Here is a 120093-nt window from a genome sequence, read left to right as displayed (position 1 = left end):
GTGCTGTCCCCCTCGCTCTTGAAGTATTTGAGTTTTAGCATGTAGAAGAAATATCGATTTCTTTATAATTCGGACCCAAGGTAGGGACTAGGGGTAAGATAGGGCGCTCAAGAAAGAGCTAAATAGGACTTCCCTGGTGGTACAGTGGGTAGGAATCCGCCTAACAATGCAGGAGACACTGGTTACATCCCTGGTCCTCAAGGAAGAACAGCGGCCCCCCATCCCCGCCCTCCCCCCCCAGAAAACCCTAGCGCAGCAACCAAGACCCAGTGCAACCATAAATTAATTTTAAAAAAGAAGAGATGAATAATCAAGGTCCTAATGTACAGCATAGGGAACTATATTCAATAACCTGTGATAAACCATAATGGAAAAGATACGTGTAAATGAATCATTTTGCTGTAAGGCAGGAATTAACACAACATTGTAAAACAACTATATTCCAATTTAAAAAAAAAGAGAGCTGAGTAATGGCGGAGAATTCGTCTATCCTGGGGGAACAGAAGGATTTGCGGTAGAAGATAGTTTGACCAGAGAGATAAAAGATGACTAGACATAGGTCCATATAGTAAGGTGGGAGCTAGAAGGGACATTTGAGGTAGAAGAGACAGCAAAAGGGTCCGTTGAGGACCTGTCTTGTGCCTTGTGAATATCAATGACACGCTTGAGTTTTATTTTAACTTCTTGGGAAAAAAAATTGGAGGGATTTGAGCACAGGGTATGAAGATAATATTTTAATCTCAAGAAACATCCTTGTGCACATGAAATATATCTCAAAAGGGCAGGTTTTTTTTTTTTACAAAGTTTAATATGAAAAGTTAAAATGAAGGAAGTTTAATATGAACCAGCAATTCCAATTTTATGTATCTACCCAAAAGAAATGAAAACAAACACCCATGCCAAAATTTACACAGCTATAGTCATAACAGCATTATTCACGAAAACAAAAAAGGGGAAATAATGCACATGTCTGTCAACAGGTAAACAGATAAATCAAATGAGCCCTATTCTGATGAATTTTATTGCTAACCCTCCAGCAAGAAAATGAAACCCAGGACTGATATACACTACAACAGGGATTAACCTCAAAAATATACTCAGTGGAAAAAAAAATAGACATCAGGTCACATACGCTATGATTCCTATGTCATATGATAATGTCCAAAAAAGGCAAAATTTTCCAGACAGAAAGTAGATCAGTATTTGCCTCAAGCTGAGGGTGGGTATACAGATACAGAGTGACTGTAAAGGAGTATGAAGTTTCTTTCTAGGGTGATGGAAATGTTTCAAGACTAGTTTCTGGTAGTCATCCTTCTTGTTTAGTTACTGTTGTGTCTGACTATTTTTCGAACCCGTGGACTGTAGGGTGCCAGTCTCATCTGTCCACGGGATTTTCCAGGCAAGAATACTGGAATGGGTTGCCACTTCCTTCTCCAATGGTCCAAGAGCTCTGTAAATATAAAATATACAATAAAATTCACTGGACTATACACTTTAAAGAGGGTGAACTCTAGGGAATTCCCTGGTGGTCCAGTGGTTAGCACTCAGCACTTCCACTGCAAAGGGATGGGTTCAATACCTGGTTGGGGAACTGAGATCCCGCATGCAGCACAGTACAGCCAGGAAAATGAAGAAAGAAAAAGATGAATTTTAGGGTGTGTAAATGATATATTAATAAAGACATTTTAAAAGAAAAAGTTCTGTAGGATGCTATATGAAGAAAGGCTGTGGGTAAAATTGACAGATAAAATTCAGGAAGCCTGGGGCTCCCTTCCCTAGTGGTCCAGTGGGTAAGAATCCACCTGCCAATGCAGAGGACATGGGTTCCATCACTAGTCCAAGAAGATCCCAAATGCCAAGGAGCAACAAAGCTCATGCACTGCAACTACTGAGCCACCACTGTAAGAGCCCATGCTTGGCAACAAGAGAAGTCATCACAGTGAGAAACCCACAGACCTCAATGAAGACTCAGCACAGCCAAAAATAAGTAAATAAATCTCTTCAAAAAAATTCAGGATGCCTAGTTAAATATGAATTGTAGACATACAACAAGTACTTTTTTAGTATAAGTATGTTCCGTGCAATATTCATGACATTAGCTATACTAAAAAGGTATTTACTGGGTTGGCCAAAAAGTTCATTTGAGTTTTCTGTAAAATGTTACGAAAAACCCCAACAAACATTTTGGCCAACCCACTGTTGGGAAAGATTGAGGGCAGAAAGAGAAAGGGGCAGCAGAGGATTAGATGGCTGGATGGCACCACTGACTCAGCGGACATGAGTTTGAGCAAATTCTGGGAGATAGTGAAGGACAGGGAAGCCTGGCGTGCTGCAGTCCATAGGGTCTCAAAGAGAGAGACTGCAACTGAACCACTGAATAATAACAATGTTGCACATTCTACACCATGGATGAACCCTGAGAACACTGTGCTCAGTGAATAAATCTAGTCTAAAAGGACAAACACTGTCTGATTCCACGGGAGGTCCCTAGAGGAGTCAGATCCACAGAGACAGGAAGTAGATGGTGGGGCCAGGGCCTGGGGATGGAGGAAGGGGAGTCAGTGTTTCATGAGGACAAGAGTTTCAGTTTGGGAAGATGAGAAAGTTCTGGAGATGACGGTGGGGGTAGTTACACAGCAATGTGAATGTGCTTACTGTCACTGAGCTGTGTACTTAAAAATGGTTAAGATGGTGACTGTGTCATAAATATTTTATACCAATAAGATAATTAATAATGAATATATATCATCAAATAACAATATCTAACACATAGTTTATATCATCCAATAAAAATATCTGACACATATTTCTTTTTGAAATGGTTAAGACTATACCTTTTGTTTGTTTGTTTTGGCCATGCCAGTGGGCAAGTGGGATCTTAGTTACTGGATCAGGGATCAAATGTGGGCCCCCAGCAGTGAAAGTGACGAGTCCTAACCGTTGCAACACCAGGTATTCCCAGGAATTCCCTATAAATTTAAAGTATGTATGCATGTGTGTGCTCAGTCGTGTCCAACCCTTTAACCCCATGGACCACAGCCCATCAGGCTCCCCTGTCCATAGGATTTCCCAGGCAAGAATACTGGAGTGGGTTGCCATTTTATCCTCCAGGAAATTATGCATATAAAACAGTAAAGTATTTGTATCTGAAATTCAGATCCTATTGGGCATTTCATATTTTTATTTGCTCAATCTGGGCATCCTCATATAGGGAAGAAGTTGCACAATAAATGAAGGACTTGGTACAGAGAGGTCTGGCCTAGGCCAGAGTACAGATGGGGATACTGAGGCCCAGAGAAGGGCATACCTTGCCTGAGGGCCAACATCCAGTCTGTCTAAGGACAAGAATGCCACTTCTCTGGGTCCCCACCACCAAGGCCCTCCTGATTCAGTGCAAACTTCTCCCCCAGACCTTGAGCCAGTGCAGAAAACCCAGAGCTTCCCGCACAGACCTGACAGAGCTATGTTGCTGTTTAGTCGCTCAGTCGTGTCCAACTCTTTTGCAAGCCCGTGGACTGTAGCCCACCAGGCTCCTCTGTTCATGGGATTCTCCAGGCAAGAATACTGGAGTGGGTTACCATTCCCTTCTCCAGGGGATCTTCCCGACCCATGGACTGAACCTGGGTCTCCTGCATTAGCTGGTGGATTCTTTACTGATGAGCCACCTGAGAACAACTGAAAAAAAGTATCAGGCTCTGCTGGGGGCAGAGTACCCAAGAGGGTTGGGAGAGCCCCAGAGTGGCTGGCTGAGAAGGGAGAGGATCTACACCTTCCCGCAGAATCAGTAGTCACTAAAGCCAGCAGCTGAACCGCTAGTCATCACTAGTGGGGAGATGAAGTTTCTTCCTGGTGCCTGAGAGAATGGTTCCTGGTACTTGGCCCCAGGAGGAAAGGTGGGGAAGGGGCTGTCCTGCCCGCTAGAACTGCCTGAAACATCTCCTTCTAATTAGCAAGTGACCTGAGCAGGTACTGTGTGCTGCAGGCTTGATCAGTTTACAGGCAGGGGCATCAGCTTTCAATCCTATCATTAACAAACATTTTCTGCACACTTATCCAAGTAGAATAATAATTAAGATTTATTGGAGCTTCCCAGGTAGCCCTAGTGGTAAAGAACCCACCTGTTAATGCAGGAGACTTAAGAGACGCAGATTCCATCCGTGGGCTGGGAAGGTCCCCTGGCGAAGGAAATGGCAACCCACTCCAGTATTCTTGCCTGGAGAATCCTATGGACAGAGGGTAGAGGTCTCTTCCAGCAGAGAGGAGTACCTGGACAAAGGTCTGGAGGTACTAAGGCAAGAATAGTTCCAAGTAGCTAAGGGAGAGTGGGCAAAATGGGTGGAGAAAAGAGATGAGGCTTCTAAGAATCCCAGGAGCCTCCTGATCTTCAATGTACAGACAAAGCAGTCTGATAGCACTTTACTCTCAGGGAAGGGAAGTGGGGGTGGATCTCTAGCATTTTCTGACTGTGTGATTTGGGGCCAGTCTCTATCTTCACTTGAGACTATAAGGAATATGACCCTTTATTTCACAGTGATAAACTGGAATTTTCAGTATCAAATATTTAGAAAAGATGATAACGGTAGCCCAATGAACACAGTGTGTTATTATATTAGTTAGCTATTGCTGCCTAACAAATTACCTCAGAATTTAGTTGCTTAAAACAACAAACAAGGCTCCCCTTGTGGTCCAGTGGTTAAGAATCCACCTGCTAATGCAGGGGACACGGGTTCAATCCCTGGCATAGGAAGATTCAACATGCCACAGAGCAACTAAGCCCATGTACCACAACTACTGAGCCTATGGTCTAGAGTCTTGGAGCCACAACTACTGAAGCCTGAGCACCAAGATCCTGGGCTCCCCAACAAGAGAAGCCACCCAATGAGAAGTCCGAGCACCACAACTAGAGAGCTGCCCCTGCTCACTGCAACTAGAGAAAGCCTACATGCAGCCACAAAGACCTGAAACAGCCAAAAATAAATTAGTTAATTTTAAAAATTAAAAAACTACAACAACAACAAACACCAGGGTTTCCCTGGTGGTCCAGTGACTAAGACTCCACATTCCCAATGCAGGGGCCATGGGTTTGATCCCTGGTCAGGGACCTAGATCCCACATTAACATAACCAAAAAAATAAATAAAAGATTCCACATGTTGCAACTAAGATCCAGGGTAGCCAAATAAATACATATTTTTTAAAAAACAGAAAACATTTATTACTGTTGTTCAGTCGCTGAGTTGTGTCCTGCTCTTTGAGACCTCATGGACTGTAGCATGCCAGGCTTCCCTGTCCTTCACCATCTCCCAGAGCTTGCTCAAACTCATGTCCATTGAGTCAATGATGCCATCCAACCATCTCATCCTCTGTTGTCCCCTTCTCCTGCCTTCAATCTTCCCCAGCATTAGGGTCTTTTCCAATTAGTCAACTCTTCACATCAGGTGGCCAATTGGAACTTGAGCTTCAGCATCAGTTCTTCCAATGAATATTCAGGGTTGATTTCCTTTAGGATTGACTGGTTTGATCTCCTTGCAGTCCAAGGGACTCTCAAGAGTTTTCTTCAGCACCACAATTTGAAAGCATCTGTTATTTGGCACTCAGCCTTCTTTATGGTCCAACTCTCACATATGTACATGACTACTGGAAAAACCATAGCTTTGACTATATGGACCTTTGTCAGCAAACATTTATTATCTTATGCAGATTCATACAGTCAGGGGTCTGGGATGTTCTGGCTCAAGATCTCTTATGAGACTGATGCAGCCAGGACTGCATCATCTGAAAGCTCAGATAAGGCTGGAGGAGCCTCTTCCATGGCAGCTCCCTCCCATAGCTGTTGACTGGAGGCCTCAGCTCCTCATCACAGGGCCCTCTCCATATCGCTGCTTGGGCACCCTCACAACATGGCGACTGGCTTACCCCAGATGGAGTTATTCAAAAGCGAGTGCATAGGGCCTTCCCTGATTGATGGTCCAGTGGTTAAGAATCTGCTTTCCAATGCAAGGGACATAGGTTCAAGCCCTAGTCAAAGAACTAAGATCCCACATGCTGCAGAGCAACTAAGACATTGAGCCGCAATCAGCCACAGCTAAGACCTGACACAGACAAAGATACACATGTAAGACAAAATTGAGAGCATGAAGGAAAATGCAATGTCTTTTATGATCTAGTCTCAAAGTTGCACACTACCACTTCTGCCCTACTCCATTTGTTAAAAGTGAGTCACCAAAAAAAAAAAAAAAAGTGAGTCACCTAGTCCAGCCCATATTCAATGGTAGGGGACTTAGGCTCCACCTTTGAAAAGCAGGAGTGCTAAAGACTTTATACATATATTTATTTTGTTTGTATCTGGCTATGCTGTGCCACAAGTGGGATTTTAGTTCCACAACCAGGGATGGAAACTGTGTCCCCTGCAGTAAAAGTGCAGAGTCCTAACCACTGGACCGCCAGAGAAGTCCTGGACATATTTTTAAACCACCGCAACCCTACACCTACAGTCAACAATTTTTTAATACTTATTTTTATTTGGCAGTGGTGACTCCTAGTTGCGGCATGCAGGATCTTAAATCTTACTTGCAGCATGTGGGATCTAGTTTCCTGAAAGTGAAAGTGAGAGTCACTCAGTCGGGTCTGACTCTTTGCGGCCCGTGGACTATACAGTCCATGGAATTCTCCAGGCCAGAATACTGGAGTGGGTAACCTTTCCTTTCTCCAGGGGATCTTCCCAACCCAGGGATTGAACCCAGGTCTCCCACATTGCAGGTGGATTCTTTACCAGCTGAGATACAAGGGAAGCCCAAGAATACTGGAGTGTGTAGCCTATCCCTTCTCCAGGAGATCTTCCCAACCCAGGAATCGAACCGGGGTCTCCTGAATTGCCGGCAGATTCTTTACCAACTGAGCTATCAAGGAAGCCCAGGGAAATTTCCTAACCAGGCCTCTAACCCAGGACCCTGGTGTGGGGAGCCCAGAGTCTTAGCCACCAGACTACCAGGAAAGTCGCTAACAACAGTTAATATTTTTGCATGTGTGTTTTATATTCATGTGTGAATATATATGCATTTGCTTTTAAACATTTGAAAGTAACTTTTATACATCCATCATCACACGTCACCCTAAATACTAAATATTTCATCACACTAAATACTTTGTCACACTAAGTACTTCGGCATTTCCCAAGAACAGGGACATTGAATTATATGCTACCTTTACCACACAAAGAAAATTCATATTTATGCTATGATGTTATTTAATATTCAGTCCATTTCCAGTTTTCTTCATTGTTCTATGAAGTTTTTGCAGCTTTTTCTTTTGAACCGGTATCAAATCAAGGTTCATGCTCTGCAAATAAAGATTACATTCTTCTAGTCCATTTTGATGAAAATCTTGTTTATTTTTCGCAACTTTGAGTTTCTTGAACAACCAGGTAAGCTAGTTTGAAGCAAGTCTCACATTCCGGATTTGTCTATTTCCTTGTCAGGCTGTGTTTTTTTTTTTTTTTTTTTAAGTTTGAATCTGCCACAAAGCATGTGGGATCTTAGTTCCCTGATAAGGGATTGAACTTGCAGCCCCTGCAGTGGAAGCAAGGAGTCTTAACCACTGGATCACCATGGAATTCCCATGAGGCTGTTTTATTGTTTCTCTATCCTTTGTAATTCTCATGAATTTAGACCTAGAGGCTTAATTCAATTGTCTTTTACTTTCAAATGTTATTTTCTATTGTAAAAGCCAAAGAACCCCATTAAAGAGAGTTGAGAAAGAGAAGAAAAATCCCCTATAATCCCCCCAACTCCAAATAACCAGTGTTAGAATTCTTCCCTTCTTCCTTACCTTGTTCTTTCCACAGCATGTTTTCTACCTATTGTAAACCAATGTGCAGATAGCATCATCTATTGCATTTAAAAATTTTATTTACTTATTTATGGATTTATGACTGTGTTGGGTCTTTGTTGCTGTGCTCGGGCTTTCTCTAGTTGTGGTGCGCAGGCTTCTCATCACAGTGGCTTCTCTTGTTGGCGAGCATAAGTCCTAGAGCATGGGGGCTTTAATAGTTGCAGCATGCAGGCTTAGTAGTTGTTGCCCTGTAGTATGTGGTATCTTCTCAGACCAGGGCTCAAACCTGTGTCTTCTGCATTGGAAGGTGGATTCTTAACCACTGGACCACTAGGGAAGTCCCAACCATTGCATTTTTACTCACCACTGTAGTGTGGTGGGTAGCCCTCAGATTGGACCCCAGTGATTTCCACCTCCTGACATTCACATTATTGTGGAGTCCCCAACCACATTGAAGGAAAGTCTCTGTCTGTGAGACCAATAGCAAATGTCAGAAATGATGTTTGATACTGGGTTATAAAAAGACTGTGGCTTCTTTCTTGAGCACTCCTCTCCCCCCACCTTCTAATTTTTGTAAATTGTCTTGGTTGTGTTGCGTTTTACATTCGGCATGCTGTATCTTTCGTGCTCTTCACTATGGTGCATCAGCTTCTCTCTAGTTGTGGCTCTTGGGTTTATTTGCCCTGTGGCATGTGGGAACTTAGTTCCCCAACCAGGGATTGAACCCTTGTGCCCTGCATTGGAAGATGGATTCTTAACCACTGGAACACTAGGGAAATCTCACTCCACTCTTGCTCGCTCCCTCCCTTTCACTCTCTCTTATTACCCACACAGGTCACACACTGGAGGAATCTGGCCGCCATGTTATGACGACCCTCAAGTTGTGTATAGAAAGGTCTATATAGGGAGGGCCTAAGGCCTCTGATCATTAGCAAGCAAGGCACTATGGCCTGCCAACAACCATCTGAGTGAGCTTGGAAGCAGCCCCTCCCTCAGTTGAGCCTTCAGATGTGGCCATAGCTCCAGACAACACTGACTTCAACATAACCTGAGAGCCTTGAGCCAGAGCCACCCAGCTAAGCCTGATTCCTGATGCACAGACATTTTGAGACAATGGTTGGTCTTTTAAGTTGGTAAATTTCGGTACTGCTTGTTATGCAGCAACTACTAACTTATACATCTCCTGAAGGATTTTCCCCTGGCTACGAATTAATTCACCAGACCACAGTTCCTTGTGGCTATAGACTGTTTAATAGAGGGGATGATCAGACCACACATTACCTGCTCTCAGCAGAGGATCCATTCTCCCCTTTGCCCACCCTGCTCTGGGCACAGTGCTCTGTAAAATAAGCTACCACCTCAGGACCTTTATCTTTGCTGTTCCTTCTGCCTGGAATGCTCTTCTCCCAGATACCCCCATGGTTTTGCCCCTTCTCTCCTTCAGACATTTCTATTCAAGTGTCAGACCTTACTAGCCTATCTGAAAAAGAACTTCCATTGCTCTGTTTTTTGTTTTTTTTAAATATATATTTACTTATTTGGCTGCATGGGGTCTTAGTTGTGGAAATCCATCTTCATTGCATCATGCAGGATCTTTCATTGCAGCACATGGACTCTGCAGCTGCTGGCCTCAGGCTTACTATTTGCAGCTCATGGGCTTAGTTGCCCTGTGACATGTGGGATCTTAGTTCCCTGACCAAGGATGGAACCCAAGTCCCCTGCATTGCAAGATGGGTTCTTAACCACTGGACTACTAGAGAAGTCCCTCCCATCACTCTTGATTCCCTTCCCCTACTTTATTTTCTTTCACAGTAGTTATCACTACCTGTCACTATATACTTATTTAATGGTTGTATCCCTAATTGACTGTGAGCCCCTTGAGGACAGGATCCCATCGGTCTTATTCTCTGTTGTGACTGTACTGGCCTGATACACAGCAGATGCTCAGTAAATGTTCTGGGCATAACTGTCTTGCACTCAATCACACAGTGAAAATGCAGCCATGAGAATTCCAACCTAAATGTGGGCACATATGTACGTGTATGTGTTGTTTTTTTTTTTTGCTAGAGTATTTGGGGTGGGGGGCTTCCCTAGTGGCTGGAAGATCCCCTGGATCTTCCCCTGGAGAATGGAATGGCAATCCACTCCAGTATTCTTGCCTGGAAAATCCCATGGAGAGAGAAGCCTGGTGGGTTATAATCCATGGGGTCACAAAGAGTCGGATATGACTGAGCAGTCAACATAAGAGTATTTTTAAAAAATAATTTTATTTATTTTGGCTGTGCTGGTTCTTCGTTTCTGCACAGGTTTTTCTCTAGTCATGACTAGCAGCGGCTACTTTAGTTGTGGTGAGGGGGCTTCTCATTGTGGTGGCTCCTCTTGTTGTGGAGCACAGGCTCTAGGGCGTGTGGGCTCAGTAGTTGTGGTTCCAGCTCTAGAGTTCGGGCTTAGTAGTTGTGGCGCATGGGCTTAGTTGCTCTGAGGCATGTGGGATCTTCCCAGACCAGGGATCAAACCAGTTTCCTGCACTGGCAGGCAGATTCTTTACCACTGAACCAAAAGGGAAACCCCACCAGAGTATTTTATTATTTACTTTTTAAAAGATTAAAAAAAAAAAAAATAACAGATTTTTCCCACGTGGACTATTTTAAAGTCTTTACTGAATTTGTTACAATATTGTTTCTGTTTTTATGTTTTGGTTTTCCGGCTCCAAAGCATGTGGGATCTGGGGATTCCCAGGTGGTGCTAGTGGTAAAGAACCTGCCTGCCAATGAGGGGGATGCAAGAGATACAGATTCTATTTCTAGGTCAGGAAGATCTCTTGGAGTAGGAAATGACAACCTGCTCCAGTATTCTTGCCTGGAAAATTCCATGGGCAGAGCAGCCTGGTGGGCTACAATCCACTGGGCTGCAAAAAATAAGACACAATCGAGCGATTGAGCACAGCACATGTCCTATCTTAGCACCCCGACCAGAGATGGAACCTGCAGCCCCTGAATTGGAAGGCAAAGTCTTAACCACTGGACTGCCAGGAAAGTCTGTTTCTGGAGTATTTAAAAAAATTTCTGATAACAATGGATCATATAAAAAATTTTAATAAAAATAAGTGCTCGCTTCGGCAGCACATATACTAAAATATTTTAATAAAAATAAGAACCTATCTGAGATGTTATTTCACCCACAAATACCTCAGAAAACATCTTTAGCTGAAAAAAATTTATTTTTAAACATCACTACAATGTCATTACCACTCTTAACAAAATCAACAATAGCTCCTTTATATCATCTAACACCTGGATCCAATCAAATTTCCCTGGTGGTCTCAAGCAAGCCCTTTTCCTGTTTTCGGATTCTTGTTTGATGTTACAAACTGCGTCCACCCTCCCATCCCCTGAATCCTGTTTCCCGCTTAATTTTTTTCCATACCACTAACACCATCCACTCCACCATAGATTTTATATTTTCTGGCTCTCTCCTCCAATCAAAAAGATCACGAGTTCTTTGAGGTAAGGCAATTTTGTCCGTTTTCTTCACTGCTGGTACAGAACGGACTCTCAAGAACTGTTCTTAAAGGAGTAAATCTGCAGTCCATGGAGTCGCAAAGAGTCGGACACGACTTGGCGACTGAACAACAAAATCACGATAACGTCCGCGATTTTATTCAGAGATTTCGAATTGCAGCCTCATCCTCACAGACCTTCTATGAAGCCGGTGCTATTCGTATCCTCATTTCATAGCTAGGAAAATAAAGTTCAGGGAGGTTAAAGTTTGGGCTGCACTAGATTCTTCGTTGAACTCCGTCAGCGCTCTGAGGATAATCTCCGATCTCTTTAAGTTAAGCCCCTCGGTGATCCGCCATCGAGGGTCCCCAAGCCCTAGCTCCATGCAACCCATCCTCTTCCTTTTCTCCCACATTGTGTTTGTTGATTACTGGCACTAACCACGTGGCTGCGTGGGGACTTTGCCCCCACACAGAGTTGGGACTTTTTCACGTGACCGTTGGGGAGCCAGGGAAGGTTCTTGAGTAAGTAAAAGGACAGGACCAGCGCTTTCTCCGCGGGGTCCTCGGCCTGTCCCTCTCCCTCTTGTCACTCCGTGGGGAACGCGGTGGAAGGCGCTCAAGCACAACCTCCCTCTGGAAGCCCCGTCGTTGCCCCTGGCAACAGAATCCAGACGAACCACCGAGAAGCGCCCCGAGAGTGCAGAGTGGTCACTTTGGGCCAACAAGACGCAGAGATCTAGAGAGGCTCGCTGCGCCAATTGTCACGTGGACTGCCCTCGTGATGGCTGGACTTCCGGCGGGGCCGTATTTTCTTTCCGGTTGTTGGCTCCTGCCGGCCCCTCCCGTACTGGGCCCTGCGCCCCCCCCCCCCCCCCCCCGCGGCCCCCCGCCGCCGGGCCCGCCGCCACTATGAAGAAATTCTTCCAAGAGATCAAGGCCGACATCAAGTTCAAGAGCGCGGGGCCGGGTCAGAAGCTCACGGAGTCGGTGGGGTGCGTGACAGACGTTGAGGCTTGAGACCCGGGGACGGGGATGGGCGGGGGCGGGGGGCGCGGCGCGGGAAGTCTAGGGAAGGCGAGGGGCGTGGAGGGGCAGCTGAGAACGTGGGGGACACCTCCGGGGGCGGGGCGCGAGGGAGGGGGTGGGAGTTGGGGGAGGGGAGGCCTCTGGGGGCGGGGCATAAGGGGCGAGGCTCGAGGGGGCGGGGCTGCAGGAACTGAGGGGTTAGTTAAGAGACCCTAGCGGGTTAGGGCGGGCGGTAAGGGGAGAGGCCAGGGATGCGGAGAATGGCCCCTGAAAAGTCATCGCCTAAGATCTGAGGGCTTCTCGGTGATCAGAGGTTGGGGACTGATCCTGGAGAAACAAGAAGAGCTGGGGTCGCAAAAAGTCGTAAAACTTAAGCTCCGTGGCGATAGAGAACTGGGCCTTGGTTGTGGAGCAGGAGGGTGGACGGGAGGTGAGGATCCGGAGGGCTTAGGCTTTGTTGGCGGTGTGGTCAGGGACTTGGGACGTGCGGGTGAACTGCGGGGGGAGGGGCGTGAGTGGCGCTGTGAGGGGCTGAGGAAGGTCTGGGAGGAGAAGGGAGGCAGGTGGGTGGAGGTGAGGACCTGGGGGATTCGGACTAGAAGGAGATGGGGGTCCTCCTCGTGGGTGATCGCTGAGTGGCCTGAAGGCCCGGGAGGGAGACCTGGGAGGGGAGGGAAGGTGGCCTGCACTTCCAGGCCTCTGTAACTTGTCTGGGGAGAACTTGAAGAGAGGGGCTTGGGGCCACACTGGAGACTCCATGGGGAAGTATGAGGGGCCAGTGCTGAGCAGAGGATAGTGATGAGCTGGAGAGGCAACGTGGATGGGCTGAGAAGGCTCCACTGCGGGGAGGGATGAGCAGAAGGAGTCTGGAAGAGGCTGGGATTCCTACAGGGAGCTACAGAGAGGGCTGGGGCCTGAGGGGGGTTAGGATGGGGAGTGACTAATGAAAGTTATCAGCCTGGGAAGGGGTCTGTGAGGCGTAATGGAAGGGATTGTGAAGAGGGGGAGGCTGGGAGGAGAGATTGGGTGGCCTGCAGTAAGGGTTGGTGAGGGAATCCCGAGGGAGTGGGGGTGGGTGAGGGAGAGAGTGGGTGCGTGGTGAGGACATCCGGGCATCTGTCATGAGGCTTGGGGGTTCCCTGGGGTTCTTGGGAAGGGATCACTCAGTCGGGTGAAGGAGGCCCATGAGAGCCAGATCTCTGAGTCAGGGAGGAAAGTGCAGGTCCCGGGAGCCTGGGGGTAGCGGGGAGAGGAGGACCCCTTTAAAGGGGCCCAGGGAGAGTCGTGGGCCAAACAAGGGAGTCCATTCATTTGTCCATCAAGTAGTGAGTGGAGGTGGGAGCTGGAGCAACTGGGACTGTGTGTGACTGGAAGGAGGTGAGGACTGATGGTTGTGTCAGACTGGAAGCCTGGAAGGAGAGGGGAGGGAAGTCACGTAGAAATTTGGGCTTCTGTGATGCGCCTGGAGCCAGACTGGAGATGCAGGATGTGTGTCCAGCTAACTGCCACAGCATGAGAATCCCTGCCCTCTCAGGGCTCCCCTTCCTGTGAGGGGAGGTGGATGAGTAAGCCAATACATAAATGACAAAAGGTTGGCCGTGAAGGAAAAAAAACAGGGTTGAGATTGCCAGCGATGCTGGGGACTGTTAGGTGGTCTGGGAATGTCTCTCTAAGAAGGGGAAGTTTGAGCTTAGATTTAGCTGTGTGGAAATCAACCCATACCTCACACATGCATGCACTGTTGAAGTGGCCCCTGTCCATCCCAGGAAGAATACTCCCCCAGAAAGCACAGAGTGCAAAGGTCCTGTGGTGGAAGAACAGGTGTGAAGAACAGCACAGAGCAAAGATGGGAGCAAATGAGGGAAAGGGGCAGCTCATGCAGGGCCTGTGTTTGGTACAGGGTTTTGTTGTTCTTGGGGTGAGGGGGCTGTGTATGCAGAGGAGTGACTGGGTTTTAGAAGGACCCCTCTGGCTGCACAGGATGAGTCATGAAGGGAGGAGGGGGGAGTGAAAAGTTTGGAAAATGGTGCTTTTATGGAATGGTGGGGCTCAGGCGGAGGTATCCATACTTGACTTGTCCATTCTTCAGCCTGAAACTTTCAGCTGTGGACAGGGTGGGCAAGAGGAGCAGGGATTAGAAAAGAGGGCTGCCCTGGGTGTCTAAGCAGAGAGGGGGAGCAGCAGGGTGGGGTGAGGTGGGGGCGGAGGCAGCAAGGCCATGAACGCAGAGCCTTGGCTCCCTCTTGAGATATAGCGCAGATGATTCCAGCTCCCAAAGAGAGAATCCTGAGGGAAGGAGAGCAAGGCAGAGTCAGACCTGGGTGGGAGGCAGGACTCTGCTGGAATGAGGAGGAGGCCAGATCATCTCCTGGCTGGGTCAGGGCTGGAGGGTGCCCATCCTACGGGGCGATCACCCTGCCTCCCAGGGTGGAGGCAATATCAAACCAGATCTCTGTAGCCTGCCTCACACAGGGCCTGTGTGCAGCCTGGCACACTGCCCCAGCATCCGTGAGCCTCTGGGGCTTGTGAGAGGGCGGCTGGAGCCCTCGCAGGGAGGAACGTGGCCCTGAGGAATAGACACGCTGAGCCTTAGCTCCTGGCATGCCGGCTACCTGGCACACAGTTGGTGCTTAGTAAACGAAGTCTGGATGGGTCTCACCCTTGTAGACAGTACAGGTGGAGACTCTCCCATGGGGAAGGGGGCGGACGGTGGGTGTGCTCTCCCCCCGCCTGACAGGTGACGACTCTGAGGCCCAGACCAGGGCAGGATTTGCCCAGAGGGGCCAAGCAGGGAACAGAACCACCATCTGCCTCCAGGGGCTCCTCTGTCAGCATAGAACCACCGTCTGGTGGCCACCAGGGAAGAGGCATGGCTGTGTCTTCTGGGGCAGGAGGGGGAGGGGACCGAAGCTCTCCTGCCAACCCCGTGTCACCTCGCCATCCCCCCCCTGCGTCTCCTCAGGGAGAAGGCCCCCAAAGAGAAGCCCAGCCAGCCGCCAGCCCGGCAGCCCCGCCAGGGACCCACCAATGAGGCGCAGATGGCAGCAGCGGCGGCCCTGGCCCGGCTGGAGCAGAAGCAGCCCCGGGCACGGGGCCCCACATCTCAGGACTCCATCCGGAACCAGGGTGAGCCTTGACTGTCCTCTATCCATGGCGGGGGGACCTGGGGCAGGTGGAGCATGCCTCTCCCCACTGTCCTCTAGGTGGATCCTCTGCTTCTCATGGGTGCCGGAGCCTTCGGGCTCCCACACTTTGAGGTAGGAGGAGGTTTAAATCACAATTGTGAGGAAGATCCCCTGGAGAAGGAAATGGCACCCCACTCCAGTATTCTTGCCTGGAGAATTCCATGGACAGAGGAGCCTGGTGGGCTACTGTCCATGGGGTTGCACAGAGTCGTACATGACTGAGCAACTAACACTTTTACCACAAAGGGGAAGTGCTGGTGAAAAGGCTGAGGAGGGGTCTGTTTGTGATCTGGGGCAGGGATGTCTGGGATGGTGGAGGGAGACAGAACCAGGACTTGGAGCAGGAGGAGGCATGGTCTGGTGCAGCCTGAGCCTGGGGGTGTGGAGAGGTGGGGGGGCCAGGAGGACCTCGAGCTGGAAGGACTAGAGTGTGACCCATGTGAGGATTCAGGCCTGGACGGGGCAGGCAGGCTTACTCCACACACCGACTGTTCTCCGTCTCCCTGCTTCTCCCCACAGTGAGAAAGGAACTTCGAGCTGAAGCAACTGTCAGTGGGAACCCAGAGGCTCCGGGGAACAACACGGTAAAGACATTGTGGCAGCAGCAGTGGGACCCCCAAAGTGGGGCCTGGGGAGGGGGACCTGGAGGGCCCACTTGGGCTCTTTCCTGCTCTGATCTGATTGGTGCCCAGTCCTGGGCTATAAGGGTCTGCTGCGGGGGAGGGGAGGGAGATGCAGCTGTCAGGGCAGATCGCGGTCACCTCTGGCCTCAGGGCATTGAGGCAGGTTAGGGAACCCCATGGTGGAGGGTGGTGTCATCTGGGACCTGCATGCCTGGCGTGTCATGAAACCAAACCCAGGTGCCGGGGAAGGGGTTGCACGTCTATTCAGTCATTCCCCCACCCCATCCCCTGTAACCTCACACGGGGAGGAGCTGTTACAGTTCCCACCTTTCAGAAGAGAAAACTGAGGTTCAGAGAGCCCAGTGTCCTCAGTTTGCACCTCAAAACCAGCAGGGGCAAGACTGGAATTCCCAGGCTGTCTGACTCCAAAGCCCTTTCCCTTAGCGCTGCCCTCTGCTGCCTTCCTTGGTGGTGGGGCACACAGAGACTGTGTAGTCTAGGAGGCCTTCCTGGAGGAGGCAGGCCTTTACGGAGAGCTTGGAGGAAAGGGTGTTCTGAGCAGCACCACCCGTGAGGCCTGACTGAGTTTTAGAATGGAAGGAACCTTGAAGATGACTTAGGAATTGAGTTCCAGACTGAGGCCGGGACTCACCCAGGGCACCGTTGACCCCCTGACTCCCTTTCCAAAGCCCCTTCCTCACCCCTCAGTCAGGGCGAGCAGGAAGAGCAGGGGCCTTCAGTTGAGCACTTGCTCTGTGTCCAGAGCCGCTACCTGCTCTCTGTTCCTTTCCCTGTTGAATTCTGACATCTTATGGCCCTGAAGATGGGCTCCGAGGGGCTTGGCTACTGGGACATGGTGTTCCACAACTAATAGGCAGAGGTGACAGTGTTAGGCCTGGGGATGTCTGGCTCCCAGGGCCCCGCTCTCAGGACTGTGGCACTCAGGGTGGCCTTTGTCCGCAGTCCAGGCTCAGACACCTTCCCCCATCTTCCCAGGTGCAGGAGCCCAAAGAGGAAGGCTCAGCCCACCTGGCGGTGCCCGGAGTGTACTTCACCTGCCCCCTCACAGGGGCCATCCTAAGAAAGGACCAGCGGGACGCCCGCATCAGAGAGGCCATTCTCATGGTGAGTGCCCGCCCCGCTGCTGGAGCCACCCCCAGAAGTCTGGAAGGCCTGGCAGCCCCTGCAGCGTCACCACCTGGGTGTGCTCTGGTTCTGTGCTAATCTCCCTCACCTGTGGGACAGAATTCACAGTCCGGGAGGATAGGTGGGGAAAGTCGCCACCACCCTCCTCAGGGCACCAGCTTTGAGCATGTTGTATCCCTTTTCAGAGATGCTCCAAATACAAACTTCCGAGGCATCTGTCTTTCCTACATGGGCTGCGTTTTTGTTTTACATAAAAATCAATCTGCCATTCACATCTGACATGGAACTGCAACATTTATCAGTACAGGAAGAACTTCCATATTATTATTATTTTTTCCTTAAAATTCTATATTTGGAAATAATTCCAAACCTAAAGAAAAACTATAAGACCAGAAAGAACACCTGAATCTCCTTCACCTAGGGTGGGAGTGACCTATTACTGTTCCAACAGATTATTACAAATGCAGTGCCTCCAGACGGCACGCCTCTGCTCTCACAGTTCTGGAAGTTATGAGTGGGCTACAGTCAAGATGGCCACAGGGCTGTGTGCCTTCTGGGAGCCCTGGGGATTCAGGCTGTGTGTCTGCTGTGGTTCCTTCTCCACCTTCACTGCCAGCTGAGCCAGGCCAGGCCTTTCCCAGCTATCCTCTGCTTCTTTCTCTCTCTTCCCCCTCTTCAGGGCCCTTACGATTCCATCGGGCTCACCTGGTAATCCCAGCTAATCTCCTTATCTTAAGGTTTGCTAATCAGCAGCCTAAACTCCATCTGCGAAACTCCTACCCCATAACCTACATGCTCCCAGGTCCCAGGGGTCAAGTTACAAATACCTGTGTCATTCTCCCCACCTTACCCAAATCTGCCAGTTGTTAACATTTTTACCTCATTTGCTCTATCACCCCTCTCTGGGATTTTTTTTGCCACACCCCACGTGGGATCTTAGTTCCCCCACTACGGATCAAACCCACATACTTTGCATTGGAAGCACAGAGTCTTAACCACTTGACCATCATGGAAGTCCCTCTCTTTTTTTCTGAGCAGTTTGAAACTGCTTTCTCCATAGTGACTGCATGGTGACTCCTGTAAATTGTTCCTTGACTAACCAGCCCTGTGTTGATGAGCATGTAGGAAGTTTCCAATCTTTCACTAGAGAGGACAATATTTATGATGAAAACCTGGTCTCTACAGCAATTCGAGCTGTAGGTTCCATTCCAGAAGCTGAGTTGCTGGAACAAAGAACATCTGTGTCAGGCTTTGGATAGTTGTCACCAGGTGATCCTCCACAGAGTTTGTCCCGATTCACTCTCTCACCAGCATTGTGGGAGAAAGTTCCCATTTGCCCTGTCCCCTGACTGTCACTGTGGGTGACCACACGTTCATGTCTCTACCCAAATCGATAGGTAAAAATAACATTCAGCAGTTTTTAGTTTGCGTCTCCCTTTCTAGGGTTAGGTTGTCTATGTTTTCATATGAGAGTGCATCTTTTGATCATTTTTGTATTGGGTATTTTTTATTATTATTGATTTGTAGGCACTCTTTACATATTAGGGAAATGAGGTTTTTGTCTATGATAGGGGGATATTTTACTCCAGTTTATTTTTTTTCTCCAGCTTATTTTTATATTTTGCTTATGGTCACATAGCCATGCAGAAATTTTTTCTCTGTAATTCAATGCGTCGATTTTAATTTATGGCTTCCAGGTTTTGTGGCATGCTTAGAAAAGCCTTCCCCACTAAAGAATTAAAACAGTTCTTCCATGGTTTTTCTAGTGCTACTCTGTTTTGCTTTTTAATGTTTAAAGGTTTGCTCCAACTAGAATTTATCCCTGTGTAGAATATGATGTATGCAGCTAGGGTTATTTTCATTTTAAAAAAATTTTTATTCGAGTATAGTTAATTTACAGTGTTGTGTGTGTTTATTTTTTTTCCAGATAGTTGCCCAGTTTTCCCCAGTCCTTATTTGTTGAAATACCTGTCTTCTGGCCACTGTGAAGTCCACCCCCATCACAACATGAATACCTACATGGACGTTGTGTTCCTTTGTCCCATGCCCTGGTCCTAATTTAAATGAGGCTGCGGGCTGCCTGGATATTTCTGAGAACAGCACTGGGAGCTGCAGCTCTTTGCAGGGGGGTGGGTGTGCTTGTCCTGAGGCGGCTGGAGTGGGGGCCGTCAGCCTGGCTCAGCCATGCCCTGAGGACCACCCCCCGACCCCTGACAGCTGCTTCTTTGCAGACCCGCTTTGTTGGCCTGTCTGAACCTTTTTGTCTTATGCTGGTAACTTAACTGGCAGAGTGAACGGGGTCCAGATTTGAAGTCCCCAGGAGAGTTGACCCAGTTTACATCAGACGTCAAGTGACACATACGTGGCTGCTGAAGGCTCACCCCCACTGTAGTTCAGAGAGGCGGGCCGGGGCAGGCGGAGGCTCCACACCTGCCTTCCAGGAGCTCTGGCTGGGCTTCTGCGGGGGGTGCACAGGTAGATCTGAGTGGCCAGGTGGTCTCTGCTCTGATCCATCACCTCTAGTGACCCCACTGTTCACCCCCACCACTGTTCAGGCAGAACAGATGTGTTTGGGGCTGCCACAGGTACCAGCCCCCACTGGCCATGTAACTGCTGACTTTCTGGGGCTGCAGAAAAACAAGACCCGATGGGGAGGCCACGTGCCTAGCTGTCCAGAGTGCGAGCACACCTGCTGCCTGACCTTGCTTCTCGCCTCAGTGACCCATTCTCAGTCTCTCCCTACTGGGATGCTGTTTGCAGGGTCCCTGGGGGCACTCAGAGGCTGGGCCAGCTGAGGGATCAAACATGGCCCCTCCACTCCCCAGGGAAGCAGGTGGCACCCCCAAGGCAGGGGGATGGGTCAGTGGCATCTTCACTGTTTTGCCTCCCTGGCTGTGCACGGGCAGCCGCAGGTCACAGACCTTTTTTGCATCCTGTTTCTGCCACCTCAGTCTGTTTCTAGAACATCCCTTGCAGGCCTGGGAGATTAAGAGAGGCCATGCATCTGCAGTGGCTGGTGGGTTCTGGACATGCTGCCAGTGCATGCTGAGAGCCAGCCACTCAGACGGTGTGGCCCCCAGGCCCCCAGGACGGTGCTTCCTGACCCTCTGGTTTCTTCACTCCCCCAGCACTTCTCCACTGACCCGGTGGCTGCCTCCATCATGAAGATCCACACGTTCAACAAGGACCGGGACCGGGTGAAGCTGGGCGTGGACACCATCGCCAAGTGAGTGGGCAGCCCTCTCCCACCAGGCACCAACTCCTGCTGAGGAGGCCTGCAGGGAGCATGGCCCTCTCCCTGGGCCCTCGAGGAAGGGGTCTGGCCTCTCTGGGGCCATTTATCAGTCTTTAAAATGAAGAGGTTTACTGCATCAGTTCAGTTCAGTTGCTCAGTCATGTCCAACTCTGTGACCCCATGGACTGCAGCATGCCAGGCTTCCCTGTCCATCAGCAACTCCCAGAGCTTACTCAAACTCATGTCCATTGAGTCAGTGATGCCATCCAACCATCTCATCCTTTGCCTTTCCCTTCTCCTCCTGCCTTCAATCTTTCCCAGCATCAGGGTCTTTTCTAGTGAGTCAGCTCTGCATCAGGTGGCCAGAGTATTGGAGTTTAGCTTCAGCATCAGTCCTTCCAATGAATATTCAGGACTGATTTCCTTTAGGATGGACTGGTTGGATCTCCTTGCAATCCAAGGGACTCTCAAAAGTCTTCTCCAACACCACAGTTCAAAACCATCAATTCTTCAGTGCTTAGCTTTCTTTATAATCCAACTCTCACATCCATACATGACTAATGGACAAACAGAGCTTTGACTAGACGGACCTTGCATCAGGGGTTCCCAACCCTTTCCTATTGGGATCATCAGAAGAGAGTGAAGAGGCAGGATCGCCCCGTTCCTGTTACTGAGCAGGTCTGGGTGGGGGTGCCTAGCAGTTTGTGCTGCTCAGGAGCCCCCCACGCTGGGGGACCTCCAGGGACCCATCAGCTCCAGAGACTGTTACTCTGGCCCTGCCCCGCTCCACCCACCGTGGCGGGTCATTGGTGCCCTCGGAAGGCAGAACCGAGGGGGAGGCCTGGTGTCTTGGGTGCCAGGGGTCGGGCTCTGTGGGCTGTCCAGGTGTGACAGCACCTTGCTTGGGGTCACCCTTAGTGAGGTGGCGTGGCTCTGAGCTGTTGGCGCCTGTCCACCCCAGGTACCTGGACAACATCCACCTGCACCCAGAGGAGGAGAAGTACCGCAAGATCAAGGTGCAGAACAAGGTGTTCCAGGTGAGCGCTGCTGGCAGAGGGACTTGGCCTGGTGTGACCGGGCCCATGAGGCCCCCAGGACCCAGGCTGTCACAGGGAGCAGCTGGCTTGCAGACAGCCTGGGATGGGGGCTAGAGCTGGCTGCAGAAGGGCCCCTGCTTGGCGGGGGGTGGATGGTTGGGGGGTGGGGAGCAGTCCAGGTGGGCTGAGGTGGTGGGTGGGAGGCGGGCTCTGTGAGCACCATAAACCCTCTGCCTGCCTACCACCCAGTGTAGTGTGAGTTCTCTTTGAGTTAGTTGAGAGAACGTCAGCACTGGGGAGGGTTTCCACACAAAGGCAGGCTTCTGGCGTCTGTGGAGAAATTGCAAGCCCACCACCCTGGCCGTGGTGCCTGCCCCTGCGGCCGGCAGGGCCCCACTTTCTTCTGGTGGCGCCCACGGGAGTCCAGCATCACACAGCTGGCCTGCCCCACCTTTGGCACTCCTTCCTTGCATTGTCCTTTGGCGCTTCAGCCTCCTTCACCCTGGTGTTGACCTTTTCGGGTCCCGGGCCCTCTGTGAGCTCAGCCCCTCAGATGGCTTCAGGGGTTCAGCCTGTCCAGGGATAGCAGCTGTAGAGAGCAGGGACTCTGGGCCCGGAGGCCAGGGTGGGCGGGGACTCTTGTGGGGCACAGGGAGGCCCCGAGGGCCCCGCGTGACCTCTGCCTCCGCTCTCAGGAGCGCATTCACTGCCTGGAAGGGACCCACGAGTTCTTTGAGGCCATCGGCTTCCAGAAGGTGCTGCTTCCGATCCCCGACCAGGGTAAGAGCCCAGAGTTAGGGCGGGAGGGTCCGGTGCGGGGTCTCCCTGACTCGGCAGGGACGTTTCCGCGTGTTCCAGAGGGCCCCGAGGAGTTCTACGTGCTGGGGGAGGCCGCCCTGGCCCAGCCTCAGAGTCTGGAGCGGCACAAGGAGCAGCTGCTGAGCGCCGAGCCCGTGCGCGCCACTCTGGCCCGCCAGCGCCGCGTCTTCCGGCCCTCGCCCCTGGCCTCGCAGTTCGACCTGCCCACGGACTTCTTCAACCTGACGGCTGAGGAGATCAAGCGGGAGCAGCGACTGCGGTCGGAGGCCGTGGAGCGGCTGAGCGTGCTGCGGACCAAGGCCATGCGTGAGCGGGAGGAGCAGCGGGAGATGCGCAAGTACACGTACACGCTGCTGCGCGTGCGCCTCCCCGACGGCTGCCTGCTGCAGGGTGCGTTCTGGGCACCTGCGCGGTCCCTCTGAGCTGCGTTTATCCCCGGGGAGGTGTGCGTGCGCGTCCCCAACAGCTGCCTGCTGCAGGGTGCAGGGAGCGTGCTGCGCGCCCGCGCGGCCTCTCTGGGCTGCACTAGTCCCCCCGGAGGAGGCTGAGGGCTGGCGGCCGGCTGGCGCAGAGGTGCCCCGGCAAGCTCCAGCGCCACTCGACTGTCTCGCCCCCAGGGACCTTCTACGCCCGGGAGCGGGTGGCTGCGCTGTACGGGTTTGTCCGGGAGGCCTTGCAGAACGACTGGCTGCCCTTTGAGCTGCTGGCCTCGGGCGGGCAGAAGCTGTCAGAAGATGAGAACCTGGCCTTCAACGAGTGTGGGCTGGTGAGTGACAGCTCCCCGCACCTTAGCCCGGCTCTCTGGGCTCTTGTTAAATCGACACAAGGCCCCAAGAGGGGATGGGATGGTACTGGGGAGGGTGTCTCTGGATGTAAGACCCACCTTCCCACTTACTTGTGGAGTGGCCTTGAGTAACTTTCATCTGTAAAATGGAAATGTGCCAAGTCTGTTCAGAGTCCTCTGCAAAGCAGAGACCAGAAGGCTTTCAGAATGCAGGGAATTCCTTGAGAGGACAAAGGAGGGGGCTGGATCACGGTCAGACCCTGATTCAGGGAGACTGGGAAGGAGGCCTGGAGAGGAAGTGCCAACTGCTGCCTCAGGCTGGGTGGGCTTCAGCCAGGCCAGGGGGTGTCCTCATCTGATGAGCCCTTGATGGCACAGCGGTGCTGTCCCCAGTGGGGAGCAACCCTGGGCGAGTGTGGTCTGGGCTCCAGCAGGGAGATTTGAATGTGAAGCTGGAGCTCTGCGCCTCACCCTGCTGCAGGTGCCCTCTGCCCTCCTGACCTTCTCGTGGGATGCGGCGGTGCTTGAGGACATCAGGGCTGCAGGCACCCAGCCAGACACGTCTATCCTGAAACCCGAGCTCCTGTCAGCCATTGAGAAGCTCTAGTGAAATAAAGCAGGGTTGGCTCAGCCCCACCGTGGGTCTGTCTCGTGCTCTCCTCCACGTTCTCCCATTCCGGTCCCCCTACCACCTCCAGAACCGCTCACCCTGCCCATGGGGCACTGCGGGCATGAGGTGGGGGTGCTGGCCGGCCGAGCACACAGCCATGACCACCGCCAGGAGAGGGCATCACTAATAATCTGTTTAGCAGAAGCCCTGGGTGCCTCCCAGGCGGAGCAGCCTGCAGCCCCGGCCAGAACCCTGTGTGCAGTGGCCCCGGGGTGACCAGCCAAGGGAGGCCTGGGCCTGTCAGGACAAGTTCTGTAAAGTTATAAACCTGAATAAACAGGATGTTGACTAGTTTCCTGGTGTTTCAAGCCGTGAGAGGCAGCTGCGGAACCACCAGTGAACAAGGCTGGCTGTGGCTCCTGGTGAAGCAGGGTCAGGTGGACACCTGCTCTAGGGTGGTACCTGGGGTCCCAGGAGCCCCTCATGTTCAACGCAAGCTCTTCACTTCCCATGCTTTCCTATGTTATCTCCACTGCCTACAAGCCAGCCCTGCTGAGGGCTCCTGGGGCCAGAGCCCGTGAATGTGTGACATTATGTGCCAGAGGGGCTTGGGGTGTGGGTAAGGACAAAGTAGGGGACTGTCCTGGGTTATGCAGTGAGCCCAGCATTCCCGTAGGAGCTCTAACATGTGGAAGGAAGTAGAGATGGGAGATGTGACGCTGAAGGTCTTGAAGATGGAGGAGGAGCTTCTAACAGCTGCAAAAAGCACAGAAATGGGTTCCCCCAAGAAATGGTATTCCCCCTTCCAAAAGAATGGGGTTCTTCTGGAAGAATGAAATGGGGTTCTCTCATTCCAGAAGAAACCATCCCTCCCCTCAATTTAACCCAGTGAGGCCCTCATGAAGCTTCTGTCCCTAGAACTGTTAAGAACAACATGGGGCGCTTTGTCACAGCAGCCATGGGGAGCTAACAGACAGGGAAACAGGTCTGGAGGGTGGAGGACCTGCCCTGTCTAGATCCCACCTTCATGGAGGCCAGTGGTGATTGGCTCTTTGGCCGCTGTGAGGTGAGAGCTTCCAGGCCCCCGATGTGATTAGACACAAAAATTTCTTGCAACCCAGAGCCACTGAGTAGCCCCCACACAAGCTGAGCCTAACACCTGGGCAGCCCGCAGCTGTCCTCACATGGGGGCAGGACCTGGGCCCACCCTCCTTGGCTGCCTGATCCCCAGAGCCTGCTAGGGGGTAAACAATAAGTTGTCAGGTGGCAACTAGCAAGGTTAAAGGCACTTAACCATGACTGCGGCTGGTGGCCACACCCACAGGTGGAGCTGCACCCATGCCTCACCCCTGTGCCAGCAACCTGCAGCACTTAGTCCCAGGCGGGGCCAGGGTCCGCACCCCACCCCTGCGGAGCTGGAGGGAGAGACCCCCTCCAGGAGGATCAAGGTGCTGCTAGGAGAGGCGGGCCCGGGAGGGTCTTAGCCAGCAGACGGCATGACCCCCAAGGGCAGGGTCGTGTTGCCCCACCTCAGGAGTGAGGCATCACAGTCTGAACAGGTGCTCACGCTGAAGTGCTGGCTGACTCTCCTCCCAACAAAACAACATACTGTGAAGGGCCAGCAGGACTGCAGCCTGGTTCCAACAGTCGGAATTCTGCCAGAACCTCACTGCCCCAGGCCCTCGGTACATGCTTAGATGCCTCTGCTGGACCCGTCACAGCCCTGTCCTAGGACCGCTCCAGGGTCCAGTAGGTGCAGTGCCTGGCTCCACAATTCCTAGCTTCAGCCTCCCGAGGTTGGGAACACCCTCTGTCCACCGGCCAAGGGGCAGGAAGGGTTAACCAGCACAAGCACCTGCCGAGGAGCCCTGGCCTTGAATGAGGTAAGCAGGGAGGCCAAGGACCTCACAACAAAGAGATGGGACAGAACTTGTATGAAGCGTTGAACTTTAAACAAAGGCCATAGGCCCAAGCATGGGGAACCGGGGGGGGGGTGGGGGGCTGGGGGGCGGACACTGGACAGCAGAGTGCTGGCCTCAGACCCAGGGCAGTGGACACACCACGCACAGACACCACGTATTGGAAGAGACAACAGACACGCCAGGTCAGGCTAGACAATAGTTTATACAGGTCCATGTCAGGTCCGGGTGCCGCGCCACATCCGAGGGGCTTCAATTCATTCACAAGCATCTCGTCACTGCGCCTGCCCAGGGTCCATGGGGCACAACTAGGCCCTCCCCATGCAGGTCATCACATCACAATAATGCTTTATTAAACGGCAGATTAATATGTAGCTTTGGGGGGAAATTTTTTACAAATATCAAAATGAACTAACCAAGTATCCTATATAAAACTTTCCAAACCTCCAGGGAGGTCTGCCAAGCAGGACAAAGTGCTCTTTACACAGGAGTCAGGACTTTCAAGTATCTGAGAGGCGTCGAGAATACCCTAACCATTCTACATACATACACGGGCCACTTGGGCGGCTCAGGACGGGCCAAGCGAGCTGGGGGCCACGAGGCTCTCACTGGTGTCCATCCCCACTGACCCTCCAGCTCCGGAAGTGGTTCCACATGGGGCCTGGATGTCTGTAAGGCAAGAGAGGGAGGGGCTTCAGCCTTGGGTCCACTCCGGGGGAGGGCGGGCAGGCACCGCCTTCTCACCAGGGCTTCAGCTGTGTGCTTCTGCAGCTCTGACCAGCAGGCTTTGCACTTGACCCTCCAGGGCAGGGGCAGCCCGTGGTAAAAATGAGGAAAGTGGGCAGCAAGGCTCAGTGGCCGGCCTCAAGCTCCCTGCCCTGGGGAAACCTGGTTCAGAGGCCCTACACCCCCCCTCCCTGACACAGCTCCTCACCAACCCTCAGGTCTCTGGTTTTCTGAATGTAGCTTTCAGACCAGGGCAGGCGGCCTGACACCCACACCGCCATCACACCAGCCTGCCCAGCACCTTTCAGGACCTCTTCCTCAGTCCCCGTCACTCACAGGATGCGAGCTGGGGGGTGACTAACCGCCCCTTCCCTTCCCTGCCGGCTTGAAGGAAAAGAGGTGGTGTGGTACCCTGCTCACCCCCAACATCAGAGATGTCCATGAGCACACAGTCGCCTTCCTCGTCGTCCTCCTCCTCTGTGTCTGCCTGGAAGCCGTCCAGGTCTCCAGTGCCAACCTGAACAGACAAGGCACACTGTGTCTCGGTGTGACCCCCGCCACCCACTGCTGCACGCCCGACCCCCTCTGCCCATCCAGGAGACGCCATCGAGGAGTCTGATCAAAGTCCAAGTGTCAGTTGCTCAGTCGTGTCCGACTCTTTGAGACCCTATGGACTGGAGCCCACCAGGCTCCTTTGTCCACGGGATTCTCTAGGGAAGAATACTGGAGTGGGCAGTCATGCCCTCCTCCAGGGGGTCTTTCCCACAAAGGGACTGAACCCAGGTCTCCTGCATTGCAGGCAGATTCTTTAAGGTCTGAGTCACCAGGGAAGTCTTAGTGTTTCAAGAGTTACGATCAAAGGAAACCTTGGGAGTACTCTCAGATGAACTAATAGGTAAATTACCTTGTTAGAAAAATGATGCATTATTGTTTTCAAATTAGAAATCGGGGGGGGGGGTCCTCTGCTTTGGTTTAAAAAGGAGATGGACAAAGCACATGCTTTCTCTGAATTATTATCTTCTCTGCTGGAATAAGTAGGTGGCTGGGAACTTGGTCGGTCAGTGTTTTCTTCTCTGCCCAAGCTTGGTCCCTCCGCCCAATGCTTGTGAACTCTTTCCTCTGATGCCCACTCTGCCCAGTTCTGCCCATGTAGATGCCACCAGCACCCCGAGAATGGGGGTCAGGGGGGGTGGGCTGTTACCACCGGCTTCCACCAGAGGGGACAGAGACACAGAAGGAGGAAGGAACAGGACCAATCCTAAATACCGCCCGTGCCCAAGAGTCGACAGAGGCCACGGAGCTGGGCTCCCTTCCAAGGGGCTCAACACCCTCCTAGAGCCCTTCTACTCCATAAGTCTGCCTGGAAAAGGGACGACAGTGCAGCGAGGCCGTCCGCTGTGCCCGCGGTCCCAGCCTGGCTGGCAGACAGCTTACGCTCACAGACCCCTCAGTCCTACTGTAGAAACTCCAGGAGGGCTCCATGGGCTGAGGGCCCCCAAGGCAGGAATGGCCCCAAGCTGGCATGGGCGCTGCTGGGAGGTGCAGGGCAGCTTCCAGGCACCTGCTTCAGAAGCACAGACAGCGCCGTCTCCACCCCCAGCCACGCAGGCTTGGGTCTGGTGAGCAAGGGGACAGGCGGGTATCCTTCTAGTCTCCCAGTCCCGGGCCTCCACACGGGGAGCCAAGTGCAGACGGATGAGGACTGCTCTGGGCCCACAAGCCCTCTGCGGGAGGAACAACAGCCCACAGCCCCACAGGCACATGACGGGTCTCAAGCCTCTAAGGTGAGGCTCCAGGATGGGGTCCCACGTGCTGGGCTGAGGGCTGTCGGCGCATGCAGCCGGGGGACAGCCTGACATGCTGCTGTTGCTATTGCAGGCAGAGGGCACACAGCTGGCCACGCAGCCTTGGGAGTTAGGAAGACATGTCACCACCACCAAGCACTGAGGCTGGAAAGGACAGACGGAGCCCCTGCCTGTGCGAAAACAGAACAAGGCCGAAGAGCTGAGTTGCTGGGGGGGCGGACACACACACACACACTCACTCACTCACTCTTTAGGGCAGAAGTTGCCCCTAACAGCCAGCTCATCTCACTTGATCACAGTACTGTGTAAACCCATAAAGTATAACACTAGTTGGAACTCTAAATGAAAAGCTTCTAAAATTCCCATAAATTAAAAAAGCCCAACCCGCTCTAAAATATTCATACACACCATCCACATTTTCTCAGGCCACCAACTCAGCCTTCAAGAAGTCTCCCCAGCTCCTGTGTTCTGCCTTGCAGGACTGGCTCAGCGCACGCCCAGAGCTCTCTTCCAGCCTGACCGTCCCAAACCACCAGGATTCTGCTGGAGGTGGTCAAGGTCTCATGACCCCAGCCTCTCTTGCAGCTGGGTGGCTGGGTCAGAGCATTCCAGTCAGAAAGACACAGGTAGAGTCTGCTCCTCCTTCCAGGTAAACGGGACTCCTCCCCAGGTAGGCTTGGCCATCCTCATATCTCGCTGGCTGGCAGTGCAGTTCTGTGACCACAAAGACAAGGCCACAAACAGGCAGGAGCAGCAGGAGACATGAGGAGCCTGGCCCCAGACCACAGTGCTCACCAGCTCAGGACTTCCTGTTGCTGTAGACAAACTTCCATGTGTTTACGATCCCTGAGACCTACATGGTCCCAGGGGACCAAGTGCTGTTACAAGCGAGGATGTGGGATCTTGTTCCTGACTAGGGACTGAACCCTCACCTCCTGCATTGGAAGCTTGGAGTCTTAGCTACTGGACAGCCAGGGAAGCTCCAAGACGGGGCTTTTAAAGTGCAGACGTTAGCACCTACTCTCAGACCCACTGAGTCAGGACCGCTGGGGCCAGCACACCCAGAACCACCAGAAGTGTGGCCCTCTGTGAGATCCTGCCAGACCTCGGAGCCCCTTTGAGGCCCGTGAACGGGGAGAGGCTGAATAGCACTGACTGCTATTCATGTGTGTCATCAGATGAAACGTCCCATGTCACTCACTCTCACAGACCAACCCCTCTTACCTGGGGAGAGGGGCCTCCAGTTTACTGGGGTGCACTTTTTCTCAGTAAATAACAAAGCACCAAGGACAGGGATCCATGTCAAGTTCAAGAGGAAACAGGTGATAAGGGCTAACCCATCTTTCTCCATGTAGAGACACAGACTGTGAACACGTGTGTGGATGCCATTGGAGGGGAAGAAGAGCAGAGGGGACTCAGCGAGGTGGCTGTGTCTCCCATGAGAACCCATGGGAGGGCTGATGAGGGCAGCAGCCCGCAAACCCTGCCTGGATTAGGACACCAAAGGGTCCTTCCAGCCCTGGCCACGTTTACACTGGCTCCCCAGCTGGTTTCAACCTGAGCATCCACAGGTGCAGTCTTCTGAGACCGTCTGGCTAACGATGATGTTGACCGTCAGGAGGTTCTGCAGCTCAGCACAGCTTGAACACATGAGGGCCTGTTCTGGGTCCAGGCCCAGGGAGGGAACTGTCTGTGGGGCTGGGTCCCTAACTCCTAACCAGGTGGGTGCTACTGTATCGAGCCGTGTCCACAGCTGACAGGGACAGGGTCGGGGAGTGGCTAGGACAGCCGCCATGACTGCACAGGACTGTCCTGGCTCCCTCTTGCTGTGATGATTCAGGAAGAAGGCTTCCATCGCACCCAAGACCTCATCTGTGTGCGGGCGTCACTCCAGGAGCCAACCGCCTGCCCACCCTCCCCACACATGCGACAGGAGCAGGGGTGGGGGATGGGGAGCACAGGCGGGCTCCCTTCTTTTTCCCTCACCCCCAGCCTCCAGCAGTACCTCCTGGAGCGACAGCACCCTAGAAGGGCCCCGGATGTGACCGAGAGACCAGCTATCACCACACCTGTCTCACCCTCGTAAACTCGAGTCTCCAAGATCTTCAGCCGCATGAGACACTGTCCTCAGTGAGGACTGGTGCCCACAACCAAGACCAGGCTTCTGGTGAGAGTAGCCAGGAGACTAAACCCATCACCTTCACATACCAGGAACAGAAACAAACATCAAACATGGAAAGGCTGAGGCGGGGGCCCAGCCTCCGTGTGTCCAGGCAGTGTGGGAGCCTTCGCTCTGGGGACCAGCGGTTCTCAGGAAGCCCACCTGCCTCCAGGTGAGGTGAGGCCCTCCCAGCACGTGGCCTGTCTACATGGGGCCACATGCTTCCTCCTCCATGTGCTGTCAGGATACAGCTACATGGCTGCTCCCACCATGGAATCCAGTCTGCCTCCCCTTTGATGGCGTTTTGCTCACCACTGTCTACAAGGCCTAGCAGAGTACCTGGTATGGAGTAAGCGCTTAGTAACTGTGTTAAATGAACACAAAAAGTAACTAAACAGAAGCTGCTGCATGGAACATCATTCAGCACTGAAAAGAAATGAGCTGTCAAACCATGAAAAGACAGGAAAAAAGCGTAAAGGCACACAACTAACTGAAAAAGCCAGTGGAAGCAGTAGGCCCAGTGGCAGCCCAGGGTAGAAAGAGGGAAGGACCAACAGGCAGACCACGGTGTGACGGCAGTGACATGGGTCTGTGCGACACTGTGATGCCACACACGTCGTCACACATCTGTCCAAACCCACAGGACGCACAGCTGCCAGAGCACGCCCAGTAAACCTTGGAGTCTGGGTGACAGGGGTGCGTCCCCATAGGTTCATCAGCTATGACAGTCACGCAGGCTTTGCTGGGGGTGCTTGGTGGGTGGGGAAACTTCTACACCCAGGCCTCCATTTTGGTCAGTTCCATCACCTCAGTTTTGTCATAAATCTAAACATGTCCTAAAAGGAAGGTTTGCTACAAACTACAAGCCATGGCGGCGTCTCACCTGCCCGTCGTGCCGGCGCTTTTTCATGAACTGGGTGATGCACATGCTACCCGCCGACTTCCTCTTGAGTGAGACGGGCATACCCTGGCCGGGCCCCGGGGCGGGAACGCTGCCACTGTCCTCCCTGGTGGCCGAGGGCACCGCGGTGACATAACTCCACTGGCAGGGCACAGGCAGGTGCTCCTGGGCGAAGCTCTTCAGCACCTGTGGGTGGACGTACCAGCACATCCTGAAGTCGGGCCTCTTCTCGTACACCGAGTTCTCAGAAATAATCCGCTTGAGCCTCGCCTTGGAGGGCACGGCTGTGTCCTCGACGGCGGTAGGGGTCTGCGGGCGGGCAGCGCCGGGGCTCGGGGGGCTGGCGGCACTGTGCTCCGGGCTGCCGGCGTCCCTGCTGAGCAGTCCTCGGCGGCAGCACTCCTGGAACTCCCGAATGATCACCTTGCTCCCATTCACGTTGCCGTGCAGCAGTGGGAGCAGCTGGGCCAGGACTGGCGGGGAGAGGGAGCAGGGGGAGACGGAATGAACACGGCCCCTGGGAGGCTGAGACATGGTCTGCTTTGGGTGGCCTTGTTTTCCTCCTGGTTTACTGAGACGTAACTGACACACAGCAGTGATTTGACTTACATCGCAAAATCACCACCACCACCACAGGTTTAGTGCGGGTGGCTGCTTAGGGGTGGATTTAAACACAGGAACTGCTCCAGGAGAGACTCTGGGAGGCCCACACTTCACAAGGCGGGACTGGTTGGAGTAAACTGTCAGGCCTCAGCTCCTGTGTTCGTTTCCTTAGTAACTGCCCTCATACACCCATTCTGAGTGGCCCTCCCAGCTCTGAAGAGCTAAGAATGTGTGTGACCATCAGGGAAACAGGCTGACTGAAGCAGCCACCCTGTACAGCTCTCAAGAGCATCATAGAAAGGACACCTCCCCAGCAAGCACTGGCTCTGGCTGTTTCTTTGAAGAACTTGTGAGTTACCTGGCCACCCACCAAGGAAGTCTCCCACCCCGCCCCCGCCCCGAGCTGGTGCTCACTCTGCTGGTCCCTCTTCTCTCTCTTTGAGGCCTTGGGCGTCTGCTCCTCCTCGGGGGGCACAGTCTCCAGCAGGCAGGCCGTGAACTGTTGCAGCACCTTCAGGTCGGCACCGCCGTCCTTGTCGGCCGCCCAGACGCAGCCGATCTTCACAGGCTGGAGAATGCGGAACCTCTTTCCCTTGGCCAGAAACTCATCCCACTCCTTGGCCTTCAGTTTCTGGCGCACCTTGTGATTTTCCGGGTCGGCACACTCCTGGCAGGTTAGAGAGCAGACATTTGCTCAGGATCCCTGCTCCCTGGTGCCCTCCTCTGGGACAGTGAGATAGCCTATGGGAGGCGGGCAGAGCTCTTCACAGACTCAGGGCCAGTGTGGATGGCACCTGACTGGCAATACTACAGGCAGAGAGCGTTTTCAGAGTGAATAACTGGCATTTTCACCCTCGAGTATCTTAGGTGTACCTGCCTTTCTAGCCCTCACTGGAGAGTCACAGGTATTTTTATTACCTCTTCAGTAGACCTCTTAGTACCACTCTGGATTTCCTGCTTAACATGTGATCCTGGAGCTGAAATCACCATGCTGGACCTCTCCCACCTCAGAATGATGCCACTGTCTAAACCAGATACACTGTGGGCCTGACAAGACCCATCTGCCTTGCTGGTTGGAAATGTATGAAGGACACAAGTCCCCAAGTGTGACCTGTGTGCCAGTGTGACTGGCAGGGTCACACCTGCCAGTCTCCCCATGACCCAGCAGGCCTTCAGAGCTCTGAAAATGGCTCCCTCAAAAGTCCCACCAACCAGCAGAACTGAGAAAGCCGAGGGGTGAGGCTGAGCCTGAGAAGTGAGGTTCACAAGGAATCAGCTGCAGGGTGGGCCAGGACCTACGCAACCACCCCCGGGTCAGCAGCCACCAAGCTCTGGCCTGGTCACCTCCTGTCCACCCCTCACCTCGGTTACTCCTTCATCCTCAGACAGGTACCCGTGGGGCACGAAGAAACCATCATCCTCATCCTCATCCTCTCCCACGTCATCGTCATCGTCCTCAAGAAAAAAAAGCACAATGATAACGTGTGGAAACAACATGTGCTTTACTTATAATTCACCTGTGAACACGCAAAAAGGAAACAGCCTTCCAGTGCTTCAAGTGTCATTTCTACGGACACCCTGAGGATCAGCCAGGATTCCATTTACAAGCCCACTATATTCTGGTGGGGGTGGAGAGCCAGGCAGAACACAGATAAGTGGGGCCCAGAGTAAGGCAGCGGGTGTGGCAGGAAGCAGGCGGGCCCACCCAGAAGTATTTGGGCGCTACCCTGTCCACCACCAGGCCGGTGAGTGTCACCAAACAAGGTTTTCCAAGGATAGCTATAAATCCGGGTTGAGATGCTGTCTGAGGGAGCCCTCTGGCCGGAACTTGCAGGCCCCTGCCATGCTCACCCCTTCGCTGTGGGAGAGGGACTCTCCCGGCTCCTCCTCTTCCCACTCCTCGTCGCTGTCCACCTCGTAGTCAAGGAGGTCCTGAGGGCACACACACAGCAGTCACTGTCGTCTCCAGGGTCGGGAGGGAATGGCAGAGCTAGAAAGCTAGAACTCTGTGGAGCCCCAGAGCCCTGGGAGAAGGCCATGCTGAAAAGGATACGCAGGAGTCGGAGCAGTGCCCATACACTCACCCTGTCCTGGGCCCAGGGGTCCCTTGGGTGGATGACTGTCGTCTTCTTGTTCCACGTGCCCCAGTAGGCTGGCCGGTGGTTCTCGGAGAACTGCAGGAGCTTCATCCTGCCAAACTTTCTCCGCTCAGGAACGCCGTCCACTTTGCTGCTCTCCACAATCACCACATCGCTGGAGACAAAGCCTGGCTTAGAAGGCCCCTCCATGGTGCACTCTCCCACCACAACATCCTCCCTCCCGGGGGTAGGCCGTGGGCACTAGAGACAGGCAGCCCTAAAGCAGGCCGACATTTACTCCAGGAACGCGGCGCGAGAAGGAGAGGAACCAGATGGGAGCTGCTGCCCCACAGCACACACAGAAGCGGGCATGTGAAAACAAGTACATCAGCAAGAGCTGGGGAGCAGCCCTCCAGGCAAGTGGTCTAGACGTCAGCTCCAGCCGGGGGGCGGTGGGGGGGAGTCTGGGGACCTAGCACAGGCAGCCTGCACTCCAGAGCCAGGACTTTCTGCAAGGCCACCACACCTGGGAAACTTTGGAGGTGAAGCCAGGAGAGAGCTAATGGAGCAGTGGAATCTGGGGCCTGAGGCCAGGGAGGGAGCTGACTGGTCAAGGCCAAGGGACCCAGTAGTGACCAGGGCTCTGCTTGGCCACTCAGGACTCTCCGACTTCACCGAGGGCAATTGGTAGCTTCCCCCGGAACTAACCTGTTAGAGAGGTCTGTGCTCCGGTTAGGCAGCACAGTGGGCCCAGATCTGAGCGGCCGCCGGCTTTTCAGATCTTGCAGGAAGGAAAACTCGCTGCTCTGCTGCTGGAGGAGCTGGTCAAGCTGGTCACAGAGGTCTTGATCAAAGGCAGTCCGGCATCGAGGGGCAAGGACCATGTGCTCTTTGATTTCGAAAGGGGCAAACTTCCCACAGGAACCGGCCAGGGTCTGAAACGGAGAAGGGATGTGATGGCACCACTATGCCTACCGTGTGACGGACCTGCACAGCAGGCATTGAGGAGCCACCGGACATGGGACCCAGTGTCAAAGGAGACACCTCACCAAGAACGAAAACCAAGATAATAAAGAGCCAGAGATCAGAAGAAAGCCAATCCTGCGTTAACCTGACAAAAAAACAGGAATTGGCAGAAAAATAAATAAATAAATAAATAAATAAAAAGAAATAAAATGATAAACAAACACAAAGAGATGTTCAACTGCACGAGAATCATGGAGAAACATAAAGAGAAATAAATATGTTTTTCTTTACCCATCAGTCAGGTCCAGAGAGGTTTGAGATACCCATGCACTGTTGGCGGGGGGGGGGGGGGGAGGGAAATCAATGGCAAGGGGGTATAAAGTATGATGCACCCACATCATGACACGGTACTGCAGCAATGAAAAAGAATAAAGAAGGGCCAGTGTGGCAAGAATCCAAGATACAACTAAGCAAAGCGGTAAACAATAAATTCATAATTTGTTAGGTACATGAATACACAAACATACTCAGTTAAAAAACTGGAAGGACACCCTTGCACCTCTGGAGCATGGAGGAGGGTGGGGACAGAGGTCTGTGGTTTTCACAGGCAGAGCCTGGTCTAGAAGGTGACAGGAAGCAGAATCCTGTGCTGAATGAACCCCATGGGTTGTTTTATGCTCAATCCTGCCTCTTATCTTGAGCAGACATCCACTGAGGGTGAAGACTGGTCTTTCTCCCTCACGGATCCCAGCATAACCTCTATAAACACTTGGTAGTTTGAGCAAACGTGCCACTTTTTGCCTTTCTGAGCGCAGTGGATGATAAGAATTGAACCTCCAGATTCTACTGGAGATCAAAGCTCCCAGGGCCAGCGGATGTCCCTCTCAATGAAAGCAGAGCCAGCGGGTCAGAAGATGCCTCTTTATTCTTCAAACAGTACAGCCAGACAGAGACCAAAATTAAAGCCAGAGGAAGCGAGTTGCTCACCTTGGGGGCCTGTGGAGTCTTTGGTTTCTGGAAGAACCTCGTGATTTCGGCCTTCTCGGCTTTAATGCGCTGCAATACAAAGATGAGGGTGAGAAATAGAGAACTTAAGCATGCAAAAGCCCCTGTAACTGAATTCCAAGCATTTTTACATTGAAAGCATTATTTTAATGTGAGTTCGCCAAACCCACAAATGGGTATCAGGCAACTCCAAAGGTTAGAGCTGCTCCTGTGGGCAGAGGGACCAGAGGAGGAGACAGCTAGCTAGGCAGGGCTGGGCCAGCACCCCAACCGGCCTAGTTACAGGAGTGTTAGTCCTGCCCCTCCTCCAGCCCCCGCCACCTCAGGGAGGACATGCAATATCCAGCAGCAATCAGGCAGAAGCCCCGTTTCTCAAACATACAGGAAGGTGTACGATCTAGAAACACATTCTACCTTCTCTTCTTCTCTCAACCGTTTCTCCTCTTCTTTTTTCCGCTTCTCCTCCAGCTTTGCCCTATGAGACATCACTCTCAGTGACACGGGCTGGCCCAGGCCTGTGCTGATGCCCGTGGGGGGGGGGGTGGTGACAGCGGGACAGGGCAGAGGGTGTGGGACCCCAGATGGAGGGGGCGGGGCACGCACTCCAAAGCCTCCTGGCGCTCCTTGCGTCTCTCCTCCTTGCGCCGCTGCTTCTCCGCCTTCTCCTTCTCATCCTTCTCTCGCTTCTCCCGCCGCTCCTTCTCCTTCAGCTCCTTCTCCTCTTCCCTCTTCTTCCTGGCCTCCTCCTTGGCCCTCTTGGCCTCCTCCCTCAGCTTCTCCTTCTCCTCCTTCTCGGCCCGGAGCTTCAGCTGCCTCCACAGACGCTCCTTATCCTGCACAGAGATGGCATACAGTTTAGCCCCGCGGGCGGACGCCAGGGAGGGCAGGCTGTGTGCAGGTGGACAGGGAGGTGTGAGGCCTGCCGGCCAGCACATGCACAGAAGGGAAAATCTGGTCCATTACATCTCCTTCTGAGAAAGGCCACGAAGATTGGCCGGCTGCCACAGGGCCTCATGGGCGATTAACAATAAGATGCCTTTAAGACACCATTTTCAAATGTGGAATGAGGGTCAATTTTTACTTAATTAAAAAAAATGAAGTAAGTCCTTCTCGGCTGCCTACATGGGATACCCGCTGTTGGGTCAGAGTAACATTTATTTGCTCAGGAAAGTGTGGTAAAATAAAAACACATTTAAAACACCTGTAGGTTTTGCCTCCCTGCCCTCAAAACAAAAACATTTTCCTGGAGTTTCCCTGGCGGCTCAGTGGTTACTACTCTGCACTTTCACTGCAGGGGGCACAGGTTCCATCCCTGGTCGAGGAACTAAGATCCTGGCATGCCACAGCCAAAAGACATTTTCTTTCCATTCCCTCCAAAACTATTCTAGACAACAGGGTTTATTTCTCTTGAAATGGGAGAGGAGCATGGACGAGGCAAGGCTGGGAAACCTGATGAGTTAAGTTTTAAAACTGTGGGGAACAGACGAGAGCACATGTAAAAAACATAAGCAAAAAAAATTTTTTTTTTAAATCTTTAAAGCCATTTCTCAAAAGAAAACATTTTTTAAATTTCTAAAACCATTTCTCAAAAAACCAAACAAACATTCTTTAGGATCTGAGAAGAAGGTCAGAGGTTAAGAAGAGACATCATGATATCCATGACAATGCCTGGGCCTCCTCATCATCAGCAGGAGGAGACCACTCTGAAGCATGAACATATCATTTTATCGGTTCTTCATTCCCAAGAATTTGTATGTGGCCTGGGGCACTGAGTTGTTATATAACGTGGCATTCACACTGAACAAGTTTCAGCTCTCAGACAGAAGGGGCGGTACCTTCTAACATGGTCAGTCGTGTCAGAGGCTTTGTGACTCTCTGGATGGTAGGCCACCAGGCTCCTCTGACCATGGGATTCTCCAGGCAAGAATATCGGAGTGGGCTGCCACTCTCTTCTCCAGGGGATCTTCCCAACCCAGGGATCAAGCACGCAACTCCTGTGTCTCCTCCTGCACTGCAGGCAGATTCTTTGTACACTGAGCTACTGAGGAAGCCCTACCTTCTCATAGCACTGGGTAATTCTCCAGGAAAAGAACCATCATAGGCTTCCCGCCTTTGGCAGGAGTCCGACAGCTCAGCTCTCCATCTGGGCCTATGACTGTGCCTTTGTCCCTAGAGAACACCCTGCCCTGATCAACGTTTGCTCCCTATCACAAAAGCCATGGAGGCACGCTGATAGAGACCTGGGAATGTCCTTGCCAAATGTCGTCATGGGACACTTGGAGCAGGGGCTTGAGTAACTGATCAAGTAATAGGGTGAAGAAACCAGCAGCAACTGCAGAGTTGGGCGGGGGGGCGCGGGTCTCCTCGCTGCTAACTGCGAGGACAGGAAACTTCTGGAATCAGGCATAAATCAGACCTCTTCAGCTACACCTGCCAAGCAGATGCCTAGTTCTGAAATTCCAACAAAAAGAATGAGATAAACTTTCAAAAAGATATCAGGAGCACTTCCCTGGTGGTCCAGTGGTTAAAACTTTGCTTCCAATGCAAGAGGGTGAAGGTTCAATCCCTGGTTGGGGAGCTAAGATCCCACATGCCTCTGCGGCCAAAAACAAAAAAACAAACCCCAAAACACAAAACCAATACTGTAACAAATTCAATAAAGATTTAAAAAACATTAAAGCCATCAAACCTGAAACACAAAAACTGAACGCGGCCAAAAGGATGAGCACATAGCCGACTGTCATGGGTGGCCCTTCCCTGAGCTGGTGACGGGTGAAAAGTCCACGACCTTCTTTGCAATTCACTCAGTACGAAAGAAGGCCCCGCACTGCTGTGTGTAACAATGTGACCCCCCCCAGATAAAAGAAGACTCAGCAGGGGACCCCTTTACAGTAACCACCCATCTGGTGTAAGGGCCCTCGTTACAGTGCCTCAGGAGGGATGGGAGCATGGGGCGCAGGGAGAGGAACTGGGTTCTTTTTAACGCAATTTTAAACTACAATGGGGGGCGGGGGGAACTGCCCTGGTGGTCCAATGGCTAAGACTCCAAGCTTCCACTGCAGGAGGCATGGATTCAATCCCTGATCATGGAACTAAGATCCCACATGCCAAGTGGCTCAGCCAAAAAATAGAAAAAAAGACAAAGAAAACCCTACAATGGGGATGCCTAACTATTATGACAGTACTGATTCTAGTAAAAGCTTAGAAAAGACTACAGGCAAAACCTCAGGATTCAGCAAATCTCAAAGTGATGCAAGCTACAAACATGAGGCCCAGTTATGTAAAATGAAGCAAGAACCAAAATGCTGCCCAGGACAAGCAGGGGAAAGTGAAAAACTGGGTCAGAGACATGCAAAGGGCTTTGCTGCCCATTTACTGCCAAGAGTGCAGCTGGGGAACTTGCTACTTCAGGGGACAAACCTTACCCTTTGCAGTTTCATCTTGTTCTTCTCTGCAGAGCCTCTGACCAGTTTCTTAGTTATCTGAAAGGAAAGACACTGAAATGAGAACACGGGTTGTTTCAATCACTTCAACACGTTTAACACCGAACAGTCCTCGAGGGGAGGTCAGGGTGGGGTGGGGGCCAACACTCTGCAAAACAACAATGGAAACCTTTCTGGGTGACCGGTTCCAGCAAACAGAACCAGAAAGTCTTGGTTGGGTCATAAGCTCCAATGAAAGCACATATGTGTGCATGTGGAGATATTAAATGAGGCTGGACGGCAGATGACCAAAAATGGAGGCCAAGTTCGATATCAAGAGCCATAGCCAGGGCCCTGGCGTTGGGGAGACACAGAGCAGCAGTCCTGTAAGCAACTGTGGAGGCCGAGTCCTGAGTCCTGCAGACACGCAGCCCTGCACAGCTGCTCCTTCTACTTTTCCCCAGGAAGACTGACAGTGGAGGTTTTCTGCGAGTCCAGGCACACCTTGCTTTCTTTTGCTTCCAAGATAACGCGTTAAAAAAAAAATTTTTTTGAAGGTTTGTGGCAACTCTGCATTGGGCAAGTCTTATCAACGCCATTTTCCCAAAAGCATTTGCTCCCTTTGTGTCTCTGCGTCACATGTTGGTAATCCTCAAGTTTCAAATGTTTTCATTGTTATACGTGGTATGGTGATCAGTGGTCAGTGATCCTTGATGTTACTATTGCAAAGACCACGACTCACTGAGGGCTCAGACGATGGCAGTTTTTGCAGTGAAGTTTTTTTTTTTGGCCACGCTGTGCAGCCTGTGGGATCCTGGTTCCCTGACCAGGGATCGAACCCACTTCCCCTGCAGTGGGAGAGCAGAGTCTTCACCACTGCATCATCAGGGAAGTTGCACAGTTAAGTATTTTTTTAATTAAGGTATGTACTTTTTTAAGATATAATGCTACTGCATACAGCATAGTGTGAACATAACTTTTACATGCACTGGGCAACCAACAGGGCCACGTGACTTACTTTACTGTGACATGCACTTCATTGCAGGGGAATCTGGAACCAAATCTGCACTAGCTCAGAGGTTTACCTGTCATGTCTACAAATCAATACCATGTGACTCAAGGAAGACGTGTGGGCTTGGATTCCTGTGGGCCACAAACTTGTACTCCTTGCCCATTGCGGCTTTGCCTCTTAGAACATGGAGTGAACGTCCAGGATAAAGGGTCACCTGGCCAGAAGTGGTGATCCAGTCCAGAACCCCTATGTTCTAGAACACAGCGTTCTCAATCACCCTGCTGCATACTGACTGGGCTGCAAGCACAGACCAAGACACACGGCTGGGCTCCCTCACCATGCTGGCAAATGGCTCCCGGTAGGAATACGCACAAGAAGTCCAGGCTAGTGGTTTAAGCTCCCTCCAGAACAGGGTATCCTGGCAATCGCACCATTCACTGGACAAGCAATGGGGAGAATTTGGGCTGGAAAGAAATACCCACCTTCCCTGCCCAGGCTCATCTTTCACAGCCAAGAAATGAGACAAGATGAAAAACCAGAAGCCCATCTCTCTCGAAACTGTCTGACATACCGACAGAACTACATGAAAACAGTGTTTTCTCTCTCTCTCAGGGCACCTGCCCTAAGACTTCCTACAGATTAACGTATACAGATAAGATACCTTTCTTACTAGGGACACACTGAGTCCTTTCTGGACCAAGCCTTCCCTCAGCAGAGGGCCGAGCCTGGCCATGTGAAAGCCACGTGACTAGCAGAGTGCTCAACCCCACCTCTCTAAGCCAGGTGCCCACAGAAACACCAAAGCTGTCTAACCAAGTGCTTAAGAAAAAGCATCCACTCTGCCTGCCAAACCTGCAGACTTCTCCCCCACAACAAAGGAGTAGGTAGCAGGGTTTGGAAGGCGCTGTATCTGTGTCACTGTCCTTTGTATTCGAAGAGTACAGCACGTAACGTGACTGCCACACCCCGCTGCACCAGGGCGTTTGTGGAGGAAGACGTTGTTTGTTTGGTCTTGTCCATATTCGTTGAGATTCAGCTGCAGAATCAGGCCCCTTCCAAATCTTACCCTGTGCTGTGAGTCCAGGAATGAAAGAGTTCACATGACTACCAGAAGCTGGCATCATGATACCCAACAATCATAGCAACTGCAATTTCACTTAAAACTGTCTCTTCTGCTTTACCAGACATTTGGATAAACCTTACTGAACAGCTATAACTTTATCTTCTTGATATTTGGCCTAAGTATTTATAGAATTCTTTCAAAATACAGGCCACACATTTTACTTATCTGGAAAGTGTTAGTGTTAGCAACTCAGTCGTGTCCAAATCTTTGCAACCCCATGGACTGTAGCCCGCCAGGCTCCTCCATCCGTGGAATTCTCCAGTGGAGTGGAGTGGGTAGCCATCCCCTCTTCCAGGGGATCTTTCTGACCCAGGTATTGAACCTGTGTCTCCTGCATTGGCAGATAGGTTCTTTTACCTTCTGAGACACCAGGGAAGCCCTATCTGGAGCTCAGCTACCAAAAATAAGACCCAGGATTCTAGAACGAGGTTAAAACAGATACATCAACTACCCAAGAGCCAAGACATACGTAACCACATCTGTGCAGTAAAATTCCTGCACTGTATTCGGGAGAACTCCAGAGCCCCCTCAGTCTGGTATGATACAGAAGGAGGTCTAACTTCTAAGCCCAGAGCAGGAGCAGGTGCGAGGTGAGGAGAGGGAGGTCCCACAGCAGCTAGTACCCTGACAGCAGGGGAGGGAGAGCAAGTGGAGGGGAGACACGACTCTAAGTGCCCCAGGCGTGGGGGACTGTCAGCACGTAGACACTGACATGACCAATCCTGTAAGCCCATACTCTGCTGAACAACCACTCAGGGAAGCTCAGGACAATTATCATCCATCAAGGCTGAGAAGCAAGAGATGACAGAAATATCCGTTCGGACTCCCCTGATGGTCCAGTGGCTAAGACTCAGGGCTCCAAATATAGGAAGCCTAGGATTTGATCCCTGGTCAGATTCCACATGTTGCAACTGAGCATTCTCATGCCACAACTAAAGATCCCACATGCCACAATGAAGATGACTGGAAGATCCGTCGGGCTGCAACTAAGACCCAGTGCAGGCAGATAAATAAATACTTTAAAAAAAAAAAAAAAGAAATATCCATCAACAAGAATGACTGTGCAAACTGCAATTTATCCACACCATCTGCATACAGTATAGCAGTTAAAAAGACATACATCTTCCCATCCCAGTGTAAAATACAGTTAAACATAGCCTGGAATAAAAAGAAACATATTGACAGTATAAGGCTCATGTAAGGAAACAAAATGATACTGTATATTCCCAGGGATCCCTCACATACATACCACACAGAGCAAAGTAAGACAACTATAGTGGCAACCTGGGGGACAGGAAAAAGCCAAAAGGGGCTTTGACGGTTCAGTGATTCTTTTTTTAAAAAACAGAGCATTTAATACTTGTATAATTTAAATTACCATAATTTAATATAAGTTGAAGAGTTCCAGCAACTGTACAGAGGCAAGGCGTAGATTCTGGTAACACCACTGTATCCACACAGTCCTTTAGGGAACAAACATCTGAGTCATCAATAACGCGGGCTAATCAAACCTTTCTCTGCAAACAAACTGGATAAACAGCTCTATCCCAGGAGGTAAAAGCTCTGAGGCCAAACAGCCACACTTTGACTAGTCAAGAGACCTGGGTTTATCTAGAAAAGGTGTTCCTAAGTGGTTTTTCAAAGTGAGACTCTCTAGATGAAGGGACGGCATGATCTGCATTTTAACAAGCTGGATCTCCCCCTCGCCCACACATGCACGCACGCATGGACCAGCTAATGTTTGGGGGTTCCCAATGCAGATTTATGACACCAAGTCCAGGATAAATTGAGCCCAATAAAAACCACACACACGACATGTGAAGAAGAAACAATCTGCAAGCCTTCAGCGAGCTTCTGCCTACAATCTGGAGAGGAGAAGGCAGAAACAAAATGGAAAAAGAAAAGAATTCCCCGCAGTAACAGGTGTCAGGAAGAACCTCGGCCCACGGCAGGGAAAGTTGTTAATGTCAGGTACCAAACACAAAAATCAACCACTCAGGAGATCCAGCACTCCTGAAAGATGAGGAGATAAAACCACAAACTGAGTGTGAGAGGAGAGTTGGGCTGTCCCCAGAGAGGCCCTCAGGCGTCTCCCGGTGGTCACTCCATTTCACTCTCACACATGTGGTGTCGCCCAGCATCAGGGGGCTCTATCCCATGCTGTGGGTGACTGGGGCAATTCTGCAGCATGAACTGTTTGCAAAGCTGAGTGATAACACTGTCTTATAGAACATCTAAAACCCCAAGCCTGTGTATGGAGTCAGATCGTGGTCTCAGAGGCAGGATTTGTAAACTCAGCACACCTGGTCCATGCCCTCAGCTGGGTTACAGCATTTAGGCCGGTGCACAGGAAGTAGCATTGCTTTGTGACAAGCCCCAACAGCGTGGCCTCCCAGTCCTGGGACCTGGCTATGGGGATAAAAACAAACTTAAAAAACAAAGTTATGAAGGAATATGAAAACGTGTACACATTCTGTTCTCCGGGCTCACTGGCTGTCACCAGTCATGTGACAAAGTAGTTCTGCAAAGCAGAAGCAGCAAGGATTCTGTGCGACTGGAGGGTCAAAACAGAACAAGATGGCTGATGGCATGGGACCCAAACTCAGGTTCTGAAAGTCTGGGTGACGGCTCAGATGGGAGTTTAAAAGCGGAGTATCGCAGTCTGAACATCTAGATACTCAGAAGGAAAAAAGATGACCCTGCACTTGATTGATATTTTGTGAACCTAAAGAGGAAGCCACTTTCCCCGTTCTCCAATCTCCTTGGGAGATAAAAGATAAGAAATGGAATCATCTAGAAAAATAGCTAATATGCTAGGGAATTTCAGGAAACAGTCAAGGTAGGCGGTTTATGGTCAAATGAAGCAGGTACAGTAGAAAATGAACAACTCACTCCAGGATCCAATCTTATGTGAAAGCCCAATATGAACACATACAAGTGCTACAAAACCCTCAAACCACAGATACTGTGAAATATGCTTTGTGATTTTTGACTAATTGATTCAGTTCTACCCATAGGATCTCAAGGACAGGTGAGAAGAGAGACATTTGCCATTATGTCCTTTGGAAGCCAGTAACAGAAACAGAAATTTCCAAAGCCACCTGCCCGGGTCCTTAAACATGGAGCCAGGTCTTTTCTGTTCTCATTTCTCCAGGTGAGGTTTTAAGACAGGCAGTCATGAGAGCTGACCCTTCAGGATGCCGTTTTGTTCTTCCTGCCATCTTTGGGTCTCATCAGCAACGTTGAATGCTTACCAGCAATGGCTGTATGACTCCTGTGTTGGAATAGGAGTGCCTGGAGCAGAAGCTAAAGGCTGACTTGAAGGATTTCCCTGGTGGTCCAGGGGCTGAGACTCTGTGCTCCCAATGCATGAGGACCCGGGTTTGATCTCTGGTCAGGGAACTAGATCCCACATCCCGCAACTAAGAGTTCACATGCTGCAACTACAGATCCTGCATGCCACAACAAAGATCAAAGACCCTGCAACTAAAACCCAGTGCAACCAAATAAACATCTAAAAAAATATATGTATGTATATATAAAGGCTAACTTGAGGATCACAGCCATTAGTCACTAGTGTGGCTAAGGTGAACAGCACCATTATTTAAGTGTGAACAGGCTACCAGGAAGGCACGGACACACACATTGGTGCACATCGCAGTTACAACAAACAAACAATTCAGTGGCTCTCGATATCAGAAAGAATTCTGCACTGGACCTGCGCAGGTCACAGGAGCTCATCTGTGGCCGCACTCACTCAGCCACTAGCCAGCTGGGCCACACAGGATCCCTGGGTGAAGAGGGGCCGGATGGAAGCCTCTAGGTTCAGGCAGCACTGACTCGGGGGAGGTACTCACTCTGCAGACGGGTGTGGAGGCAGGGAGGGGGCTGGGGCCTGTATGCAGCTTTGTAGGCACAGACTGCCCCTCGGGGGAGCTGGTGGGAGAGGATGAGCTCAAGGACGAGTGGCTCAGTGCCAAGTCCTCTTCTGGGCTGGACTCCGGCGTCTCACTCTCAGAAGGCACAGCCTGGCCCGGAGGAGTGGCAGGAGGAGACCTGGCTGGCGGTCTGGGGGCCAGGATATCCTGCAAGACGACCACGGGCATCTTCCCCTTGAACAGGATGCCCCCGGCTTCGCTCCAGCCATCCCGGTCCTTCTCAGAGCACGTGCTCAGGCCACCAGTCAGCTCAGGACAGTTTTGGGGTGAGCCCCTCTGTGCGAGTTCTCTCCTGTCTGCACCCCCTGAGTCAGCACCCCCTGCCTCTGTCTTGCATGGAACTTCTGAAAGGGCCTCTTCGGGACTCGCCAGCTCGTCCTTCTGACTGGGCTTTGGCAGCCCCCTGTCATCTCCAGCTTTGTCTGGGACCCCATTTATGTTCTTCTGAGTGGGGGAGGCTACAGAATTCAGTTTATTGTGGCCCACCATGTTGTCCGGGGGGTTGCTCGAGTCCTCTGTCAAATCGATTATGACCACAGTCTGGCCAATACTGGTTTCAACTTGACTTCTTAAAAAGTTATCTAAGGGTCCCTTCCCATTGACAAGTTTTGGCCTAAAATCTATGTTGGAACCCACATGACAGTTCTCCAAGTGGTCCAAAGAGGTTTCTAAGTCGTGGATTTGAGTCTGCACAGGGCCACCCTGAGAGCCCCCTGTGTCGTCCAAGCCATCATCAATTTTCTCCTTGGGGACAAGATTCAGGCGCTTGAATGGCAGTCGGGCTGAAACCAGAAGAGAAGGAGGACCTCTTTTAAGTGACAGTGTGAAGAGTGATAATCAATACTTTAACATTCCATGTTCTCAAAAATGAACAACCTTGATGTACTTGGGGGTGGGGAGGATATCTAAAGTTTAAAAAGGGATTATCTTTTCATTGAATATGAGTTTGAGCAAACTCCAGAAGATAGTGAAGGACAGGGAAGCCAGGCATGCTGCAGTCCATAGGGTTGCAAAGAGTTGGACACGATTTAGTGACGAAACAACAAGTCTTTTCATTATGGACTTTTCCAACAACCTAATTAAAAGCAAAAACAAATGAACAAAAAAACAAAAACAAAAAGAGAAATGGAAAACAAACAAAATCCCCAAACACTGACAAGCTTTTAGAGCAGGGACTTTTGCAAGAATTTCGAAGACACTTTCTGATCTCTTTGAGATCCAGTTCAAGTTCTAAAGTTATTTATTATGGGTGGAAATCCCATGTGAAGATAAGTGCATCTGGTTCCAAAAGCTAAAGAGACAGATCCATTTGCAGTAAGATTTTGTTCTGCCCCTAGCACTCCAGGCTGTTAGCTTTTCTTGCCTATGAAACAAGTATCCTCCCACTGCATGTCAACCTTCTGGATGGTTCCAAGAGATAGGCACATGGAAGACTGAGGAAAAGCAGATGGGTGACTTTCCTACAGAGTCTGTCTGTACTCAAACACCCAAACATCATATTAACTACCTTCTAATGTAGACCAAACACATAAACCTGTTCTGGCTTAGTTTATAAAATGATCATGCCCTCGGATTCTATGGTTTGCCCCTAATCCTTTAACCTCAGAAGGTGGCTGCCCTTCATACAACTCCTACCAACACCAACCTTGCTGTCAGTCACGACAGGAGAAGGCCAGCTGCTACAGAGGAACCAGATAACCAAGCTTGGAAAACCAAAAGCCATCCTTTTTATATAGTCCAGCCACTAATCTGGCCTAAGGGTAAATTCATTCCTCCCTTTTGCATGAAAGGATTTTGAGACACTTCCTGTAAAAAGGTGTTCAACCAGGGACAGCTGTGCCTGCCAGGGGACATCTGGCAACATCAAGAGATGTTATTGCCTTTGACAATTTGGGAGCAGAGGCTAGGATGCCTGTGAAACTCTCTCCAGCCGTGGTCCCCAGCCTTTTTGGCACAAGGGCCAGGTTTCGTGGAAGAGAGTTTTGCCATGGACGAAGGGTGAGGGGACGGTTACCTTTATTGTGCACTTTATTATTATTACATCAGTTCTATTTCAGATCATCAGGCATTAGATCCCAGAGGTTGGGTACCCCTGTTCTACAGTATATAGAATATACAGTATATTTTTCCTCCATGAGAAAAAATATTACAAAGTTATTATGCTGGAATTCAGCTGTAAAAGCAGCAACTTCTGCATTTGGTCCTGGGAACAGCAGGCAGTGAAATGGATTCCCCAGCTTTCAAATGTAAGATGCAACTGTCTTCTCCCCTCCACCCCCTTGATGCTTCTGATGAGGACCCCAGGAGATGGCCTGCCTCTGCTCAAGGGAAATGAAAAATATAATAATTGAGAAAACAATGAAGGACATAAGCTAGGAACAAATATTTAACCCATTCCCAGAGTTACCTTGTATTAACTTCTTGACTGGAAAAGCTGGCCTGTCTTTGCAATCCATGGCTGTGAATGAATGTCAAAGGATATGTTATTAAGTGCTGGAAACAACGGAGCAGAAAATACAGTACCTACTACACAAAGTGGTTGTCCATTGGGCCTGATTTGGGCACTCCCATCCCCATCCTTGGGATTCCCTGGTGGCTCAGTGGTAAAGAATTTGCCTGCCAATGCAGGGGACATAGGTTCGATTCCTGGGTCAGGAAGATCCCCTGGAGAAGGAAATGACAACCCACTCCAGTACTTTTGCCTGGGAAATTCCATGAACAGAGGAGCCTGGCAGGTTACAGTCCATGGGGTCACAAAGAGTCAGACACAACTGAGCAACTGAACAACAAAGGACATTTTTGGTTGTCATGACTAGAGAGAGGGTATTACCAGCATCAAGTGGGTAAGGGACAGGAACACTGCTTAATATCTCACAATGCAGAGGACTGCTCCCCACCACAGAGAATTATCTGATCTCAAACGTCAGTAGGTTGAGAAATTCTACCCTGAATGCTGCCACATCTTCTTGTTTTATTTCCCTTGAGCACTTAGCATACTTGAGACTTTTGCATTTCTGTCTTTCCCCCTATCAGAACACCAGCTTTGTGACAGTACACAGACTTGTTCCACACATGGGCTCAGGGCCTGGCAGGTAGTAGGAAATCAAGTAAGGAAACTAGAGATGAGAGAAAACATTTTATCAGCTGATTTTACCATAATAGGAGCCCAAACATCCTCCTCCAACCCAACCCCTCCCCACCAACAAATCTGTACAATTGGTATAGGGCTTATTTTCTTTTAAAATAGTGTTTATAAAAGGTGATACAAGTTAAAGCATCTCGAGCCTGCCAAGTTGGAGCTGAAGCACAGTCAAGAAATGATAAGGGAGGATATTTTCCTGCACAGGGGGGAAAGAAATACGCAAAAAAAAAAAAAAAAAAAAAGGCATAACAGTATCAAAACTGGTACAGAAATGAACATAAACAGAACTAAGTCCTTGAATAAATATCTTCAAATGGCTAGAATAAGTTGAGAAGCTGACATCTGCTAGATCTGGCTTGGAAAAGTCTAGTTATTTTGGCTAACCTACATTCTTTTTTTTTTTTTAAAGATACATATGAGTGGGTATTTTTAAAAAACAGATCCTGGCTTTCTAAAAAAACTCAACTGCCCATAGATGAACCTACTCTACCTGCTTCCAAGCTAGAAATACAAGAAAGGTACCCAGAAGACATTTCCTTTCTTCCCATTTCAAGATAGTATTATTCCCAAGTTTTCAGTTGTCAAAAACATGAACTCCTCCCCGCCCCTGTTGAAGGATACACAATCTTTAGCCACTTAATTTTCAGACAATCACAAGGATTTATTCGCAGGGCCCTGAGTCACCAGCTTTGATACAAGCAGAACAGAGGTGACCTCTGGTCGACATAAAAAGGGATCCCATCCAGGGACTCAAGTCTATTCAAAGGTATATGTGCAATTAACAAACACTTCTATACAAACTTACCACTGCTCTTTATTCTGAGACTATATCCCTCCTAATTTTACCCGGCATTAAAACATCCTCCCACTTTAGGATAGCCTGGTCATAATAACAGAAGGTGCTTTGTAAATTTCTTAAACATCCATACTGGGTCCAATGACTGTCCATGACAATCAGCCCCAACTTTATATGAATTCTCTGTCTCTTTGAAATCCCAAAGTCTGGAAGCAATTAGCACAGTGCTTCTCAACTAGGGGGCACCTTGACAGTGGATACATTTTTGGTTGTCCCAGATGAGAAGGGCTTGCTACTGAGATCTTATGGGTGGAGGACAGAGATGTAGCATGGCCCCCAGTATCAATAGTGCTGAGGCTGAGAAATTCTGAACTAGATTAGCAGATGTCCCTACATCAACCAGTTAATTACTGGCACCTACTATGTGTCAAGCACTGCGCCAAGTCCTGGGGGCAAAATGGGAGTGGAGCAGGGGAGACAAGCCGTCTGGTCCTCCTCAGTTCGCCACCCCACGTAAGGGGCCTGCCAGGCGCCAGAAAGCCCCCTCCCAAGACACAGGAAGGAGAAAGATAGGTCTTCCTGCATATCCGGCAGCATCAAGAACCCGGGACCCCTACCACCCGGGCCTCTTACCTGGGCTGGCCCTGACCCTTAGACGGAGCTGTTCCGGTCCCCCGACCCCGTGGGACCCCGGACCTCAGTTTCCCCATCCGGCCATAGCGCCGCTGCAGGGTCCAACTTGTCCGGGGGACACAAACGCACTCGGTAACCAACAAATCCGGCCCTTTCGCCTCTTTGAGTCTCAGTTTCCCCTCCGGGTTACACACACACCCGTCACCGCAAAGCGCTCTGGAAGGACGAACTGACGTAAAAGCGCCGGAAAAAAAAATGGTCGTGGCTGCAACAATAACGTCAAAGGGGTGCCCTTCGGGTCGCAAGGCCCTTCCCCGGGGTTGTAACGGCTCCACGGACCCAACGCCAGATGCAGAACAGTGGGCCCAGGCCAGGAGGCCAGTCTGCCCGCAACTGCCGCTTCGGCCCGCACAGGCCGCGCGCCGCGACCCCCCTTTCCCTCAGCGAGGGCTGGAACCGACCTGCGGCCTCTCCCCGGGCGCCCGGCGCCCCGCACTCCGCCTCCTCCAGCATTGCGCGGGCGACGTCTCGAGTTCCCCTCAGGCGGCGGAGGAGCGGGCCCCGCTCAGGCGGCCGCTGCTGCTCGCCCTCCCGCCCGCGCCGCTGCTGCCGCAGCCGCCGCGCTCGTATTTGGCGGGAACCGCGGCGACCCCCGCGGCCCACACGGCGATTGGGTGATGCCGCGTCACGTGACGGCCCTACTCGGGAAGAGGGGAGCGCCGGGAGCATCATCGCGAGAACCGAGACTTCCATTCCTTCCATGGCTCCCCTATTGATATTCTAGTGGAGGGCGGGGCTTCCTCACTGTGGCCTGTCATTGACGGGTAGCAGGTGTCCTGCGATTGGTGATGGGTGATGTCAAGTTGAGTGTTCGACACTGTGATTGGCTGAGCCCGTGTGATTTGTCTGTGGGAGGCAGGACAGTCAGGCTCCTACGTCACGACGAAACGCTTTACGCAGCGCGCCGGTGACAGCCTGAAACTGCGATTAGGCTGAAGACTAATTTTTTAATCCTAGTTGCACAGAGGTTGGATATAGCCACAGTAATTAAAATTATAATTTATATAAACAATAAAAGCAAAATAAACGCTGGGAATCGCTTCAAAAGTATTTGAGATGCGATATATATATTCAGAGGAAATGAATGAAATGGATATTTCTTGTTTAATCCTCAGGGTTTTGCACATGCTGTTTCTTCGCCTGAAACACTTTCCATAGCTCCTTCCCTGGTTGATTTCTACCTAAGTTTCAGATCTTAGATTGAAATCCCAGGGAAGCCTTTCTTCCCCAGACTCCAAGATGAAGTTGCTACAACACTGTTCTTTTTCTTGGAACAATTACAGCTTGTGTTTATTTGTTAGCATGTTATTGGCTAGTGAATTCATTTCTGTTTTTACCGTCAGCTCCATAAGGATAGGAATCATTTATCACAGTATCTGCAGGACCTACTGGTGACTTATTCATTAGTAGGTACTCAATAAATATTTGAGTGAATACATAAATATCATTTGATTGAACTGTGTGATCATGTCAGTTAAAAGCTTCACATGGAACAGAGACCTTCAGAGTCAGTCTTTGAGCCTTAGAACAGGTTTCTTCAGCACCAATTTACTTTCTCAAGCAAAGCAGAAGTGAGAAGCAAATAATTAATTGAGTCCAAATTCAGAATTCTATTTATCTTGTAGATTGGATAATTACATCAGTAGGGTTGGTTGAAAATAATGTGGAAAAATAGGACATCACTTTGGGCAAGTCATGTCTTACTCAAGGTCTCAGTTTCCTTGTCTGAACCTTTAGGATATTTTTCTTTCTTTCTCTGACATTTTGGCACCTGAAATGATTTAGGCTGGTGGATCACCATTCAGGGCACCCATCAAAATCACATGGGAGGTTTTTCACACTATTCGTAATAGCCCCATCAGGATCTTAGGGAAAGAGGTTGGGTCATGTATATTTTAAAGCAATCATCTGATCTAGTCCAGTACCTTCTGTAGAGGCACTTGTAAACTTTCAGCAATCCTCTGCTTCACAAAATCACTCAACTCTGTCATAGATTTCAACACTGAAGTTGCAAGCACTTTAGCTCTAGTCACTTTATTGTTCTTCTTCTTACAATTCATAGTCAGACTTGTTATCCACTGTGCAACTGGCCCCAACCCTATTCTTCTTTTTGGATTCATTTACTCACTTTGATTCATTCTTAACTTTTGATTCATTCAACAAAAAACAACTGATGAAAAAAAATCAATAGCAGTAAGCATGTATGAATCTGAGAAGCCTTCCTGGAGGAGGTGACATTACAAATAGAGTTCTTTAATGCACAAGGGGCGGGAGGAAAAATTAGGGGAAAATGAGCAAGAGAGGCATAATGTTAGCAAAGCCCATAGGCAACAAGGAGCATGGGTTATAGAAGTCAGAAAAGGTGAGGGAGCCAAATTTTACAAGCTTTGTAGGCCATGTCAAGAAGGCCTTAGAAGTATTCTAAAGCCAATACTACTGGCCTTAGAATAGGCCAGGGTAATGATGTGATCTGAATTATGTTATAGAAGCATCTTTCTGGCAGCCTTGTAAGGGATGAACTGGAGGGGAGAACCTGAAGCTGGGCACACCAGAGAGAAGACTGGTGGAATGGTCTGATCAGGGCAGAGAGACAGTTGGGTAGCAGAAAGGAGGTACAAGTCATGTACCTGATGTCTGGTTTGGGCAACTGAATGGATGAACACGGGACTGGAAGGGAAGGTGATGGAAGACCACAGAAGAACTGTATATAGCTGAGATTAGCGAGCAGGTATCTGAAGATTTGTAAACTCAGCCTCTGGAGTTCTACCTGCCCCTTGGCCTCCCCAGCCTCTGCAGAAAGGTCTAAGCGCTTTTCCTGAGACGTCAGGGCCACCTCCGGGACTGCAGGGGTCGCTGCAGCCACTACAGCCCCTCTAGGCTCGCTCCGGTCCACTCATAGGCCGAGGCGGCCTCTCGGTTAGCAGGTGGGATGTGCGTGCACTCCTCCGCCGGCAGGGGGCGCGTGTGCGCTGACGGGGCCCAGAGTGCGCGTGCGCGCGCGGGGGCCGGCACCGGAAGTGTGCGGTTGCCATGTAATATCCTGGCCGCGCGGGCTCGGGAGGGTCTGAGGCGGCGCCGGGGCGGGCGGAGCTGGCTTGAGGGCGGCGGAGGCGGTGCCGAAGGGGCCCGCTGAGGCGCGCTGGGGGTTGGTGGCGCCCGGAAACCTGTCGCTTGCGCGGTCCCTCCGGCTCGCTGGGTCCGGGCGGCAGGCCCGACTGTGGAAGGCAGCATGTCGGTGGCGGGGCTGAAGAAGCAGTTCTACAAGGCGAGCCAGGTGAGCGGAGGCCGAGGCGGGGCGGGGTGGGTGGGGGGGTGTGCGGCGAGCCCCGGGCCCAGACTGCTCGGAGGGGGGCCAGGCGATGCCTGGCCTGGCCCTGACTCGGGAGGGGACCGGAGGTAGTGAGGGGACGATCTTGGCACGCGTCCCTCGCAGGGTGGGTACAGCCTAGGAGGGACAGGGTCTGCGTGCGAGGGCGCCCAAGCTCTGTCCGCCATGTGGGCTCCAGTCTCCTCCAGGAGGGTGGGCAGACGTGGAGAGGAGCAGAGATGCACCCAGAGGTTGTTCCCGGTCGTGGTTCCCTCGCCTCCTGTCCTTCCTTGTAAAAGGTCAGGGAGGGAGCGGAGAGAGAGAAGAGGAAGAAGCCGTCCAGAGGCTGTCGACACAGAGAGCCCAGGGGCAGGAAAATTTTGTGTCTAGAGCAATTCTTTTTTTTTTCCCCAAAGATGACAAACAGCCTTCTCAGTGGGCTGGGTGCAAAATTGAAAGGGTTGAGTGAAAAGTCAATTTCCCACCTCAGTTCCTCAGACATCCAGTCCCTCTTCCCAGAAACAAGACTGTCCCCAGTTACCAAAGAGAAGTGTACGCCTATTCTTTAAAAAACCCACGTAGTGGTAGCACGTAGAACCACGTACTTGCTGGTTTTCATTAACTGTGTCTTGGAGATCGCACTAAAGTCAGAATTCTCCACCTCGGGTCTTTCTCTGTCCTGGCAGCCATCCTGGGCACTGTGGGGCATTGAGCAACACCACGGCCCCCTCCCAGTCGATTTAGGAGCTCCCCCAGTTGTGACAACCACCAATGTCTCCCCATGCTGCCAGATGTCTTTAGGGGAACCCCCTCTTCTTTCCCCCCTCCCCCTAGAGCCACAGCACTAGAGCCTACTGTTCAATTCTGTTGTTTTGTTTTGTTCTTTTGAAGAGATAAGATGTCATGTATTTCATTTTCCTCTTTTGCTTTTCCTCTACCTCCTCCTGGATCTTTTTAATGGGTACGTGATATTCTGTTCCATAAAGTCAACCATGATTTTTTTTTAACTAGTTGTCTCTTGATGGATGTTTAGATTGTTTCAAGTAGTTTTCTGCCACGAACAGTATTGTCATGAATAGTGAGTATCTCTGCTCACAGGTAGGATTGGCTTTACAGGTTAAGTTCCCAGAAGTGGAACGTGGAATCCAAGATCGTTTAAGTGTTCTACTTGTGATGGACAGAATAGGTGTTTTGGAAATTCCAGGCCCCGTTGTTCACAAATCTGGTGAGAGCTGAGTGGATCCACTCTTCAGAAAACTAGGCAAATGTAAAATTCAGTTTACAGGCTCAGATCCAAAAAGTTCCCAGATTCCTCCATCCCATAAGAATCTTAGGTTTGGAGTTTGTATGGATAGACTCCAAGAAGGAACGAGCAATGGTCATAGGAATCCTTTAGGCAGTGCTGGCAAACCAGACTTTAACCCATGACTTGGAGAGGTCCAGTGGGAGGGAAAAGAAGTGTGTCCCCAGTGATACACAGCCAGGACCTTTGGCCCCTTGAGGGGGAAAGTAATGATCCTAGTCAGGGCTAAAGATATTTGGGGTCTGTCTCTCGACTCCAGGCTAAACATTGGAGGAAGAGAAACTTAATCTAGATGGATTCTAGGGTTGTTGCTGAGAGTACAGCCCTGTGTCCCAGCAGGATGGGATGAGTGACCTGGCCCAGCAAGCCACTACCTCCCACTCTGCCCTGCCTCGCTGCACACTTGACCAGGGCACCTCACAGTGCTGCTCACTATCTTGGACACTGATGTAGCCCCTCCTGTAAGAACTATAGGTCTTGGAAGAACTCCTGGGCCACCTTGTTCCTTCCTATGGACAGGTCTCTGGAAGCCCTCCCCTCCCCACTCTCAGGCACAAGGGCCTATGCTGGTAGCCCGTCCTGCCCCCAGCAGACCCACTGCGATGGAGGAACTAGCTGGGCCTCTCAGGGTGTCCACTTGAGCCTTATCCTCTCAGGGAAGGAAGAATGGCCTACATTCAGACCTGAATGTAGCACTTAGGGGGAGCACTTAAAACCTGGAAAGCTCAGCGCAGCATAAGCTGGTGGTTCAGATCAGTTTATTATCTCGACATTTCGGGACCCACTCCCAAAGAATCGCCACTATGGCCACATCCTCCTCTGAGAGCTACCGTCTTGGCCTCGTGACCAAGTCCGTGTTGAGTTGTGTTCTCAAGAATCACCCTGGCTGTGTTCCATTCCCTCTGCAATAGTTTCCATAGACCTCCACTGTGGATATGGACGTGTCCACCTCTCTGTGTATTTCTTGTCTTGATTTTAGAAACACCTCCTTCAAAAAAAAAGAAACACCTCCTTCATCCTCTTTCTGTGCCCTCAGGATAGGATCGTCTGGGCCAGGTAACATTCCGGTTAAGTCTAATATATATTGAGGTTCACCGCGTGAACATGTTTTAAACCAATCAGTCTCCGTTGGTCTCAGTGAGTCTCAGTCTCAGTCTCACTTTATCTGGCCCAAGGGTCAGCATACTCCCCTTTCTACACCAAAGGATTGTGGGGCATTTGTCTTCCAGTAGGACCGTGGTTCTCAGCCAGGGCCAGTTCCACTCTCTGGAGGACATTGGCAATGTCTGAAGGCATGTTTGGCTGTCAAAACTTGGAGGTAATTAATTGTATTACAGTGCACTGGGCCCCAGATGTCAGCGGTGCTGAGGTTGGGAAACCCTGTTTTACAGTTTGAGAAAAGTGAGGATAATTTTACCCATACCAAATGACAACAACAGAAATCCCTCCTGGGCATTCTTGTGGCAGCTGCCTGCTTTTTCTAATTCTCGAAACAAGAGATAACCAGACATATGCAGATGGACACGTATGTAAAACTCAGCACCCAGACACCACATCTCCCCTACCCGAGTCCTCAGGAGAATCCCAGAGTATCTATTGGCATCTTGTCAAACTTGCATTGGCACCTCTTCCCTTAGGGGTGACTAACCCTTCTCTCTCCCCTTCCCCTCCGTGCAGCACCCCAGGGACATTTGGCAGCATCAGAGGCTTTGTTAGGCTTTGGAGAGCAGCCGCTAGTGGCACTGAGTAGGTAGTGGCCAGGGATGGTTGCTAAACACCCTGTAACACACAGAACAGCCTTCTGTACCACCAAGAGTTATCTTGCCCAAATGACAGGAGCGCCAACGTTGAGAAACCCTGCTGAAACAGGTTCTTGATTTCAAAGGCTTGTAACAGCGTCGTCTCTAAATTGAGAAAGGTGGACGCGTGACAGAGAGCCAGGAGTAGAGAAGCTTGGTTTCTGGCAGGTCTACCTCATCGATGACATCGGTGACAAACCAGCTTCCAGTAGCTGGCACGAGACTGGCCAGTTCTGCACCAGTTCCTCTCTGGTGAAAGCTTTCAGGTCTTATACAAAATCGATTTGAGCTTGAGTGGGAAGTTTGTGAGTTTTTACTTCTGGTCACTGACAGGCTGAGCTGGAGAACGTTGAGGAATCCATAGAGTAAAGCAGAAAAAGAAGTAGGCGTCTGTCCCGGGCCCTCTCGCGCCTCCCCATGTAATAATGCCAGTCAATAACTGTCTGGTCTTTATGCACATCTAAACTGGGGGGAGAAGCCTTTATGAGTCTTTCTGGGGAATAGAGGTGGGTCGAGGAACCCACTAGCGAGCTCCAGTCTCAGAAGCTCACTTGTCATTGTGGTGTGTGTGGGTGACATTAATTTCCACCTAAGCTGCTAACTGGTTTCCTGATCATTCTTGTGGCTGTGCTGTGTGGAGATCTGAGAGTGTAACTAGGGGTAGATCTGGCAGCTGCCTGGAATGCTGGCCTGATTTCTCTGGTTTTTTTCTTTGCCTGAAAGGAGGGAGAGAGTTTGAACTAAAAGATTGATTCCATCCAAGCTAGGAGGGGAACTCATGACCGCCGTATCCCGTAAATTTGAAGTTTGTTCGATTCTCTCTAGGCCCTGTGTTGGTGTCTAGGAGGAAAGATTGAGCTTCCTGGGAGAGACATGGGGGTGCGGGAAGGACTAGGGGACCCAGACCCCAACTTGTAGGAGTAAGCAGTAGCTGGGGGAATGTCAGGGGTCTCCCAGATACTGCCTGCTCCGACCTATTTTTTTTTTCCCAACCTTTTTTTTAAACTTCATTTTGTGGAATCACACTCTTGATTTCCTAGCAAAGTACTTGGCCTGCTGAGTAACAGACATGGGTGATCTTAGGACACAAAAGTCTGGAACTTATAACTCCTTAAGTGTCAGCATGAATCAAAGTATGTAGCCTGCGATCGACAGGTGTCAGGCAAAGTCTGGGGGTGGGGACGGGAGTGGGAGTGGTCTCTGGCCCAGGCCCTTGAGCCCAGCAGCTGCAGGCATTCACCCCCGGAAAACCTGCCTCGGGGCAGCAGACGTGGCTTTTGGCCATGGCCTTGTTCACATGCGGCGGGAACTGGGTTAAGTCCACTCTTACAGGAAACCATTCCGCTGACTCATCCGTAGGAAGACCCTTGACCTCGCAGTGTCCCTGCAGGACCCTGGGCGGAGATGATCCCATCCTGCCTCACAAGCTAGCTGGGTGCAGTGCCCAGCCCTGTGTTGTAGGCTGGGCTGTGGAGCTTAGAAGCAATCCAAAACTGCCCTTCCCTGAAGGAAGCAGGGGCCTCTCATCTCCACCACTTCCCAGGCCTGTCCGTAAAACCAGGTTAACCTGACCTCCTGGGCAGGACCCACTGTTCGCCATCAGGGAGGCACCCCAGAATCAGGCAGCATCCTGCATCTCTTCGTTATTAACATGCCAGGACCAGGGGCTCATCATGTTCTGAATCCACTGCTCATAACTGCTGTGTATGGAGCCTGAAGTTCACTGTGACTCAGAATCCTGGGTGTAGTAAAGGCCAGTTTATCACAGAACTCAGTAGGAGCTGATCGCCCTGCCTCTCTGGGTGTGTTTTGAGGCCAGGCTGTAGGATACTTAATTATACTCCGTGTGCCACTTAATAACAGCCTGTGAGGTGAGAGGTTTCTCAGTATCTCCCTGCTCAGCTTTAGGAATTGGAGGCTATCACAGTTTTGAGACCCCAGAACTGTCGCAGGCTTAGCAACTGAACGCAGAAAACAGTGCCGTCCACCCAGCGTCCCTCCAGAGGCAGCATCCTTCGGGGCCCTGAGTGCTCCGCCTGCCCTTCCAGTGCCCCTTTGTGCAGCCCTCTGTGTCTCTCCTTAGAGGACAAACTGACAGGCTGCAACTGGGCCCTTTGGGCCTGCCATTTGCTTCTGGCCTGCATGTCCCGTGACCTTTGACCCTGGGTTGGGGGCCACAGTTAGTGCTGCCCTGGCCCCTATCTCCACTGTCTCCTCTTTGTTGCCAATATCTTGAGACTGACCCAATCTAGGGAAAATTAGTTTTTCATTTGGGGTGCGCAGCCAACTTCCTCCATAGGGTTTCAGAGGCCTCAGGCCGTTGGCCAGGGCAGTGGGGGAGGAAAGCCCAGTTGTCTTCTGTTTCTGGTTTCTGAGGTTGGGGGAAGGGCAGGGGGAGGTTTCTGAGGTTTAAGGAGGGTTTGATGCTGGAGCCTCCCAGCCACAGGAGGGTTTGGGAGCTCACAGGCCTGTGGAGGCATCTTTACCCACCAGCCGTGCCCAAACCCTTCCCCGGGGAAACGTTAGGGGTGATGTTTCTGGACTTTTTCCCAAGCCGTCCCTGGAAAGCCGGATGGAGGAATGTGTCAGACTAGCAGCAGCTGCTTGCTCTCTGCTCTCTGCCCCCCTCCTTTCTCATCTCCCTCTTCCTCCTTCCCCTCCCACTCTTTTCTCTCCCCACACCCCCTCTTCTCTCCCTGCCCCCCTCCCCAGGGCTGAATTTACAACCATTTCTCCCAAGTGCTGCACTTTGGGTACATTCTGCTCATTTCCTGTTGAGCGGTCCCCCAGGCTCCACGAGCCCAGGCTCCCAGAGGATGGCTTCGTCTTCCTTTTCCACTCAGCTCCTAGAAAAACCTGCTGACTGGGCCCGAGAGGGGGTCACGCGGAGACTCCCAACCACAGCAGGAAGACAGACGTGCGATTTCCTCCAAAGGACCTGACTCAGCATCAATTGCTGCCTCCCTGGGAAGGCTGCTGCCCGGTGGCTCAGACCTCCACACCTGGGTATTACAGTCGTCCAGAGGTGCCGTGCCCTGTCCCGGGTGTGAGACAGCCCGCCCAGGGGCCATTGAAGAACTCAGTGAATATCAGGTGGGCCGAGGGACATTTGCCCTAAATTGTGGGTTGTGAGAGTGCAAAAGTGGGGTGTCCATTTGGGCATGAGAGAGAAGGCAGAGCTGGGGCCTGCTAAGGGGAGCGTCCCTGGTGACCCGGGGTGCCATGTCAGCTCCACCTAGCATTCAGCACCTTCCCCACCCTCCCTCGAGCATGGACAGCACACTCCAGTCCAGCAGGTCTGCTTGGCCTTGTAGCTTCCATCCCTCCCCACCCTTGTCCGGCTCTCCTGTTTGCCCTCAGACCCTGCGTGTCTTTCTTCATCCTTGCCACCTCTTGGGTGCACTCTCCGGAAGCACTTCTCCTCCCTCCCAGCCTCTGGCCCAGGGGTCTCTTGCCCCCGTGCTGCACACCGAGCACATCCTCACACCCGGTACTCTTTCCTCTCATTGGGCGTGAGCTCCTGAGGGAGGGGGCTGCTTGGCGGCTGGTGACAGGCCCAGGTGCCCACAGGTCATGGTTCACTGAGCAAGTTGTTAGGAACAGTGGACGCCTCCCCAGAGCAGGCGTGGGATGGTCTGGTGCCTTGATGGTACCTGTGTGAGGCAGGGTGGCCAGTGAGGCCTCAGGTCTCGCTGGTTTAAAAAATAAGGAACAGGTCCTACTGGTTTAAAAAATAAGTCATCAGAGCTCAGAGGTTGTCTCCTTTGCTTGGAATCTGCTTTGAGGGCTCCAGGCCCAGAGGAACTTGCACTTGACTTTGTCACAGGCAGTCTCTGTTGTCCCGACCCCACAGCCAGATCCAAACTTAACGGGAGGTGCCCAGCTTCCTGGGGAAAGGAGGTCCATGGGCCCAACCTCTCTGGCCTCAGAAGCCTGCTCTCTAGGCCCCTGGACCTCTGAGCTCTTGGACTTGACCAGGTCCTATGTGTAGCCCCTGTGTGGCTTCCACCCTTGGCCGCCTTCTGCCTCTTCTCCTGTTTCCTCCCACAGGCAGCCAGCTTTCTCCCTGTCCTCTGCCTGGCCCCATTGGTGCCCCCTGGACTTGCTACCCTGCCTCTGGGCCTTCTCCTTCCGGGACCTGAGTTCCCTCCCTGGCGCCCCTCACCTCTCCAGATCTTCATCCCCAGTCACAACACGCCCAGCCGCCCTCTAGATGGTGGTACCAGACTGGCTGGCTGGTACAGGCAATGCAGCAGGCTCTCCTAGGCCCAGTACACCTGAGGCCCAGCCCTGACCTTCCCTATCCTTCCCTGTCCTTGCCCCGAGGACCTGGGAGCCTGCTATATCTATCTCCTCGGCATCTGAGCCTGCAGTAAATACTGTGCACCAACCTCAGCCTGGGGCCTGAATTAATTCGTTAATTTGACCTTCAAGTAGACTCACTTTTTAAGTTTGTTTTTAAAAGGGATCTTGATGTTATTTCTTACAATAAATCATAGTAACAGGATCACCACATACAGCAGAAACAAAGCAATGTGATCAATTCTTCCTGGATTCCTGACCTCTGAAACTGGGGTCTGCTCTCTCTTGTGAAAAGAATTGTGAAACCATAAGTTCCCCACTGGGGACTTTGCCTGGCAGTCCAGTGGTTAAGAATGCGCCTCCACTGCAGTGGGCACGGGTTCGATCCCTAGCTGGGGAACTGAGATCCCACATGGCATGTGGCACAGCCAAAAAAAAAAAAAAAGCCTAAAAATAATTTATTTTTAAAAACAAGTGTCTGCCAGGAAGTTTCTCCTAGCCAGAATGAAGGGTACTGGAAGGGGATCATGTCAGGACTAACTTTCTCACTTGTCCCTTGCCTTCTCTCTTCTCTTGGCACCCCTCCCCTGCCCCTTACAGTCTTCATGTGGAGCCAGGAACTCCTGCAGGCTTGAATTAAGTCTCGGAAGAGAAGAGTTCTGGGGTGAGGGTGGATTTCCCGAGCATCTGGGGCGGAGGAGCCCTGACAGTGTGTGGCCCTGTTCAGACTGTGCGCTTAGTTCCCCGACACCACGCTGGCCAGCACAGCTCAAGCCAGTCCCAAGTTCTCTGAAGCGGGAGCAGTCGACTGATGGTTTTTCTCTGGTCATTTTGGGTCTTGGCCCCAAGAGTTAGCAGAGACTTACGGAAGGAAACCGGGAACTCTCACTTTCAGGCACCACTCCCTCCCCATCCCCTGCCACCTGCCTCCCCACTCTGAGGCCCCTTGGCCGACCCCAGCCTGTGTCCATCAACTCGATGGCCTCAGGTCATCAGAGCCTTAATTTTCAGAAGTCCTGCGGCCAGCCCTGGCCTGTCAAGGCCACCTTTTGTCCAGAAGAGGCCAGCCGAGGGAACGGGGTCAAGGATTTCTGTGTCCCCTACCCCTAACTGCTGGCCTGAGATTTACTTTTATCTCCTCTCCTGGGGCATTTCCTCCAAGCTGGGGAAGTCTTGCTGTCCCGCAAGGTCAGCATCTCGCCCCCCCCCCCCCCCCCAGGAGTCTTGGAGCAGCTGCAGCTCCCCACCCATTGCCCCTCTACAGCTCGGTGTGAGTGATGCCCCAGAGGCTTCTCTGAGGTTCCTCCTTCGCCCCCAGCCTTGATGCATTTACTTCATACCTCTCTGGGTTCCTCATCATCAAGCCTTTCCCGCCAGTGGCCTCAAAGGCGGCTAAGTGCTCTGTCCACTTCACCCCAGAGCACCTTGTGCCCTTGGCCTTGGCCGGTGGTAGGTAGGAGGCACTGTGGGTTTGGGAGGCCTCCATGGGATGTTGTGGCAGCGGGGTACGTTGGGGACCCAGGGTGTAAGATGCTGTTCCAGGGGACTGGGGTGGAGGGCCTTCTGCCCGGTCTGAGTCCAGGAGGCCACTCGGCTCCCAGCCGCGCCTGGAGGGGAGCTGACTGCTGTCCAGGCAGTGTGCGCTCAGCTACTCCCCCACGCCAGGCAGCGCTAGTGCGCCATAAAGGACACGTACCTTTTCAGGCACTTGAGTTGGTGCTAAACTGTCTCGGATGTCAAGCGAGAGGTAAAGAGTGACTGGCCAATAGCCAGGCACCCAGGAGAGCTTGAGTAAACACGCGTGGCATAGTTAAGTGCGAAGGCCACGCCCTGATACATCACCATGATGAACTCACCACTAAAAAGTCCACGGCTTTGTTTTGCAAGTTCACACCGCCTGAACAGTGTCCCAGGGCAGCTTTTTTGTCCTGCTCTTTCCCTTCACACTGCTGGTGCCCTTCGTCCACCCCAAGCCTGTGACTCTAGTTCACTTCCACACCTCCCCGTGGTCCTTTATGTGTTGACCACAACACGTCCCTCCCCTGGCAGCGGGCACTGAGGCCACTGCTGCGTTTCTGCTCTCAGCGTGGCAGTGAGCAGTCATGTGGGCGTGCCCCAGGTGAGGTCCCAGAGTTCCTCTAGACTCCTGCTGTGTTTTTGTTTTGTTTTTGTTTTTCTAATTTTATTTATCTATTTATTTGACTGCAAGGGGTCTTAGTTGTGGCATGCAGAACTTTAGTTGCTGCAGGTGGGATCTAGCTTCCTGACCAGGGATCAAACCTGCATTGGGAGCACGGAGTCTTAGCCACTGGACCACCAGGCAAGTCCTAGACTACTGCCCTTTTAACGTGACCATGTAGATTTTAAGCAGGCCCAACCTGGGAAAAAACCACCACCTCTTCAGCTGGCATGACACAGCCAGAGCAGGTTAGCTCAGGGCGGGAGGGCGTCCCAGACCCGTGCGGTGGCTTAGCAGCTGAGCTAGGGCAAGTGTGGTGATGCAGGGTCCTGTGACATGCACGCCCAGTACGGAGAAACCAGGCGTGACGCATGAGAAGACGACCCAGGCCTTGGCCTTGAACGTGGACACGGGAAGGAGAAGGGAGAGCAGCGTGCAGGTTTCCCTGGGAGGCCCTGGGGCCTCGGGGCCACTGCCTGCCCTGCAGTGGTCCAGGAGCCCAGACACTGCCCGTCTATGGGCTCAGCCCTGCCAGGGGAGCAGAGGCTGTCTGGGTATGAGGGGGAGAGGAGGAGGCCCTGGCCCCTAGACAATCATCATCAGGTGACGAGGGATTGGAATATTCTTCCTGCTCCTAGCTCAGGAAGTGGCAACACCAGACATGTGTCTCAAGATGACAACAGAGAAGGAAGATTTGGGGCCCAGGGCAGGGTAGCTTTTCTCCTGCCGAAATCAAACTATAAAGACACCCCGGCTTAGCGGGGCACAGTCTCCTACACACAGAGTGTAAGCATGACTTCTTGGGGTGTGTACTGGCATCATCTTGAAAGACAGGCCAACTCTTGATGTGCCATGATGGGATGGGTGGGACATTCTGGGAGTCAGGGCAGAAAGGCCCCCAGGGTGTTGAGGGTCGGCCAGCAGAAGCAGGAGGAGGTGGGGCGCCCCACAGGCTGGCAGGAGCCATGCTGGGCTTGCTGCCCATCCTCCTCCCTCAAACCCTGTTGCTTTGCTTCCAAGTAGAGCTCTAGAATGTGTGTCACGGCCGCCCGTCAGCAGTACACGTGGTACCGTGAGCCCTCTGGAGTCTGGGCTGGGGGCTTTGGGTAAACAGGGACAGCTGGGACCGCAGCCTGCTGGCAGCACAGTTCACGCAGTGTTCACATGTGTCCTGGTGTGTGCAGAGGGCCTTCACTCCAGAGACAGGGGCATCTTCACATCCCAGTCGTCCAGTAGCTCTGCATGTCCTGCCTCTGAACCGCGCCTGTGCGGGGACCCGCCTCCAGCTCCCTACCCTCTTGGCCTTGTTCTTCCCCTGGGCTTTGCATCACGTGGGGAACAGCAGACTCATCTTTGCAGAGCAGCTCATGGTTCTTGAAGCATGTTCCTAGCCAGACCCCACAGCATGCCATCATCAGCCCCCCATTTTACAGTTGAGGAAACTGAGGCTCAGAGGAGTTGACATTCTTAAGACACAAGGCTGTCTGTGATTCACACCCCTGCTGCTGCCTGTGTCTCAGCCCTGCCCCAGAGCTCGAGGGCACACCCTTGTTCTGACTTGTTGCTGACAAACCTGGTTGGTGGTGTTTTCCCCAGAGGTCCTGAGGGCGGGGGTCTGTTATCTCAGCAAACACTGATCTCCCATCGCCTGCTGGGCCCTGTCAACAGCAGGCAGCTGCTGGGAAGTTAGCATCTGGGGACAGGGCACGTGTAGGTGGGGAGGGGAGGCTATCCCGGGTGCTGTTGGCTGGAATAAAGGTGACAGAGGAGATGGGCCCTGAGAACAGCCCTCCTTTGTGGCCCAGGGCGGGGTGTCCACCCACCACTGGGGCACAGACAGTAATGTCAGGGAGTGTGTGGGCCAGTCCTGCTGTGCCTCCTGAGAAGGGGGAGCTCCCTCCCCCGGTGCTGCCACCGCAGGGGATGGCAGTCGGGACAGGAGCAGCAGGATCTGAGGCCCACCTGGCCCTGGCAGCCCCTCTTGGTCTCCTCATCTTGTGCCGAGATTCCTTCCTTCCTGCTTCAGGTTTCCAGGACTGACTTTGCAGGTCAGAAGGGAAGGTACCTCTGGACAAATAGGGTGGGGGACAGAAGGAGAAGTGGCCATGCAGGGTGATAGGGTGCTGGCATCTGACTCGTGGCCCAGGAGGGGACTGGTCACCTCCCCTGGCTTGCCATGTGCTGTCCTGGGATTGTGACCTACCCAGTTGCTTCTGGTAGCCGCACCCGAAGAAACTGGTCTCAGTGGCCCTGAGTCACCTGCTGTCACCGCCCAGCTAGTGTGCCAGATAAGGGTGCGTGTCTCAGCACCCACTCAGAGCTTCTGTCCTCCCCTCGAGCCTACCTTTGATGATCCGCGAACCCGGGTATGTGGCCTCTCTGGCTGCAGCCTGACAGCAGTTTGGGGGCTGTTTCCCTTTGGCCTTCAAGTCTGTTTGCCTCTCAGCCTGCCGTTTTCATGTCCTGTCCTCCCAAACTGCAGGCGCAGCCCTTTCACGGGGGCTTCTGTCGATAGGAGACCACCCCACTTCAGGACCAGAGTACCCTGGATACAAGGCAGCCTGGGCCCAGCATTTTGTTTTATTTTTGGCTGTGCTGAGTTGTTGCTGCACAGGCTTTCTCTGGTTGGGGTGAGCGGGGCTGCGCTCTATTCTGCTGTGCGGGCTTCTTATTGCGGTGGCCTCTTGCAGAGCACAGGCTCTCTGGTGCTCGGGCTCAGTAGTCGCGGCTCCCAGGCTTTAGAGCACAGGCTCGGTAGTTGTGGTACATGCGTTTAGTTGCTCTGTGGCGTGTGGGATCTTCCTGGACCAGGGATCGAACCCATTTCTTTGGCATTGGCAGGTGGATTCTTTACCACTGAGCCGCCAAAGAGTCCCCAGCTTGGGCCCATCTTGCTCAGACTTTTTTCTTTTGCACACTTTCCCTTTGCTCCCTGGTGAGAGGGCCAGCTGTGGGCAGACCTCAAGTAGAGAGTGGGGATGTAGACAGGCAGCCTCCCTAGGCAGAGTTCAGCCGAACTTGAACTTCCCATAAGCAACACAAAGGACAGTGGTGGGTACGGGAGTTAGGGATGCTGTCATCCGGCAGCTCCTGGGTCCTCAGCCCCCAGTGCTTAGCCGTGTGGAGTGGCACCATGAGGTCAGACCCCCTGTGAGGTCCTTCCTTCCTCCCACGGGCACGAAGTATCAAGGAAGCATTTCTAGTCTTGCACACGGTTCCGAGCACGGATGGTACAGAAGTGCCAGGGTCACACTCTCAGAGCCCAGGGTGCTTGAGAGAATGAGAGTGATGGGTGGGTCAGGGACAGCCCCTCTGAGGAGGGGGCTCTAAGGGGGACCAGATGGACAGGAGTCAGCTGTGGGAAGGTTTGGAACAGAAGGAACAGCATGGCAGAGACTCTGATGTGGGATGAATGCATACCTTTTTGGAACAGAGCCTGGTCCAATGTGGGGTTGGCCTTCAGAGAGGAGGTGCCAGGACTGGTAATGGGAGAAGGTAGCCAGTGGTCAGGTTCCTCCTACCTGGGTCCTTCGGAGGTGGGTGATGGAGAATCAGGAGGGCTTCCTGGAAGAGGTGGCTTTACATTAGTTAGGCTTTTCAGAATGGAAATGGCTAGAGAAGGGGAGACAGCATTCCAGGAGGCAAGGGCTCTGGGCTTTCATCACCTTAGCCTGTTGTCATTGGGGTGCACATGGCCCCACCTCAAGACATGTGCTCTGGTGTCCACAGTCTCTTTTGTGGTCGGCTGTGGCGATGACATTGAATGCAGGGTTTGCTCCAGTGCCTTCGGAAGCCGAACAGCTGTGCATGTGCCTCACAGGATTTCCAAGCCCTGTTTCCTGTCTCTTTCCTGAAGGGTTGCTCCTGCGTCAGCTCTGCCATTGACAAAAAGATGAGTTTGCAGAACACCTTGTTTACTCAAACACGCTGGACAGAAGTTTGCTGTATGCCTGGACACCCACTGGTGGGTCTGCAGGCGGCAGCTCCCCCACAGCGCACCCTGGCTCAGGGGCAGCAGTGCAGGGCGGGTGTGGCCTCGCCAGCAGGACTCGGGGGATTTATGACCTCATTTGTTTGTGGGTTGGGTGTTTCTTTTTATAAGTTTTCATCTGAAGTTGATTTTCCCGCTTGTGTGACACACAGCCCTCCTGCCTCATCCCTGAGATGAGAAATGAAAATGCACGAGGCCAGTTTACACCTGGGCTTTTCAGCACTGGCAAGAGTTCCAGGTGGAATTCATTCCTGAGAGATGAGCCTCAATTGCAAGCAGTTGTGGGGTAAAAACCCTCGGCACAGCCTGGGGTGCCAACTTGGGTCAGGCCCACCTCTCCCCTTCTCCCAAGGAGACAGAATCCTGAGCCCCCACCCCGCTCTGCTCCCCGGATATCTCAGCCGGGCCGTGTGACTTTGGCCCTTCACCTCCCCCAATAACATTTGAGGCAGGGTCGCTCAGTGAGGGTGGGGGCAGGCCCATCTGATCCTCCCCATGTAGGTGGCATCAGGCCCTGGTCGGGTCTGTGTGTGACTGGTGTCCCCCTCCATGAACAGCTCACGGTCCAATATGCCGTTGGTATTCATAGAGAGCTCTGTAACGTCCCTGGGGTTGTGGGCTGAGGCTACCCTGGAGTGGTGGGTGCAGTGTGAGAGACTGGAGTTCCAGGAGGCTCGGGCAGAGCCGCCGGGGCCCCCAACACAGGCCTTCTGCCTCCGGACCAGTGCACTCAGCATGGGTCGGGTGTCATCCTGGTTGGCCATCCCCAGTGTGTTTCCCATCAGTGTCCAGGAACAGCTGTGGTCCTTTTGACTGCCTGCTCCCAGGGGCGGGGATGTGGCCTGATACTCACCGGGATGCTTCCCCAGCCAGGTGGGAGGGTGGGGATTGTAGCCGGATCTTGTGTCCCCGGCACCGTGACATCCCAGCCAGTCTCTGAAGTGAGGAAGCAACATCAGGGAGACACAGGGCAGCCTCCAGAGCAAGGGGACCCAGTCACCCCTGCTGTCTGGCTTCGTCTCTAACACGCACACGTGCATACACACTGCACTGCCTGGCCCTGGGCAAGGTACATCACCTCCTGGATTGTCAGTCTTTCCATTTATTAATTTGAGGTGGAGATGACTCCCCGGTGACTGCAACTGGGCCAGTGAGTGCTGGAGGTCTCTGTGGCTCCACCCCTTCTTCTGGGGTCCTCAAGGTTAACCGAAGGGCCAGCAAGATCACAGGTCCCAGGAACTAGGCGTCTTTGCTGTGTTTTGTGGACACATTAGAAGATGCACACCTAATGTGACCCATCTCCCCTCCAGCAGTCCTTGCTCCCCCCCACCCCAAAACCAGCCAGAAGTGCTTCACCGGGAAGCCGCCCCACAGCTGTCCCAGCACCCAAGGGGGCTGCTTCCTCCCCGACTCCGCCGAATGCACTGGGAGCTGGTTAATCACAAGTGGGAGCGGGAACGGTTCTTGTCCAGTGCTTCTGCTTTCTAGGGGAGGAACTTGGCGCCTTAACAGCAATCCCAGGACCAGCCATCACTGGAGTCAGTGCTCAGCGGGGTGGGGAGGTGGGGGTGGGGAGTGGTCCCCAGAGGAGGCGGGACTAGATGCTGTGGAGCCCTGACCCCAGGCCCCGCCCCTCCACAGAGAACCCAGAGGACACTCGGGCCTGTGGCTTCAGGCCAATGGCCTGTGAGGGGAAAGCCTGCCAGCCGGTTGGGGTCACGACCACCTACATCCTCCCAGCCTTGGGAGCTGCTGTGGGCAGGAAGCCTGGCAAGGCCGACCAAGGTGGGGGTGCCTGTGAGGCTGAGCCAGGGCAGAGCAGGCCTGAGTCAGGCGGGAGGAGAGGCTTCTGGGGTCCACAGGGGTCTCGTGATGGATCCAGGGCATGTAAAGCCAGTTTGAGGCCCTGTGGGGACAGCAGTGTGACCACTGTGGGGGGTCTAGGGACTTCGTCATCAGCCTGAGAGTGGAGGAGCAGCTCTGGATGTGTGCCTTGACAGAGGTGGGAGGGCTGTAGGTGCTGGGCCCCCCAAAGCGTGCAGCAGCAGAGATCGGACTGCACTCTGTTCTGTCTTGGGACCTTGTCCTCCAGCTCATCACAGCCTGGACAGTCCCTGAGCAACTGTCCCCTCCCACCACTGCTGCCACCTCCGGTTCATTCTTTCCAACCACTGGTTCCTGCTTTGCTCCCGGTGCCTTGCCACGTCAAGATCAGACTCTGGATTAAGCCAGACGTGACTTTGAGGGGGTTTTTCTCATGTAACGGTCTCCCCCCTCATCTCAGCAGCATGTGCCAGGCAGGGGAGCGGCCGCTGGGACTCACATGGCATTCAGCTCCCTACCCACCAAGCCAGTCCTGAGAGGAGTCTGTGTAGGGAGGCTGGAGGGAGCACCACAGGGCAGAGAAGCCAGGGGGCTTCAGACTGCGGGAGGCCTGGTCTGACCAAGGCCCCCAGGCCAGGCTCGTCTGCACAGTAACAGCCCACCGCCTCCTGGGAGACCCTGCAGCAGGCTTGTCCCTGCAGTCTTGGGGACCCCAAGGGTGCTGCTCCTGAGCCAGCATGTGCCAGCCTCTTGCCCAAGATGCCACCCTCTCTGCTGAGAGAAAAGCTCAAGCTCCACATACACCCTGACACGCTGTGTGGAACCATGTCTGGGGGTCCTTGTCTGCCCCTTGGGGCCAGATCCAGTGGTCATGGTACTCATTGGAGGGTTTTCTCTGCTCCTGTTCACAGAGCTGCCATCACAAACTGTTTAGCTTTGATCCCTAGGGGGAGAGGAAGTGCATGCCTAGAGGCATGACCTTAATTCCTGGTCTGCTGAAGGAAGTTGTGACTTGACAGGACACCTCCCTCTGTGGGGCTTCACAGAGGGGTGTGACTTCTGCTGTCAGCTCACAAGTATGCGCTTGAGGCCCGGGACGGGACGGAGGAGGCGCTCCTGCTGCCAGGGCACTCTGGCTTCTGCTGCCTGTCTCCTGGGCTGAGGTATTGATCACGACCCTCCCACATGAAGCCTTGTGTGGGTGTGAATGGTGTTTCTGTGGTCCTCACTTCAGTGGCACCCCTCCTTTGCCCTTTGGGGCGGCGGCCCAGCCCCGCACCTCCTGGCCTCTACTCTCAGAGCCACATGGGAGCCAGGCTGCCTAGAATCCAAGCGCCACGCCTGTTGGCAGGCATGTCATACTCGAGCAACTCATGGGGGCCCAGGCTCTGGAGATCATCCCGACCCAGAGCCACTGGAGGTTTGCAGGCAGGGACCGACAGGAGGCTTTGGGGCAGTGTTGCATGGTACATCACCTCCTCAGAAGTACCCTCAGCTCACCTCCGTAAGAAAGGCATCGGTTACCTGAGCTCACCCTCTGAGTCCCTGCCAGCACCCCCCTAGTCAGGGGCCCAGGGCCCAAGCAGAGAGAAGACTCAAGAAGGCCAGCGGCTTTGTGTGTCGACTGGGCAGCAGGCCAGCCTGGCTTTGTCCGCCTCGTGGGCTGTCCAAGTCACGAGACAGAGGCCGTAAAGGAAACTAGAAGGGGCTGTTCTGAGGTGTTTGGCGAGCGGCTCCAAGATGTTAGGAGGCCGGCAGGGAGGGGACCGCAGTCAGAAGGGATGTGGAGGCGATCGCGTCCATCCACATGTTCCTCCCGTCCTGTCCCCGTGCTGGCCTCCCCGTCAGGCATCACTCAGCCCCGCCGAGGATCATCGGGCTGGCCGTCTCTGGGTGTGGGATACCCTGTGCTGTGAGCTCCAGCCTAGACCACACTGGGTGCTGCGGCTCAGCCAGCCTCCCCTGCCTTTACCTCCCTCACCAGAGGGGCGTTCCTCAGAGCCAGCACAGTCTCTGCCAGGGTGTGGGCTCCTCCCTGTGGTGGTCGCAGACTGGAGCCAGGAGTGCTCATGCCCGAGTCTTGGGTCCTGGTGACCCAGCTACGGGGCGTTCCTTGGCCCAGACCCAGGGGATGGGGGGGGCCTGGATCCCAAGGCCCTTTCACCCTCATCGCCTGTCCCATGCCTTTTGTTCCAATTCTCCGGCCAGGGCCTGAGAGTGGCTGCCCCTGGCCCCTAGCCTGGCGCTGGGCTTGGCGCTCCCTGTGAGGAGGGACAGAGAAGTGGGGGCTTCTCCAGCAGTCACTGGCAGGCAGGGAGAAGCTAGCTGGGTGGAGGGCAGGAGGGGGGCTGGGATAGGACGGGGACCTCCACTGTTAACTCAAGAGGTGGTGGCCCCCCAGGCCAGCGCATTGGCTTGCGAGGCATGAAAATGCCAAGTAGGACGCGCGGAGCATCCATCCTGGACCGCAGGCCCTGAGCAGCCCTGCTTCTCTCCCCGCCTCCCACTCCTCTGGGCCAGCCTCCTCCTGCTGCTTTTTTTAAACTGTGAATTCATCAAAGTGGATCGGCTACCCAGGTCACCAAGCCTGTAGATAGATCAGCCGTTGATTTTCCATGTTGTATTGATCAGGATTCCCTGCCAAGATGATTCAATTACAAGGTCTCCCCTTGGCGTGTCCCACTTGTCAGGATCTGAGCTTCTGCTGCCTGCCATCCATCTCCAAGCCCCCCTTCCGGGACTGAAGGTTCTCCTGCCTTCTTGTTCTCCACTCAGCTCCTGGAGCAATTGCTCTGTTGGCTCTTGGCACATGGCATCCTGTGTTTGTGTGTTTTTCCAATGTGCGTTCTCTGTTTCTCTCCCACGTGTCAGATTCCTAGCTCCTGTCCAAATGTGGCCAAAAGCCTAGAATACTGAAGAACACTTGTCTTCTGAGAAAATAGCCCCCTCCTCCAATTGGTCTTTAGCATCAGTGCCCACGGGGCCACTCTCGTGGGTGGAGGTCCTACAGGTGCTCAGCAGCAAGGATCCACCTCTCTCCCAGGCTCACTCCCTCCCCAGGTGCCTGGGACTGGTGTCCTCAGACCACACGGCTCTGCTGCTCCTCAGCGTGGGAGCCTGAACTGGGCCACCCTTTGCCTGTTGCAGCCACTCATGAGCGTGTCATCTAAATCCCACCATTCAAGTCCACATGCCAGCTGAGCCCGGGCCGTCCTGGCAGAACAGCCCGAGTGGGTCAGCTCTCAGGGAAATGAACAGTTTGGGGGTCCTTCCCCCCCTCTGGCAGTGACCTTGCCACAGCTCCGGTGCCCTCAGCTCCAGAGGGCAGTTGCCCTCCAACCTGCCCTGGAGGCACCTGCAGCCTGAATTGAGGGCAGGGCACGCTCTTCCCAGGGGATATTGTAGCCATAACACAGGCCGGGCTTCCCTGGTGGCTCAGACAGTAAAGAATCCTCCTGCCAATGCAGGAGATGTGGGTTCCGTCCAGGGTTGGGAAGATCCCTGGAAGAAAGAAAGAGCAACCCACTGTAGTATTCTTCCCTGGAGAATCCCATGGATAGAGGAGCCTGGAGGGCTATAGTCCATGGGGTCGCAAACAGTCGGACACGACTGAGCAACTGAACAACATCAACAAAACAGGTCAGACCAAACACGTGGTGGGGGTTGGCTTGTTCAGTTTCCCCAGAGAGGTAGCACTGGAGGAACCGGCCACAGAGGGAGCCCCTGTGGGGTCAGAGGTGTGCCTGCCTGGGTGGGTGTGCAGAGGCCAGCAGTGCCCCCATAAGCTGTTGTCACAGGGGCCAGACAGACTCAAGGCCTGAGCTCATAGGGCCACAGAGCAGCCCTCCCTCGGCAGTCACACCTGTTGGCTGGTCTCAGAACCACTTATGAACCTTTTTACCAGGCAGCTGGCCAGCCTCCTCCCTCTTCTAACAGAAAAGACCCTGTCCTGGACCTTCATGGAACACACGGTCCCTGAGCACCTCCCAGGGCAGAAATGAATCCAGGCTGCAATCCGAGAGGCCTGTCTGACAGGCAGCAGCAAGTTCATCTTCAAAGGCTGCTGCCAGGCCTGGCCCCGCAGTTCCCCTGGGAGGCCCCCGCGTGGGCGTCATGGTGGCAGCCAGTGTGGGCCCACTGCCAGTCACTCAGGCTCCCACCTGGCTGCGGAGGCCCGGGCGGCCATGGTTTCCACACCACTGCCGTCACGGCCCTGCAGGAGAGTGGGTAGCAGTCACCCACCTGCTCAGCTGTCCCCTGCACCCTGAGACGACGGGTGGGGTGGGGGGCTCAGTGGATGCAGACAGGAGAGGGGGCACAGCCCATCGCCTCCCGGGCCCCTCTCCCACAGGCTTGGGACATCGTCGGGTTGTGGGGAGTGGGATGCCGACGCTGCGGGTGAAAACGTTACCTCCATGGCGGCGCTGCTGCCCTTGTTGCATCTCAGAGGGTGCGCGCAGGGTCCCTGAGCAGGACTGAGCGTCAGAGTCCTGCCTCCCACCCAGATGGCACGCCCTGCCCTCAGCCTCACCGGGCATCACCGCTGCCTGCAGGTCTCCTGGGGGCCCCCTGCCCCTTCTCTGGAGTGCTGTCTGCGCCTCCTCAGGGACTCTGCCCTCAGCGCCCCTCCCTTCCCTGATGCTCTCGCTGCAGTTGGTCTGTGGCTAGCCAGTTCCCTCTCTTCCCTCTAGCCTTTTGTCATCATCTCATCCATTTGTATCAGTTCCAGACTGTGAACCTTGGAGAGAAGGGACTTGAGGCCAGTCAGCCTGAGGGACTGGAGCTTAGTGCTCACTTGGGGGGTTGGGGGGGCATGCAGAGATACTGGTGGGGACCCAGATGTTCCCAGCGGGGCCCCCAGAACAAGGAGGGCCCATGTGGTAACTGTAGGGGGCTCACAGAGGTGACACTCCCAGGGGGCCTGGAAGAGGCCATGGGGTCTGCCCGTGCGCTCTCCCCTCAGAGGAAGGACGTGGTCCCCACAGGCGCCCGGGCCCCCTGCACCCAGCAGGCCCTCGGCCCGGAAGGTGTGGTTTTGAGCCCTGGTGCTTCAGCGGCCCTCCCGGTTCACCAGAAGTGTCTCATCCCACGTCAGACATCTCACTCATTTCCCTCTGGCAACCACTGAATTTGAGAACGTCCTGTTTTGCCATTATCAAAAGAAGTGAAACTGTCCCATGAAACAAAGTGGGACGCCCGAGAAACACCTATAGGAGAGACACAGGGCTTCCCTTATAAAGTCAGAATCGGGCGCACAGCCTCCACCTGTCTGAGGAAGCCCCTGAGCCAGGCCTGCCTCCTGCCTGTGCCCCATGTCCTCCTGGACTCCAGGGTGCAGCTGCCATGAGAACCCTGACTGGCCGGGGTGTGTGGCTACCCGAGCAACGCCCCAAGACCCTGGGTGGGCAGGGCAGGGATAAAGGCCTACAGGCTGGGCCTGCCGTGCAGCTCTACCTCCTCATGGAGAGACAAGATGCTCAGGGGAAATAATGGGGCATCGGGGTGGGCAGTGTGGGCATCATGGAAGTACCCCCAAGCACACGCACACAGCCCCTTGAGTGCACACCTGTCACCCCATTTTACAGAGGCAAGAACTGAGGCCCAGTGAAGTCAATAGCCCAAGACCACACAGGCTGAAGGCAGTGTGCCAGCCATTAGGAAATTGTGTACATGGTGTGTGCCCATACCAGAAGTGACTTCCGGCCCTGTGACAGTTGGCCCACGCAGGACAGGTCTTCCCTCCCACTTGGTGCTCGTCATTCAGCCTCGGGGCCTGCTCATTACTGGCCCCGGCGGGGTGGGTGGCGGCGGGGGAGATGGAAAGCAGTGGTCTGCAATATTCCTTCCCTTAGTGGCAGTTCAGTGGGAGAGGGAGGTCACAGTTCTGTGAACCTTGGCACCTCACCTGGAGCTGAGCCACAACACCACCATCCAGGCATGGGCACCACAGCCTGTAAGGGGGACCCAGACAGTCTGCTGAACCCTGCGGCGGTAGGGGACACTCTCAGACTGTGGAGCCGCCAGCACAGCCTGACCACGTGGGTGTGACCAGAGAGGGTCCCCCCCAGGACAAGCTCCAGGCCCTGGGTTTGCAGGAGTGTGGGGGTTTGGAGCAAGGACCTCTTTTAGATCCCTCCCCCTGTCATTGGCCAACATGTCCAGCATCCCTGGGAAGCCATCATGGCCATTCTGAACCCTCACTTTCCTCCTCCTTGGCTCACACTCTTTTCACTCCTTTTGTCCCCCAGCTGGTCAGTGAGAAGGTCGGAGGGGCGGAAGGGACCAAGCTTGACGATGACTTCAAAGAGATGGAGAAGGTAATGGGAGAACGCACCTGTCTGATGCCTGGCAGTGTTACCAACCCCCACAGAGCCCGGCCCTGAGCACTCTGGAGTTGGCAAGGCTTATGGGGAGGGTCTAGGTGGGTTGCAGGCCTCCCCCAGCTCTGGGCAGGTAGCAGTGGGGACACAGCACAACCACCAGCAAGGAGGGAGAGAGACCCCAAAGCAGCAGGGGGTTCCCGTGTGGATGCTGAGGCAGGCAGGGAACTGGGAGGAGCTTGAGGGCTGTCCAGGGGCTCCTGGTTTGGCCTCAGGCACCCTGATGGTTTTGAAACTCCACACATGGACTCTCTTTACAGAAGGTGGATGTCACCAGCAAGGCTGTGACAGAAGTGTTGGCCAGAACCATTGAGTACCTGCAGCCCAACCCAGGTAGGGGCACCTATCAGCTGTGAGTGGTCTGCACCCCAACTCCTCAGGTCTCTGGCAGTCAGGAGTCCTCTGGTTACTGGAGCATGAAGAAGAAAGGCATGGGCACAAAGAACTGAAACACCCAGGGGTGGGTGGTTTCAGGCATGGCTGGATCCAGGCATTCAAAAGATGTCCTCAGGGTCTCCAGTTTCCTACTGCTTTATCTGTCAGCTCCCCTTTCTCATGATCCTAGCCTTAAATTACCCTTAACAACTAGTGGTCCCAGCAGAAGAGAGCATGTTTTTCTCTGTCAACTCCCTGGACTAGTGAGAATTGGCTGGCAGGCCCCAGCTGTGTACCTGCCTCTGGAGCATGCAGTGGGATCTCGGGACCAAGAGGGACGCAGGGCTGCTGGGTTCTGTGGTGAAAGGTGAATGGGTGCTGGACAGGCAGCAGCAGCCGCCACCTCCACTGAGGCCTGTGCCAGGGACGGACTGGAGCTGCTGGGGGTGCAGGCATGCCTGTGTCCCCACATCTAGACCTGTCTACCATGCTTCTCTGGGGGTCTCGAGGAGCACATACCCCTCTCCCTCTTGCCCCACCCCACTCCTGCCCACTGGAGAGGCTCCCAGGAGAGGCTGAGAGCAGAAGAGGGGAAGTCTGGGAGGTTCTGGTTCCCTGGGCTGGGGGAGCACTGCAGAAATTAATGGGCAGAAATGGGCAGCTGGTGGTGCTGGCCAAACACAGGCCTGGCAGCTCCTTAAGACCACACCCATGCCCACCTGGCCCATCCTCTCCTAGCCTCTCGGGCCAAGCTGACGATGCTCAACACGGTGTCCAAGATCCGAGGGCAGGTGAAGAATCCTGGCTACCCACAGTCAGAGGGCCTGCTGGGCGAGTGCATGATCCGCCATGGGAAGGAGCTGGGCGGCGAGTCCAACTTCGGTGAGGCCAAGGTGGGGGGGCCTGGATGAGGTGGGAGACGCTGGGTGGAGGGGGCCTGAGAACATGGGGCAGTCTCTGGAGCTTCTCCAGGGCTGGCTGGCTCCGTGGAAGAGAGCAGTCGAGGGTTCTTTGGAAGCTCTGTCTCCCATGAGCACTGTCTACAGCGTCATGGCCATGGGAAAGCTGCATCTCCCCACAGCTGACCCAGTCCAGACCTGGGTGCCTTCAAAGAACTGGGAGGGTGGCTCATGACCAGCTGTCACACCAGCCCCTGTGGCTCCAGGTCAAACTCCAGGGTCCCTTGTTCTCAGTTCTGGCATCCAGGTTCTTGGCTGTGGGGGTGATGTGTGTCTTCACTGCACAGGCCAAGGCCTCCAGTGACAGCTCCCTCCCCCACCCCACGCTCTTCCCAGGCGACGCTCTGCTGGATGCTGGAGAGTCCATGAAGCGCCTGGCTGAGGTGAAGGACTCCCTGGACATTGAGGTCAAGCAGAACTTCATCGACCCTCTGCAGAACCTGTGCGACAAGGACCTGAAGGAGATTCAGGTATGTCCCTGCCCAGCCCCGCCTGGGCCAGATTCCTAGCAGGAGGTGCTACGGGGAGGCCCTCCCTAAGGCCCCGGGCACAAGACCTGACCCCCATCCTGGCCCGCAGCACCACCTGAAGAAGCTGGAGGGCCGCCGCCTGGACTTCGACTACAAGAAGAAGCGGCAGGGCAAGATCCCCGACGAGGAGCTGCGCCAGGCCATGGAGAAGTTCGAGGAGTCCAAGGAGGTGGCAGAGACCAGTATGCATCACCTCCTGGAGACTGATGTGCGTACGTGGGCTGTGCACCCCTCCTCACAGACCCTGGGGGAGCCCCGAAAATGAGCCCAGCGGTGATGCCAGCGTCCCAGGGCCAGTGGCGGACTTAGTGCCTGTTCAGGATGTGAAAGAAAGAAAGTGGGTACAAGAGGACCCAAGGGGCGACTGGCCGCCTGAGGCTTCGGGGTCTCCTCAGGCCCCTCCCCTCCTCCGGCTGCAGCTCAAGGGTCAGGCAGACAGGCAGGGATGGGCCCATGTCCAGAACAATCTGTGAAGGCTCCCTGCAGGAGGCAGCTGGAGATGGGGCTCAGGAGGGCCGTACTGCAGCCCTGGTTGGTCCCTTGCAGATCGAGCAGGTGAGCCAGCTCTCTGCCCTGGTGGATGCCCAGCTGGACTACCACCGGCAGGCCGTGCAGATCCTAGATGAGTTGGCCGACAAGCTCAAGCGAAGGTGAGTCTGGCCCTTGACTTCTCCCTATGAACAGCGGCCCACTCTGCCAGCTAGGAGGCCCAATGGCCTGGGGCTGGGGCCACCTGGGCCGGCCCTTTAGGGCCTGGGGGGATGACCTGCCCCTGGGAAACCCCATCCTGCTGTGAGCAGCAGCAAGGAGGGGGTTACCTCTTCAGAAAGAACCCCCAGGCTGCATGGGGTGGGGGGTCCCAGGAGACAGCAAGACCTCATCACACTCCCACTGGTCCCAGAGGAAAGGTTTGGGATGTCCTTTGGGGAGAGGGTTTGCTACACTGTCCCTGGAAGGCCATTCTCCTCCTTCCCTGTCTCCCTGAGCACTCAGCCCCGAGGGCCATCTCACAGTCAGGAGGCCCCCAGGACCTTGAGAAGGGAAGTTCTGGTGGGGGTGGTTCCCTGATGCAGGGAGGGTGTCTGTGGGGCGGCAGCACCCGGGCAGCCATCACCAGGGAGGCTTCTGGGTTCAGTGGGACCCAGCCTGTAGGCAGCCTTGGAAGCACACCAGGGCACCGCCACCAGTGTTCCCGTGCATGGTATCCCCTCACACAGCCCCCCACTTGCACCCTGAGTCCCAGGGTGGCAGCTGACCTCGACACGCACTCCCTCCCCTCCAGGATGCGGGACGCCTCCTCACGCCCCAAACGGGAATATAAGCCCAAGCCGCGGGAGCTCCTGGACCTCGGAGAGCCCGAGCAGCCCAATGGCGGCTTCCCCTGTGCTGCGGCCCCCAAGACCACAGGTGAGGGGGAAGAGGCTTCCTCTTTGCCCCAGGCCCCTTCTGGGGTAGCCCCCAGCCACAGGGCCAGTCCCCTGTGAGAGAGCATCCCCCCAACCCTGGGATGGGCGCCAGGCCCCACCCCAGCATCTTTGGCCCACCTTGTGCTTTGTTTGCAAGCAGCTTCTTCATCTTTCCGATCTTCTGACAAGCCCATCCGGACCCCCAGCAGGAGCATGCGTGAGTGTCCCACCTGGGGTTTAGGGTTCTTCTCCCCCTGCCTCCCCTCCCCTCCTCCGGTAGAAGGGGAGCTGGCCCTCACTGCTCCAAGTGGTGCCCCAAGCGCTATGCGTTTCTGTTCACTGACACCCTGATGCCAGGAGGCATCGCCAGCTCCTCCCAGAGTCTTTGTCCTGTCATCGCCTACTCCCCTGGGCAGCTGTGGGAGCCATGGTCGGCAGGACCAGGCAGCTGGGCAGGAGGGGAGGCAGCATTGCCCTGTGTACCACCTGGGGCGTGTGACAGCCTAGACCACCCCCACCCGCAGCGCCCCTGGACCAGCCAAGCTGCAAGGCCTTGTACGACTTCGAGCCTGAGAACGACGGGGAGCTGGGCTTCCGCGAGGGCGACATCATCACGCTGACCAACCAGATCGACGAGAACTGGTACGAGGGCATGCTGGACGGCCAGTCAGGCTTCTTCCCCCTCAGCTACGTGGAGGTGCTGGTGCCGCTGCCCCAGTGACCGCCCCTCCGTCCAGATCTCGGCATTCCACACCGCCAGGGCAGTGCTTGTGGCTGGCAGGGCGGCCCGCTTCCTGCCGGTCCAGGGGCAGCAGGGTCCCCGTTTACACTAGCAGTCACCGCCAAGGGGCTCCCTTCCCCACTCCGCGTGGCCGTCTTGGGGCTGGGCAGTGTTCCCCATCCTGCTGCTCTAGACTCTGCCCCCAGCCCACCCGCCTGCCCCAGGAGGCTCACACTAAGGTGCTCTTAGAAACACTAACTCCTACCACTCTCCAGGGACGGGTGATTCCAGGTGGACCTCCTCCTCTCCCCCCACCTCTTTCTCACACACACAGATTCAAATACGTTCTTTCCCACCTCCATCCACACACATACATGCACACTCACATTCTCTCCTGTTTCCATCCAACATTCACACACATGTACACATGTCCTCTCCCACCTCCATCCCTCGCAGCCCAGAGACTTGCCCTAAAAAGGATGGGACTGAACGTTGGTGCGATGGGGTGGTCTAGGCAAGACCCCCTAGCTGAGACTCACCACCCTGCTTTTAAATTCCCCCTCCAGGGTCCCCTGGGCCCGTGAATACCTACAGATGCCACCTCCCTGGAAGGCCCTCACCCCTTCCTTCTGGCTGGGGGCTCACGAAGAGACGAGCCTGGGGGTCTCAGAGGCCAGGGCCCCCAAGGACAGGCCATCTCCCTCCTGCAGGGCACTGAATCCCACACACTCTGGCCCACCGCCCCATCTCCAGCCAAGCACAGGGAGCATCTCTCTCTGGCACAAGCTGCCGTGACCAGCAAACACATACAGTGCGTGTACACATACACATAAATATACAGACACACACGGGACCATGGGAGCCCAGCCTCCACTATGTGGAAGGTCAAGCACAAAGGCTTTGACAAGTGAATGTTCCTGAGCCCTGGCTGCTGGGACCCCTGGGGAGTCCCGGGCAACTCCCTGTCCCAAGCCAGCCACCACACCCTCTGTGGACAGTGGCTCAGGCATCTCCACACCAAGGTAGGCAGCTGCCCAGGCCAGCAGCAGACCCTGGTCCTGGCTCACATTCCTTTCCTCTGGTGACTGATAAAGCCCCCAAGGACACCAGGCCCCCCCTTATCGTCCCTGAGGCCCCCTGGTAAACCAGCATCTGGAGGAGGCACAGATGTCATAGCCTGGGGCAGATCCAAATGTAATCCTGATGTTTTTTTAAAAACGTATTAAATGTCTCTTTCTACAGTCTCTGGCCTGGTGGTGGTGCAGGGCAAGCCCTCCCAAGGGGTCCCCGGCCAGGGCAGGGCCTGCATGGGCACCAGCCTCCAGCAAGGGGTGGGGGTGACTGTCACTTGCCTGGTCGCCAGCTCATGCCCTCCCCACAGTCACAGCACCTGAGACACACCTGGCCCGTTTCTCCTTTATTATATAATCTGAGCCCCTGCTATCACAGTCAGTCACACAGGACAAATAGCACAGAAGCTCTGGACCCACCCCCTCACCCAGAGGCGCAGGGGCCGCGTCTGACCAGAGCCCTCTCTCCTGTGTTTGGAGACTGGTGCCCTCAGTTCCCCTACTTGAGGACGCTGTAAACCTGCTCCAGCACGTGGCCTAGGCCCTGGTCCTTGGGCATCCTGCTGGCCAGGGAGATCTGAAAACAGGCAGGTCCGGCGCCTCAGGGCTCCTGCCCCGCTAAGGGCTCCGCTAACCCCGGTGGTGTCCCTAAAATCACACCTCCAGGTGCATCCTGGGCCTAGGAATGTCGTCGTGGGGTATGATTCCTCCCCACCACGCCCCGCCCCCCATGCACCGAGGCCACGCCCACCCTACCCACCAGCACCGCGGTAGGAGGTGGCCAGTGTGGCAGCTTTAAGCCCCGTCCACTGTTCAGTCTGAACAGAACAAGCGAACAGAGGAAGCTGCTTCTCTGTAAAGCCGAGTGGAATGTGTCTTCTGAGAATGGCTCTCAGGAAGGACACAAAAGGCTGCCAAGCCCTTGCTGACACATACCGCTGACTTAACGGGGTTGGGGGGGTAGGACAGACTGGATCGTCCTACTCGCAGCACCAGCCCCTCTGCCTGGCTCAGCTCTGCTGTGCTTCAGACTCAGAGCCCCCTCCTGTTCAGGGGCAGCATCTCCAGCCGGGATAGACCCAGGGCCACAAGGGCTACAGGCTTTTACATCTTCATCCGCACTTGATAGCGATCTCCACCACTGTCATCACCCCGTGTGACAAACGTGACTTTTCTTTGGCAGTGCTCATCTCTGACTAAAATATTTTTGTACAAGCCCACTTAACTCACTTTTCCTCAGGCTGCCTGTGGATATATTCCTGTGGGGCTCCCTGAGATCTTTACAAAAGGAAGGGTTTGCACGGGACTCGAGGTGTGAGCCTCACCTTCAGCTTGTCCAGGTAGGTGTGCTCCTGGTTCCAAGGCTCCTGGAACCTGACGAGGTCAGGGGCGCCCTTGTAGAACTCTACCAGCAGCATCTAGTGGGACAGAGAACACATGAGCTCCAGCCGCTGCTGCCCTTCAAGGGGCCTCCAAACTAACGCAGCGCAGCATGTAGGGGTTACCCAGATCCCCAAGAGAGGGACCTCCGAGCAGTGCCACCCTGGGGAAATGGAGGAACTTGGCAGGAGGGAGGGCTGCCTGGAGGAGGAGACACCTCCCCCAGAAGCAGAAGAATTGCTGCACCGATTCTTTCTACCCCGCCCTGAAAAGCTCCCTGGCCTAGCCATAGTCTGAGCAGGAACATCTGTGATGTCACAGGTATGATGAACTATCTCCGTTTAAGTGCCTACTGAATGGCAGGAGTGACACCTGAGGTCCTCACATGTCTCCATTGGGAGAATCAGTGGCAGGTGCAAAAGCCCAAGGTAGGAGCGTCCCTAGCACCTTCCATAACAGCAAGGAGGCCTGGTGGGGGTGGGGGTAGGGGCCGAGACTGGGACTGGGGACTTGATCCTGAGAGCCCGTGATTTTCAGCAGCAGAAGAGACCTATCAGGATCTTGATGTGGCACCTTCAACCACAGCTTCCTGAGTCCTAGAGTTATGTCCAACTAGCGGGGCACCCTCAGCCCCCGCCTGCTCCTCCCAGGGTCCCCCACCCATGCCACCCCAGAGTGAGCTTACCATCTCATGGAGGATGTCATTAGTCAGGAAGCTGTCCTGGACATAGGCCATTTCCACATCCATGGGGATGCCGTAGTCACTGGGCCTTTGCTGGCGGAGACACAAGCTCGTCACCACTAGCTACCCCACCCCGCCCCCCAGCCCAATACTGCAGGGCACAGCGGGAAGTTCCCTGGGCTGGGAGCCAGGGAGTCGATACTGTAGGCCTGGCTCTGGGCTGGGATCAGATTCAGAGCCACGTGGGATCTCCGAAGAACCCAGCAATGCGACCAGGGAGGCAGGGTGGCATCCATCTCTACACACACACACACACACACACACACACACGAGTGGCCATGGCTCCCTAATTAGGGTGGCATCCATCTCTACACACACACACACAGGAGTGGCCATGGCTCCCTAATTCCTTTCTAAAGCTAATTTCTCACACACACACACACACACACACAGGAGTGGCCATGGCTCCCTAATTCCTTTCTAAAGCTAATTTCTCACACACACACACACACACAGAGGAGTGGCCATGGCTCCCTAATTCCTTTCTAAAGCTAATTTCTCACACACACACACACACACACACAGAGGAGTGGCCATGGCTCCCTAATTCCTTTCTAAAGCTAATTTCTGACCCCAAGACTCGACTTGGAGAATGAAACCAGACAGGTCTCAGGTTGGAGGCCGTACTGGTAGCCAAGGCAGCTTGCTACAGTTGGAGCCCCAACCTTTTCAGCACCACTCACACCTACTGCCTCAGCACAATGATTATGTTCCTATCTCACAGATGAGAGAAACAGGCCCCAGCTCCCCAAGTGAGCCGGGAACCAGAGTACTGGCTTTTTGCCGCTAACAAGCCCTCCTGACCCCGCCCACAACCACGCAGGGCCCCGCCCACACCTCCCCTGAAGCCCCGCTTACCTCAGGGGGCGGCATGACCCAGAAGGGCGAGATCTTGGACTCTGGGCCGGGGTTGCCAGAGTAGTAAGGGGCTGCGGGCGGAGACACAGAGAAGGGGCTGGACCTGGGATCTCGGTGACCGGCAGGGCCCACGCCCGCCCCTTTCCCTGGACTCACAGCAGAGCAGGGCGAGGCAGGGCTGGAAACCGTTGCTGGAGCCCTGCAGCCGCAGCTGGTAGTCCATCTGCGCGTCGATGTCCTGCAGCGACGGCAGCGCCGGGCCATGCGGGTGGCTGTGGTACCAGCCTACCAGGGACAGGCCGCGCAGGAGCAGGCTCTGGTAGATCTGGGGGCAGAGACGCGGCTGGGGCCGGCGCGGGACGGTGGGGTTCCACCGGCCCTGGTACGCTCACGCCACTCCCGACTGCCAGCACGCCAGGGACACCCATCCAGCCCCACACGGCCAACATTTAATGAGCGCCTGCTGTGTACCAGGCCCCTTAGGATACAGCAGTGACAGACCGAGACAGACCCTGCCCCGCACTCAGCGAATCCAGTGAGGGGGACAGTCAACAAAGACATAAAGAAGATGCTCCAGGCTTCTCCGGTGGTTCAGTGGTAAAGAATCTGCCTGCCAATGCAAGAGATAAAGGGTTCAACCCCAGATCTGGGAGGATTCCACATGCCGGGGAGTAAATAAGCCCATCCACAACAATTGAGCCTGTGCTCCTGTGCCTGGGAGCCGCAACTACTTAAGTCCCTATGCTTCAGAGCCCGTGCTCCGCAATAAGAGAAGCCTCCACGCCTCACAACTACAGAAAAGACCCAGCACAGCCAAACATAAGTAATTTTTTTTTAAAGCCTCCTATATTCCCCAGTGGTTCAGTGGTTGACTTGGACCTTTCACTGCCAAGAGGTGGGGCTCAATTCCTGGTGTAGGAACCAAGATCCCACAAGCCGCCGTGGTGCAGCCAAAAAATAATAATATAATAATGATAATATAATAATAATAAAATAATAAATGCTCCTATTGTAAATCTAAGGCAAAATATTATTTTGCTCACTGCTGTATCCCCAGCTCACAATTCCTGGCACACAGTAGGTGCTAATAATTAAATAAAGAGGCAGATGTGTGAACTCAAGTAGAGGCAAGCGCAAGCGTAAAGAGAAAGGAAGAGGTGGGTGGAGAAAGCTGTGCACAGAATGCACACCTATTCTGTCCTCCAGAACGGACCATGCTGGAAAAGGTGGGCGTGGAGCGCTTAGCGCAGTGCTAGGCCCATATTAAGCACTGTTAGGAAAACATCGAAGGGGGGCATTTAATATTTATCCGGCCTTTACCAGGTGACAGGCAGGCTGAGAAGGGAAGGGCTGGCGGCATCTGCGCAGAGGAAGAATGACGGTGGGGGTCACAAGTGCGGGGACTGGAGCTCACACGTACCTATCTGCACCCCTGCTGAGCGGCGACACGGCGCTAGGCGCCCTGCCGCGGTAGCCAGGACAGCTGTGTGCGCGCCAGCCTGCCCCACCCCCACCCCCAACAAATACCCCGTCGCCATGCGCCCCCTCACCTCCTCTTCCACGGTGGCCGCGGTCTCCGCGTCCCCCAGCCGGCTCCGACAGGGGAAGGCTCTGAGCACCGTGAGCACTGCACGGAGGCGGGAGAAGGGGTGGACATCGACCCCGGCCCCCAAACACCCTCTCTGCCCATGGGCCCCCAATACCCACTCTGACTGTTGATGTCCCAGCGGCCCCCCAGGTACCCCACGACCTGGCTGCGGGTCAGGTGGCTGTGGAAGTCCTGGGGAGGGGGAGGGACATGGGAAGACCCACTCAGACTGCGCCAGGTCCCAAGGCCGTCCTGGGGGTCAGCCCACCCCCCTCCTTCCTCGGATATTGATTGAGTGCCTACTATTTACCAATAGTGAACAGAGCAGACAAGGTCTCTGTTCCAAAGACCCTCTGGGCAGGGACCAGCCCCTCCCCAGGCCTGGGAGCCCCTGAGCCCTAAGGGACAGGGTAGGAGTTGGGCACACACCAGCAGGAACAGCACGTTGCTGGAGACGGCCACGTTGAACGGCTGGAACTTGTTGATGGCTGCGAAAGACGTTACTTCCACCAGGGTGTGGGGGTTCCTGTGGGAGCCAGGAAGGTTCCACAGCCTCAGGAACCCCAAGGCCCTTCCCTCACCCACACACTGGCTGCCTCAGTCTCACAGCCAGCTCTGAGGATCTGAGGCCTTGTCTCCATTCTTCCCCTGCCTGCCCTTGTCCTCCAATCCCATGCTGCAAGAGCTTCTGTAGATGGGGATGAGGGTGGGGGTTTTAGAGGGCATGGGGTGCATCTGACCTGGCCGAATCACGACTTCCCAGCATGCAGTAGCGCACCGGCACCCGGATCTTGTTTTCCACCCTTTTCCCTGGGGGCGTGGCCTCTGGGGAGTTGGCAGGGGGTGTTAAGAAAAGAAGTCAGTATCAGTTTCTCCCCAGCCAGGAACTGGAAAACCAAGGCCAGGCAGTCAAAGAAAGAAAGGACTCCAGGGGCAGTCTTAAAAAATCAAGAAAGGGAAAAAAAAATCAAGAAAGGGCTTCCCTGGTGGTCCAGTGGATAAGACTCCATGCTCCCAATGCAGGGGACGTGGGTTCCACCCCTGGTAAGGGAACCAGATCGCGCATGCTGCAACTAAGACCCAGTGCAGCCAAATCAATCAGTCAATCAATATTTTTAAAAACAAAGAAAAAAATCAGGCAGCAAGTTAACAAACTGGACATAAGAAACTAAAAAATCAGAAGGGATCAGGAAACCAGGTAAGGAGCAGACAGGGAGGCAAAGAAATCAGGCAGCAGGGCTAGAAATCAGACAACAGGGCAAAGAAATCCTATGGAGGAGTAAGGATAAAGAAATTAGTCAGTGGGACCAAGAAATGTAGAATTAGAACTTAAAAAGTCAGGCGGTGAGAGTGAAATGAGGCAGCGAGGGCTGGGAAGTCAGCCAGGCTTCTAGCAGGCTCTACACCCAGCCTCCTCCCCGTCTTGAGCTCTGTCCACCTCCCCCCACCGTCCCCACCTCTTCCCCTCCCCCAGACCTCTTACCCGAGTGGACAGGCTCTGAGGGGCCCTTCCCTTGCGGTCTCCTACTCTTGTCCTCCGCTGAGGCTCCTGTCAGAACCTCCTCCTCCTCTTCCTCTATCAGCAGCTCCTCCTCCTCTCCTTCGCTGGCCGGGCTCTGGGTGGGGTCGGGGTGGTGGGGGAACGCGACAGGACTTTTAGCTGGATTCTCCATACCCTCCCCCCAAGTTCGACCAAGAACTCTGGCAGGCCAGAACCTGCCATTCCTGTCGTTGCCCCGGGGGCCCACTAGATGGAGAGAGTGAGCAGAGACAATCTAGGCTGTGGACCAGTTGCTCAGGCTGGAATCCCGCCTCTGCCTATTTCAAGCTGACTTCAGTCTCTGTTCTCCTGTAAAACGTCACAGTGACTTCCAGCCCCACAGGGGTGGCATAAAGGTGAAATTAGATAATGCGTGCAAAGCATTTAACATATGCCCTGCTGCTCCATTCATCCAGCTGTCAAAGACTTTTCATGGATTCAGCTGATCAGATTCTCTCAATAACCTCTCCTCCTTTCTCGTAAAGAGCCGTTGACGAGGTGACCTCTCTGTCCAAACCCAACGGCCACATCTCAGTCTCTGTCCCCCGCCCCCTCTCAGCAGCGTCTCCTGGTAACTCCTCAGGGATCCTCACCCCCGCACTGACCGGCTTACCTCCGACCTCTCCTGCACCTCCTTATTCTCCCCCATCTCACTCGTTGGGCCAGGGCTGGGTCCTCCCGCCTCTTTATTCCCCCACCCACACCCCTTCTGGGTGGCCTCAAACCCCGTGTGCCCCCTGGACAACTGCCCACAGTCCTGACTTCAGGCTAGGTCTCCCCTGACCTCCGGACCCCAGGTCCGGCTAGTCCCTGACATCTCAAAAGGGGGTGTTCGCACTCAACAAGGCCACCCAGACCATCCCCCTAAACTTGCTCCTCCCCACATCTCCGATGAGGGTAATCCTGTCCACGCGCTTGCAAAAACATTTAGGGGAACAAAATATCTCCTAACACCAACATCAGATCCACCAGCAAATCACATCACATCCACTTTCAGAATTAACCAGAACTTACCCACTTCCTCCTCAAAGGCCCGCCAGATTCACCCCATCATCACCCACCTGCACCCTGAATCCCTGGCTCCTGTTGTACTCCCAACAGCGGCCACCAGAGGGCGCCGCTAAGGACCTGACTCAGGCCCCACACCTACTCTGCTCACAGTACTCCAGAGATCCGACTTCCCTCAGGATACAAGCCCAAGTCCTCCCCACAGCCCACCATGCCCTCCACGACTTGCCCCTGTCCCCTCCCTGCCCTTCGCTCCTCCCTCTCTCCCTATGGTCACTCTCTGCTCCAGCCACATCAGAGTCTTGCTGTTCCCCCAAAATACCAAGACCGGTCCAGCCTCAGGGCCTTTGCACATGCTGTTTTCCAGAACTCTTTATAGCTCCCTGCCTCCACCCCTTCAGTTCACTGATCAGATGTCACTGTCTCAATGAGGCCTTCCCTAGCCATCCTATTCCTTTCAGCACTTGCATCCCCTGCCCCTGCTCACTTCTTCCAAAGTATGATAAGATGAACTTATTTCTTTTGTTTGTTTCTCTCTCCATGAAGGCAGGAATGTTTCTCATTTGGCTCTCTGCTTTATCACCAGCACGCAGAAGAGGGCCTGGCACACAGCTGGCATTTATTAAATGCTTGCTGAATGAACAGCCCTATGGTATGGTGTGAAGGTTAGTTTTATAAGTCAACTGGGCTAAGCTATAGTACCCAGTTACTGAATAAAACACTAGTCTAGGTGTTGCTGTGAAGGCATCGGGTTGATGTGGTCCACATCTACAATAAGTCAACTTTCAATAAAGAAGATTACCCTTGATACTGTTGGTGGGCCTCACCCAATCAAGTGAAAGGCCTTAAGAGCAAAATCTGACGCTTCCTGGAAAACAAGAAATTCTGCCTCGAGACTGCAGCATCAGGGGACTTCCCTGGTGGTCAGGAGGTTAAGAATCTGCCTTCCAATGCAGGGAATCTGGGTTCGATCTCTTGTCAGGGAACTAAGATCCCACATGCTATGGGGCAACTAAGCCTGTACACTCGGGAGGCCAAGCCACAACCAGAGAGAGACACATGTACTGCAACAAAGAGCCCATGAACCAAAACTAAGACCTGATGCAGCCAAATAAATAAAAACTTTTTTTAAAAAAAAGACTGCAGCATCAACTCTAGCCTCTGTGTGTGTGTTTGTGTGTGTGTGTGTGTGTTAGTATGATCACAGTATTCAAGACCCTCCAAAATCTGGTCCCTGCCAATGCTGCCAGCCCCCTCAGCTACTAAGGTATCAAATCTCCAGCTGCATCAGCTAACAACAGCTGCCTACAAAGGTGTGCAAATGCCATTCCTTCCTCTGGAAAGCTCTTTACCCTTCATCTCACTCTGATCAACTCCTACTCATCCCTCAAAGCCCCAGCTCCAACATTCTCTCTCTGGGCACTCTTTATCCAGCAGTGAGTCAGGGAGGCTGAAGGATGTACCTCATCAGCGGCAGCTGCAGTCATATGGAGCTGGTTTCGCCGGAGCCAAGCAGCTTTGTACTTGTCCAGTTTCTGGCCCTTGTATTTGACAGAGGCCCAGCCACAGCCAGACTTCTTGGCCGGGTTCACCAGCTTCTTGCAATGGGTGGCCCAGGCGCTGGGTGAGTTGAACACCTGGCCTGTTTCCTGCCACACAATCCTTCCATCGGGCTGCAGGTCTCCCACGAACTTCTTCCCCTGCAGTGACAGTGGGTTGGCTGGACCCAGGAGCTGGTACTCATCAAGACTCCCTCCTCCAGCAAGACCTCCCTGACCCCATGCTGCTTCCCAGGGCTTGCCACCCATCTCCCACTTCCTTCCAGGAGGCTTCCAGCTTAGGTACCATCCTGATCAGCCTGGATTGAAACTGTCCAGTTACGTGTCCGTCCCCACTCCCTTCACTGGACTGTGAGCCCCAAAGGACAAGAACTGCATCTGACTTGATCTCCACTGTGTCCCTAACACCCAACATAGCCTGACACACAGCAGATGCTCAATTCACAAACTGCTCCCACTCACAAAGACAACAATAACAATAATGGTAATGATAACAAACACTTATAAAGGACTTACTGTATAGCAGGCACACTGCTGAGCAGTTTATTCATTGCATCCTCATGCAACCCCATGGGAAGAAAGAAAATCCCATTTTACGGATGGGGAAACTAGGATACGCCTAGGTTGAGTGAAGTCACATAGCCAGGAAGGCACTAGTGTCCTCTCTGAGCCAAAGATTCTCCTTTGTGGAACGGAGAGTTTGGTGAACAATGTTCTCCCACCCAGAAAGGCTCCTGCTGGGTCAGGATGCTCTGTGCCTCAGGTTCCCCTCCCCATACCAGGGGCTCGGCTTGCGGCAAGAAAGCACACTGGACCCGGTTTCCCCTTTATGCACGGGCTGGGATGGGATGAGGCCGGGAGGTGCTCACCAGGTAGTAGATGGACAGCACTCCGGCGCCGGGCTCCAGCAGCGCGTCTTTGAGGAGCACCCGCAGCGTGACCGCGCGCCTAGTGAGCGCGCCCCCTGGCCCGCCGCAGCTCCCCGGTCCCGCCCCGCCGACGCCGCCGCCTCCGCCGCCGCGCGCGCCTCCCGAAGCCCCTGGCCGCTCGGGGTCCTCGGCCTCCGCCTCGTCCTCATCTTCATCCGGCGCCTCCTCGCCCGCGCCGCCCGCAGGGGACAGCGGCTCCGGAGCTACGGGCAGCGACAGGCTGCAGCGGAGCCGCGCGCCCTGACCGGGTGCAACCACCCAGCCCGGTGCCCCACCGGCCCCCCGCCAGGCCCGCCGTACCTGCCATGGCCGCTCCGCCCCACTCCCCGCGCCCCGTGCGCCTCGGGCTCTTTCTTCCCGGCACGTGACGCGGCTCCGCCCCTAGGAGGGAGCACCCCTGCCATTGGCCGCCGCCGGTGGGCGACTGGGGGCTCGGCCAGCAGAGCCGAGCCGGGGACAGCCAGACTCTGGCCTCTTCACGCGGGAGAGGGAAGTGGGGGTTCAACCCTAGGGGGCCATTCGGGAAACTGAGGCCTGAGGCCACCTTCCGTGGGAGGGAGGTGGTAGCCGAGAGCTCGGGGCACCACTGGGAACACTGAGGCCGCGGGCTTCCGCTTTCGGAGAACCAATGACTCCACCCGCGGTCACCGACTGAGGCCTGGGTCTGGGGGACATAGGGGGCTCAACTCGCTACGGCTAGCGGGGAAATTGAGATCCGCGACCACTCCTATTGAGGAACCCACAGGCCTCAGCTGTTGGTACCAGGAAGACACGGAGGCCTGGGAGGATGAGCCCCACAGCCCTAGCGCTGCGGGACAGAATCGAGGAAACAACCCGGCGCCTCGACTCTAAAGTGCCCAAGCCGGGCAGCATTCTCTAAAGGGTTAATTTCCACCCTCCCCCGGCGGCCCTCGACTGCCTTGATTGGAACGCAGCAGAGCCCGCCAGCCAATTATAACTGGGTTATTTCATCTTCAGCCAATAGACGATAGAGGGTGGAATCCCTCCTGCCAATCAAGCGTTAAATTGCTCCTCCTCGACCAGTCAGCAGGAGCCCCCGGGTCTTCAACCAACCAATCAGTTCGCGGGTCAAACCTCCCTTGAGACCCCGCCCCCCCCTCTCCTACCCAACCCTCAGCTCGCGGTGCACGTGGGCGGACTCTGGCTAGACGTGCGCGGGACAACTGCTGCTCTTTTGTCTCTGGTCACTGTCCCAGGACCTTTGCCCCGAGGCGCAGGGCCAACTCCTATCACTGGGACTCCCCAACCCCAGGCAGGGCTGAAAGCCCTGGGCAGAGGCTCCCTCCAGCTGCACGGCAATTTTTTGGCTGGACTCAGCTACAGATGAATGTACCCGATGCCGGTCCGAAAGAGGGGACAGGCTGTTGGGGACAGGGCTGTCCAGCCACAGTGGTCTGTAATGAGAGTGAACCTAGCTCCAAATCTTGCTCTACCATTTCCCAGCTCTGTGACTTTGGCCATGTGTCTCCACCTCTCTGTTTTCTCATGGGGATAACAATTCGTACTTCAGAGTTGTTAAAGAACAGGACTTGACATATAGTAAGAGCTGGGGAATGTGAGTGATTATTATTACTCATGATGCAATAAAGTTTGTATTTTAAGGCAGGACAAGAAAAAGTAAACAACAATTCTTTGTTTGGACCTCTTCCCTCCCTCTCTCCCTAATCTGTGTAGCACATTAACCAGAGATCCTCAAAGATGGGAAGATAAGAACTCCTGCTCCACAGTAAAGATCTCTTTTCTTTTCTTTTTCTAACATTTTATTTCTTTTTTTCCCCCATTTTTTTTTAATTGAAAGATAATGCTTTACAATGTTGTGTTAGTTTCTCCTGTACAACGAAGTGAATCAGCCATGCATGCGTGCTAGGTTGTGACCGACTCTGTAACACCCTGGACTGTATCCTGCCAGGCTCCTCCCATCCTGGGATTTCCCAGGCAAGAATGGGTTATCATTTCCTTCTCCATGTTGTGTGTGTGTGTGTGTGTGTGTTTTTCCTTTCTTTTTTCTAATGTTGACAATGTATCTTCTTATAAGAACAGCGTTCTAAAAAAAAAAAAAAAAAAGAACAGCGTTCTTTCCCGGCTCTGTAGGGGTCATGATGATCTGCTGCTCACTCTGTACTTGCTTACCTGGACTATGTATCCTTAGTGAAGTTTATGTAAATAACAGTATGTCATTTTGATGTGTGATCCTTTGTCTCAAGGCGGTCCAGAGGTTAAGAAGCCATGCCTCCACTGTAGAGGGCGTGGGTTCAATCTGTGGGCAGGGAATCAGTGACGCAGCAGGCATGCATGCATAAATGAAATATATATGACCATGCCTACTAACAGGCGGAACCGTTCTCAGAGCTTTCAGAAAATCTGCTTCCTGTTATAATCTTCAGTTTGGCTCAAAGAAAATTCCGTTCCTCTCTTCTTAACTTGATAGTTAATGTTCCCTGACACTCACTTTGTGTCCAGTCCAAACCTCCTTTTGGAGTCGTCTCACCACCCACCCAGGGTCCAGCCATCAAATAGGCATCTCCCAGCCCCTTAGGGGGGCTTCCCAAGTGGCACTAGTGGTAAAGAATTTGCCTGCCAATGCAGGAGACTCAAGAAATATGGGTTCAATCCCTGGGTCGCAAATATCCCCTGGAGAAGGAAATGGCAATCCATTCTAATATTCTTGCCTGGAAAATTCAATGGACAGAGGAGCCTGGTGGGTTACAGTCCGTGAGATTCAGAGTTGGACGCGACTGAGGACAACACACAGCTGCTTAGACTCGGCAGAGCTCACATGGCCTCAGTTTATTTGCCCATGGCCTTGTCTGCTTTCTCGTTGCCTCTCTTCTGAAACCCAGGGCTGAATCTCCAGCATCTCTCATCTGGATCATTTCCTGGAGATTCAGTCCTCCATATTCACACACACCACTTACATCTCCCACCCTGGCCCCAGAGGAATCTTACTAAAATGCAACTATGACCACCTCCCTCCATTGCTCTAAATCCGTCTATGAATCCCCATTGCCTTTGATAAATTAGCCGCTGTGACCTTATCAACCATTAACAATTTACGGCACCCCTAAATGGCAGGTGGTATAATCAACATTACCAGATAGTTCAGGAGAGGAAGAGTTACACAGTTCTTCAGTGAATTCCCAAAGCTAATCTTTGCTATGTGTATAAAGTCCAGGCAGTCCTAGAACTGTTAAGGAAACTGAATTTGTAATTTTAAAAGTCCCCCAAAAGGGACTAGATATTATCATGGTCCATAAGTTGTTTAGCTACAAGTTCATTTCAGTAGCAGGACCTAACAAATATTTGAGGTCAAAATCTCCTGTGTTTAAAAAACTTTTTTTTTTTTTTACCATGCTAATAAAAATGTTAATTTGTTTGGGAAAAAAATAATTGAAAAAAATTAAACTCCCAAAGAAGAAATCTCCAGGCCCAGGTGAAAAATTCTACGAAGGTTCAAATAAGAATTAACACCACTTTTTGCCTGGAGAGTCCCAAGGACCTGGCAGCCTGGCAGGCTACAGTCTACAGGGTCGCAAAGAGTCAGACACTGAAATGACTTAGCGTACATGCATGCATTATATAATCTCTTCCAGAAAATTGAAGAAGGAATACTTCCTAATTCATTTTATGAAGCTAGCATCACCCTGATACCAAAACCAGATAAGGAGAGTATAAATAAACAAAACTACAGAACATCCCTTGTGAATCCAGACAAAAAAAATCTTTAAAAAAATATTAATCAATAGAATTCAGCAATATATATAAAAAGAAGTATTCATCATGAGAAAGTGGAGTTTATCCCAGGGATGCAGGGCTATTTCCATATTCCAAATTCAATCAGTGTTTTCCACTGTATTAAAGAGACTGTGGTAGGTGGAACAATGGTTCCCTAAAGATGTCAATGTCCAAATCTCCAAGGCCTAGGAATATTTAGGTTACATGGCAAAGGGGATTTAAGTTTGCAGATGGAATTACAGTTGCTAATCAAATTAAAATAAGGAAACATTAAAATAAAGTAATAATCATTAAAATAAGGAGATGACCCCAGATTATCTACTGAGTCCAATATAATAACAGGCATTCTTAAATGTGAAAGAGAGTCAGGGAAAGGTGACTGTGGGAGAAATTCAGACTGATATAACATGAGGTTTCTACCCACTATTGCTGGCTTTGTAGATGGAGGAAGGAATGGGGAAAGCTAGAAGCTGGAGAAAGCAAGGAAATAGATTCATTCTTTGAGCCTTCAGAAAGGAACACAGCCCTCAGGGACTTCCCTGGTGGTCCAGTGGTTAAGAATCCACCTTGCAATGCAGGGGATGTGGGTTCGATCCCTGGTCAGGGAACTAAGATCCCACATACTGCAGAGCAACTAAGCCTGAGTGCCACAACTAGGGAGTTCATGCACTACACAACACAGCCAAATAAATAAATACTTAAAAGAAAAAAAGAATAAGGAACATAGTCCTGCCAACACCCTGATTTTAGTTTCATGAGAACCACATAGGACTCCTAACCTACAAAGCTGTAAGATAATACATTTGTGTTGCATTAAGTCTCTATATTTATGATAAGTTATTACAGCGACCACAGAATACTAATACACAAGGTAAAGAAGACATGTCCCAAGAACGTATCTATTCATGCAAAAAAAAAAAAAAAAGCATTTGATAGAATTTAACACCCATTCATAATAAAAACTCTCAGCAGACCAGGAACAGAGGGAAACTACATCAACTTGATGAAGAACATAAACAAAACCTCAGGTAACATTGTACTTCATGGTAAAAGATGTAACACTTTTCCTATTGAGACTGGGAACAAGGAAAGGCCTTCACTCTCATGACTCTGATTCAACAGAGTCCTGAAAGTGCTAGCCATTACAATAAGACAAGAAAAAGAAATAAAAGGCATATAAATTGAAAATTAACCCTATTTGCAAATGACATGACCTGTGTACAAAATTTCAAGAAATCTCCCAAACATGCCCCTATAACTAAGGAGTGAGTTAATTCAGAAAGGTTATAGGATAAGAGATCAACACACAAAAATCAATGGCATGTTTGTATGCTAACAATGAGTATATGAAAAGAATTGAAAATACAATATCACTTATAATGTTTTGAAATAGAAAGAAAAAAAGAAATGTTTAGATGTAAATCTAACCAAACAGATACAGGACTTGGATACTGAAAACTATACAACACTGATGAAAGAAATCAAAGATTTAAATAAATGAAGAGAATCTGAAACTAACATAATATTATGTGGGTTCGATTTATTTATACTTCAGTAGGAAACAAGGGAAGGAGGGAGGAAGGAAGGAAGGAAAAAAGGGAAAGACCATGTCTGTGGGTTGGAAGACTCAACACAGTATGCAAAAGTTATCAAGTTTTGGAACTTCCCTGGCTGTCTAGTAGTTAAGACTACACATTCTAATGCAGAGGGGTGTGGGTTCCATACCTGGTCAGGGACCTAAGATCCCACTTGTGGCACTGCCTAAAATTTAAAAAAAAAAAAAAAAAAAAAAGCTAGTCTCCCCCAACTGATATACAGATTTAGTGCTATTTCTGTCAAAATCTCTGCAAGATTTTTGGATAAATACAAGCCAGATTTCGCTAATGTCCAGGCAGCCTAACAGGCCTCCTGGAAATTGTGTCATTTTCTAGTCTCACTCCTTCACAGTTCTGGCGCCAGATTCCTTTCTCTCCCTTCCAGACCTTTGCTTAGGCAAGTGCCCCTGTTGATGCCCCCACACCACACCAACAGCCCCCCGGCAGCTCCCTCCTCTGTTCCCTGACTCCTTGCAGGGACCAGAGAGACCTGGATTTCCCTAGAATCCTTGGACCTGCCCGGCCCAGCCCCCGCCCAGGGCTGGCAGGGGAGGGAGCTCTGGAGCTGACAGAAGAGAGGAAATTCCCCTGGAACCTGTTTCTCAGCTTCCTGGCTCAGCTGGGGCACCCGCTGGAGGGAGAGGCCAGGCCGGGCCAAGGACCCTGGCCCGTCATGGCCTTGGCCCTGAGCCCGCCCCGGGTCCCCAAGCCCAAGAGTGCCCTACCCTCGCACTACTATGAGAGCTTCCTGGAGAAGAAGGGACCCCGAGATCGGGTAAGACGGGTTGGGGAGCTGGCACTGCTGGACGGCCCCTGGGCAGGTGCGGCACCTCTCTGAACCTAGACCTCCTCAGCCTGCTGAGGAGGGTGGGGTGGGTGCTGGTTGGGGCAAGGCATGGACTGGGGGCTGGGAAAGGTTCTGTCTGTCTGTCTGTCTCTCCCTGACTCTGATCTGAGCTCTTTCTCTTTCTGTGTCTCTCCCTGCCTGGCTCTATTGGTCTCTTTCTGAATCTCAGATATAAACAGGATTGGGGACTTCCTCCAGGAAGTAGGGGGGGTGTCTTCCGACACCACTCCCCACCCCCCCGCATCCCTCCTCCCCCAGCCCTGAGCTAACTCTGTGAACCTTAGCCACAGGGGTCAAGGTCCGTACAGATTGCAGGTGGGGAGAGTGAGAGGTACTGGGGGCTGTGTCCTACAGGACCAGATGCCAGTCAGGGGCCCAATGAGTGTGTGAGTGTGTGTATGTGTGTGTGTCCTTCTCAGAATAAAGCTCGACCCCTCCAATCCGCTAAGCCCCACCCTCATCTCCCACTAAGACCCGAACCAAGCACCCTTTTCCCTGCCTTTGCCCTGGAAGTTTCCTCCTTTCCTTCTGCCTTCATGCATTCAAATCCTCCCCATCCTAGAAAGCACTAGAGGCAGGAGATCTCAGGGGTTAAGAAAGAGAGTTTATTTATCTGTGAACACACCTCGAAGCATGTAAGGGATCTTGGTTCCCCAACCAAGGATCAAACCCACACCCCCTGCAGTGGAAGCCAAGAGTCTTACCACTGGACTGCCAGGGAAGTCCTAGGCAGGTACCATAATTATCTGCTATTTTATCGGTGGTGAAACTGAGGCACAAAGAGTTTAAATAGCATTCAGTGGGTGACACATAACTGGTGTATGACAAAGCAGATGAGTTTGTTCACTTACTGCTTTCTTCCCAGTGCCTGGCACACAGTAGTTCTTCAGGAAATGATAGTTAAATGTATGTGTGTATCTAGGATGTATCTATGGATGGACAGATGGGTGGGTGGACAGACAGGTGCTGCTGCTGCTGCTAAGTCACTTCAGTCGTGTCCAACTCTGTGAGACTCCATAGACAGCAGCCCACCAGGCTTCTCTGTCCCTGGGATTCTCCAGGCAAGAATACTGGAGTGTGTTGCCATTTCCTTCTCCAATTCATGAAAGTGAAAAGTGAAAGCGAAGTCGCTCAGTCGTGTCCGACTTTGCGCGACCCCATGGACTGTAGCCTACCGGGCTTCTCCGTCCATGGGATTTTCCAGGCAAGAGTACTGGAGTTGGTTGCCATGTCCATCTCCAGGACAGACAGGTGAAAGGATGGATAAACACAAATATACTTGGGAGACACTGCAGGTTTGGTGCCAGATCACCACAATAAAGCAAACATTGCGATAAAGTGAGCCATATGAATTTTTTTTCATTTTCCAGTGCTTTATAAAAGTTATGTTGACACTAGTCTGTACCCTGTTGTATGTAATAGCACTATATCTTTTTAAAAATTAGCTCATAATCATCTGCTTTCTTTTTAATTATTTACTTCTTTACTTTTGGCTGCGCTGGGTCTTTGTCGCTGTTCAAGGGCTCTCTCTAGTTAAAGTCAGGGGAGGCTTCTCTGTAGTTGCAGTGCACGGCCTTCTCATTGTAGTGGCTTCTCTTGTGGCAGAACATGGGCTCTAGGGCGTGTGGAATAGCACTGTATCCTAAAAAGACAATGCACATAACTTAATTTTAAAATAATGCTTTTGGAAAAATGATACCAGTAGACACTTTCTTGACTCAGGATAGCCACAGATCTTTAATTTGTTTAAAAACAAAGCCCCACAATATCTGTGAAATACAATAAAATGAAGCATGCCTGTAGACAGGTGGATGGATGGATGGGTGAGTACATAAGTGGATAAAAGAATGGATGGATGAATGAATCAATAGGTGGCTCGATGGATAGATGATCAGTGTCAATATAAGAGCTATCCTCATTGTGAAAGTTAGTCACTTAGTCATGTCCAACTACTTGCAACCCCATGGACTGTAGCCCACCAGGCTTCTCTGTCCAAATACTAGAGTGGGTAGCCATTCCCTTCTCCAGGGGATCTTCCCAACCCAGGGGTCAAGCCCCTGTTGGTCTCCTGCATTGTAGGCAGATTCTTTACCATCTGAGCCACCAGGGAAGCCTTTATGGACTCATTAATTTACTTCTTCCTTCGGGAAGTCTTCCCTGATTTAGCAATTTGAAGTCCTCTCTCCTCCTCTTGCAATCTCTTGGCCCAGGGTCTGTCTCTACCTGAGGGTGCTAATTTCTCTTCTTCGGAAGATTTTAGTGTCTCTGCTTTCTCTGTGGGCTTCCCTGGTGGCTGCAGGTGATGAAGGAAACCAGGTAAAGATCTGGGAGAAGCATGTTCAGGCAAAGAGCCCAGCAGGTGCAAAGGTCCTGAGGTAGAGAAGGATGGAGGTGCCCAGCTCTGCCGCCTCACCTCCCTCTCTTTCTTCACCTCTGGTTCACAGGATTACAAGAAGTTCTGGGCAGGCCTTCAGGGCCTGACTCTCTATTTCTACAACAACAATCGGGACACTAAGGTAAGGATGGAAATTAAGCCTCAAGAATTGGCCTGCCCTTGATCCCAGGACCTAACAGAGGGTGTGGACAGGATGTCCTAGCTGGAGGGGATGAGACACTCAGACTCTGTCTTCTGTGCTCCCAGCATGTGGAGAAGCTAGATCTAGGAGGCTTTGTGAAGCTCACAGATGAGGCTCCCTGGGGGAACTCCCATGACCCTGGCACCCACTTCTGCTTGGTCCTTCGGAACCAGGAGATCAAGTTCAAGGTAAGTCTCTTAAGGAGGGGCTGGTGGGAGACCATTCCTCCATGTCACACCCACCATTAACACATATCAGCACAGAGTCAATACAGAGTTTATCACTGGGTTGGTATCACTGGGCAAATCATTAACCTCTCTGGGCCTTAGTTTCTACAAATGAAAAATGAGATAATAGGTGTAAAGTGCCCAGAACACAATCTGATCCACAAGGACCACAACTGCCATCATTCAATCTTCAGTTAACATCACTGAGCACCTATCGTGTTCCAGACACTCTTCTTAGTCACAGCAGTGACTAACACAATTAAAAATTCCTGTGCTTAGAACACTTTCTAATATCATGTTCAGTCACTAATTTGTGTCCAACTCTGAACCACATGGACTGCAGCACACGAGGCCTCCCTGTCCAACCCCCAGAGCTTGCTCAAACTCATGTCCATTGAATCAGTGATGCCATCCAACCATCTCATCCTCCGTTGTCCCCTTCTCCTCCTGCCTTCAGTCTTTTCCAGCATCAGGGTCTTTTCCAGTAAGTCAGTTCTTCACATCAGGTGGCCAAAGTTTTGGAGCTTCAGCTTCAGCATCAGCCCTTTCAGTAAATATTCAGGGCTGATTCCCTTTAGGATTGACTAGTTTGATCTCCTTGCAGTCCGAGGGACTTCTCCAGCATCATAATTCAAAAGCATCAATTTTTCAGCTCTCAGCCTTCTTTATGGTCCAACTCTCACATTGGTACATGATTACTGGAAAAATCACAGCTTTGATTATATGGACTATTGTCAGCAAAGTGATGTCTCTGGTTTTAATTATGCTAACATCATACACAAAAATAAACTAAAAATGGATTAAACACTTAAATGTAAGACCATGTACTATAAAACTCCTAGAGGAAAACATAGACAGAACACTCTTTGACATAAATTGCAGCAGTATCTTTTTGGATCCAGCTCCTAGAGTAAAGAAAATAAAAACAAAAATAAACAAATGGGACCTAATTAAACTTAAAAGGTTTTGCACAGCAAAAGAAACCAAAAAGACACCTATAGAATGGGAGAAAATATTTGCAAACCATATGACCGACAAAGGATTAATCTCCCAAATACACATACAGTTCAATATCAAAAAAACAATCAACTCAAACAAAAAATGGGATATCTAAATAGACATGTCTCCAAAGACATAAAGATGGCCAAGAGACATGTGAAAAGATGCTCAACATCGCTAACTATTAGAGAAATGCAAATCAAAACCACAATGACACTGGTCAGAATGGCCATCATCAGAAAGTCTACAAATAATAAATGCTAGAGAGAGTATGGAGAAATGGGAACCCTCCTGCCCTGTTTTTGAGAATGTAAATTGATGCAGCCAGTATGGGGAACAGTATGGAGTTTCCTTAAAAAACTAAATATAGAACTACCATATGGTCCTGCAATCCCACTCATGGGCATATATCAGGAGAAAACAATAATTCAAAAAGATACATGTACCCCCACGTTCATGAAGTGAAATGAAGTGAAAGTCACTCAGTCGTGTCTGACTCTTTGCGACCCCATGGACTACACAGTCCATGGGATTCTCTAGGCCAGAATACTGGAGTGGGTAGCCTTTCCCTTCTCCAGGGGATCTTTCCAACCCAGGATCGAACGCAGCATTTACAAGAGCCAAGACACAGAAGCAACCTAAATGTTCTTCAATGGAAGAAATGAAAAAGATGTGGTACATACACACAATGGAATATTACTCAGCCAGTAAAAAGAACAGAATAATGCCATTTGCAGCAACATGGATGGACCTAGAGATTATATACTGAGTGAAGTAAGTCAGAAGGAGAAAGACAAATACCACATGATATTGCTTATCTGTGGAATCTAAGAAAAAAATGATACAAATGAACTTACATACAAACAGAAATAGTTCCACAGTCATAGACAACAAATTTATGGTTACCAAAGGGGAAAGGAGGGGAGGAATAAATTAGGAGTTTGAGATTAACATATACACATTACTGTATATAATATAGATAAGCAAGAAAGACCTACAGCGAAAACTATATTCAGTATTTTAGAATAATATATAAGGGAAAAGAGTCTCAAAAAGAATCTCATAGGGACTTCCCTGTGGTCCAGTGGTTAAGACTCCACCTTCTAATGCAGGAGGTGCAGGTTCCATCCCTCGTTGGGGAAATAAGATCCCACATGCTAGTTGGTAGAGCCAAAAATTTTTTTAAAAGAATCTCATATATAAAATACATATATATATATATATATATATCACTTTTCTATATACCTGAAAGTAACACAACATTATAAATCAACTATACTTCAATTAAAAAAAAAAAGACAAGAAATACCTGCCCTTGTAGAGTTTACAGTCTTGAGTCTTGTGGCAGAAGCATACAATAAAAAATTAAAACGTGTAAAATATATGGAGTATTAGATGGTGGCAGATGCTAGGGAAACAAGTGCAAGGGAAAGGGGATGGGGGCTCAGGGCTGCGATGTTAAGAAGTGTGAATAGGTCTTCTTATTGAAGACCTGAAGGAGGTGAGGAAGCCAGCAGTGTAGAGATCTGAGAAACAACTTCAGCAGTAAAAACAGAATGTGCACAGGCCCTGAGGCTGAACTGTGCCTGGAATGTTGGAGGAACAGTGAGAAAGCCCCAGTGGCTGAAGCAGAGTGAGAAAGGAGGAAAGAGGGAGGGAATGAGGGCAGGGAGGGGATGGGGCAGGTTGTGTAAGACCTGTGGGCTACAAGGAGGACCTGGGTTTCCTTGAAGGAGGTAGAAATCAAGGGAGGGTTTCACACATAGGAGATGTATGATCTACGTTTTTTTTGAAATGTTGATGTGAACTTCCCTAGTGGTCCAGTGGCTCAGAATCCACCTGCCAATGCAGGCGACTAGGTCCAGGAAGATTCCACCTGCTGTGGAGCAACGGTTATGCGCTACAACTATTGAGCCCAAGTGCCACAACTACTGAAGTCCATTTGCCCTAGAGCCCATGCTCTGCGACAAGAGAAGCCACTGCAATGAGAAGCCTGCAAACTGCAACTGGAGAAAGCCTGCGTGCAGCAATGAAAACCCAGCACAACCAAAATAAATTAATTATATTAAAAATAGTTGATGTAATAACATTGAAGAATAGTACCCCCATATTACTAAGGACGTATATTCATACATCATTCTAAATTAACCTGCTCAACATTTAATTTTCATAACAACCCTCAGAAACAGGGATGCTTATTCCTTACTCCCATTTCACAGATGGATAGACCAAGGCTCTTCAGCCAGGCATACTTTTTCTTTTGCTCCCCAGGTAGAGAGCCTGGAGTCTCGGGAGATGTGGAAAGGCTTCATCCTGACAGTAGTGGAGGTAAGAGTGGTCAACCTCGGCCCTTCCCTCTCTCCTTCCCCACTTGGTCTGCTCAGAAATCCTTTTTAAAATTTCCATTCCCCAAACAAACCTCTCAACCTCCTCATTAGTCTCAAACTGGCAGCCTCTGAACCAGGTGTAAACCATCTGCGTTTTGTTTTGCCAACAAAGTGCTATAAATTTAAAAGTCAGCTGCTGGCGTTTAAAAACCAGGAATGTTAGCAAACAGCCCTGATTTCTATGTTACTCAATTGCTCCGCGTCTGGCCCTACAGGCCATTGAGTTTGAGAGCCTCCATGCTAGCATTTGCTCTGTCCGTCCCCCATCACGGAAGTCCTCTCTAAGCCCTTTCTGCCCCTGAGGTGTCAGGAGGCTCGGGAGCCCCCTCCAGACCTGGGTTCCATTCTGGCTACATCCGCACCTTGGCCTCAGTGTGCCCCCTGTGACACAGTCACAGGCGCCCATTCCCTGATCGCCCCAATCCCGGTTCAGCTCCGCGTCCCGTCCAACCTGACGCTGCTGCCAGGACACCTGTACATGATGTCCGAGGCCCTGGCCAAAGAGGAGGCCCGCCGTGCGCTCGAGATGCCGTCGTAAGCACCCGAGGGTCTCCAGGACGGTGGCGGGCTGGGAAACATGGGGCCGCAGAGCGCAGTGATGGGGTCTCCTGGCGTTGGGTCTTGGGTACACGGTGTATCAGAGCAGGGATGGGGATTGGGTCCCCACAGCTGGGAGTCCGACTGGATGTTTGGGGCAGTTCTAGGTTCCTGACCGCGGATCTGGGCCTTCAGGGGAGGGTTTAGATGCCGGGGTGGCGGGTCTGGGGCTCTGAGTGTTGGCCTCCGTTCCCGGAGGGCAGGCATGGGCTTCCAGAGGCAGAGTCTGGGTCTGTGGGGGTGAGGTAGGGTCTCCTGGGACCAGGTGACCGACAGGCGAGCTTGGCTGGGTGCCCAGGGGCGGGGTTACGTTGGGAGGGCGTGGCTGTGTCTCTGGGGGCGGGGCCTGCCCCAGTGAGTGACGTTGCCCGCCCCAGGTGCTTCCTGAAAGTGAGCCGACTGGAGGCGCAACTGCTCCTGGAGCGCTACCCCGAGTGCGGGAACCTGCTGCTGCGGCCCAGTGGGGACGGCGCGGGCGGCGTGTCGGTCACCACGCTCCAGACGCTCAATGGGTGCGCATGCGCGGCTTCGGGTGGGCGGGGCGTCGGGTACAGGGGCGTGGTCACGCTGTGGGTGGGGCCTGGGCGGGGCCTCCCAGTGGAATCTATCATGGCTTGGTTCTCCCGGGGGACATTACCAGGAGCAGGGTCTTTCTTGAAGGTGGAGTCCTTTGAGGGCCTAATCCCCCGCTGAGAGCCACGCCAGGACGTGGGGTGGTCAGGGTTAGGCCCTTCTTGGGGGCGGGGCCCGGGCGAGGGACGGGCCCTTCCTTGTCCTACAGCCAGGTCATGCACTCGCCCCCTACCCTGTCAGGACGCCGGTGGTCAGGCACTACAAGGTGAAGCGCGAGGGCGCCAAGTACGTAATCGACGTGGAGGAGCCGGTGAGCATTGGGCCGGGTCCGGGGAAGGCAACAGCGTCGGCTGCGCCCCTTCCACGCCGGCCCTGATAGCATCTCCTCTCTGACCCCAGTTCTGCTGCACCTCGCTCGAAGCAGTGGTCAACTATTTCGTGTCGCACACCAATAAGGCGCTGGTGCCCTTCCTGCTGGATGAAGACTATGAGAAAGTGATAGGTTGGTAGAACCTCAGGGAACTCGGTTGGGGGGAGGGCTCAGTCCACGCTTCTCCCGCCCCCTCCCCAACCCGGACACCCTTGGGTCAGCCCCCAGCTGCCGTGCCTCCTCCAGGCCGCCCTCTCTGTTCCAGGATTCGTGGAGGCGGATAAAGAGAATGGCGAGAGTGTGTGGGTGGCGCCCTCGGCCCCCTCCACCCCCGGCCCAGGTGATGCCCCCTCCCCACGGCCGCCGCTGGGGCAGAGTGGGAAAGGATCTAGGACCCTCATGGCTCCACCTGTGCCCAGTCTTGTACCTAGAGCTGCAGGGACCCAGAAAGTACCCAGACCCTGTCCTCCAGGTGCTTCCAGGTTATGTAGGGAATGGACAGGGCTGGGCACACACACTCGCAATCCTGAGAGGTTGAACCTGGGGCTGGAAGGCGAGGGGGTGGGAGAGTATGGGGGTGGGGGTGCAACCTAGAGTTGGGGAGAGGAGGAGGATGGGCAGAGTGGGGGTGGGGGAGTCTTCTTGGAAGAGTGGGTGTTTCCTAAATTTCTCAAAGGATTTCATTAGGAAGAGATGGGAAATCAGGCTGGGAGGTGGTCCAGATTATGGAGCAAAAGGAAGAGATTAGAAAAGTGGAAAGGTCTGTGGGATGAGCAGTATGATCTTCCCTGGACTGGGCAGATGCTGAGGACCCTGCATGCATGACACATACACAGATGTATGTACAATGTACACAAATGTACATACATACACACATGCCACTCATGAACATAAACCTGTGTGTCCACCTATATAATGAGAAGTTCCTATGTAAACAGTGGCTCCACCCATGCATAAACATGGGTATCATACAGTTCCAGTCCCATGTAGCACACATATATATACTTCAAGTCACAACCACGTGTATACACACAAAATGCAGACATATCCACTCATGAGCACAGATTCAGACCTTTACAGATACATGTGTGTACACACTAATATAGACAAGTGCTGTAACACATACCTTAGCATCCATGAGGTATCATGCATGCACGAGAGTATAAACCCTTCACTGAGCAGTGCTTAGTACCTCAGCTGTGTTTGACTCTCTGACCCCATGGACTGTAGCCCACCAGGCTCCTCTGTCCATGGGGATTCTCCAGGCAAGAATACTGGAGTGGGTTGTCATGCCTTCTTCCAGGGGATCTTCTCAACCCAGGGATTGATCCCAGGTCTCCCGCATTGCCGGTGGATTCTTTACAGGCTGAGCTATCAGGGAAACCCTTTACTTACATTCAACTTACGAAATTCACCCAGTGTTCATGTATTGCTACCCAGGGACACACATCCACAGACATAAACAGGCCCATGCCCAGACACACATGCATGGAGACACAGGCCCGTATGCAGGTGTGCACACACACATCCCCAGCTGTGTCTCTGTCCCACCTGGGCCCCCACAGTGACCGCAGTTTCCCACCAGGTCCTGCACCCGCCAAGGGTGGCCCTAAGCAGCTGCCTCCCACATCCATCACGCCTGCGCCCAGTCAGTACAAGCTGCCTCCACTAGCGGACCAGGATAACAACTATGTCATCCCCATTGGAGACACTCCAGCTGCCAGCTACGTGAACGAGGATGGTGGGTGGGGGACCGGGGTGGCTAGAGCTGGCCAAGGGTAGCAAGCTGGTGACCTGATGTGACATACTACATCTCTGTCCACACAGTGCCTTCCCCGAGTCGACCAGTTGTTCCGAAGCCCAGGCGGTTGGCCAAGCTACAGACAAAGCTTCCAAAGCCACCTATTGCGCCCAAGTCAGGTATGGGGTGGGGGTTCCTCCTCCCAGCCCTTCCCCTTTGCAGCTGAGGGTGGGCCTCAGCCTTCATCTGTCTGTTCCTGCAGAGCCCAAAGTCCTTAACAGTGGCCCAGCCAGGAAGCTGGCAGCCAGCTCAGCACAGGCTTTCTCGCCCACCACAGGTAAGGGGTCAGTGTAAGAGGGCTTCTCAAGTGGGGGACCCAGGTGGTCACACTCTGGAGCACTCCATGCTAGGTTTAATGCTCTGCTGGGTCCATCTTGAAGTTCCTCATGGCCACTGAACACACTTTCATCTTATGCTGCAGTGGTCCTGGGTGGACATAAGCAGGGAAAGCCTAGACTGGGGGTCTCGGGTGCCACTGGAGCCTCAGGTCCCCCTGCCCTCATTCTCAGGGCTGGCAGATGTGACAGCAGAACTGGAAGAGAAACTGCAGAGGAGGCGGGCACTGGAGCAGGCAGCCGAGCACGTGGCAGACCAGCGGGTCCGTCTCCAAGCGCCACACACCAGTCAAGCGGATCCCTCCTCCCAGAATTAAAGCTCAAGCGACCTCAGGAGCTGTGTTTGGCTTGGCTTGTGGGGCGGTGCGGGGTCTGTTAGATGACTGCCACAGCTGGTCCCAGTGGTCCTCAGCTCAGCAAAACCTGCCTCCTGACCCTGTAAGAAAAGCTCCCAGCTTTTTTACGGCTGTGCCTCATGGCTTGTGGGGGGCTTCCCTAGTGGCTCAGTGGTAAAGAATACGCCTGCAATGCAGGAGACATGCGTTCAATCCCTGCATCAGGATGATCCCCTGGAGTAGGAAATGGCAATCCACTCCAGTATTCTTGCCTGGGAAATCCCATGGACAGAGGAGCCTGGCGGGCTACAGTCCGTCGGGTCTCAAAGAGTTGGACCCGACTTGGGGACTAAACAACAAGCTTGTGAGATCTTGGTTCCCCGACCAGGGATTGAATCCAGGCCTCTGCAGTGAAAGCACAGAGTCCTAACCATCGGACTGCCAGGGAATTCCCAAGAAATTTCCCATTTTCCAGCTGAGAAAGCTGAGGTCTGGAGAGGACCGGGCACAGCCAGTGCCACCTAGCCCCAAAAAACCAGCAGCACCGCCTGGCCAGTGTTTGACCTTTATTAGGAGGTGAGGTGTGGAGGAGGGCCCGACCCGGGTGCCCACTCTCCATCAGTGACCCCCCATCAGGAGTTAAGGCTCCAAGCAGCAAGTGAGAGGAGGGTGCCCAGCTGAAACAGCCGAGGCCTGGAGGCGGCCCCCGAAATCTGCCCACTGAGGGGCAGTCCAGGGGCCTAAGTGAGGCTGGTGTTGGAGCTGCTAGTGGCACTGCCCCGCTTCTGCAGGCAACGCACGGAGCTGGGGACCTGCAGGCCGGTCGTCACGTGGAAGCTGCCACACCACACCTGGGGGACAGTAAGGGCAGGGAGAAGGGGACAGGCAGGCTCAGCAGGAAAGCCAACTCTCACGCCACCCCGCTCTTACTTCCCTGGGCCCCTGACGAGGCCTCACCGTGAAAGCCGGGAGCAGCGGCTGTGTGAACTTGGCCTTGAAGGTGTGCAGCAGCTGTTTGGTGCGGCCGTTGTAGAAGGACAGGAGGCCTGGGGTGGAGGGCAAGGGTGACGAAGGGCCCGGTGAGAGCGGTTTGGGCAGACAGAGAAAAGTGGGGAAGGGTGGCCAGAGAGGCCAGTGGGGGCTCGGAGGGGATCACCTTGATGGAAGTCGCAGTGCACACCCAGGCAGTCGGGCACGGGGGCGTCCAGCATCTTGGCCTTGTTGGCATGTTTGGCAGTGAAGCTGACCTGCAGCCAGTTGTTGACGTGCAGGCACCAGGACGCAGCCGTCTTGCCCAGCTGCTCGAAGCGACCCAGGCTACGGTAGGCCACCCCCACGCCAAATGCCTTGCTGTCTGGCTCGTAGCGCACCTCCCAGTAATGTTCCCCGCCGTCAATCAGCGTGTCCCCTGGGGGATGGGGCAGGCAGGGGGACTGGGTAGAATTGGCTCCTGGGTGCCCTTTCAAAATGGGCAGCCAGACCCCAGCTCTTTCCTCCAGACACTGCCCGGTCCCCAGCTATCCCATGCCTCCCTAGATATCTGACTAAGATACTAGATATCTGACTAAGCCCAGATAAGTCTCCAAGCCTCAGCGAGATATCAGTTAATCTATGCCCTCCCAGGATCCTGGATCCAGATTCTTGTGACTTCAGCGATTTTCCCATCCAGCTATTCCTGCGCTGCAGCTTCTCCACCCACTTCTGCCCCACAAGACCATAGCTCAGCTCCTCACTCAGCCCTGGAAACCAGCTACTCTCAGGACTTCCCTGGTGGTCCAGTGGTTAAGACTCTGCTCTCCCAATGCAGGGGCCTGGGTTCCACCCCTGGTCAGGGAACTAGATTCCACATGCTACAACTAAGAGTTTGCATGCCACAACTAAAGATCCTGAGTGCCACAACTGAGACCTGGTGCAGCCAAAAAAAAAAAAAAAAACCAACCCAGCAACTCCCTAACTTCATCTCCCACCCTCATCGCCTCCCAGGTATTACAGACCACACTGGCTTCTCCATAGATCCCGACCTCTTTCTCAAGGTTTTTTTTTCAGGACAGTGGTGATTTCCAGGAACTCCTGTTCCTCCTCAGATTCCAGCTTCTCCTTCACAGGATCCAATCAGTCCTGTGGTGCCAATATCTCTCACCCTAGTCATTCTCTCCACTTCTCAGACTCAGCTACTCTCTCTGGCTCCTCCACTCACCTTAAGCCACTTCCCCAAGCCCCTGTCTTGCTTCAGCTCCTCCACAAACCTGGCTAGCCACAGGCAACTATTCTTTCCAGCTACTCCCCAGGTCTCAGCTACTCCCTGGGTCTCATCTACTCCACAGACCTCAGGAAATTCCCCCTTAAGCTACTGCCCAGCCCTCCCCAGTCTAGAGCATCCATAAGTTCTGACTTTCCCCCAATGATCCCTCAGCCCCAAATCTTCCCATTCCCCCAAGGTCACAATAACACATCACTGGTACTGTTCCCACAGAAGTTTTTTTGACACCTGCCTCAGTTTCCCCAGCCAAAGGAATTCCCTCCCACCAACCCCCATCAGAGCCCTGCCCAGACTTCTCTCTACTCCGGTCTTCCCTCCTCCTTACCCAGCACCGTGTAGGACTCAGCTGTGAAGCGATCCCGTCCCCCACGACCCGAAGGCATCCTCTTGGGAGATGGAGTACCTCTGTGGGTGACAGGGAGGGGGAAGTCTCAATTCAGACCTCACCTCTCCCATAGGAGGGCTTCCCTGGTCCACCCCAGTCACCATGAACTTTTCATCTTTCCTGGACTGTGTGTGGTTCTTTTCATACACAGGGTCTCTCATGTTGGAACATACCTGTGCCCTTCCACATCTAGAAAAATCCTATTTGACCATCAAAACCCACTTCAAAGATTCCTCTCCCTTCATTCACTCTTTGGGCTCCCCCCACTCCATGTCCCTCCCTCTACCCCAGCCTTGACCACACTGGACTCTCTACGTCCATGTCCAGCTTGATCTCCTCCACCAGAGACTCAGGGAGGGGAGGGGGCAGGCTACCTGGCTGGGGAGTTGACGGGAGACGCCGTCCGCCCCTTGCCATCTTTCTCGCGAGCTTTGATATCCTGCACCTTCCCGCCCATGGCGTCCCACTCCACGGAGAGATCATCCACCCGCAGGTTCTGGTGGGATGTGGACGCATCCAGGCGGAACATGAACGCTGGGGCCAGGCAGACACAGGAGTCACAGAGATGGGAAAACCCAGAGACACAGAGAGAGACAGAGAGACAGACAGTGACCAAGACAGACCATGACAGGGACAGAGAACAGAAAGAAAGGAACAGAAACTAAGACCAAGAGAGAGAAAAAGAGAGAAATGGACAAAGGTTCAGAGATGGAGAGAGATGGAGACAACAGGCAAAAAAGCACCAAGCGATGAGACGGGGAAGGGTGGAGCAGGCAGAACATGTAGCTAGAGGAGTGAAAGCCAAGGGCTAGTTGCTTAAAGGTCTCCCAGGTCTGAAGCCATTTTCAAACCACTGTGCTGCCCTGTGCTTTCACTGGGGATTAATCCCAGAAAAGGGGCTGCGCTATAGCATGACAGAGCTAAGCTAGAGTGCAGAAACGACTTCCTACCCGAACATGCAAAGGTATCATCACTGTGGGGGGCTAAGAAATCTGTCTTCAGTACTGATACCCTATTTCCAATTCTATAGAGCACTTAGCTATTTTTTTTTTTTTTTTAAGAGTGAGTTAGAGAGAGAAAGAGAGAGAGGGGGAGTGTGTGTGTGTCAAAACCATCCAGGTATGATGCAATCAACTGCAAATGCAAAGAACAACACCAAGTTTATACCAGACACTCAGGCTAAGGAATCTACTATGGATTGAGCACTGAGCTTCCTGGCAACCAGGGCAAAAAGGGCCACAGAACCCTGATTAGAAGATTCTCATTAGACACCAGTCCCTGGAGCCCTGGGAGTGGTTATGGAGTCACAGCGAGGGGAGGTATATGGGAGTCAGTCACCTGGTGTCTCCAGGGTCACTGGCTCGGAGAACTCGCCTGAAACTGCCTTATTACAGGCCTTCACACGGAAATTCATGTATTTCATGTCAAACTTGAGACCTGCAAGGCAACAGAGGGGGCTTAACATTGTGTATTCTCTGAGTGATAGATTAGAGGCCCAAGTGTCCCACAGTCATCCCACCACCTCTCCTTTTAAGGAGCATCTTGTAGACCACATGATAACCCTGAGAAATCATCCCTGTCCTCTCTCACCTGTGGGGCTATGGATCACTTGGCTCCCCTGTAATCCACACTGGCCAATCAGGATGTTTTAAGGCTCAGTCACAGCAATTGGTCCAGGGATAGGCACATGACCCAAACTGACCAATCAGAATCTGCCCTGGGACTCTGGCCGATATTAGAGTGAGCAGGAGTCCCTCTTTCCTCTGAACTAGCCAACTAGGAGGAAGCCACTTCTGGGAAAATTTGCCACCATGTTGGCAACGCTACTTGAGAATGTCTGCTTTCTCAGAGCCAACAAGTGTCTAGAACTGAGCTGAGTGAGCCATATGCTGGAACTCCTGGATCTAGCCATGACCAGTGCCTTAAAGATTTTCCCTAATAGTATCCTTTTAAAAAGTTATTATTAATTTCTGCTAATCTTAAAAAAATGAAAGCAACTATCAAACTGTCTTCCCCCTCATGCAAAACCTCTTTGGAGATATGTCCAGACCTCTCTCAGTGGCTTCACTCTCTCTCCCTCTTTTGGGCTTGTTAGTCCTCATCTAGTAGGTTCCCCTGGCTGACCACTCCTTCCTTCATGGAACATTTTTCCTTGGCAGTCATGGCACTGCCCTCTACTGACTGCCCCCTCTGAATGCTCCCTCTTGGTCTTCTTTGCAGGCTCCTCTGTACTCTCAAATGTTTGGGTGACTCAGTCTAAGACTCTGATCACCCTTTTTGGTTTTGTTTTTTTTTTCTTCTTCTTCTTTTTTTTTTTCTAGTCAAGTGAAGCAGTGGGAGTGGAGAAGGAACAAAGAAATCTGTAACTGGCTGTGATCAATTAATTGTAAACACCACTGCACTCAGACCAGCCCCCTCACCCTTAAGACACTATCTGCCTACCCACAGAGTACCCTCAGCTCAACCTCTAGCTCAGACCACGTGTCCAGTTGCCCCGGGTGTTCCCTGCAGGATGCCTTCTCTGGGCATTCCAAACAACACTCAGAAATCCATGTTCTGAAACCTCTCATAGGACCCCTTGCCTTCAGGGTAAGTCCCTATCCCTCTTCTCCCCTTTCCCTACAGATGTTCCCTCTGCAAAGTTAACTAGTTCCAGACACAAAGGCTCAGTGTTCTGTCCTCTGAGCCCTTGATCAGGCTGTTCCTTGGCCTGGAACTCGGTCTCCCCGGCTTCTCTTTTGGGCCTCGGCTTGGCTGTTACTTTCTCCAGGTGCCCACCCAGACTACCTCACCCTTTCTTGAATCCCCTTCTCTGAGTTCTGTAGTTTGCTCAGCAGCGCCACCTACTGCTCCAGCGCTAAGTAGAAAGTGTTGCTCCATCGTGTCTGACTCTGACCACATGAGCTGTGTAGCCTGCCAGGCTCCTCTGTCCACGGGGTTTCCCAGGTGAAAATACCAGAGTGGGTTGCTATTTCCTTCTCCAGGGGATCTTCCCGACCCAGGAATCGAACCCAGGTCTCCTAAATTGCAGGCAGATTCTTTACCCTCTGCCAGATTCTTTACCAGGGAAGCTAAGACTACCACCCAGAAGGCTTGGATTCTGAATCATGAACCTATCCAACTTTTCACAGTGGGTGTCTGTTTCCTAGTCTGCAACCTAACAATCATTTTTCCCACACCGAGCAGGGTTCACATAAGGATGAGATGGCCCAAGGAATATAAGTTATAAGAACTAAACCAAAACCCTCCTGTCTTCCAAATAGTCAACAAGATAGTAGGTGGATTGCAAATAACCACATGGGTTATTTACATAGGTGAGTGAATTCATCATCTTCAATATCACAGGTCTTGTGAGGGATTCAACTTCCTGCCCCGAGGAATTCACTCACTATGGATTTGGAAAAGGGCAAAATCCATAGTGAGTGAATTCCTCGGGGCAGGAAGTTTCAGAGGGGTAAAGTAGATGCATCCGGAAGCCTATGATGGAGAAGCACTACATTTTGATTGTGGTGGTAGTTACACAAATTTACATAGGGGATAAAATTACATACAGGATTACACATGTACATGCAAATCAGTGCTTGCTAAACTGGTAAAACTGATGAAAAGTCAATCAACCCTGCAGACTATACTCACGTCAGCTTCCTGGTTCTGCTATTGAACTCTAGTTATGTAAGCTGCCACTACTGGAGAAAGCCAAATATATATATATATTTGTAAATGTATTTTGAAATATATGTATATATATTTCATTTTATATATATATATATATATATATAATATGTGCTCAGGCTGTCCAACTCTTTGTGACCCTATGGACTGTAACCTGCCAGGTTCCTCTGTTCGTGGGATTTCTCAAGCAAGAATACTGGAGTGGGTTGCCATTTCCTTCTCCAGGTGATCTCTTAAGTCTTCTGCATTGGCAGGTGGATTCTTGACTACTAGCGTCACCTAGGAAGCCCCGTGTGTGTGTGTGTGTGTGTATGTGTGTGTGTGTCTGTGTGTGTGTCTGTGTGTGTGTGTATACACAATGAAATATTATTCAGCCTTAAAAAGAAAGGAAACTAACACCTGTTACAACACGGTGAAACTTGAGGACATGATGCTCAGCGACATAAGCCAGGCACACTATGACTCCCTCTATATGAGGTACTTAGAGTAGTAACAGTCCCAGGGACGGGAATTAGAATGGTGGGTGCCAGGGACTGGGGAGAGAGGGATGGAAGTTAGTGTCTAATGGGGACAGGAGAATTTCCTGGTGGTCCAGTGTTTAGGACTCTGTGCTTTCACTGCCAAGGGCAGGGGTTCAATCCCTGGTCAGGGAACTAGGATCCTGCAAGCCATGTGGTAAGGCCAAAATTTAAAAACAAAACAAATGACAACAATAACAAAAACTAAAGGGGACAGTTTCAGTTTTGTAAGCTGAGAAGTTCTGGAGATGGATGGTGGGGGTAATCGTAGTACAACATTATGAACGCACTGAATAGCTGATCTGTACACTTAATGGTGACCGTGGTGGATTTTACCTTATGTGTATTTTGCCACAATAATTAAAAAAAAAAGACCGGGGAAAAATGGGATGTGTTTATTTTTATTTCCATGCAAAGGGTAAGCTGAGAGCTTCTCAGGCCCTCTTCTTGGCTGCTGGCTTTTCTTTCCTGCAATTAGCATGCTTATTATTAAGCTTGTATGCTAATTACAGATAGGGAGCAGGCTGATTATAGCCCAAGAGCCCTGGTGATAGTTATCTTGTCAGGGAGAGTCTCCCCACCCTTGAGGGCTTCCCCCTGGCTCAGGATGGTTTCTTAACTCATTAGGGACTCCTGATTTTACCCTCCTCCAGACCCTCCCCTACCAGCTGGATGGATTCCCCCAGTCTTTCTGCTTTTGTGTAAGTGCCAAGGAAATCCTCAGGTCCTGGGAGGATGGTTCCCTGAACACCAGCTCCAGGAGAGGAGGGATTCTCAGGCACTTTGTTTACTACTATAAGGACAATGCTTGGTACCCTGCAGGGACTAAGTCAAAATGAATGAATGAATGATGGATCATAGAGATAAGACAGGGATGGAGCACACCCTTTCCAGGTGCTTCACTCAGTTCCCTCATCTGGAAAAAGCTGACAATAACACACGCATTACATGTGGGTAAAATGCTTAGCACATAGTAAGCCCTCAGTACACGGTGCAGGGCTGTCACCAGCATGGTTTTCCTTATTATATCAGTTACTCCCCATCAGCCCAGCAGAGCCTTGAGGATGGTCCACGAGCCCCAGGTGGACTCATGGGGAAGGCTGAGCTGTGCTTACCGGTCAGGGTGTATTCCGTTTCCCGGATCCCCTCGATGACCATCCAGGGCTGGTCCTCCTTGAGGCGGGGCGGGCCCTCAAAGTTGGTCCGCCGATATTCCAGCACGAAGTGGTCAATCTTGTTGTCCTCGTCTGGCATGCGCCACACCAAGGTTACACAGTTGTCGGCCACTAGGGACTCGGCCAGGTCGATCACGGGGGCGCTAGGCACTGCCCAGGACAGAGGAGAGAGGGGTGTCAGGGGGCGGGGTGGGGGACGGGGACAGGGGACAGGGAAGCCTGCAGGGGCGGGCCTGGCTCTAACCCTGCCACACACTAGCCCTTCTGGGGGTCTGGGCGTCCTCCGGATACCAGGATTAGGGGCGGGGCTTCTCTGGGTTCTGGAGCCTGGGGGTGGAGCCTCCTCAGGGTTTCACCAAAGGGTGTGGGGCAGAGAAGAGCTTTCTCAGGGTTCAACCAACGAATACTTGGGCTTCCCTGAATCCCACCATTTAGAGTAATAAGTTTCCAGAATGCTACCAATTGGGGTGTGGCCTCCTGGGACTCCACCCCTAGTGGATAAGGATTCTTTAGGACTCTACCACAGGGTGGGGCTTCCTTGTGGCTCCACCCACTGGGGGGTGGGAATCCTCAGGGCTCCAAGTCAGGGCGGGACCTTCTGCGGTTTCCACAAATGGTTGTCAGCCTTATTCTGACTGTCATGCCTTGTCTGGGGGCCCTCTCCTAGACTTTGGGATTTTTTTCCCCTACGATCCAGTGAGTTCCCCTCTCACCAGGCAGGAACGTGAGTGCCTGCAACATCCTCCGCTCCTGTGCAAAGTCCACCATGAGATGACTCATGTTGTCGCTGACCTTGGCTTTCAGTGACAGCCGGAAGGCGGGGGCCATTGTCACACTGCAGGGAAGGAGGGGGACGCCCGGGCCTAGTCCCCCGAGGTGTGTCTAGGGGGCCCCCCTCCCGCTTGTTGCGGTCCGGTGCCCTGGGCCAAGGGACCCTCACCTGGGTGTTCCCACCTTCACAATGGGGGTGGGGCAATGGGGTGGGAGCCAGGTCCCAGCGTCTTACCCATCTTTGATTTGCTTGGCAGCCTAGAAAGAGGGACAGAACAAAAGCCAAAGAATTGCATTGGCTGAATCAGAAACCCACTACATAGACAAGAAGACCGAGGCTCAGCCGGGTGTCCATGTGTCAAAGTGCCCCAGCACGGGGGCAGAAAACCTTAGCCGGACCCTGATGGGATGGGAGGCAAAGACAGGCTCCCACCCCTATCCCCACCTCCTGCCTAGTGCCCAGTACACACAGTTGACTGATTCAGCAAATGAAAAGATAGGCTACCCAGTTAAATTTGCATTGCAGATGAACAATAAATAAATATATACTTTTTAATATAAGGAGGTCCTATCCAATATTTCAGATATACTTACACTAAATATTGGATGTAACATATTACTAAAAAATTAATTCCTTGTTAAATTTTAATTTCAAATACTGAATAAATATTTTAGTGTAAATATGTCCCAGGCGACATTTGGGAAATACTTATACTAAACATTTGCATGAGATATACTAAAAATTTTATTCATTCTTTTTTTTTTATTGGAGCATAATTTCTTTTCAATGTTATGTTAGATTCTTCTGTACAACAAAGTGAAGCAGCTGTGTGGATACACGCATACATGCTCCCTCTTGGACTCCTCTCCCACCTCCTTCCCATCCCACCCATCTAGGTCATCACAGAGCACCAAGCTGGGCTTCCTGTAAGTTTTAGATCTACCACAAAGAATTCTTATTTTAGCATATGTCCTACCAATGATGTTTAGGATGTACTCAGACTAAATACCACATGGGCCATAATCAGAGTAAAACATTACTTTTAGTTGATCTGAAATGCAAACGTATCTGGGTGGCCACTCTGGCTCCCGAGGTGCCCACCTGGGGAAAGTCCTTGCTGTCAGTGGCCAGCAGGGTCTGGTTGGCCGTCTCCAGAAGCTCCTCCGAGCTCTCCAAGGCTCGCGTGCAGGCAGCCAGCTGGTTCTGCAGGTGCCATGCCACCAAGAGAAGAGACACCTTACTCCACGGCATCAGACCCTCCCAGGGCTCCTCATCGCCTTGGGGATCCGGGGTACCATGTCTTTCTCCAACTCCAGGTGGGAGATGGAGGCAAGAGGGAGTTTGGGCCTCTCTGTGGGCAGGACATCAGAACCATTTGGGGATCCCTTCCTTAGAAATGGACATGTGGAGGGACTTCCCTGGTGGTACAGTGACTAAGACTCCAAGCTTCCAATGCAGGGGGCCTGGTTCGATCCCTGGTCAGGGACCTAGATTCCACATGCTGTAACTAAAGATTCCACATGCTGCAACAAAGACCCAGCATAACCATATAAATAAAGTAAGTGAATTTTTTTTTTTAAATTCAGCAGCAGACATGCCTAGGTCAAATCTGAGCCTAGTGCTCCACATTCCTTGCGGATGGGCATCCAGGGTGCTAGGAGGTGGCCCAGGAAGTGCTGCTGTTGCCCTGGTGACCCCAGCTTGGAATCTGAGACCCCAGAGGAGCCATAGCGGATGTTTGGCAAGAAGTGATGCCCTCAGATCTGAGGGACCAGTGGGAAGGGCTGAAAAATTGGAAGTGCGAGATGAAGACAGGTGGGAAGGAACAGCCAGATGTAGAGGTGGGGCTGCAGTAATGCAGGGGAGAAGGGATTAAGAGGGAGAGCAGGTGGGTGGGGGATGGATAGGTCATGGCCAGGGAGGGGGCTGGGAAGAGCCCAGGGAAAAGAGGAGGTGTGGCTGACACCACTGGACGGTCTGGCTCATGACACCAGGGACACTGGAGGCCCCTCTGGGAGGGGGCAAGAGAGGAGGAGCAGGTTCGGAGGAAGATGTTGAGGCCGGTCGGGCTCTGGGGAGTGTGGAGGGGATGGAGTCTGGGAGGGAGTCCGGGAGAACACCCCCCCCCACCAAATCACACACACCTGTAGCTCATAGGTGCGGCTGGCGCGGTCCTGCTTTATCTTCATGAGCATGCCCTCCTTCAGCTCCTCCAGGAGGGAGAAGAGGGACTGGAACTCGGCTTCCAGGTCCTCCTGCACCTTGGCCGAGTTTGCCTTGGAGAGACGAGGTGAGGTCAGAGTGGCCAGGACTGGCCAAGCTGCTGCTCAGACAGGCAGCGAGGCCCAGGGTCCCCAAGGGCAGGTTACCTCTATAGCTGCCCTTCCCCCCACCCTGGGGGCAGGGGTGACTTCCTCACCTCCACATTCAGCAGCATCTGCTTGAGGGAGTAAATGAAACTCTGGATCTCTTCATTTTTCACAGCCAGCGTCGTGATGATCTTCCTCAGAGCCTCCTGCCCCCAGGGAAGCATGCACAAACGAAGTCCCTCAGCCTGGCCAGGGCTCCTTGACTTGAAGCTCCCCCTTTCTGTCCTCCAGGGATCCAGGGAAGGGATGTGGGAGCCACTGTGCCAAAAAGCTTGGGAACCACCCAAGGGCAGGCCCTGGGTGGAGCTCTGGCCCTACAGCCCTCAGGGAGCAGCAGGCATCAGGCACATTGAGCCCGCCCATTTCACAGCGGAGGAAACTGAGGCTCTGAGAGAACGTCTCAGGAAGCACAGACCCTGGGCCCCGGCCAGGTCTGCCTGAGTGCAAAGCTTTCAACCAGGAGGTTATATCCTGAGGGGGAGGGGCATGATTGGGGTAAGGAGCTAACTCCGGGAAAGAGACCCCAGAGGAAAAGGATGGGTTCATCTGGAAAAGGGAGACGCTAGGGAATCAGGTAAGTGGAGAAAGGTAAGAAGGTCTGGGGGAGGGGATGCCGGGAGAGGAGGCCGGCGTGGGTGGGTGCTTCTAGGGCCTGCAGCCCTAACCCAGGCCTCCCACGGGTCCTTTTTCTGGGGGCATGGGATTGGTGGGGGTCACCTGTGCTGAGCTGGCGGGGCGCCCTCCGAGGCGGGGCGTGGTCAGGGTCGGGACACCTGGTCCGCAGTCCCGATGGAAGGCGTGGGTGATGGAGTCAAGGCTGGGTCCCTGATACTGGCGGGGCGTGGGGGCTATGAAGGGGATGCGCCTGAACTCAGGCCAAGATGATGTGGGTCGTGGCTAGGGTGGGGGGCTGCGGCGTCCAGAATGGGGGCTAGATCCGGGCGTGGTTGCGGCGAGGGTGGGGCTTGGGCCGCAGAGCAGCTGGGGTCGGGGGAGGCTGGGAGGACGCTGCGGCATCACCTGGTCCCCCTCCTCTCGTCCACCCCCGCTTCGGACCGCGCCCTGCCCCGCCCGGGTCTTACTTTCTGGTCCTCCATGGCTGCAGCCCAGGTCGTCCCGGCCCGGCCCGCGGGCCCCACTCCCTCTTCTAGTCCCCAAGCTGCCTTTGCCGCTGCCGGTAGCCAATGGCCCGCCGAGCCCTCGCCGCCGCCGCCGCCGTGCCCCCAGTCAGCGCTCCATCACTGGCCGCAGCGCGCAGGCGCGCCCCTCGCTGCAAGCTGGGAAATGTAGTCTTTCTTGCGCTGGGGTCGCGGAAGGCCGAGACCCTCAGAGCCTGGGTCGTCGTAGGTGATATTGCTAATGATGCCTGAGCTGGAGAGAGCTCAGAACTGGGAGGCAGGATGCCTGGGTTCAACTGCCCTGTGACCTTGAGCCTGTCCCTGATTCTGTGCCTCAGTCTCCCAACTCTTTCACCCCTGCAACTTCTCATCTACCACTCAAAATGGAATTTCATCGCCACATTTCCGGCCCGCCGTCCTGGCCCGTAGACCTGGCTCCACGACGACTCAAGCCTCGCATTTACTGAAAAGCCAGTCTTTTGCCTAAGCAGATGTTCAGCTTCCAATGTTGCCTTTCTCTCCCCACATCACAGCTGAACTCCTAAGCATCCCACAGAGCCCCAGGTTCTCACATCTCCTCCGGAAGCCTCTCTGCCTGCCCAGGAGCCATAGGGCTAGGAGGAGGCTGGTAAGCTCAGTGTATGACGTGTGGCAGAACACCACCACAGGGGCCTGTTTGTGAGTGATGGGAACAGTTCTGCCAAGAACAATGACCTTCTTCTTTCTGGTTGGGAAAAAAAAAAAAAAAGGTCACACTGTGGTTGGGAGTGAGACATTGAGGTCTAGGAGTCTGCCTCCTCCTCCCGGGGTGGGTACAGCTAGCCAAGGGGTAATTCGTGCAGGGCTGAGAGAAAGTCTGGAGACTATGAAGCACTGCCCCCTGCAAACTTCTCCCAGCTGTAGGGACAGGTAACCGCCCCCCCCCCACCTGCCATGGGACTCAAAACCGTTAGCAGAAATCCATTCCCTTGAACCCCAAAAGAAGACATCTTAGGGGCAAAATAATTGAGGGTGAGACACTGCCCTAGGTCCCCTGCTCAGGTCTGAACCATCTGGTCCCCTCCCCGTTCCTTCTCTCACCTGTCCTACAGTGTGTCCCCAGTCTAGGCATGTTTATGGAGTCTTTTTTTTTTTTTTTTAAGATTTTTTTTCTTTGATGTGGACAATTTTTAAAGATTTTATTGAATTTGTTAACAATATTGTTTCTGTTTTGGACTTCTCTGGCGGTCCAGTGGTTGAGAATCTGCCTGCCAATGCAAGGGACATGGGTTTGATCCCTGGTCAGGGAAGATTCCACATGCTGCAGGGCAACTAAGCCCACGGGCCACAGCTACTGAGCCCACGGGCCACAGCTACTGAGCCCACGGGCCACAGCTACTGAAGCCCGTGCTCCCCAACAAGAGGAGCCCATATGCAGCAGTGAAGACCCAGGATGACCAAAGATGAATAAACAAACACAATTCTTAAATGTCTATTTTTTAAAAATATTGTTTCTGTTTTATGTTTTGGTTTCTCGGCTTCTAGGTGTGTGGGATCTTAGGTCCCCAACCAGGGGCTGAACCCGCACCCCCTGCATTGGAAGGCCAAGTCTTA

General features: G+C 52.8%; 6 protein-coding genes across 10 annotated transcripts; 3 read left to right on the top strand and 3 right to left on the bottom strand.

Annotated features, from left to right (window-relative positions):
• Positions 1–12143: 12143 nt before the first annotated feature.
• On the top strand, positions 12144–24149 carry UBXN6 (UBX domain protein 6). Of its 2 annotated transcripts, none has more exons than XM_043466246.1 (10): positions 12144–12323; positions 15320–15483; positions 16062–16126; positions 17162–17290; positions 20440–20537; positions 21508–21583; positions 22279–22363; positions 22442–22792; positions 23020–23168; positions 23668–24149. In XM_043466246.1, exons 1-10 carry the CDS (start codon positions 12241–12243, stop codon positions 23791–23793), a joined length of 1326 nt encoding a protein of 441 aa, XP_043322181.1. In that variant the 5' UTR covers positions 12144–12240; the 3' UTR covers positions 23794–24149. The 2 variants fall into 2 exon arrangements, with proteins under 2 accessions (XP_043322181.1, XP_043322182.1); XM_043466247.1 differs by lacking the exon at positions 12144–12323 and adding an exon at positions 12580–12787.
• A 1752-nt stretch (positions 24150–25901) lies between these two features.
• On the bottom strand, positions 25902–50702 carry CHAF1A (chromatin assembly factor 1 subunit A). 3 transcript variants are annotated; one of them, XM_043466243.1, is made up of 15 exons: positions 50488–50702; positions 47863–47913; positions 45375–46237; positions 39386–39442; positions 36564–36793; positions 36375–36435; positions 35943–36011; positions 34698–34924; positions 33996–34164; positions 33763–33843; positions 33274–33366; positions 32326–32578; positions 31291–31781; positions 26853–26958; positions 25902–26384 (listed from the first exon to the last, which is right to left on the bottom strand). In XM_043466243.1, exons 1-15 carry the CDS (start codon positions 50537–50539, stop codon positions 26284–26286), a joined length of 2904 nt encoding a protein of 967 aa, XP_043322178.1. In that variant the 5' UTR covers positions 50540–50702; the 3' UTR covers positions 25902–26283. The 3 variants fall into 3 exon arrangements, with proteins under 3 accessions (XP_043322178.1, XP_043322179.1, XP_043322180.1); XM_043466244.1 differs by having other exon boundaries at positions 26862–26958; positions 50488–50701; XM_043466245.1 differs by lacking the exon at positions 50488–50702 and adding an exon at positions 50027–50228.
• Positions 50703–53104: 2402 nt separating this feature from the next.
• SH3GL1 (SH3 domain containing GRB2 like 1, endophilin A2) lies at positions 53105–80406 on the top strand. The gene is made up of 10 exons (XM_043466242.1): positions 53105–53360; positions 75040–75108; positions 75432–75504; positions 76285–76428; positions 76842–76975; positions 77085–77243; positions 77582–77685; positions 78318–78442; positions 78602–78658; positions 78966–80406. Exons 1-10 carry the CDS (start codon positions 53316–53318, stop codon positions 79160–79162), a joined length of 1107 nt encoding a protein of 368 aa, XP_043322177.1. The 5' UTR covers positions 53105–53315; the 3' UTR covers positions 79163–80406.
• Positions 80407–80566: 160 nt separating this feature from the next.
• On the bottom strand, positions 80567–90678 carry MPND (MPN domain containing). Of its 2 annotated transcripts, none has more exons than XM_043466240.1 (13): positions 90137–90678; positions 89777–90039; positions 88812–89048; positions 86284–86416; positions 85541–85625; positions 85230–85326; positions 84920–84992; positions 84763–84839; positions 83369–83555; positions 83213–83283; positions 82298–82387; positions 81558–81650; positions 80567–80809 (listed from the first exon to the last, which is right to left on the bottom strand). In XM_043466240.1, exons 1-13 carry the CDS (start codon positions 90141–90143, stop codon positions 80732–80734), a joined length of 1491 nt encoding a protein of 496 aa, XP_043322175.1. In that variant the 5' UTR covers positions 90144–90678; the 3' UTR covers positions 80567–80731. The 2 variants fall into 2 exon arrangements, with proteins under 2 accessions (XP_043322175.1, XP_043322176.1); XM_043466241.1 differs by having other exon boundaries at positions 83369–83537; positions 90137–90677.
• A 5065-nt stretch (positions 90679–95743) lies between these two features.
• STAP2 (signal transducing adaptor family member 2) lies at positions 95744–106229 on the top strand. Its single transcript, XM_043466239.1, has 13 exons — positions 95744–95959; positions 98476–98547; positions 98673–98795; positions 102105–102161; positions 102654–102754; positions 103195–103329; positions 103631–103700; positions 103790–103892; positions 104026–104100; positions 105346–105501; positions 105588–105680; positions 105764–105838; positions 106071–106229. The coding sequence occupies exons 1-13, from the start codon at positions 95858–95860 to the stop codon at positions 106211–106213; spliced, it is 1305 nt and encodes a 434-aa protein (XP_043322174.1). The 5' UTR covers positions 95744–95857; the 3' UTR covers positions 106214–106229.
• A 547-nt stretch (positions 106230–106776) lies between these two features.
• Positions 106777–118632, bottom strand: FSD1 (fibronectin type III and SPRY domain containing 1). Its single transcript, XM_043466236.1, has 13 exons — positions 118465–118632; positions 117433–117528; positions 117158–117289; positions 116115–116216; positions 115248–115270; positions 114955–115076; positions 114182–114391; positions 110215–110313; positions 109251–109410; positions 108817–108896; positions 107388–107639; positions 107189–107277; positions 106777–107082 (listed from the first exon to the last, which is right to left on the bottom strand). The coding sequence occupies exons 1-13, from the start codon at positions 118477–118479 to the stop codon at positions 106972–106974; spliced, it is 1491 nt and encodes a 496-aa protein (XP_043322171.1). The 5' UTR covers positions 118480–118632; the 3' UTR covers positions 106777–106971.
• Positions 118633–120093: the final 1461 nt, after the last annotated feature.

This window comes from Cervus canadensis, chromosome 4 (assembly GCF_019320065.1).
Source record: "Cervus canadensis isolate Bull #8, Minnesota chromosome 4, ASM1932006v1, whole genome shotgun sequence".
Lineage (NCBI taxonomy): Eukaryota > Metazoa > Chordata > Mammalia > Artiodactyla > Cervidae > Cervus > Cervus canadensis.
Note: the sequence above shows the minus strand (reverse complement) of the source record. Positions and strands in the feature narration are given on the sequence as shown.

Coding starts and splice junctions, on each gene's coding strand:
- UBXN6 (XM_043466246.1), top strand. CDS start 12,241: ATGAAGAAATTCTTCCAAGAGATCAAGGCCGACATCAAGTTCAAGAGC. Junction 20,538..21,507: donor GGCGTGGACACCATCGCCAA/GTGAGTGGGCAG, acceptor TGTCCACCCCAG/GTACCTGGACAACATCCACC. Junction 22,364..22,441: donor GCTTCCGATCCCCGACCAGG/GTAAGAGCCCAG, acceptor CGCGTGTTCCAG/AGGGCCCCGAGGAGTTCTAC.
- CHAF1A (XM_043466243.1), bottom strand. CDS start 50,539: ATGCTGGAGGAGGCGGAGTGCGGGGCGCCGGGCGCCCGGGGAGAGGCC. Junction 31,782..32,325: donor AGAGAAGAGGGACCAGCAGA/GTGAGCACCAGC, acceptor TCTCCCCGCCAG/TCCTGGCCCAGCTGCTCCCA. Junction 26,959..31,290: donor AGCGCCGGCACGACGGGCAG/GTGAGACGCCGC, acceptor TTGTCTGTTCAG/GTTGGCACTGGAGACCTGGA.
- SH3GL1 (XM_043466242.1), top strand. CDS start 53,316: ATGTCGGTGGCGGGGCTGAAGAAGCAGTTCTACAAGGCGAGCCAG. Junction 77,244..77,581: donor ATCACCTCCTGGAGACTGAT/GTGCGTACGTGG, acceptor GGTCCCTTGCAG/ATCGAGCAGGTGAGCCAGCT. Junction 78,659..78,965: donor GACCCCCAGCAGGAGCATGC/GTGAGTGTCCCA, acceptor CCCCACCCGCAG/CGCCCCTGGACCAGCCAAGC.
- MPND (XM_043466240.1), bottom strand. Junction 84,840..84,919: donor CTGGGACATCAACAGTCAGA/GTGGGTATTGGG, acceptor GCCTCCGTGCAG/TGCTCACGGTGCTCAGAGCC. Junction 83,284..83,368: donor CTGCCTCGCCCTGCTCTGCT/GTGAGTCCAGGG, acceptor CTCCGCCCGCAG/CCCCTTACTACTCTGGCAAC.
- STAP2 (XM_043466239.1), top strand. CDS start 95,858: ATGGCCTTGGCCCTGAGCCCGCCCCGGGTCCCCAAGCCCAAGAGTGCC. Junction 98,548..98,672: donor ACAACAATCGGGACACTAAG/GTAAGGATGGAA, acceptor CTGTGCTCCCAG/CATGTGGAGAAGCTAGATCT. Junction 98,796..102,104: donor ACCAGGAGATCAAGTTCAAG/GTAAGTCTCTTA, acceptor TTTGCTCCCCAG/GTAGAGAGCCTGGAGTCTCG.
- FSD1 (XM_043466236.1), bottom strand. Junction 115,271..116,114: donor ACAGCAAGGACTTTCCCCAG/GTGGGCACCTCG, acceptor CCCTCTTTCTAG/GCTGCCAAGCAAATCAAAGA. Junction 115,077..115,247: donor GCCAAGCAAATCAAAGATGG/GTAAGACGCTGG, acceptor CCTTCCCTGCAG/TGTGACAATGGCCCCCGCCT.